Raw genomic sequence first — 144,179 nt, forward strand, 5'->3', positions numbered from 1 at the left:
TTAAAGTCTAAATAATAGAGGCAAGCCACGTATGGTTATGTATTGCATTCTTTCTTAACTGCAGCCATTTCAGCCCACACTGAGAAATGCTACATTGATGGCCAATAAAATTCCCAAAATACAATATTTTACAAAGTCCTAGCTTCATCAAACATTAAAATGGGTTCTGGATATAAATGCTATTCAGAAAAATAATGGCTCACCGATAAAAAAAATTAAATCGTGAAGGTTAAAAATAAAAAAATATTAAATGTATGAATGTAAAAAACTAAAAGCTTTAATAAAGCTTTTAATAACGCTTTTACCAAAAGATAAAAGTCTAAATTGACCTGTGAAGCAACAATAGTTCAGCGGGACACAGTGAACACATTTGTGGTTTAGGGAACTGAGTTGTTTAAATTGCTATTAGAGGATCAGGAACTGTTCTTTTATAATACCCCTCAGTAACATTCCAAGGTAGGGTGTGCCAAGCTGCACGGGTTTCCACAACATTCTCCAAGCAGTAATGTTCAGAAGTGTGAAAACGTTGTGGTCGCGAAAGGATTACAAGCGCCATCCATCTACCTCTAGTTACTCACCAGCACCGGAGCCCTTGCTTGAAGTTTGTCTTACATCACGGAGCGCCTCCATGAGAAGCTCTCTTGTTAACGCCAGCATCCCAGTGTTCTGATTTTCTAGGAGTCCAGTTACTGAGATAGGCACCCATATTTTAATTTATTTTTTATTTTACTTCATTACGAACTTGCCTTGTCGAGCATACAACAGCTGAAGAACAAACACAAGTAGAATTAGTTATGAGAGAACATTTAGACAGTAAATTGTCAATCTTGGACTGGTACTTCGTGTACTGCACTATTACCCTGTCAACGTGAGTTCAATTCCTGGTCATACCCCCCACCCAACCCCCCCCCCCCCCCCCGTTTTCCATTTTCACCAACTTGCACTGACTAGCGTGGTAAAGTATGGTCAAACAACTCTCTCATCAAAAGGCGACATGGCACTTAGAGTCCTTCATCCAGCAATAGTTTGATGAATGGTTGTACATATTGCCTCAGCAGTGGATTGATAAAGGAGCTATAAGAAATACATAGTACATTACAAAAAAAAGGTAATTGATAACACAAGAGTAGCATGTATGAAGATATGTCTGACTTTCTGGCAGTATTATTACATTCATTGACACGGCAATATATCCGCAATTATGGATGGGCTTCCCGCGCGCAGCATTGACATTTACAGATCACGTTAAAAGTGACAATCATGCAGGTTATGCAACTTGAGTGCCATTCGAAGATGAGGCTGGCTGCCGACGATAAAAGCTGTCAAGAGATGCTCACCTATTTCAGCTGGTGTGCCCTTGTGCAAAAGAGCAGCTGTCACTGCCGGTGTGAACAATTGGGGAATTCACACGCTGCTAAGTCATTGATTTATTTTTGTAATGCATTTTTTTTTTTTACAAATCACCAAGTATGTGGCATGCAATTTGTTGTGGATTGACATTGGAAAACAGGCCCTCATTTCCATGCACTAATGGCACTTCACAAGGCCAGCGCGGCTGCTGTGCACCCACTGGCTAGAGTCACGTGGGACCTGCCCAGCAGATGGATGGAACTTCCAAAGCTCATTTCAAGCAGCTGAATTTTTGATTGAGCCTTCCCCACAACCCTCCTCCTCTGCGCCCACATACCCGAGGATGCTATTTCAGGACGGCTGGCATGTAATATTTAATAGTCTGGCCGTGTAAGTGGTAGAATTTTTGTTTTTATTTTCTTTTTCTTCCAATCTGCACGAACCTCGTGTAAATAAGTTGTTAAATAGAAGTTTAAAAAAATATTACTTCTCACTGATGCGGTTGATTGTTTTGGCTAGAGGAATAGTGGCGTTATGGTTTCAAAATCAATATGTTGTTTAGTTTTCATAGTAGCTGAGTTATACGTATACAATGCAATATTATGACATCACAATAATTTTTTTTAATTAATATTGATTTGGGCTTGTTTTCATGCCTGACCATAATAATAATGTTCTATATTCATACCAAACTTGAAGTGTGTCATGCTCTATCTAGATTAATAGTTTTTCTAAGAGATTGTATTGATTTAGCGATACAGTATATTGGTATACACTCAAGTGCATGAGTTATAGTCTTGATAACAATAGTAAGCACACCAAATAAATAACTGATAGATGTTTTCGTGGGCTACTGTGCTGAAAGATTTGCAAGCAGAAATGTGGATTGCTCTTTCTGGGTAGGGTTCCATGCACGTTGATGTCTGAACGCGAAGCTATAGTAAATTCTCCAATGAAATATGCGGCACAAACCCACTCTCAAAGGGTACAGTGTTGCCGGTTCTTTGAGTCGCACTCAAGACTCTTTTATCAATGGCACTTTGTTGCCAACAATGATAATTTTTCACTGTGGTGTCAAACATGAAATTTATCATATTTTTGGACGTATTTTTCTCCATACATTTTTCCATTCCCGCACACTTGACACACTGTATATCGAGCCACCTTGTAACAATCGATAGTTCCCAAAAGCTATGATAGACTCTGTGCTAAAAAGCATTTTTGTGGCACTCAATCAAACACAACAGGCGACACAAAGCGAGGTGCAATCGTAAATAAAAAAAAGAATTGTACAGATTGGAATTCAGGATGGGCTGAATTCATTTGTGGCACGTAAAGAGTTACAAAATTACAAATTATCACGGCATGAAATTAAGGTGGCTTTGATATAGGCCTTACTACGGTGTGGCATTCAGGATAATTGTTCACGTGACTTTATTAGTCTTGAACGGATTCGAATCAATGTAAGTATCTCCAGTATTGTTTTATTCAGGCACTCTTTCTTGCAAGTGCGACATGTGGTGTACATCCGTTCCGCTGCTTGGTTGAAGAATAATAATATTTGGTAAACTAGGTCTCCGAGACCAGATGGGCATGTCGCCGTGTACCGTGAAGCCTTCAGCCGTTCTCATTAACCATACCGTGATTAGGGCAAAGAGGTGGATGAAATTTCATCTCGAAATCTGAAGCAATAGTGCTTATACTTTATTTAACTCTCTCTACAGCAAACTTCGTTATTTTAAAAGTCAACATTTACTTTAATGGAAACGTAACAGTAATGTATTACAATATGTTGTGAGGTAGGTAAGGTGTTTTGTTGGGCTTTTTGCGAGCATTAGTCTAATTAACAATTTGATTTGTGACCTATCCCCCTTATCCTCACCAAGCAGTCAGTATCATGAACATGATGAGCTGTAATGAAGGGGTTGACCTTTCAAAATCTCCACTCCCGTACCCATAGTTACAAGACTTATGGGTTTTTTCTTCGTTTAGCACATTTTAGCGTGTGTAATAAGATTACAATCACTTATTATTTTGCTTAATTATTCGGAAAAAATGCCTCGCTCTGAGAGCTGTCGTAAAATATGGTGCACTTTTGGCTAAAATTAAAACAAGTACATTATTTTCTCAGAGTACAATTTAAAAAATAAAAACTCTCACCTCGTAACAACAATGCCATGGGAAATTGGGATTGTAAATAAAATGCAAGGTGGCTTTCAAGAAACCATCATAGATAAATGACAAATGGTGCATTTCAACACTGCAAAAGTGCACTCCACAGAGCAACATTCAGTCTGCATATGTTTTGATCGGCTGGATAGTGGCATCACTTCCTAGACAATGGCCTGGTAAACTGAATACCAATTGATTCCATTTCTATGCAAATATCAATTGATGTCAACCAAACTAATTCCCATTTGTAAAGACCGAACTAATTTTAACTCATTCCACTCAATGTTTTTTTTTGTCAAAAGCACACGACTCAACTATTTTGTCCTATTATTTCAAGATGATTGCATTTGTTAGCCTCGTGAAAGGGGACTGAATGTCATCACTATTTTGCAGAAAGGTGATATTTTGTGTGTATGTGTGTGTGTAATATATAAAAGCCATGGTAAACACAAGATTCGTGTTGGAGAGCGTGTTCCGTATTGATTCCATGTAACTGGTGTACACACGGTGAGTAGACTGTGCCCTCGTAATACCGTACAGTAATTCCAAAAATAGCAATAATGGCCCAGAGACCCCCCCCCTACCCCCCCACAATGGAAAGGTCTGATATGTTCATCTTCAGCTTGTGTGATAACGCCTACCGCTAATAGGGGCATGTTCAAGTCATGCACACACGAATATTATGATTAAGTGCTGTATTTTGCTGATCTAACGTTGTTAACCTAACACAAAAATAAAACATTTTTTTTCCTTAAGGAGTTTTCCAAGATAGCGTAGAGTTGAGTTTTCTCACCTTTAAAATTGGGAGGACAAATGCACGAAGAATGTGGCTGTGCATACATTTCAGGAAAATCATGATGTATTGTTGACGATCCACTCAGAGAATAATTAAAGACACGTATTGTGATTGCATTCTCAACGCTAATGAGTTCATTCGGTGCGCATTACAGTACCCTTATTTGCATCTCGAGAACGCGTCACAATCCGGCACACCGGCAGTTGCCGAATCCTTTGATAATTAATCGGGCCCAGTCCACGTTTCGAGCTCGTCGTACCAATTTGTCTTTAACACGTGGCGAGGCGCGGCGTGGCATGTGAGAACATGGCAAAACAAAGCGAGCCGCGCCGAAAACGAGGCCAACCGGTGTCTCGTGTTCAGACCTTAAGGGGCTTCTTTATGAGAAATCTAAGTGGAGGAGACAAGGTCGATGAAAATCCTGTTTGTGCGTCTCCCCTACAGAAGCTCTCGCATTCGTAAAACGGATGGGGGGGGGGGGGAAACGTACTCAGATTAGTTTTTATCCCAAAAATAAATGATATAAATACACACAACAAGAACAAAACTAAAATCATTAATTAACACAAATTATCACAGAAAAAATACACGCATGGTTTCGTGCGTGCGAAGCTTCAATGGCATAGGAAGGATTGTATTCGTCACTACATTGGAAGTTGTAAAATTGACAGCAGTTTTTTTTTTTAATCTGTGAGCTTTTGCCAGCACCAGTCAAAGAGGGCTATGGTGTTCTTGTACACACATGTTTTACACGTCCTCATTTACGAAGGTCGTGATTACATTTGACCTTGCTTTACAATCGCTGCATGCTTCGTGATTAGATGTAAATAACATAGGTGTCATATTTCAATGTCCCTTCGCTGCCTGTGTAAAGGTAATTAGCAGTTTAACAAATGCTTAACCAGTTGATCGTTTCCCAACACAAGTAACCAGGAGGGAACAGTTTGTTGCATTCAAACAATTTCTATTTGACCACATCATTATCACAACGTGGTGTGTTTTCACAATCGTGATGTTTCTTTTTGCTCCATAAGTACGTGAGCTCTTTAATTTGTTTTTAAGTTTTGCAAATGCGTTGGTTATAAAAATCACTGACGAACTGTGATTGGGAATTCTGGGCAAATCTGTGATGTCAACTTTCCCACCCTTCACCCTCCCCACCGTCACGTCATCAAATACTTGCCGGATTTGCATCGTTCACTTACAATTATGTGGGCTTATTCTGTTCTCAAAATTAAATAGCAAAGACCAGCTCGAGGAGAGCTATATTTAGGTCTGCACAAGCCTCACTTAGTGTAGTACTTCAGAAATAATGGCTTATTGTTTAGATTATGCCTCCTGGTTGCCAAGAGATGGGATCCCCATGGTCACATTAGTTCATAAACCGAAGGGGAAAATGAGCGTGGCAGGTCATTGTGTAAATGAAAATCCTGGGTAAGGTGGGTGTAGGAGAACAAGGTTTTTTTTTATTGCCCATTACGGTAAAGGGAAGAGCATCCTTCACCGTGAATTATTATTTGATGGTCGGTTTTGAAATCTATGTTTTTGTTGTTGTATTTATTCTAAATGATGCACTCTAAACAGTATCATGTTTTGATTTAAAGCTTTCGTGACTCCAGGGACTCATATTCTTGGTTCTTTCGGTAAAGTCACGAAGACGGGAAACAATAAAATAATAAAACGTCGTGAGAATTTTATTGTTTTAAATTTGTATTATTTTATTGTTTCCCTTCTACGTGACCAAGAATATAGTATCATGTTTATCATCAGCTATGGGCAATCCACTGCTGGTTAAAGGCACCTTTTCCCACGATACTGTAATTCTACACACTATATTTTCATTACTCTGGTTATTTCGGTAAAGTCACCTGATGATGATTGCTTGAGTTGCATTCGAAACGTCGTGATTTAATTTATTTTATTTTATACCGACGTGACTTTACCGAAAAAAACAAAGAGTATGGATCCCTGCAGTCACGAAAACTTCAAAACTAAATTTTCTGGTAATGTCCCATTGTTCTAACTTTAATTTAACATAAAGGGAGTAGTATTACAGTAAAGGTGCACCACTTATTAATATAATGTTGTAGTGCAATATAAAGGTTATTTTTCCAAAACTGCATATGTCTTTTGATGAATGTGTAATGACGAAAATGTGTCAGCTAATTGCCTCGAGTAAAAACGAAATGACTAAATAAAAGTGTGATATGGCGAAAGTAAACAGTAATGCATTGTTTTGTTTAATAATACATAAACCAATTATATGACAGTTTGTCTAATTAATTCACTAATGCTCGTTGAAGGCTTAACCTTTTTAGATATATCAATAAAATGCATAAAAATCACCAAAATGTAAATATGTTACTATCAGTTGCTCGTATTATTGACTACTATAATTTAATTTGAAACATAATTCTAGTAAAAAAAAACATGTCAGCATTTTTTTCACGCTGTCTTAGCAGCTATATTATCACTCTTTCCTGTTTTGTCTTTTTACTTCCAATGAACATCTAATTTTTATGTCAGCATGTTTTTTTGATACTATCAATGAATAATGTAAAATGGTGATATGCTGACATCATCATTTCATGCTCTGCCCCTTGCGACAAATAACATTAAAATAACCTGTTTTTTAAAGGCTCAACTGAATAGATTTTAATTGCACATACAAAAGTTTTAAACTCAAGTATATTATCAGTTGCTGTTTTCAGAATCATTCTTATTTAATTATTTATCCTGGAGAAATCCGTTGAGCTATGAAACTGTTTTTCAGTAGAAAGTAACAACAAACAATATAAAAATATGATTGGAGTGCAAATTTTGTATTTTTTTATATTGCTGAAAGTTTAAGCAAGTGTGAAACATGCCAATGGAAACTCTCTGGATATTCATGGTAAACCGAAGTACATTCCATTTAAGACATTTGTATTTTAGTTTAAAACAAGTCACTTCCCCAAATTATGCATGTGTGTATGTTGAACTTCTTTCACACCATACGTAGCCAATCGTGCAAATCAACAACAGCCGCCATTCACCATTAAGTTGCGGTGACATCACCATGACGCTCGTGTCAGGCTAGGTGACGTGTGAAAGGCTTCACAGACACAGACCAAATGAGATGACTGGCAAATGCACCACTGTGCCAACAAAGACAAAGATCCCCCGTATAGCCTGTAACAGACTATTGGGGAAAGTCCTGTTAGCGAGCACCTATGAAGGCCAGCACAGCACACGAGGGGGTGGGTGGCCAGCACCACGCCCGGCCGCCTTCGTCTCCCTAGTGGCGATGTTTAAACATCGCACCAGGTACTCATTTTAGGCTGAGTCGACCTCGGGGAGGCCCAGGACCGGTTCAGATAATCGCGTTCACCGGTGTTGGCCGTGAACGGGAATCGAACTCGGGTCGCCGGGTTCGTGACGCAGCGGGCTAACCGTTACACTACCGCTCCCCAAGCACAAACACATATTGACGCATGCATATTTACATATACGAATTGACATGCACGCGTGTACACATAGAACACATATATAGACACAATGACATACAAAGATCCCCTATGTAGCCTACATAGGCTGTTGACGTCAGTCACATGATAGGGACAGGGCTCGCGCAATGTGCTACTACAAACCCGATGACCTGAGCTCCATTCTCAAGCGGTCCTGATCACATCTTCATCAACTCACACTGACCAGCTTGGCGAAGTATGGCCAAACGAATCGTACAACTGACACGGCACTGGGAATCCTGTCTGAGAAGGTCTGACGATGCCTTCATCCAACAGGTCATTGACAAATAGCTGTAAATTATGTACATTATATTGTTACCAAAATGACAAACATGCAGCATTCTTTGTGTCTGCGCTCTGACAATATAGGCACTACTGCTATTATCCAGGCACGCTGTCTTAGCAGCTATATTATCACTGTCATTCCTGTTTTGTCTTTTTCCTTCCAATAAACATCGAATTGACAGTATTTTGTCCCTATCCACTGCCTCCGACCTGCGAGTGAATATGGGGGTTCGTGCATTACGCTACGAACCCAGCAACTAACATTTGAAACTGGGCCATCGGTATTGCCTGTTCTCATCTTCCCCTAGGATGACACAGTCTTAAGTGGGGGCCTGTTGTGGATGTGCCCTTTACAGGTAAGCATTGGGGCATCACCACGGGATGAGAGGCAGTTGTGCGTTTGTTATTCAACAGTAATTACAGCGGCAGCGTCATCACATCGGTCATCACCATTTTCACTTATCATTACAATCATCAAACAGTATTCATCTGTCGTCATCATCATGCTCTTCATTTATCACAATAATCACCATCATCGCTCTCATAATATTCTTAGTCATCGCCAACATGGTCTTCATCATCACCATCGTCAGTCAGCATTACGGTATTGTTTTTAGGTATCGCTAAGCCGCCTTTGGCTTCGCCGTGACATTATCGCACTTTGGCAGAGGGTAGAGCGGTTGTCAAGAGCAGCAAAATGTGCGTGCCCTGTGTTTGAGAGAGAGCAGGGCTCGATTGGTCGGCTCGGTCTATCAGTGTAGTCGAGCTTGATGATGTCAGTTCAACACGTAGGCTTTTGCGACCAATTTCATCCATAATAGAGGTTTTATGGCATAGATACCATCCATAATCTGTATTCAGATTGTAAATGTTGTGGCATAGCTCTCCAACACACCGGAGTGCTGTGCTAGTGACGAATTGGCCACGTTCTGTTTACGTGACAACCCTTACTACTTGGCTGTGTCGGGTGGTGGCGGGTGTTAACGACACATTTATATATTTAGGCGATCTAACCCCCAGAAAAACCTCTATTATGCTTGATGATGTCATCAAACACTTTCCTTGGATTCCAGTTCGCCGGTTGGCCGCGGGAATTGATGTGGCACGGGGTTCAACCCATTTAATTCATTCTGGCGAATCGGACCAAAACTGGCGCGCAACTTAGGTGGAATTGATTTTGTGGATTTCTGCAAAAGACTGCATCACTCAAGGCCCTTCATGTTTTAAGCATTTGTGATTTCTCTCTTCAATGGTGTTCGTTTGTCACGTGTCATATCCGTTCGCTTTCCTCTGTAATGTTCGTGAGATATAATTTAAATCATTTTGACCTGTTTACTGTTATTGTTAAGGGTGAACATGTTTTTCATTGGCTATATTTTTTCTGACACTGTGGTCTTCCCCACAAAATTAAAGCGTTCTTCAAAAGACCTGTGTATTTTTGTGTGTAATTTATTTTCAAAAATGTTTAAGAATAATATGCTTGTAAAGCACATGAAGACGTCAGGATGCAGCAGTTGTTAAATGCTTCTTGGTGTGTCGTCACAATGGGGTTGATTAAATAAAAGAGAGAAACGAGACATTACTTTTTGTTCTTAGAAATGCAAAGAACGGTTTGACGTTTCAGACAGCTGCCTATCGTTGAGAACGGTGACCCGAGAAAATAGTTCCATGTTAATGATTTTAGGCCACATTTACTAATGTGTATATATTGTAGTTTATTTAACTTTTTTGAAACGTCCGAAATACTCATTCCATCCAAATAAACAAGTTTTCCAATGAAGCGTATAGCATTACTGGTATTTACACATACAGTTGTTAGCCATGTGTTATCATCCAGCATTAAAGATAACATACACATATACATGAGTAAATACTTAAGAGACCTTTGATTCAAACATTGAGAGATTTACATATAATGACCATTTTCGTGACAGCAGAGTGAAGTTTGGTCTAATGTATTTTACTTTCCCATCAATAAGTCAGTAGTTACTGCTTCCGGTGAGTGCTTTGCCGAAACGATGCATATTTTTTTTCTTAAATTGTCATTTTGATAATCATGGGAGAAATTGCAATAAGTCGGTAGCTACTGCTTCAGTTGAACGTTTTGCTGAAACGATCCCAGACTCCCCCTGGAACTCTACCGGGCAGCACGTCCCACTGGGCAAAGATCCCGGGGCCAGCCCAGGATACGCTGGCGGGACGGTGTCGCTCGGCCGGCCTGGGAACAACGCCTGGGAATTCCCCAGGAAGAGCTAGGAGTCTTTCGCCAGGCGAAAGGGAGGTCTGGACCGCCACTACTCAACACGTTACCGCCGCAACCCTCACCTGGACAAGCGGGCTGAGAAAGGAGAGAGTTTGATCATCGCGGGAGTTTGCATTTTTTGGTATGAAACCTGTTATGGAACCATGATAAATCATTTCTAACCACGCGAAATGTAAGTGGCATCTGGTGGGTAATGTGAATGAGGGCAGAATGGGAACTTAATCGGTTATGGAATAAAAGATAACGCAATAAATGAACAGACATCGTGCCTCCTTCCCATGTATGTCCTTTCACACAGTGCATAAATAAAATACGCATCCCATCAGCCACTAAACCTTCTGGCAATGATTTTTTTTTTCAGCAGCATTGGACCAATTTCGATTATTAGTGGTTTCGTCAGCAGCCAGGCTCGCTTCAACCAATTCTGGTGAACTGGCAGATATTTATAGGTAGTGAGCCCCTATATTAGACATGGGTCTCAATTCGATGCATTATTCTGTATTGTGTTTAATAAGGATAAGAGTGAGTGTTGATGCAGCTTGGCGTAGAGACCTAAAAGAGTCGGTGAGCTTGGTGAGAGGGAGACAGAGATTCAGTGTGAGCATGTGGAGACGTGGGTGGTGAAGACATGCGGTCGGGTGGTGCGAGAACCACTGGAGCGATTAGGAATCCACTGGAGCTTTGCACTTTCAAATCTAGATTGAAAACTCGTTTCTTTAGAACTTCTTTTCGTGTTTAGTTTGTTGTCCTTCCCCTGCACCTTCGGTTAGCACGTGTGGCTAGTTATGGTGCGAAAGAAGTTCAACATAATACAGAACACTGACAAAGTGGGGTTGGATACATCCTTCGAGGCTGGTGGGAGTCGTGGCAAGGGTTTGGGAACATTCCAAAGTTGCACAACATTTGTGATGGCTAATAAACTATGGATGAAGTTGTCTCCCGATACTGTGGACATTGCATTGTGGGGACTTGCTGAGGCTTGAAATACTGCACAATCACATAACGTTCAAAAGACGAGACAGCAGTGGACATGCACTGTTAAATAAGAAGACGAAACACAATCAGCTTATCCAGTTGTACTCGAAAAGGTAGCAGCAAAAATGGTCAGATTATCTCCGAGCTTTTTTTTTAATTCTGAGAATGCTGCCGATGGCTGTGGGCAATGATGCTGCCGGCAACCCACGTGGTGGACATTGTGCGCCGCGCATTTCTGCCGGACCATGCAGGTGTACGAACGTTCGTCATGACGTGCGTCAGTCATCTGCACGGTGATGTTATTGTTGAGCTGCTGGAACAGGAAACAGAGCTGGCAGTGATGACCACTCAAGAGGGGGGGGAGTCTCAGCTGTGACTTTGTTCCGGAATCCAAAGCCATGGGTTAATGCGGCCTCGGGAAATGAGAGGCGTGGAGTATGTGTGAAAGGCGAGGCAGGTGGGCTTCAGGAAGCAAGAGTCGATGATGCAATTTTCCGTGCTGTTTCGAGTGCACTAGAGGTGAAGGACCTTCCTGATGAATAACAGGTGAGGATAAACCATGGAGAGAGCGAGAGACAGAGGAGGAGGATGATAGAGAGCCAGACGGTGAGTCAGCGGTTGTGAGTCTTGAGCGGAACAGGAAGGAACGAGTCTTCCATAAACGTGAGCCAAATAAACAAGATTGTTGTGTTGGGATGTGGGCGGGCACAATTCCGGTAATGATGAAGGGATATATTTCGCGCTGTGTGTATGCACGTTGAACTTCTTCTTTCGCACCGTACGTAGCCAACCGTGCTAATCAGAGGTGCGAAACACCGCGAGTCAGTGGTGTGCGCGATCCCCGGCCCAAATCAGCATTGCGTACGGTGAGAAGTGGTGCAGAGAACAGCTGTGGACAGCAGAGGAATGGGCTGGCAGACTCGGATTCACCGTCGAGGGTGAAAACGGGAGGTCAAGTACGACCTCATGGCAAGGCAGACATCATTTTAACTCGAAAGCAAAGTTGGGGAGGGCATGATGCTGGAAGGGATGATGACTGTGACCATCGAGAGAAATTATGGAGTGACCGCACGTCCACTGAGGAGACGTATGGATGAACTCAACTCGTGTGCCAGCTGCTAAGATGGATCGTTGCATTGCAGGATCGTGAGATGTGGTAATGAACTAGAAACTAAACTTTATTTTTTTTACGAGGTAAGGCCCGCTGAGCTATATAGCTCCTTTTCAGAAGTGACCTGGCCACATAATGACAGCTCAACCAGGTGGCGTATCGTGTGGAAATGTTTATAGCAGGCGAATACTTTAAACGCACGTTTCTAAATGCGGAGGGAAACGCTGCAGGACCCGGATAAAAATCCACATGACCACAGGGAGAGCGTACAAACTCCAAATATAGAGGCGTCAGGATCGAACCCACAACCTCCGGTACACCAGGCGAGATGTTTAGACCCTCAATGGCTTTGGATTGATCACGGCTGATGATGACGTTGGTAATCTGGTGGGGTGCAGTAGTTAACGGAAATTGTACGAGCCGTGGGGGGTTGCGCAGGAGGAAATTGCCCGTGTTTACAGGGTCACAAAAGGTAAAAAAGGTAAATAAGGGACGAGGCGTTACGTTGTGGGGCTGTAACTGCATTAAGCCCTTGCTGCTGAGCAGCTATGTGAGAAGAAATGGGTGGGTGGGAGGGGTGGATGCGATTATCTCCGTGGACAATACCCGCGTGTTTACAGGGTGAGACGCGCGTGATTGCGTTGGTCACGCGTGATGATCGCTGTTGACGGGGAGCGGCGAGGACCTGGGATGGACAACAGAAGAGGGGGCGGCGAGCGATGTGGTGTGTGTGTGTGTGCGGCATCAGCGATGGGTTGAAGGAGGTAATCTGTAAGATGAAAATAAAGAAAGAGGCGAGGTTATTGTCAATTATACTGCGGATAAATAAGTGTTCGCAAACCGTGGACGAGATGAGACATTTGACGCCGATATACTACAGGGATATTACGGGCGCTTCTCCTTAGGAATTGAACAACGGTGTGTATACAGTAGATAGGTCAGAGGATAGGACAGACTTAATGGGTAGAGAGCTAATTCGAAAAGACAACATTTATACACCTCCGATAAGCACGGTTGGCTACGTACGGTGCGAAAGAAGTTCAATATACAGTACATACATATCGGGTTAGGGGAATGCAAATAATTGGTATCTACCGTATCTAGGAGAACAATAAAGCTGCCAGTGAGATGACATGTTAAAGAATGAAGGATGCAAGGAGGAATGTGTGGCATGTGGATTTTGTAAAGATGGCCAAACTGTTGGACGTTCTATAGCGAGCAGCTTTTGTGCTCAGATTGCAGTGGAGGGCATGGAGGAGGGGTGGTAATGCATGGAATGATTAATGACAACGCACATGAAGGATGCAACCTGAGGGTTGAGTGACGAATGTTTATGAATAAACAGGATATGCTTTGAGTGTTGAGGTAGGGGGCGGAGGGAGAGACCTGGCTTTGGCGCGTGGAAGGGTGGCGTGAGGGCACTGGGAGAGATGAGACGATGGACACTTCTGCGATGGAAAAATGTCACGAAAATCATGGCGAGAATGCGTCTGGCGTCGCAAGGCTGTACGACATCATTATCGTTTTATAGAGACGCAATTAACGTTTCCGCATTGTTGTGGACATTGTTTCATGGAGTCTGCCAAGGCTTGAAATGCTGTACAATAACCCCAATGTTCAAACGTACAAGAGAGATGTGGAACTTACATTATTAAACATGATATAACATTACGTTGTATATATCAGCTATATCATAAAAACAGCAAAACTGTAAGATTACCTCCCACACTTTCGCCTAAGAGTGATATGGGTGCACATCATGCCACACTTGCAATGCATCCACTTCTTGGTGAATCTTTTGTCCCTCTGATCCATGCGAATGTGGGAAAATCTGACCAGCATAAATTATTCATCATGCACCTTCCCACACCCCAAATTTATGGAAACACATTCAAAATGAACACATCACTAAGTTTCTACCTTCAATGAGTCCAGAGCCAAGAATCTCCGTTTCTTTTTACCAACCATAGAAACCAAAAAACACGTGGAAAAAAAATCACGTGTCATTGTTGTTGTTAAAGGCATTTTGGACTGTGAAACTGACACTGAATGTCCCACCCTTGTGACAAATTTCCACTTAACAGTCGTCAGTGTGCTTTGGTGATTGTCAGCGGGAAATCGCAGTGTGTCAGTGTCATGCAGCCATTCTTGTCAAACTTCCCCAGTAGCGAGCATGCTCACTGCCAAGGGTGTCCAGCCACCGAAAAGCTACGTAGAGAGTGGACCATGACAACATAAATAGGTTCAGATATAACCGATCCATCAACAATCTCACTTTATGGAAAACTGACTTCAGGAATTTATAGATTTGTAGAGGATTTTACGAACTGTATGTTGTTACTCCCGATTGTGTTCACGAGGAATGCAAGTTAACCGTTATTCCAGTCAAGCGGCATCTAATTAAATAACTTAACTATAATTCTGGTGAAATCCATAGGTAAACATTTTTTACGTGATACGTTAAACATATTGAAATGCCCATACATCAATATTTGACCCAAATATGGAGTCACAGTAAAATTGTGTAATTATAACATTAATATCTATATTAAAATACTTTGGTATATTCTTGTCTAACACTGGTAAAATAAATGTAATGTGCAAAAAGGTTTCCTCTTTCAGAGAACAGTTGTGGTAACCAAAGAGCTGCATTTTGAGAGCAATGTATTTTAAATGCAAGGTTTTCAAATCTGCCTGTGACAATATGCCTGAGATTGGTATGTGTTTAAACCAGCAATGATATTTTTTTTTAATTTAGACTTAAGCTTTACAATATATATCGTTTCTTCGCATTGTAATATTTTTGTCAGCAGAATTCATATTACTGTTTTTTTCCAACCCTACATTATACTGTAATATGGAATGAGGAAGAGTGAAACATCTTTAGGCCATACACAAGCCCTCTCCGTGTCTAACTCGTTGGACATGAGGCAGAGTTAGCAACTATCAGCACATAATTCATACTTGTGGTGAACAGGAGGGCTCTTAGATATTCAGCTTTATGGGTAGGTAATATTAAAGGCACAGATGTACATGCAAAGAAAACGGACACTAAACAATACATTTATCGCGTTACATGCAGTGTACTCAATGCATTGACGCTGCTGTCAAAGAAATGTTACAAACATTGGAAATGATTGAATAATTACCATTTGTTAGATTTTGTCTACACAGTAAGACTACGTCAACAACATTATAAACAACATTAAAACAATATATTGATAACTAGGACAGGTAAATCACTGATGCACTCGTACCTAATAAATGACACACACCCACATACATGCCATGCTTAAACACTGCAGGCACCACAGAAAATTGTCCACAAAGTGTGTAGAACATATTTTAGGAACATAAGAATCATATTACATTAAAATATACCACTTTAAACTACAAGTAGGACGACTATGGTGAGTTAACTTACAAATTCCTAACATTGAAGGCACTTAAGTGGCAGTTTAAATATACAGTATATGCATGTAAATGTATACATACACTGATACAGTATTTGCATACTGTATCTATGTGTACATGTATATTTCAACAAGTGAGGAATAATATGTGCCTTCTAAGTAGTTTGCCCATTCAGAATGCTACACCTGGGCAGTTGTATATAAAATAATTGTTTTGCACACAAAAAAATGCCCCACACATTTTCATCCATCAATTTTGGGATCGCTTCAACTCGTGATCGTTTGAATTTCAGCAGCCGAGTTGGTGGGGAAGTGATCAGTATTCCTGAGATTCCCCACCTCGCATGTCACTGGTGCACAGCTGTACATGCTGTGCACCACTGTGCCTCACTGCTCTTCAAGCCAGGGAGCTGGAACGCACGAACACTGGGAATATTAAAAAAAAAATGAACCACATGCCAAAAAAATACTGCTTGCGTGGTAGGCTTTTCTCGGCCTTGCCGCATCACTTGGCGTGGTACCCAATGCTTTGCTCTGTTCTGGGAACGTTCCCGGTTCAGTGCCTGAAGAAGGTACGCTCAGCGAAACGTCCAAATAATTTTAAAGAGGACGAACATTAATGGGTGTTTTATGTAAAGCTTTCATTACTGACTTTATAATTTAGGATAAAAAACAATACCCCACATTACCGGGACAATGATATTGTAATCAGTGGAATATTTATACCTCACCTGAGTATTTACATGTATATGTTTTGGCATTGAGAGAATATTCATTCAGCTCATACTCCAGCAGGGATTGCAAAAAGTAATTGTTTTTTTTTTATCCCGAATCAGGCATTTGCAGTTTCCCAAAATATGCATGAAAAGAACCAAAGAGTATGTATGAAAAAATTAAACTTTTAGTTTTCAATCATTGCATTTTAATATAAACCAGTCTGCTTTGAAATATCGTTCATTCTGAAGGCAAGACACGATATTCTTCTTATCTTAGTGTAAAGGATCATGACAATGATATAAAAATAGCCTTTGGAAGTTATACAATTCCTATCAATATCGTTGTCTTTGATCGATACATTAAGGTAGTTTTACGGGACACATGCAATTCACTTTAAATCAATGCTTAGTACAAAAGCATGATCTGTGGAAAAAAAAACTTTTACATATGTTTAAATTATTTAATGCTCTTAAAGTATCTACATATCAAATTCTCCAACAGTAACATACATGTAAGTTCCAGTAGTTTCTAAAGTACATTTATTTGCCTCAAATGCACTTTACACCTGACCAAACAGGTACCATGTACATCGTCGTGAGAATGTGACGTCTTAGTTGCAACAAAAAAAAAACACGTTAAAAACAAGCAAAATAAATTCCCAACACTACAGTTTTTTAAAAAAAACCCGCTCACAATCCGTTCACACACTTGTCCCTTCGTCGTCAATGAAATCTATGGCATCGATCATGTTCACGACAGTCGTAGTCTTAGAGTTGCCCATTGCTGCCATTTCTGTAGAATATACCAGAAGCTCCTCCGAGGCGTCTTCAAGATTATGAATCATGGCCATGTTTCCCAGGCCACCACTGCTACCGTATGACTCCTTGCCGGCATTCACAACCTGAGGTTCACTTCCCTGAAAAGTTAAACCGGTTATGGATTCGCTAAGTGAAGGCCGACGTGTGGGTCCCTTAGAAGCATTGGAAGTGAGAGAGTGCACAGAGACCGAGAGGTTTCCCTGACGCGCACTGTGTTTCAGCTCGTTTTCGTCACTCAACATCTGTCCAACCGCACAACCGACCTCGGACTTATTCAGTGGTACGGAATAGTTTCGCTCCTGCGGCTGATGGAGAAGCAGCTCCTGCTCCTTTGTTGGGGTCTGAGCGTCGCGATCAAACGGTGAGGTTTCGCGGGATTTCCGTTGCTGCTGCTGCTGCTGCTCAGAGAATGGCGGTGTTTGCGGAATGGGCTGGGAGCTAACGGAGCCGTGAGCGAGCACGCTGTCAAAGCTGCTGCTGCCCGCCGGGGTGGAGTTGGGCCAGGACGGTGGTCTGTCCGTGGAGGGCGTGACACTGGAGGTGTGCTGCGACTGTTGGGCCGGGTTGTGGTGGACCTGCATCAGCCCCTTGAGGAGCTCCATGATGTTCCTGAGGTCTCTGCTTAGCTGTGTGACCTCCTTGGTCAAGCTTGACATCTGGACACCATGGCAGACATGGATAGTGACAATTGAACGGTTATTGATGTGTAACTTTGGTTACTCCTGTATGAAAGGGCCATGCTTTGGAGCAAGGGAATACTTTATTATATATTGTGAACAAAATAAGTTCAGTTGGTGACCATCATTGATATTCACATTGAGATCAATCTACAGAGGAACTGACATGAGTGCAAATGCACGTAAAAAACAATGTTATTTATTTAAGGGCAATATCTCTCCACAAAAGCGGATTGCGCGATGAAGCTGGTGACCTGCGTTTGATTGGCAGTCACCGTGAACGTCAGCTATCATATGTGAACCGGTCCTGGGCCTCCCCTCCCCCAGTGACCAAGTTGCACTGACCAGCATGGTGCAGTATGACAGACACAGTGTGGGAAAGACCTTCATCCAGCATTGGGTTGACAAAGGGAAGAATAAGATGATGATGATGATGATCACCATCATTATCATTGTCATTTTATTTATACATGACGAGCGCTGTGCTGTGTTGCGTCGAAGGGGCAGTGTTTATTACCTCCTGGTTGAGCCGGACTATGCTCTTGTTGGGCTCTTCTGGTGGCAGCGATAACGCCCCAGGACTCATCTGCGTCGTGTCTGCTCCTGCGGCAGGCAGCATTATCAGCAAGTACACTCGCCAACGTGAAGAGCACACGTTGTACGACAGTGGAGCTCGCATAGATGAGCAACAGTTAAACTACTCTAAATTTGACAGCTGTCAAAATCGACGTTACAGCAAATGTATTATGATAATTACAGGGCGATATGAACTGGAAGGTAATCGCTTTGCTCTTTGCGAATATTAAACGGATATGCAGCAATGCAGCATTTTCATTGTCACTTATGTGCGTGCGTGTTTAGGGATGTAGAGTGCCTTGATGCAATGGGGACTGCGAATGACACACATTAAGGAAAATGTGAAAGTGGCTTGCTATGTTTAAAAAAATTACATTGGAAATAAAAAAGCTATTCATATGTAAAATATGGAAATATCAATTTCCAGTTACCTATGGTAGAGGTGGTACTGCCAGCATCTTGCCTTTGGTCCTTGTACAGGAACTCAAATCTTTGCTTCACTGGTGTGTTGCCATTATCTTCAATCCCATCAACAAATCTGGGAACACATCACGAAGTCCGAAGCATGCTGCTGTACTTAATTACAATGCAGTGAAATAAACTTGAGAAAATATATGTTGAATTATTGGACGAGTCATTTCATTTTTATAAGCAGTTTTTTTTTTCTGAACAGACAATTTGTGCTACGATATGTACATTTGATATTGTGATCATAATCCAGGTATACTACGTGCAATATTCCGCTCTATGATTAGGCTCCTCGGAATGTTTTCCTTTTCATGTTTAATTCTCTCAGAAATAACCTACATTTCATATACCCACGTACATGCTTTGGCGTCATGTTTATGGTCTGTAAGATTAATTACGATGCTGAATAATGAAAATGGAACCTTTGTCATGCTCAGAATAATCAAACCTATAAAATGATTTATTGAACAATTATAATATATATAGTAATGGAATGGCTGTAGATATTTAAGCAACAAGATGAACATTTAATGTTGGGACCTTTCATCATTTTGTTCTCACAGCGGGAATAAAAGACAACTCAGGCTCGCCGGTGAAAAATGTCACTGAAGGAGGTAAGAGAGGGCTTTACCATTCTGGGTAACGGTAGCAGCGCATGCAAAGTCAATTCACTTGGCCTGGTTTAGTCACTGGCACAAAAGCAACAACAGCAGATGGGCTGTGCGCAGGGCTGTGAGACCTGCTGGCGCTGAGCATGTACTCCGAAACATGTGGGAAATGGTAAGGTGAAACGTATCCCATTTCAAGTGAAAACAAAGCACCTTGTTTGCCTACGTTACGATGTAACCCGCTCGTTCCCCGGCTAAGTCGGGTTCAATGAGATGTTTACAATTTTCTGCGAACGCGTATTGCTTTAATAAATCTTGTCAGCGCTGGCGCTGCTCAGAGTAAGCACGAATATAATCAGCATTTAATTCCTCTGCCTGAAGGCATAATTGACAGAGTTAATATTCAGGCAGCAGCGGCACTAAATTAGCACATCAAGTGCAATTTCATACACTTAGGACCTTCGGCAGATAAAAACGCGGCAATTAATATCGTAATGGCCAATGGAAGTTGATTGTGCCATGAATGCACGAGGGATGCGGTTTGCTTTTGTAGCTGTTCACATCTTAGCAAATTAATCAGTAATGCCTACCGTGAGCACACAATGCGGAGTTACGACCTCAGCATTATCTCTCCGTCCGTGCGATGGGTATGGTAGCTTTTAGGTGGCAGCGTGGTCACGTTGTTCACAACCATCACAGTTCCGACGTATGAAATGTCACTGCAGCAGCCAAGTAGACATTGTTTTTAAGGCAGCTAATAATTCAGTTACTTCGAGCACCGAATGCGCAGAACGAACGTTGCCAATAGAGTTCATACCCATTTACGCAGGCTTGCATATTTAACAAAAGTCTGGTAAGACAAGTGGTGTGCACAGATCCGTACCTCTCAGATGTCACTTAGCCGTGTAATTAACCCATCTTGTTGTAACTTTAATGGCTCAACAGGTTGCGTGAAAATAATTTACAATTGCTAATCATGAAACTCAATAAACGGCGCATTACTAAAGTCGAACATATAGGAGGACACATTCACAGATAATAAGGCACGGCTATATTAAATGATCTGAAATACCCTCATTTGCGTTTTAATCCTCATCTAAATACGCAAATCCCATTCCATTTAAATTTATGAAGCTATGTGAAATCCTCAAATAGTTTTTTTTTTGCAATCAACACGTAACGGCATGATGCTGTGTATGCAAGGCACTCGATGTACTGGCATGAATGCTGAACATTCTGGTTACAAATATACAATGTCAACAAATTATCCAGCTCATCTTAGCTCTCCAGATTAAAATTGTGCATAACTGGCCCATTACTGGACGATTTAATACAATATATAACAGAGGTGGTAAAATGCACTTTTTTTTTATTTAAGAGCAAAATCCTCTCGTTAGAGATAAGCAGTTTGGGTGAACCATTACCTGAATGTTATAAAAAATAATATTTGTAATCAGTATCACTATTTTGACTTTTAATGGCAGAATTATGGAATTTTCAAAAAAATCACAATACAATATCTTGGTCATCTTTTCTTTCAGAAACATTGTGTATAAAAATAACAAGACATCGTATTTGCGAAGAGTTACACCATCGTTTTAGTGACAGCTGCCTATGCAGTTTTTGCATGAACTAGACATGTAAAAACATATAAGCAGGGTTAACTAAAAGTAATGGCAGTTGTTTTCTCTTTACTGTCACTGTGAAGGAAGATTGAGTTTCATGTTTTTTTTTTCCCAACTGACCCTCGGGAAATAATTCGACGTGAAATGTCATTTCTTTAAAAATGTACATTACGAAATATACCACCAGCACAACCATCGTATAAAAGCAGCCCACTCTCTTCGCAATGGTGCTTCAAGTTCCTAAATATCTTATGAGTACGACGTTAATGTTCATCTGGCCGTAAGTTAGCGTGTGATGTAGCAACCCCCGTTACCTTGGGCTGAGCTCTGGTACACCGCAGCACGGCACAGTCCCAGGGAGCCTCAGATTATCTGGCTTCAGGCCACTCCGGATTCCGTCTAACATCGCTAATCTTCCGGGAATTGCTGTAGCGGCGGATAAGGCTCCATTTTCCGCAACCTGGGGTCTTGTTCCTACTGCCAACGGATTAGCTTTGTGACTCGCACTCGCCGATCTGTGCCTTAACGTGAGGCGGCGCACAGTCAGCGGCGTCAACTCGTCTTCGTCGCCCCCTTCGGCATCTTCCTCGTCCTCCAAAATTGACGGAAGGTTCTGGAACACGCCCCCCTGAACCTCCGCCTGTGCCTGTAGACACACATCTACTTTTAAAACAACAACAACAACAAGTCTGTCCCTCTTCACTCTGCCTTGTTTATAAGTGGGGGCAGAAAAATATAATAACCATGGAATGTGTGTGCGTGTGTGTATGTGGGGAGCGGTAGTGTAGTAGCGGTTAGCGCGCTGTGCTATGAACCTGGCGACCCGGGTTCGATTCCAGCTCACGGCCAACACCAGTGACGATTATCTGAACCGGTCCCGGGCCTCCCCTAGGTCGACTCAGCCTCAAATGAGTACCTGGTGCGGTGTGTAAACATTGCCACTAGGGAGACTAAGGTGGTCGGGCGTGGTGCTGGCCACCCACCCCCTCGTGTGCCGTGCCGACCTTCATAACAGCACTTACCCTACCAGTATGATAAGGCTATATGGGGGCTCTGTGTATTTGTGTTTACATTAAAGAGATAAATGTGCAGCCATGAAATGTCTTGCGCACACCATTGTTGGCTGAAGGGCTCCCACTGACAGCCAAAGAGCATTGCTCTCATACGGCAGTATGGGTGACAAAGTGCGACCCTTTACTGTGTGGGAAAAGGTCACTTGGAGGGAACTCAGAGGGAACGGTTGCACGTATGTGTATATGCTGAACTTCTTTCGCACCCCGTATGCAGCTAACCATGCTAATGGGTTTCCGGGCCGTATTGAAAGGGCAGTCGCACTGACCTCTCGGCCCTCACGCAAGTTGTAGGTGAGCTCGCCCTGGATGTCCTCGTGGAACTGGTGCGAGTACTCGGGGTAGAGGTCAAGGACGTCGTAGAGGCCCCGCAGGTGGATGCACTGCAGGTCACAGTAGGTGAGGGCCTTCACATCTGCATTGGTTTTCAGCACCTGGTCCTTGCTGCTCAGGTCTGAGCCAATCAGGTCTCCCTTGCCTGCTCCAGATGACGGCAGCACGTCATCACACGAGGTGGTGAATACCGCCGAGAGACAGGAAAATAGCCACGTTTTCAAATTGTGGATTAATCTTTTCAATGCTGGAATGTCAAACACACACTCGTGTCATGAAATTACTGTCCATCCATATGTTTGGTTAGATGCCATGGATTATAACCGTACTGTGTGGTCTGAATAATTGCTCACAATAAGCTGTGGGAAATGAAATTATGAAAGCGTTGTGATGAAATCATCAGAGAGGTTAACAGTATCGCGTAAAGAGGTAGAGAAATGCGTTTATGTGCAACACTTTAAGTAAAACAAATATGTACATTGATGGTTGGTATAAGAGGAGACCATGGTGTGCTGAATGGCAAAATTAAATTCTAAATTGAGAAGTGACTGATCAGAAAACGTCACTTTGATAATTTATTCTGTACAATTTGACATTCGTTGATCTTCCTTGCAGACGTGGCAATGGATCTCAATATACACTTACTTAGTGATAAAGGTTTTATTCACTGGACCTCACTAGAGAAAAGTGATTTTCATGTTTTTTTTTATAGCACCAGCGGTCCAGTGGGACAAGGGACACCACATTCTCGGACTCAGAAGGCTCTGGGTTTGTAACTGGCTCTTCAAGGCCCCCAATAGGATAGTCGCGGTTGGCTTTCAACGAGCGATGGGGTGGAATTTTCTAATAGTTTTTTTTTCCGAAAGTGGTGTCTCCTGGGATCAGTGAGATTTTTGGCAGGGGATTCCCGGTCTCCCCAGGGTGCACACCGTGGCAAGCGACTCCCGCCCTGGTCTGCCCTCGAGGCTGAAGGCCCTCGGGGAGGCTTTTATTTTGCTCCATTGTCTCTTTAAGAGATTTTTTATGTTTTTTTTTCTCTCTGGTTTAATATGGCGTTTTATCTGGCAAGAATATTTTAAGTTTCGGATTTGGTCGTCTGTCTTGACGATGCATGCCGCGTCGTTTTAATCCGCCACGTCAATGTGGTTGCGGTACGTGGGTGCATGTGGGTGGTTCTGGCACATGCGACACGTTAATTGTTCCTTGCTGGGTAGCTTCGTGTTATCTGGGCGTGTCATTATAATCAGATATAATTAGCGTTACTAAAATGTGGCATGCTTGCTTTTTCACTATAATTCTTTGCATATACAACTTGGCATTATGTTTAGTGTTCATTTGAGTTTAGGTATTTTTTTTTTTTGCTCTCTGGCTATACAAATAATATTTTCTTAATCCGACATTTTACACTTCTGCTGTATGATACGTTGGTGTGATATTGTTTATTTTTTTGTTCCATGCACCAGGTCTTGACATTGTTAAGCAATTATGGATCTTATAACGATTTAGCTCTTTTGCTATTCAATAGATGGTTTGTCAGTAACTTAATCCGGCTTATTGACAAAGTTATTTGGTGCTTCGACTTTTGACATTTGCCATGACCTCATATGTATGTTAATTTTGGGTTCGCCACTTGTGTAAAAGAGATTTATTGCCAAACAGCTTAATTGCTTCCAGCTTACATCGTCTATGTCACCTACATGTCCTATAGTATGCACGTTTGTGTAGATATATATTTTATTTCCTTGTTTCACCTTCGTCATGACACGTTATTCAGCAGTGTAGTTAGCTATGTGCTATCACGAACCGTATTCTTTGTTATATATAATTTTTAATTTCTGTTTCCTTACTGAATGTCAATTAATGGAAATTCGGGCAAATAAAGTGGAATCGTTTTTTTAATGCAACAAATACGGTGTGCTTCAGAGAGCCTCTAACTTCATCGTGCCGAATATTACAACGTGCCTTGCCAGATGTCAACCACAGGGTATCCTAATCGTGCTGAGTGTAATCACACGTGAAGCAGCATGGTGCGGAGACTGCCTCAGTGTACCGAGGATCAGATAACAAATTGAAAAGAGAAATGTTGACGGTGGAATCCCTTGTAACTGGCTTGAACGCGAAGAAGGAAAAAAACCCCCCGAGCTACGTTTGCTAACACTGACAGATAAACTCAATGATGTTAAATAAAATGAAGCCTCACTGAAAATAAATCTATACTACTTTCTTGGCTGACATCAAACCTCGTTCACTTTTCATCCACTCGTGTTTTTTTGGTACAATGTGTGGTTCGGAGGGGGTTTTAAAACATTATTTTTGACTTTGGCAAATGGTAATGCAGATGCGCACTAAAGTAATACAAGATGACCCACGTTGCTTTGATCAAAAGTGGCAAATGGATGTGTTTTGCTTCCACTCATCCCTTACCGGTGCCCAAAGCACAGTGCTGACGACCTGTGCCCTCAGTGGGGCTGCCACCTCCGATGTACAAAATGGGACTTATCGCGGCAAGAAGGGTATCTCACAATGCCCGAAAATGGGAGAAATGCATATAAATGCATTCACCTCGAGTGATGTATCTAATGTTACGCAACTGACAATAAACATTTTTGTTGTTGTTGTTGTTGTTTTTATGTCCTGGCAAGACTTATATGTTTGCCATGACAGTGACCTCAAAAAGAGGACTATCCTGGGAAAAGCAGGACGGACGGGTGGCAACCCCCGAGCGCTCAGCCCTGCCGAGTGCAATGCAGCGCCAGGGGCTAAGGGAGCAACGCCACATGGCCATGGCCCAAGGGGCCAGGCTCTGGTCCAGCAACCCAATGATCCCTTTAACTTGGTCCAGAGATGCTCCCTTTCTGTACGTATTTACTTCCCAGTATCTGTGATCATTGTTACGGTTACCACCGTAACGAATATTACATTGGCTTAACATTACGGTATTATCACCGATATATTTAAGTTTTTTTTTTTTCTCCAATGCGAATTTATTTCAGAGTATTAGCCACTGGGCTGTTAATTACGTGTTTCGTACAGGTGTTACATTTTCATTTCAAGAAACTCCTGGGGGGGGGGGGGTCAATTAACATTACGGGGACAACTCGGCACTGGCACAACGAGTCTGGACACGATGAAGGAGATGCATGCAACCAGCTCAGCTCAGCTCGAGGAGCTGAGAGTATCGGTGTGACTATAAAAAAACGCGCACCCAACTTTTTCCCTTTAAACCACAGAGGGGAAAAAAACACCATTGCTTCTCACAATTACGGTATTACATTCAAGAATTTTCACCAAGTTTGCTTCTCAGCCAACGTGGCACCTTGTCATTGATTGCTACGTGAAGTATAGATTTCATTTTATTTTTGTGCTTGTGATTTACGGAAAAAAGACAGCGTAGCGCTACGATATCGAGATAAGGCCTATGCTATGTCTTCTTCCTATTTAGGACAGTGCGAAATGTACCACTGATACAAATTAAACCTCGAAGGGTTTACAAAGCTGACCACGAAAATTCACCTCTACTCACAATCAATGAGTGACGTGATGCGTCGCGCAGACGTATTATTAACGTATTATTAAGTAATGAGTATGTAGCACCAACTACTGTGTATGAAATAAGCAGAAAACTGTCAAAGCTTTTTTGCTTGCCTGTTTTATTCACATTGTTTTCAAATGCGGCCGTGTCTGCAATGTAAATCATTGCACCAGGTAGGTCAACCTCTCTGCAATCTGCAGCCTTAGTCCAAAAGACGATAGAAAAGCAATTTGCTTCAGTAATTTTCAGATTTGATGGAATCACCGCGTGTTTACTGAGCGGTAAAGGTGCAGCCCCTGCAAATGCGAACGCAGCGGTTAGCCGAAGGGCCTCTGCTGGGAGGGAGCTCTGGAGAGGCCCTCTCGAGGGTATTTGGTCTTTTCTTCCATGCTGGCCGGACACATTTTGAAGTGGGATACCCACAATTTACCCCACAATTTATACTGCTGGGCGGACAGAGGATGAGAGTTCTTCACGAAAACTTTCCCCATTACCTCAAACGCCATGCCATGCCATTTGTTATTTATATATATAATTAGTAGCTTGCAAGTATTTTGTTCACAAACTGGCTGTTGAAAAGTTATGAATTATTACAGTAGATTATTAGAATGTTTTTTTTCTTTCAGTGGATAGCCTTCAGGGTTCTATTTGTAAGTAGCAGTGAGCTCTGGTGAAAAGGAAAGCACTTATTGTTGTATTCATATTTTCTGTTTCCGTAAAATAGTTAAAATGAAATAAAAATTAAAAGGTGTATTATGACATTGCAAGATCGTGAAATATTGTGATAGATTCGGTAGGCCTTTATCATGACTTCGAACTAAATAAGAATGCAATTAACTTCATACTAAATAGGAAATATCCAGGTAAAACTACTGCATGACCTATTTTGTTTTTAAAATGAGATTTATGTAGAATATATACGTGTGTGTGCACATGTGGATAGCAGTTTGCGCACCACACTACAATATCGGCGATCCGGATTCGATTCCCGCTCACGGCCAACATCAGTGACGATTATCTGAACCAGTCCTGGGCCTCACCTAGGTCGACTCAGCCTCAATTGAGTACCTGGTGCGGTGTGTAAACAACGCCACTGGGGGAGACAAAGGCGGTCGGGCGTGGTGCTGGCCACCCACCCCTTCATGTACCGTGTCGGCCTTCATAGGTACTCGGTCTGGTCAGGCTATACGGGGGATCTTTATCGTTGTATTTTATACATGTGTGTATATTTATAGTCTGTGGCGAATTATTTATGTGACCCAAGGTGGAGTTGTATTAATGATAGTCTTATTGAGAATTCAGGGAATGGGTACATCGAGGTCTATTCTCCAATGATTCATGTAACCGCTAACTGGGCTCCACCATTATTTTACCAGCTTGCCATGAGTATGCCCTGGGCCATTTAATGAATGCTCCAAAATGCACCAATGTGTTGCTTTATGAGACAGGAGAAAGCAGCAAGTATGAACTTTATTGAACACTTAAGCGACCAACATTTATATCAGCTAAAGAGCCATTCTTCATACGTTTTTGCCAGTGGTGTAACTGTCATGTGTGCCGGCAGAGCAGCTGAACTGGGACCAATAGGCTAGAGGGTCAGAATCAGAATATTTATTTAGACTGGGTCCTAGGCGCTAGGCTACGAAGACGGACGGGGTGGGAGATGGGGGAGGGGGGCATTTTATTTATTTTCCCAAGACCCATGCCAACGACCACACGCCGCTGTGTTTTGCATCATTTGAGTTATTGCTTTTGAGGAGCGTCTCACCAAGATTATGACGTAACAATTCCACCGAACAAAACCGGCAATAATGTCCACGTGTGTTGAATACATGCCGCAGGAAATGGGCTCACCCAGAATGGCAAGCACCATGTCATCCTTGAGCACCTCCATGGAGCCGGAGCAGACAAAGTAGAAAGCTTGGAGTGCATCCCCCTGGCGAATGAGGAACTCCCCCGGTGCACAGAACGAGGGTTTAATGCTGAGCGAGAGGGAGCGCAGGCAGCCGCGGCTTGCCGACTCGAAGATGGCAAGCTGCAATATCTCCTTGTTCATGTGCATGGCGATGTCTGCACGCAGCTCGTCTGGGAAGTCCTTGAGCAGCTGGAGGAGGAGGAGGAAGGCGTGACACTGTGACACACGTCTGGGGTGTTATGATTCCCCCTCCCCCCCCATTGCAATTGATGCCGACGCTCTCGTGTATGTGCGCGTCGGATCGTACGTGCGACAGCCGACTGTTTAAAATACGTGAAAAATAATCGCGATTGTGAACCTCTAGGCAAAAGGAGAAAAAAAAAACGAGAGAGAACATGCGAGAGACCAACCACACAAATGAGACGGGCGAACAAGAACATTTGAACCTCCTTATTGTGATATTTCGCTGAATCATTGGGTAAGAGGTGAATCGTTATTTGCCAAGTTCTTACACTAATCTACTGATGAGCAAAAGGGACGACCTTTATTTATATATAAAAAGGAGAACATCACACGATTAATTCCTTTGGCAAAATAATGCATAGTCCAGAGGGATCACGATAAACAGTACGTTTTGAATAAACTTTGTGGAGACCTTTGGTGCTAAATAAAACCATAACATATTCTTGGCATTATAAGAATACCATTTCAATGTTTGTCATGGGAATGTTTGTGTTGAAAACTGCATTTAAAAAAATCGGTCTATAGTTAGGATGGTGAAGTTAAATATGACAATATTTACAAGTGAGAATATGTTTAAAACAGAGTTGTGTCTGGGAGAAACGGGCTATATAAGGATATAAATGGTCTACAAAAATGCAAAAACTAAAACCTGCCACTTGCCCGGAATCTGCCTCTGCGTATGCTGTTTAATGATACACTTAAGTGATCGCCATTCCGTTAAATATTACATCTCATTTGTACTGATTTGCAACATGTATTCCAACACACCAAAAAAAAAGTGAGTTCATTAGTGCCCAGCATTTTGAAACATGTATCATGTCTTACAGTGCGCTGATTGGCCGCTCCTGAAGAACAGAGTAGGCCAATGATGTTAGGGACCAATGTCAATGAAACGCCACTTTGCTCACGTGATTTCCTATCATAGGGGGCTGACTTGGCAGGATGTGCTTCATGTTCTATTGATCCTGCGGCCAATTCATCAACCTGTTCAGGTTACCTTAACTAGGGCACACCAATGCGGGGATGTAACTAATTATCACTTTCCCTAGACGTATAATGATTTACCCCCTCGAGTGACTTAGTGAAAATTTAATAATTTTTGGGGGTTGTGATCCGATTCAAGAGCCGCTCATTTTTTGCTTTAACACTATATTATCCATGATAGAGGTTGTTGGGTTAGATCGCGTAAATATAAACGTGTCCATATTATTTGGGTCTTTCGGTGAAGTCACATAGATAGGTTCAAAGAAATAAGAAAAATAACAAAAAACTACGACGTTTCGATAGCAGCACATCAGGTGATGACGAAAGACCCAAAGAATATGAATTCCTGCAGTCACGAAAGCTTTAAGTCAAGATAAAAACGTGTCGTTAAACCTGCCACCACTCTGCACAGGCAATTAGTAAGGTTTGTCACGTAAACAAAACGTGCTAATTCGTTACTCGTTCAGCACCCACGAATTGTAAACGTTGTGGGTTTACTCTCCAGCACTCACCTCTATCGATTGTTTTTTTGTCTCAGATTTACCATCGCATTTGTATTTTAAATTGTTCTGTCTTATTTGTATAGTTTTATATATTCCATTAACACAAATGTAACATCATTGCGTACAATTTTGCATAAAGTATTGCGTACAATTTTCATAAATTATACACATGCATAATAATACTAGGTTTGATGCATGTCTCGTTGCAAAAAAAAAATAGAATAGATTTTCATAAATTAATCGATGCATTGCTATTATAACACTCACTCCCGACAGCTACTGAAACTTACTGGACATAGGGATCTTGTCGTTTTTAAAAAAAAAATATCACAGTTGCTGTGAACAGGCCAAAAATCGTCAAGCGGTCAACAACAAACAGTTCCACAGAAGGCATTTTCGATAAAAGTCAGCAAAGTTTTCCTGACCAGAGCAAAGTCACACGAATTCAGGAAATGAAACAGCAGGACGGAACTCCAAAAGTGGAGCCTGGAGTGTGGTTGTTGTCGGTCTCCCCCCCCCCCCCCCGCTGGAGTGTCCGCGAGGCTGTGTGAAGTGCACGGACCTCGTGCGTGTCGATGCCGTTGTTGACGGACCAGGTGGTCTGGAAGTACTCGAGCATGCGCTGCTTGAGCTGCTTGGGCAGGCGGTGCACGCGGATGAAGTCCTTGAGGTCCTTGGTGCGGGTGTGGTACTGCGAGCGGCGCGAGTACATGCGCTGGATGATCGCCGTCACGTTCCCGAACACCACCGCGTGCATCAGCGCTGCCCCGGGGTTCGCAAACGGAGAGCGTGGTTGAGAATAATGGCAAGTGACCCACGCGCTCGCTCCGTGCGGTGTTCATCTCAAGGGGCGGCGACGTGACCCAGCGGCCGCGCGTTGGCCGCTTGTTGTTGCAGAGGATCGCGGTTCGAAAACAGCGGCCACCCTGATTAATACTGCGGGTGTATTAACCGCTGAATAGGCGTTGGCTGCTCATACATGTGTACGTTAAAGATCACGGCCATGCCTGCCGACATCAGGGTGTGAATTAGACAAAAAATGTAATAACCTGCAAAATTACTTCATTGATTAAAACCACGTGGCAACGTCTCCCCTACTGGTAGGCTATACTCGTCTGTGAAACAGAGCGCCTGCATCATAGCGTTGTTAATGATTTAATTTGAGATCCTTTGGTTCTGAATGAATGCTGGAAATGTCATGTTTTTGCAATGAGGACCAGTCTCCCCCATAACACAATCTTTATGGAATTTCCCACAAAATGGTACTTATTTTAACAACCTCAAAGGGGATTACAATGAAGTCTATTGATCCCTTACTCGAACTTGAACTCAAATCCTTTAACCATGAGCTAGGATATCTGAGGATGTGCCACTGATTCTTATAATTGAATGCTATTTGCTGAATACATCATCATGAATGTGTAAAAATGTTACAAGTTATGACACATTGCATAAAGACAGTCGGCTCTCTGAGCCATGAGAACGAATGTGTCGATGTGTTTATGACCTATATCCCACAAATTGTGATTGATACTATAACAAAAATGTACATGCCAAAGTGACCTTATGAAATTAATCAAAAGCCCAGGGGTGTTATGTGTGGGTTTATCATTGTAATTGCAATTGTAATTGACAATTATTTTCAATGTCGCTTAATTGCTGAAGAACATTAACCACCCACATTACACTCAGAGTACAGTGATTTTTTTGGGACTTGTATTTAAATTTTAAGCGAAGAGAAACTTTCCAATCTGTTAAAACCCAAACTGTGCAGCGTTAACTAGTTTTCTGCATCGACACACAAAGTATAAAATAAAGCTGAACAATTGAAACAAATTCATTTTTGCTAAATGCTGCCTTTGTGGAGAGATGATACATATTTAATGCATTTTAAAGTAGTTTACGGCTAATGAGAAAGCTTCCAGTTTATTTATTTATTTATTAGTTTTCACAATATTTATTTGGTATAGCCCTGTGAGCCATTCGCCTCTTGAATCGGGTGCAACCACAAAAAAAAACAAAAAAACTAAAACACGAACAATAAAACATCTTAAAGTGACTATGTGACTGTGACTGTTCAAACAGAAAATCCATTAAAAAAACAGCAAAATATTCCTGAAAAAGCACCGTACACCAACGCTGTGTGCAAAAATCCCAGTGGGATGCAAGTCAAACAACAACAACCACAAGAAAACTTAGATTAAGGCCATCAGTCTAACTCCGTACTACAACAAAACAAACATGGCCAAACCATAAAACTTTTCGAAATCACCAAAAAAAATAAAGCCATAATTGCAACGTAACAGTGATCATAGGAACTGTGACCGAATTTTTACAATAAACTATATAAATAATATGTAACACCAAACCCTAGAGCCATAGCTGGCTGCATGAGTTACTCCACAACAACAGAAGCATCAGTCGGAGTATCAATTTTTTCAATGCACCTTTAAGATCAACACGCTAAATCAAAATACAGATAATACTTTGCAGCGTCATCCGGAGTGAAACATTTTATTTTATTTTACGCCAATGAATAGCAGTGGCAGCTAGGGGTGTACAACTCCTCTAGAGCAGTTTTGAGAGAATATCTCATTGGTAGCGATTCAAGTTGCAGTTTATTGGCAATAGCGTTCCAGACCATGGGGGCATCAATAGCAAAGGACGTTCCTCCAGTTTTTGTACGGCAATAGGGAATGTGAAGCTGGTTATTGAGCGAAGACCTGAGGTCAAATTTGTTCTTTGAAACAGAGAGGAGATCCAGCAGGTAGTCTGCAGACTGCATGTAGTAGAGAGGCAGAGATAAGGCGAGAGGATGGATGGTTGCTGACTTCCCATCGTGCGATTGGTGCTAAGATAGTAGATTAGAAACAACCACTCTACACGGAGGGTCCTCATCAGTCCTGGCATGGCTCCCACGAGTAAAGGGGGTGAATCCGCAACTCCATGTTGTAAATGTCTTCACAAGACATCGTCCGTTATGGTCACCGACTGTGACGCATATTCTGTTTGCATGAACAGTAGAAAACATATTTTTTAAAATATATTAAATTAACAGTGGAACGCAGCACAGGCGCAATTAAACCAGACTAAACCCAACACATAAGCGCCTGTTGCCACCAAAAAATACCCCTCCTTTCTGTGTTAGGAGCCTGCTTGCCTCTTCTATCACTAGATCGAATCAGGTGTGAAATAAAATCACAATCGCTGCTTTGAAGCGGGCCTTCTGTGTTGGAACGTATGGGTTGCAGGACAGATTGATGGATCCCATGGCCTCACAGCCTTACCTCCGATGAGCATAGCGCAAACGGAGAATATCTTCTCGGCGTCGGTGTTGGCCGACACGTTGCCAAAGCCCACGCTGGTGAGGCTGCTGAGAGCGAAGTAGAGCGAGGCGATGTAGGCGCTGCGTGTGGACGGACCCCCGCCCGTGTTGTTGGTGTGGAACGGTGTCTCCAGCTTCTTGCCCAGTTCGTGCAGCCAGCCTGCAACAAACGGGTCCACGTGGAAAGCCTTTGGAAATGGGTTTAATTGAAAAATAATTGATACTAACCACTGAGACGTCTCACGTTGGATTTGCCCATATTAACGGGAACAAAACATTAACGCATTGGTCCACGGTACCGCCTGCTAAAGAGGACGCAACATATATTTAAGTCACATTTTAAGAAAATGGCCCGCCTTCAGCGCAGAGAGGGCAGAGAGATTGAGGGATTCGTCGCTGAAAACTGCACGATGAGCACTCTCAACTCTCTGGTCGCTTTCTCTATGCCATCAAGAAGCGTCATTGCCCACAATGCTGCCTGTTAGATGTGTTTCACACTTCATGGTAGTGTTATTGACGAATGTGGTTTTGTTGTTGATTATTTTCACGCGTGCACCGCTGCCAACACTGTATCGCACATTCGTGTCATATTTACAATGTTATGTTTGATTCGGTATATGCTATTAAATACCTGTTTAAGCCAGCTGTAGGATATATATTTTATTTTTTCATTAATTAAATAAAAAAATTGGCCTTGTGTCATTCTAACCTCTGAGTTTTTTGTGTGTTATTTTTTAATAGTCGCTGTACAAATTTAATACGGTTTTTTTCTTTTATATATATAAAAAATCACACATGTACGGGAAAAATAGCACTCCAATTTTAGGTAATCTTAAGCTTGGCGATAACCCACTGGTTTTCCTTTTGGCACACAAAAGCCACCGTGTATTCCTGATACGTGTTTGTGTAATAACGCGATGGAATACACACTGACACCAATAAAGCCGCCCCTCCCCCCACTGTCCAAATAAGCCTAAACCTCCAAAAAACACAATTCGTTTCTCTCAACACATTAATGCGTCTGCAGCTGAAACACAAACATAAGAAGAAACAAATGGCATCCACTCTAATGCTTTTCAAATGTGTTGGATAATCTGCGCGCTAGTTTTTTATTACTAGTTTATATGCTGTTTGCAATCCAATTGAACATAGAGGAATTTGATTTGAAGGAAGCGGAAGAGATTATGGAAGTCTCATCTGCATGCCTTCTTTATCCGGCTTCAAATACAATGGACACAGCACTGTATACGGTGTGTGTGTGTGAAGAGCGGTAGTGTAGCGGTTAGCGCCACGCTGCGCTATGAACCCGGCGGCCCGAGTTCAATTCCCGCTCACGGCCCACACCAGTGACGATTATCTGAACCGGTTCCTGGGTCTCCCCTAGGTCGACTCAGCCTCAAATGAGTACCGGGTGTGGTGTGTAAACATCGCCACTGGGGAGACAAAGGCGGCCGGGCGTGTTGTTGGCCACCCACCCCCTCGTATGCCGTGCCGGCCTTCATAGGCGCTCACTAACAGCACTTGCCACAACAGTGTGTTCCGGCTATATGGGGGCTATTTGTCTTTATATGATGTAAACACGTGGTGCACGTGTGTAAATGCAGCCCATGCAGAAACAAACAAATCGAGGAAACTATCAGAATGCACGAGTCATGAAGTACACTAAGTCTATAATACAAGTCAAGTGTTAAATTCAAGGTCTGGGTAAACTCAGTCTATTTTCCCTTTGAAGATTTAAAAAGTTGAATGAATACTTACGTGAAGCATCAACAAATAACACAGCCCCCCCCCCTCCCCCCTATCAATAGAAATGTGAAATTATCACCGCTGGCTAAAGTGGTGGCAACTGAGATGATTGTGTCTACTGCGGAGCGTCTTCGGGTTGTTACCGCATGCTGTTGTTCAGCATGTATGGACGAGAGGATGGTTTTGAATTGAGCAACCATTGGAAAGATGTCATCAACCAAGTCAAACTTTAGTTGCCTTATAATTGTACAGCCATTTCCATTTCTACCAGTGGGTTGTACTCGCTTACATGCAGCACGCCATCTCTTCCCCCGAACCCCCTGCAGCATAACAAAAGGCGGCTTAACTTAGCCCCCCCCACCCACATCCCTTCCTGGCTCCCCCCCCCCCCCTTAACCTGTATATCATCTCGGGTGTCTCAGAGCTGTTCACTTGATACAGCTATTTTGCTGTGACTGTTCCACCTGAAGACGGAAGCTTGTGTTGCCTCCAAAACGTCGTGATTTAATTTAGTTGTTTTCATTTATTTTATTTTACCTACGTGACTTTACCGAAAAAACCAAAGCGTATGTATCGACGTTTCACTCCAACTGCGGGGGACTTCTTCAGGAATTTAATTCTCCCGTTACGTGGAAGAAGATCTAGAAATGATGTTGGCATTTACTTTGAACGAATTCGTTTCCTAGATTTGCTATGAATAAATTAATAGATTAAGTTTAAAAACAAGAATTCACATTGTTAGATCAATTTATGTATTATTATTATTACACTTCTTTACCCAGGAAAGCCTCATAGAGTCTCGTAACTCTCTTTCAAGTCCTGCCAAAGTTTATTTTGTTCGCAGTCGGGGCGAGGTTGCTATGCGTAATCCCAAGCGAGTATTCTTCAGGTCATTTCTATTTTCAGACTTAGGATGCTTTTGTTTTAGCTATGGGAGGAAGCCAGAGAACCGTTGAGGCAACCAATTCAGAACTGGGGAACAACTTTCAAACTCCCCACAGCAAGACGCCCGGGTCGGGAATTGAACTCAAGCGATGCTTGCTGTGAGGCAAAATCGTTACCCACTCTGTAATCCTGCCGCTCCGTGGAGCAAAATGGAGAGAAACTTTGGACATCACGTCCAATAACAAGAGGTAAAACCCGAATGTACGCTGGAAAGCTTATTGCTCAAGGACACAGAGATTCGACTTGCCTGAGAGTGCACCGTGCCGTGACACTGCCCGCTTGCACTGGCATTGTCTATCACATTCCAAGCAGGCAGTTAGCGTGACGGTGGTGTACTACTCACACAATGCAAATTATACGGTGTCATTACGCTCGAGTGACGCTTACTTTTGCAATGCGATGAAATACGTACGTACAATGAATAAGCATCGCAGATTATACAACGTTATGCAATAATATCTAAAGGGTTAATAACACCATGAACGGATGTACAGTAATTAGTCCAAATTTTTTCACCAAACTATCTTCAAATTGTGAGATTGTATGATCAGACAATGCTCTAATTAGTAGGTGTTATATTTTAAAATGCACATGCTCCTCTAAAAGGTGCACTTGTGAGCCCCGTTAGGCACACCGTGTTCAGGTCAAAAGAGTTTCAGGATTGGAAAAAAAAACTGGGAATGTGGACAAACGAAATCCAAAAAATAATTGATAAAAATCGACACGTGCAGTCTCGCACTGCCAACATTGTTAATTCTGTACGTGCAGCTTCGCATACGGGAGCTTAGGCAATGCACTACCAAACCCTGAGTTCGATTCCTGGCCACAGCTCACATTGAGTGTGATTTCAGAATCGATCCTGAGCCTGCCTTTGGCACACTCAGGATCAAATGAGGACCTGGAGTCACTCAAGGCCCTCGTTTGGAGTGGTGGTTAAACATCGGCACTGCGGAGACATGGATGGCTGGCCACTGTGCTGGCCACATGATCCACCCGTGCGCCGTGCCGACCTCAAAAGGTGCTCCCTAACAGCAATTGCCCCAGCAGTCTTTGAATGGCTAAATATCGTGTATCTTTTTTGTGCTTTTTAAAACACCGTTTTTCAAACTGGCTTCTGGGGTTTATACCTATTCCTGAAGTCGGACAACACGCAGATTGTGTGCAGGTACACACGTGAGCTCATCTCCACGTTTAGCCTGAAAATGTGTATCAGCTGATTTGAAGGCGATTAAACACTGACTGTTAGTGACATGTTGTGCTTTAAGAAGTCACTGGTTATTGAACACATAGGCTTTCGTTGCCAATATTATGAATCATAATATATTTTTGGGTCAGATCGCATAAATAAAATGTCTGTCGTAAACCCTCATCCACCCGGTCGACGCAGGTGACACGCATTTTTTTGGTTTAAAATGGAATCATACATGTTTGGAAAAAAACAAAAACAAATAGATTTCTCAAAACCTTTGCCGGTTTAATATCGGCGCTTTAGAGGTCTGGAGCCCTTAATGCATTTATCTGTAAAACGGCATTGCTTTACGTTCCCCTCACCGATGTCCCAGCTGTGACGGTCATTGATTTCGATCTCCGCTCTGCCGATCTTGTACCAGATGCACGCCATCCAGTGAGCGAGCAGACCGAACATGAACATGAGCAGGGTGAGCACCACGGTGCTGTACTGCGAGTAGCGGTCGAGGTTCTGCAGCAGTCGCAGCAGCCTAAGCAGCCGCACCGTCTTCAGCAGGTGCACCAACGTTGTCTGGACACGCACGGGGAGCTCAGGTGGGATGAGGCATTCTTTTTTGCGGAAACAGAACACAATTTCGCGCACACGCTGGGGCTGCGAGGTCACAATGAGGGGTTTTTTTTTTTAAAGAAAACAAATCCAAGGTGAAGGAATGAAAACCGTTATTTATAACCAAAGGGGCGGCCCACCGGGACAACGCACACTTTCGAAAGTTGACTTCATAAAACCTTCACTCACCAGCAGTGGTGAAGTACGGTCAAACAACCCCAGCAGTGGATTGACAAAGAGACGCACATTAACGTACCCGAGCGTGGGAAAAGATATTTGCATAGATCCCAGTGATATGAGATCCAAATAACAAAGACAAAGATCTGCCGTATAGCCTGTAACAGACTGTTGTGGCAAGTGCTTTTAGTGAGTGCCTATGAAGGTTGGCACAGCACACGAGGGGGTGGGTGGCCAACACCATTCTCGGCCGCCTTTGTTTACACATCGCACCAGGTCCACATTTGAGGCTGAGTCGACCTAGGGCAGGCCCAGGACCGGGTCAGATCATCGTCACCGGCGTTGGCCGTGAGCGGGAATAGAACCCGGGTCACTATGTTCATAGCGCAGCGCGCTAACCGCTACACTACCACTCCCCCCAAATACAACCTTGATCTCAAACACAGGTGGTTGAGGTAGGGACCATTGGGACTTAACACCTTAGAAGACCCTGTAAATACATGGTCCACATTCCTCATTGTGTCTGGTAATTCCCAACACAACCTCCCAAAGCATCTGGTCTGACACCGCCAATATTAGCGGCCACTTTCAGGACACGCCACAAAGTCTGATGCGCGGGCAGCTTAACCGCTTTGTTACTTTGCATACTTGGTTGCTTACGTGTCATTTTAATGTAGCATGTTTAACTAGTGGCTCGAAACGCTTTACAATTTTGCACGGACATTTTGTTTTGATACATGCCTATAATAAATAAATGTCATTATTATACAGTATTTTGAGCAATACATATACATGTACATCACTACATTTTAAAATAACTTCCACTGGGAATATTGCTTCCGTCTGAGGATCAGGCAAGCAAATGCCTACACAGATATTGTTTGCTTATGGAAAATACACTGATGTTAATTAAATGATTGAATTCTCTGCACATGAAATTTTAATGTATATGTAAATTCTAGGATTATAAAGCTGTTCACAGCATCAACAGGCAACTGGAAATATTAACTTAATTCAAACCACAAATATTTTGTTTGTGTTATGGTCGAAACGTCGTGAGAATTTTTATTGTTTTATATATATTTTATTATTTTATTGTTTCCCTTCAACGTGACTTTACCGAAATAGCTAAGAATATGAATTACTGCAGTCACGAAAGCTTTAAATGAAAACGAGCATTTAAATTCGCATAGTCATGATATATTCACTGCGGGATAAAAGCCTTCCTAAGATGTCACCAACTCTCAGAGTCACATGACACAACAACTCAAAAAGATAGCTCCTGCAAGTGAGCACCTCCGATTAGCACGGTTGGCTATGTACGGTGCGAAAGAAGTTCAACGTACATACACATCTCATTGCTTCACCTCCATGGAGGTCATCCTCTTGGATGTGTTCCCTGAGCACAACAGTGTACACTCCGTCACACTTTTTCTTGCGTGCACTTTTCAGCTTTTGTTCAAATGTTCTTTGTCAGTTGCCATATTTCTGATGATTTGTCATAGCACGCACTATTTACTGATTAAAAGCTTTCTTCATGTGGCACACGAATATGTTGCTTTTCATGAATAAGTTTATATTTTCAAAACAATTCCAACCTGCTCTTGTTCACCTGTTCGTTTCATTGTTTTTTTTTTTATCCTGGTCTGCCTTCAATAACTGCCCTTGGCAAACTTGAAAAGCAATTTTCTGTTGCTCATTTATATCAAGGCACACTTTGATACTTACTTTGTTTATTAAATTCCTCCTACTGTAGTTCGTTCCCACTGGCTGTTGTAATAACAATTTAATTAGAAAATCTGAAATAGGTCAAAAAACATTTTCACGTTCATGCCACGATTTTCCCAATCCAATTCTTACGAATAATATTTTAATATCGCTGCCAGCAGATTTCAGGAATGCATGTCTCCTCATCTGACTACCTTCCTTTCATATATTTATTGACAATTTCTTCATAATCTTAGTGTGAAACGTCCAAGCTTGGAACTGGTTCTTATTATGGTTAAAACAAAAATTTTATACATATATTTAGGTCTTGGTTTGTAATAGCTTGGTGGACTGCATCTGGTTCTTCTAAGTTAAATACATTTTCACAGTCTACAAATGTTGCGCACAAAGTTTCTGATGTGTTTTAGGCCTTCGATTAGAGGCCAATGGTTCTCTAAATCATCGTGTCAGTTTCAATAGATTAATGATACGGGCATTGTTCTATGACTGAGGAGTTTATTTCCGTGAAAACATTACATAAGTCTTCTAATTTTATTCGAATGACTGGTCCTGTTCCTCTGATGTCCATGGTTATACCATTTATTTGGTCCAGGAGCTTTTGCGCGTTTTTCTTCGTACCGTGAAAGACAGTGTCTGTACGACATCTGGCACTTCCCCTTCATCTGAAACATGGCTCACATCCTGAAATATATGCAATGTTAGCCTTAAAAACCTGCATAAATCCCTCCACTCTGTCAAGTGTTATGATTCCATATCCCCCCCCCCCCCCAGTGGATAATACTATTTGTGAATTGTCAATCATCAACCTCCTTTTAGCAGCTTTCATACTCCCATTGCTTGCGCGAACATCTTCAATGATATGTTTTCTTCTCTAATTTAACTTCTCATTATTTTTCTAACTGTTTAAAGAGTTCCGTGCATGCGATATTTCGTTTCGCATTCTCCATCTCCTGTTTAATTTCGCCTTTTCCTCAACCTGTCTTTTGTGGTTTTACATAATTGGTTGTCTGCTTTTTAACCTTTCGCATCCCTCTTTTAATGAGCTGTCTTTATTATTATTATTAGTATTCGAGTACCTTTCGTATATTTATTATTGCAAAAGTAAAAGGTGTGGAGATGGGATGATTGGAAATCTTGACATTGGAGTGAGGTATCAGAATGCTGATATTTTATTGGAGTTTGAAGGAAGCAGGGGCATGCAATGAATTAAAAACGCTTTCAAAAAGAAGTATCCTTTTAAATTCACTTGGCAGAGCTGAAATAGTGAAATTAGAAATGAGATTGACTTCAATATAATGGACAATGCCCAGATTGCTAAAGATATCTCTGTTCTCAATAAAAAACAACACATGTGGTGATCGATGCCTGGTGCAAAGTAGCCAAAAAGAGGGGGATAATAATTAGAGACTAAAAACAAGATAGTAAACTTAAAACAATCTCAGATTTTAGACTAACTATAAACAACATATTAAAATGCCTAGAGCAGAAAACTGATGAAATAGTTGTGATCACGTAAAATTGTATTAATCATAGTCTACACTTATTTATTATTGATGGGTCAACATTTCATCTTGAAATTATTTGTTTTGCGAAATGTCCTAGCAAAGGAAGCATTAATCGTTCAACAAGGGTTAGAAACAGAGTGTCATGCTTTATGGGCTAACACATAAATTGGTACTCTTAAAATAGAGAAAACACCGCAACACATTTTGCAGACATAGCTCTGGATATTTGATGTTTGACCAAATATCAAAACTTAACGTGTGTCATAGAAAATGACGTACAATATGTAAATCCAATCTTCCGTTTTGTATGGTTCATCAGTCCGAATCTACAAGCATGGCAGAAATGTTAATTTCCCCTCGCTGCTAGAAAAACAAACCTCATTTTAAATTTTCCTTGTTACTCAGTCTGCTATATTAATCGCTTGCGTAAACACGACACATTTAATGTTGTTTCATGACATCTTCATCTGATGAGGAAGATATTTCATCATTAGACCTCCTTTGCCAGTACCAAAAAATAATAATAGGGTTTTTCCCCTTTTTTTCAGGCAACAAAACTGAAACCTTTTTCCAAGGATTCATGTCTGCATTAACCACAATACCTGCAGTCAAAATGCAAACAAAAAAACATACTATGATAATATATTGGCATTGTACTTGAAACTGATTGGTCCACACCAATGAACGGCTTTCTTTTGTGCCTCGACCCAATTGGTGCTCGACCAGACGACCCAATTGGTGCTCGACCAGACGACACAACATTTACAATCTGAGTACGTCGTCTGGTCGAGCACCAATTGGGTCGAGGCTCAAAAGAAAGCCGTTCCTTGGTGTGGACCAATCAGTTTCAAGGACAATGCATATATTATGTTTTTTGTTTGCATTTTGGCTGCAGGTATTGTGGTCAATGCAGACATGAATCCTCGTAAAAAGGTTTCAGTTTTGTTGCTAGAGAAAAAGGGGAAAAGGATGTCTCATGATGAAGGAAGATATTGTTTATATTGTGGTAGTTAATCTATGTCGGGATATGATGTTGTAATATAATTTGAACTTACATTGTGCTGCAAAGCAATGCATACGTTATCCAAAATGTTTTTTTTGGGTTAGATTGTGTAAATATAAATATGTCGTTAATCCCGCCACCACCTGACACAGCCAATTAATAAGGCTTGTCATGAGAAAAAAATATGGCAATTAGTTAATAGTTCAGCACACCAGTGTGTTTGGAGAGTATTTCACATTTTCCACATTGTTAAATTGATATAATTCATTATCATATCTTTTTTACCCAAGAAAGCCTCACAGAATCTGACGACTCCTTTTTAAGAGGGCACTGTCAAGTCTTCAGTGGGCGAGTGATGATTGCAATGCGTAATCCCAATTGAGTGATTTGATACAAATGCACAATTGAGTTGTTCCATTCCTCTCGCCAAATTGTTTCACACCATCTCCATCGCTACGAGCAGATGCTCAGAGTCTCCTGCTGGGTGCTCTGGAATGATGAATCACAGTGACGGGGCATAATGAGTCCTCAATTATTGCAATAACTCTTCTGATCCACTGAAATTGGTTGCTTATCGAAAATTAGTTGACCTCCAGAGTGAACCCTTCTAAATTAGTTACTACCAAACATAGCAGCACTGGATTCAAAATTCCCCATGTTGTTGTTGTTGTGACTAGCACACTGCCAATCACTCTCTTTTGTTCATGCTAAGCATTGAATCGTTTCAGAGCGCAGCCTTTTTTAATGTGAAAAGAAAATGCACTTGCAACTAAACGAGATTATATTACGACAGGGCTGATGAGTAAATCACCCTTTATTATGCTCAATCTCATCAGATCTAAGCAAGTTTGGGCCTGGATAGTCCTTGGATGGGTTTTTTTAGTTAGATCGCGTAAATATATAAATGTGTCATTAAAACCCGCCACCACCCGACACAGCCAACTAGTAAGGGTTGTCACGTAAACAGAACGTGGCCAATTCGTCACTAGCACAGCACTAACCGGTGTGTTGGAGAGCCAAGCCACAACATTTTCAATCTGAGTACGACGTTTCGCCAGTAATTACAACTAGCTTCATCAGGCGACAACCAGATTTGTGGAGAAGACTTACTGTTTCGTTCCTTATATAGAGGAGGCATAGATGTGGTGACCACGCTTCTGTGCTCTTGCACAAAGTGGAGGGGTGGGATGGATTATATTGGATGATATTGGTCGCGAAAGCCTACGTGTTAAACTGAGCTTGGATGGATGTTCACCATGTGTGAAGCAGTTAGGTTGCTCTAGGTTGCTTCTGGGCAGTGCAGCAACATCCGTTGTTGTATTGTTCTTTGCCCTCCCAAAGTCTTTGCTCCCCACCTTCACCAACCTCCGTGACCCAAACAGTGTTGGGAGGCCACCATCCAGCAGTAGATTGGCAAAAGGTCAACGTGTGTACATATTCGCATATTTATTTCATGATTGTGAGAGTTGCAACTATGGGCTGCTGTATTTGCGTGCAATTTTGTGAACGCCGCATTAGTTTCTGGTATTTTGATGCATCCGTGCTGTTCAGGATGATTCAAATAATAAAATAAGACGTTCCCCCTCAGTGCATGTGGATACTATGGATGAGATAAGCTTTACAAATGTAAATTCGTATTATTATTGTTTGTGAGTGCTGATCAAATTTAAGGAGCTGCCAAGGATGTTTAAAATGTTTCCCATGTTTGTCCTCCAATTGCACAAAACGTTAACGCCGCTTAAAAAAAAAAACATTGAAACACAGTGGTCATGTCAAATTCTTTAAGCATGAACTCAATAAACTATTTCACCTTCCTTAGTGATTACATTGTTTTTATTATCACATTGCAATTTTTCCACCATTCTCCGTATTACTGCATTGAAGTGTATGACTACATCTGTCGAAGCAGATTTGTACCAAAATTGTAATCATCACGTCGTGTATGAATTCAAACTAAACAAATTATATGTGAATAAAAAATGAAGTAACATTTATAAAAAAAGAATTGTAATTAAAAACATTTGTTGCAAGATCACCTGTTCTTTCACCCCAAGTAATATTTCTTGGTGTTAAACGATGCATTTTATACGCCATCAATAAATTATATCGCAGCCACTGTAGTTTTAGCAGGGCCATCGGCTTCGAGCATCATCCAGAATTTGAAACGAAACAAGGATCGTAAAAAAATGAAAAACCTATTTGATATAAATTATGTAAAAGTTGTATTTTTTGCGAGTGTATTTTGTCTCGTCCATATTGTGCTCAACCACCACACCGCAGGTCATAACACTTCTCTTCCTTCCTTCGCACTGCTTCACGTTGATGTGTTGTTATTTTTATCCTATAGGACCAGCTCTTTTCAGGAGATATCAAAACACCAGTGACTCACTGGATTTAAACAAGTCCTCGTACGTAACACAAGGATGGATGTCGAGTCGCTGGCAAGATACATTTGATTTATTGTAAAACCTGTCAGGAGATGACACACCACCCAAGTGCCAGGACTGCTGGACAGTGACTTGCTGGTGGGAGCAATGGATGACAAAATCAGCACCAAGCCAGTTCCTTTCGCGACCCATATTATGAATAATAATTGATTTCAGAATCAGAAGATTAATTGATACTGGAGAAATCCCGTGAGCTATAAGGCTCTGTTTCACACATGTCCAGTTAGGGCAGGTTAAAACGTGACAACAACAACAACAACCGATGACAACAACACGACAGGAATGCAAAGAACAGGAAAGGTAAACAAATCACTTCAAATAATATACGAATACAACTAAACACTCTTTATGCTTTGGTTCTTTCAGTAAAGTCATGTAGGTGAAAAAAAAAATTAAATCACGACGTGTGTTGTCACACCTGATGATGATTGGTGGTGTTGCAATCGAAAAGTCGTGATTTATTTTATTGTATTTTTTCACCTACGTGACTTTACCGAAAGAACCAAAGGATATGGATCCTTGCAGTCACGAAAACTTCAAATCGAGAATAAACACTTTTTTTATCTTAACAGGTAAAGCCCACTGAGCTATTATTTTTCAGAATGCGACCTGGCCACAAATAATAGCCAAACAAAGAGGCTTATCATATTTTTTGGGGTCAGATCTCGTAAAAAAAAATCAATTGTAAACCAGTTCCTTATCACAGATCCTACAGTGAGTCTGTTCACCTGGATTCACCCTGCCAGACCGTCAGTGGGCCTTGCTGAACAGGTTCCCAACAGGGCAAAGTCTCTGTTCTGTTCATATGTATGTATGTTGAACTTATTTTGCTCAAAGTACTATGGGTGTCCGGAAATGGTAAAGAGACACCTACTCCTACTACATTGTTTGACAAGCATCCTGGTATTTTTCAATCTGCAGTTTTCGCCCTTAAACAAGATTACGTATATTCTGATTGAGCTGATGGCAGAACCTTGAAGTAAACAGTAACCACACATTCAGTAGGCTCAGTCGGCAGGTAGTAGTTGTAGATGCAATATAATTCTATGATGGTAGAATGCCTGAGCATACCCGCTATCTAAGCAATAACCCACAGGAACCCATTCCTAGGACATCCACAACATCCATTCACAAAAATGAATGGTCCTTTGAACGGAAAACACTCTGACTTGACATTTTTAAGTAGGTAATAATATTTAAAGCAAAACCATATATATTGATTTTGCTGTCATTGTGGCCTGCTAGCAACAACGTTTTGTATCCTTCCCCCCTGCACCTCCGATTAGCACGATTGTGTGAAAGAAGTTCAACATACATACGTAGCATCAATACGGAGGACGGTTTAGCCAAAATTAACAATAAATGGGCAATAAAATCCGTACGTACCACAGAGACATTAAATGCATAGAGGAGGTCAAAGGGCAGAGCAGCAATGAGGTCGATGAAGAACCAGGTGGTTACGTAGTGCACGCAGATGGAGCGCCCATCGTAAACTACTTGCCCCGACTTGCTCACATATGTTGTGCGAAAGTTGAGCAAAATGTCTGTAGAGAGACAACATGGGAAAAAAAAGGAACAGGCATAAATAAGTATCGCAATCCTGGTGGGCCTTGATCTGAGTGAAAAAGGCAATGAATGAGGGCAAAAGGGGAGATTTTGTCATTCTCATCGTCAGCCGCTATCTACCCACCGCCGAATGAAGGCATCCATTGCTATCTCTCACGATTCCCCCAATGCGACAATCCGTCTAGCTGATGTAGATTGAAAGCTCATTTCTTTAGAACTGCTTTTTTGCGTTTAGCTTGTTGCTCTTCCCCAACACTTCCGATTAGCACGGTTGGCCGCGTATGGTGTGAAAGAAGTTCAACATGCATTGCTCCCTCTCTGCTGTGGGTGTCCTCTTAGATGCGTTCACTCCTTTGGCTGCCACTCGCTCATTATTCTCAACCACTGGTCATCATCCCTCCTGGCAACGCGTCCTGCCAAAGCTCATTTGACTTTTCTTAACAATGAATATGATTTTGATTTAAAGCTTTCGTGACTGCAGGGATTCATATTCTTGGTTCTTTCGGTAAAGTCACGTAGAAGGGAAACATTAAAATAATAAAAATATAAAACAATACAATTCTCACGACATTTCGACTGCAACACAAGCAATCATCATCAGGTGTGAAAACCCACAGCAAGAAAATTTGAAATAAGTGTTGCAGTCGAAGCGTCGTGAGAATTTTATTGTTTATATTTTTATTATTTTATTGTTTCTCTTCTACGTGACTTTACCGAAAGAACCGAAAATGAATATGATGAGTAAATTTACGTCTCTTGCAATATTTAGCTTTTCAATATTAAGTTCAGTTTTCCAAAAGCACTCCAAACTACTCTCGTCTGCCTATTTATAAAAATATATATATTATTCTGGTCTTCCTTCCAGTTGCGTTTCTCCAAGAGGGATATTACATTGTTTGGGGAACTTGATGTACCTACGTTTTCTTGTAATACATTTAACTTCAGACTAACTTCGCGGCTTTTTTGTTGTTAATACATTCTTACGTCATTTCCTGTAGAGCATTACCATTGGTTGTTATCATGGATGTCATGCGCAACTCTGAGATTGTCAAATATTTTCACCATTTACGCTCCACGCCGTTGCTTCTCCAATCCAATGATCATTACGCATTCTCCATTGTCACTTTGAATGACTTCGGTTTCAGTGTGTTCCCATGTCAGACTCCCCTTCACATTGTATGATGATACTTTCTTCTTCTTCATACAACCTTGGTGTAATTATATGCGTTTCATTATTTTTTGGAAATGAAAGCTAACTTATTAAGATTCTGAAACTATATTTTTTATAGACCTGTTTATTATTATTATTGTTGTATTGTGTTTACAACATCGTTGTAGTCGTGGAAACTGTAGCTATTGTTAAGTTTCAAAATATGTTTCATGTTATATAACAAAGTAATAAGTAATGCATCCGATGTTTTAGTAATGATCACAGCTATATATCACTGTGATACATATATACATTTTCCGAAGGCAAAAGTAACAGTGCAATTGTTTTTGTTTTAATGAGATGTAGAACAATGTAAAAAAATGATGACTAATTTCACATGCCAGATATGAACTGCGGTAAGAATTGTGTGATCTTCGGTATGCAGTATATATTATGCAACATTCTGATATGTGAAGGCTAGGCATGACAGCCACAACGAATAATTGATGAAATGTAACTCCGGCAGAGTTAACCTGCCAGCTCATTAAGAAGCACAAAACATGCAATGCATTTGGTACATTCAGCATAATTAAAATGCATTATACTCTTGGTTCTGTCGGTAAAGTCACGTAGAAGGGAAACAATAAAATAATAAAAATATAAAACAATAAAATTCTCACGACGTTTCGACTGCAACACAAGCAATCATCATAAGGTGTGAAAACCACAACAAGAAAATTTGATTTGTTGTGGTTTTCACACCTGATGATGATTGCTTGTGTTGCAGTCGAAACGTCGTGAGAATTTTATTGTTTTATACTTTTATTATTTTATTGTTTCCCTTCTACGTGACTTTGCCGAAACAACCAAGAATATGAATCCCTGCAGTCACGAAAGCTTTAAATCAAAATTTAAAATGCATTTACTCTTGTTAATGCTTGAACATTTTTGCGAATATTAAATTTTCGTCCGTAAAATAATGACTCATGTACACATTGCTGTAAAAGGTGTATGAGTGTAAACGCATAACAAAGTTTGGCTTGGAATTAATAGGAATGTGTATTAAACAAATGCTCATTTATAGTTGTTATACAAGTTATATAAATAAAACTAAATTAAAGAAAACAAATCCTCAAAACACAAAAATGCGTGAAAATATATTAAATACAGTTTCAGCTTACAAACACAAATATACATCACAGCTGTTCAATTAACCAATATGTGACGTCTAAATTAAATGTGTTCGTGGATACATTATGTTTTTTTTTTCTCAAATTTAGTTTAGCATCAAATCACGTGAAGCTAGGTAGGTGGGTGGAACAAAGAGTAAATGCCTTATCAGATAAATCATCTGATTCTGCAAAGATACTGAGTTCTCATTCAAATGGCCATTGCTGATTAACCTTGCTTCTCAATCGTAGAAAGTTGATGGTCTCAGCTTGGCCAGCAATGACTGTACAAAATAGAAAAACCACCGTGCTTATTGTTATACATATATATAAATGTCCGTGCCTTATGTTTACACATTTTTCGGTGTGATTGTCATGCAACAAACAATTCTAGCATGGATAGGTGCCACGCTTGGGATTACACTTGGATAACAGAAAATGTACGCGCATCAGGTAACAAACACAAATCAGAGAGATCATATGTTACTGTTAATTAAAGTAAGTGAAAAGTAAGCAACCATGGGAGAAGGATGATGATGATCTCGAGAAGGGATGGTGACCGATCAACAAGACTGCCGACAAAATCACAGCCAAGTATGAAAACCTGCCTGAGATAATGACTGCAGTGGAGGTGGGTTGATGCGATCAGCTAACTGGCGGGAGTGAGATGGATTTTGGCATTGGCGAACAGTGCAGTATGGTGATAATGTGGGGAGGCCTTCATACAGCAGTGGATTGATCCTGGCTGATGATGATGAATGAATCTCAGGTGTTGATTATCACCTTCCAGATACTATTCTCTTATATGGGACGATACATTGACTTCTGCGAGAGGTTTTCACCTCAGTGGCAGGATGCCGATGAGCAGAATTTAAATTTTCACGCGTCAAACAGCACCATTGAAGATGTGATGGATGCGAGTTGAGCAAGGTTGTTAACAACTTGGGATAAGAGACAATGATAAGAGACAATGATAAGAGACAATGATGAGAGACAATGATAAGAGATAATGATAAGAAACAATTATACGAGACAATGATAAGAGACAATGATAAGAGACAATGATAAGAGACAATGATTAGAGACAATGATAAGTACAATAAGAGACAATGATAAGAGACAATGATAAGAGACAATGATAAGAGACAATGATGAGAGACAATGATAAGAGACAATGATAAGAGACAATGATTAGAGACAATGAATTTCGATTTAAAGCTTTCGTGACTGCAAGGATTCATCTTCTTTGGTTCTTTCGGTAAAGTCACGTAGAATGAGAATAAAATAATAAATTGCTAAAATAAAATAACACAATAATATTCTCACGACGTTGTGGCCGAAACGTCGTGAGAATAATATTGTGTTATTTTATTTTATCAATTTATTATTTTATTCTTATTCTACGTGACTTTACCGAAAGAACCAAAGAAGAAGAGACAATGATAAGAGACAATGATAAGAGACAATGATAAGAGACAATGATTAGAGACAATGATAAGTACAATAAGAGACGATGAAAGAGACAATGATAAGAGACAATGATTAGAGACAATTATAAAAAGACAATGATATGAGATAATGATTAGAGACAATGATAAAAGACAATGATATGAGATAATGATTAGAGACAATGATAAGCGACAATGATAAGAGACAATGATAAGAGATAATGATAAGAGACAATGATAAGAGACGATGATAAGAGATAATGATTAGAGACAATGATAAGCGACAATGATACGAGACAATGATAAGAGACAACGATAAGAGACAATGATTAGAGACAATGATAAGAGACAATGATGAGAGACAATGATTAGTGACAATGATTAGAGACAATGATAAGAGACAATGATGAGAGACAATGATAAGAGACAATGATGAGAGACAATGATTAGAGACAATGATTAGAGACAATGATAAGAGACAATGATTAGAGACAATGATAAGAGACAATGATTAGAGACAATGATAAGAGACAATGATAAGTACAATAAGAGACAATGATAAGAGACAATGATAAGAGATAATGATTAGAGACAATGGTAAGAGACAATGATAAGAGACAATTATTAGAGCCAATGATAAGAGACAATGATAAGAGACAATGATAAGGGACAATTATAAGAGACAATGATTAGAGACAATGATTAGAGACAATGATAAGAGACAATGATTAGAGACAATAAGAGACAATGATAAGTACAATAAGAGACAATGATAAGAGACAATGATAAGAGACAATGATAAGAGACAATGATAAGAGACAATGATAAAAGATAATAATAAGAGACAATGGGAGGGAATTCCAAAGTAGAGCAGTAGGAAAAAGCATAAACATACGCTTGTGTGACCAGCTGTACGGTGGTTGAACAAAGTGTGGATGAGACAAAATATCACTTGAAAAAGGAAAACAAAGCACTAAAACTGTTACTCTTTGGTTCTTTCGGTAAAGTCACGTGGAAAGAAAATAAATTACCACCTCTCCCTCTCTGTCCCCCCCCCCTCTCTCTCTATTTAAGGCCTCGACAAAGAGGCATTGGGTCTTTGAGTGTTTATGTTGTGTGTCTCTCTGCTTGTGTGTCTGTCTGTATGTCTCCGTGTCTGTGTTTTGTCTCTCTTTCAAATGTAGTTATACCTGATGACGGTTGCTTGTGTTGCAATTGAAACGTCGTACTCTATTATTTAATTATTTTTGTTTCTACGTGACTTTACCGAAAGAACCAAAGAGTTAATTCCCGCAGTCAAGAAAGCTTCAAATCAACTTAAACTGTTGTTTATTCAATATTAACCAATGTTAACATGTAAGATGGTGTGATAATGTGACAGATACGTTTGGTTATTATTCACGATTAAAAACGCATGTTGAATTTGAAGTACAACCTAGGAATCGTTTCATCATTCTGTAATTGCCATGTTTCCCTCATTCGTAAATAATATGTTGTGAGTGATGAGCAAATGATGCAGAGTGTGTGATGCATTAATTCCACTTTCAAATTAATTATATTTAGCAGTTTACATATGTCACTGCCTGTTTTGGTGATGTGTGTTTAAGTGGGCTATCAACGAAATACCGCTTGTGTGCAGAACAGTACTCCTATACAACTTGTTAAACAAAAATCATCAGACAGGTGGTAACAGTTGACTTTTTGGCAACCTCATTCTAAAGATTGAATATTTTTCCATTCACAAATGGCATATGTATACAGGTCAGATACACTCAGCCAAACATGATTGAGGCTTTGGCAAATTGCCTTGCAAATTACTTGATTTGTTTTTTAAACAGCAAGGGGTGTCCAATGTTTAAAATTATAATGGTCGCTCATTGTATTTATATAGGCAGATAATCACAATGCTATTCTTATTTGATATCAACACTGCGCAGTTGTTCTAATTTGTTATGTTAACAACAATTATAATGTGCCATGTAGATATGTAATGGATGCTAAGCGTGCTGTATTGGTCGTGCATTTCTTTTTATTTGTTACGTAACTTTCTCTATGCAATCCCATTGCATCTGTTCCAGCCTTATACACATTGTTTTATAGAGGTCTTTTTTGAGATGACTGTGTGAATATTTTATAAAGCTGTTTTACGAAAAATCACAATCAACGATTGTATAAGTTAAACTAATGCTGGATGGCACTCTTATGGTAGTGTTCAAGCTTACACTCACAATTAACAGCAAAAATGCCATTTGTATAACCTGCCAATATTCAGCATTGAAGTTGCATTATATTATTTCTTCAAAATTCTAACTGAACCCAATTTACGTAAGCCCAAAAAAACACGTTTTGGTTACTAATTAAAATGAGTTATAAGCATCATGCTGACATTATTAAATATGATCGATCACACGTGCTTCACCTTTGTTGAAATTAAGAGCCATTATAAATAATCATGCCTCTGATACAATGTTACAATGCCAATATGGCGGTCCTAAATGTGCGCCAAAAATGATGAAGTTCACCATTGGACCGCATGCCACGGGCTCCGAATTTGCGATGGTTGCACAGCTTCCCCCCACCAGGAAGCGAACGAAAAACAAATGTGGGTTTCACAACTGCTACTTTGATGCCTTAAACAACTGCGGAGACTCTGTGGGATGACTACAGAGTTCACCGCGTGACAAGAATGTGACATTTCCTTGGGGTGCTTCGCAAGTTGCGGATTTAATTGCCAAGCTTATTACGTCCTGTTGCTGTGTTGTAGGCCAAACAATCGATTAACAGGAAGTGAGATGAGCCTTGAGCATGAGTAATAGAGTGTGCCTGGTGGGACATGCCTCCCTAGTGCTGGTCTTAATTAACACAGCTTTGCTCCTTGTGTCTCCAGATCAAGATCCCCCATATCGCTGTGTTCCAAACGACACATCAGAATCCTGCACTTAAAATAGAAATTTCCATCGCAAACCCTGTAAAATAACAACACTAAATATAACCGAATGGTTTACCATTGAAAACAGTATACACCAAATGGAATCAATGATCATATACTGTACTAAGAAATCAGTTAAGGGTGATCGATATACAATAAGCAATCAGGAACATCGTTTGCATTTATATATTTCTATAGTGTTTTATACAAGATACGTGAAAAGATATATATGATTAGATATTTAAAACATGTAAAAAATGTTTGGTCAAGTATGGGTTTTCATGCTAATTTTAAAAAAAATAATGGAAGATGGCCCAGTATATATGGGCATTCAAGCACTGCGACAAATTCAAATCACCCAAGATTAACCATTCGACTTAGAGTTCCTCTGAAGGACCTTTAAAACATTACAATAATCAATACGCTTCCAAAATTGGTTCCGTTAATGAGAACATTTCCACTGCCACTCTTTTTGTTGTTGTGCAGAAGGTGGCCAAGACTTAGAGCATATATGGGTTACCCTACCTCGATTATCTACAGTACCGTGTAACAGAGCGTCCAAGCAATGCAGTTTGTTGTTTTATTTGTGTGCAGTCGCTATGCCACCAATTATACCCGCTCAGCCACAGTGACGCTTTAGAGGCCATTAAACATTCGCTTGAAATGCAACTCCTGGACTCTGCTGCAGATTAATCATAACAGTGGGTGATCGGGGCTTTTTGTTAACACGGCTTCCAAACGATGGAACGCCTTCCCACTTCAAATCAGGCAATCAGATTGGGTAGATATACAATATTTATGTCTGCTTTGAAAACCCACCTCTTTAACATGGCCTTCACTCTTTAGTTTGGTCGGTTGCCCCCCCCTTCCCCCCGGTTCTGTTTTTGTTTCCTGCTTTTCATGCATTATTATTATCATAAGGGTGGAGGTATACTCTAACAGAACACATTGTCACATGCCTGGCAGTGCTCACGATTCATCATTTAAGAATGCAAAGGTTACCAGACCTGGGTTAATTGGCACCAATTAAGACACTGCATATCAATCAAAGTTAAATTAATCTATGAAGGCAGTAACTAATAGTATTCACTTGAAGATTTTCAGGAAAAATGTTGTCAATATACACCCTTGATATATATTTTAAAAAAACCGCTGACTTAATTGCCCTGTTAATGCAAGGCCCTGCTAACATTGCTGCTGTGCCAACAAAGTAGGGCAAAAAAAAATAACCTGAACAAACAAAAAAAAACCTCGTAAACACAACCAGAACATAGGGCGTTGTGACAATGTACTACAAATATAAACCAGGAGACCCCCCCCAACCCCCCATTAAAAGCTGAGCAACGAGCGAGGTGAAAGTTCACGATGCATTGGATGAGCGCCAGTTGTATGTATGTCCAGTCTCAAATGAATAGTGCTCATCTCTACGGCGATCCTCAAATCAGTGGTGGACAATAAAACGTCTCACAGCGAGGACCATTCCCTCAGTGAGACGAGTGCTGCTCACCTCCCCACAGATTGGTGCTCATTTACAATATGGTCCGTTGAGTCGACCCCCTGCCTGACCCGAGATTTGAACCATCAACCTCTCTCGCCATGAGTCAAGAGCTCTGCTGAACGACCATCTGGTCAAATTGATGAACTCGAACAAGCGACTGTTGGACGAAGGCCTCACTTCAATGGGGATGTGTTAGTCATACTTCACCGTACTGGTCAGTATGAGTTGGTGGAGGGGTGTGCAGCCATGGCCGGATAATTTGTTAGATATGGCAGGGAAGAGAATACAGGGATCCACGTTCGTAGCAGAGTGCACTAACCACTGTGCCACGGTTTCCCCCACCAAGGACAGAAACAATAACTATGAAACATGCCTCCTGTTATGATGCAGTGACATGTATTATATAAGGCCTTCATACAGCTGTGGATAGTTTAACACGTAAACTTTCGCGATCTACATCATCCATAATACAGGGTTTTTTTGGGGTTAGATCGTTTAAATATATAAATGTGTCGTTAAATTGGCTGTCGGGTGGTGGCGGGTTTAACGACACATTTGTATATTTACGCGATCTAACCCAAAAACCCCTCTGTATTATAGCTGTGCATAGATCATGACTCATGATTATAATGAGAATGTTTTTGCTTGTTTGCTTCTGCCTCTATGGATAAAGTGAAGTGTCCTGGCTGACTATCACACACACATTACATTTGGGTAGCTACATACACGTAGCAAAAGAGCAAATATTGGCCCACTTCCTGCTCAAATCAGTGACTGAGCATTCGCTCACACTTTATGAACAAGAACGTAATTCGCATTAGCTTAAAAGATAAATTGATGTGCAGTGGGTTGACACCAAAGTAAATCTTCTGTCGTTGTCTCACACCTGGTCATGAATAAACGACAAATGAATTTTAAAACGTGTTTTCAAAAGCCCACGCCACGAGAATTATTGATGTTGGCGCAACCAGTTTAATATTCATAAAGCTTAGCAATGAATGAACAGTAAGGCTATGAGTGACAGCTAATTGTTTGACTCTGATGCGGCCGTGCCAGTCAGCAGCAATCATTATCATCATCATTTGGTGATGTAAGTACCACTTTGTGGGAAGTCAACAGTGAGCGTGTTATTCCTATTCTTGGTTCAAGGATAGGAATGGAATGGGCCCAGCATGACTCTCACTTAAGAATGTAGATGCTCTTGCCTTAACCTTGATTAGAAACAATTCCTCATTACTGACTACAGTTAATTCGCAATATCTCCCTTAAGTAAACCTTTGCATGGAGATGCTCTTTTGCTGCAGTTGCAATTGGCTGCCCCTGCATGATGTACGCTGCAGTGACTTAGGGTCTCGCAGGATATTGTGAATGCACATACATGTGCCTGTGCAGCAAGGGAATGATTAGGCAACATCAAAACAGTCATAATTTACTCACATCCTTCAATATCAATTGAATAAATATTAATGCCATTATTTTGAAGGCGAACGAGGCATTTCGGGTTCCGTGTGTGGGAGTGCGAAGGACAGAATGCGAAGAGCCCAGTGGCATCGCTTTGACCCAACATGACTCACCAATAATGAAGAGAATCTCCACGGAGATATCAACGACGGCCGTGCTGCGTGGGTCCGATATGTTCTCGACGGTTTCGGAGAAGCAGACGTTGTAGGGCACGGTCACAGCCACGTAGAATGTGGCGAGAAGGATAAGCAGGTCCCAGCCTGCTTTGAACGTGCCGTAGTGCAACAGGATGAAGCGAGACTTCTGGATGGCCGCTACCTTGTACTCGGGCAGTGAAGGCTTTTCGCCGAAAACGTTCTGCGTGGAGAGAGAGAAAAAAGGAGAGTGAGTGCGGGGAGCCTCTGCACTGCTCACCACATGAAGGGATATCAAACAGAAGAGAAGCATTTGTACCCAATGCATGTTGAACTTATTTCGCACTGCACGTAGCCAACCTCTCTAATTGGAGGTGCGGGGGGAAGGACAACAAACTAAACACAATAAGCAGTTCTAAATAAATGAGTATTCAATCTAGATTTAAAAGTGAATAGCTCCAGTGGCTTCCTAATATCATAAGGCAGAGCGTTCCAGATTAGCTGCAAAGTGCATCTGAAAGGGCACGATGCAGTGACCGTCTTTGCTCGATGGCTAGCCAAAAGCCGCTCCGAGAATGACCAGAGTTCACGTGATGATTTATGCTCCTTGATGAGATCAGCAGGATGCTGTGGTTCATTTGCGGCAAGCACTTTGTGTATAATGAGTGCGACCTCATAAATGTATTCGTTCGGTAACCGAAGGCATCTGCCGAATGTGGCAGCGCTTAAAATTCCCCTTGAATCACCAGAAAATAAATTCAACAAGTGACATTCGGAAGTGCTTTGGAAAAGGATAATTTGTAGCCAATATTGAAATGTGTTGTGCATATATATGGTATGTCAAAGATATGCAGTGTTATAGGCTTCACTATACATTTTTGTGAAACAAGTCCTGAGCACACCAGGAGGTGTCCCAAATAAACTGGTGGCTGATGATACCAACAGGACGGTATGTACAGGTATGTTTGGAAACATTCTAATATAAAACTATTAACTATTTAAAATAATAATAATATGAAGTTCATTGGAACATTGACATGATTTAACTTAATGGGAATTCATATTCTTGGTTCTTTCGGTAAAGTCACGTAGAAGGGAAACAATACAATAATACAAATATAAAACAATAAAATTATCACGACGTTTCGACTGCAACACAAGCAATCATCATCAGGTGTGAAAACCAACCACAGCAAGAAAAAATTTGAAAAAGTGGCGGTTTTTTAAACGTTAGCACCACGGAGAGAGATTTGGCAGTTATTCAGATGGACGAGTCCATCTATGTTCGGAAAAGAGGAGGGGGAGAGATTCGTTCATGAGGTTATCCACATATACAAACACAGAGACAATTTCAACCGAGAAGATGGATTCTGGCTTAGCAATCATTGGAAGGATTTGATAAACCATTTCGAGTCTTAATTGATTGTTCTCGCTTACGGTGGCTTTCAGACCGCATCCATTATTTTCGTCTCCACCCTCCTCTTTTCCGAACATAGATGGACTCATCCATCTGAATAACTGCCAAATCGCTCTCCGTGGTGCTAACGTAAAAAAAAACCGCCACTTTTTTCAAATTTTCTTGCTGTGGGTTTCACACCTGATGATGATTGTGTTGCAGTCGAAATGTCGTGAGAATGTTATTGTTTTATATTTTAAAGATTTTATTGTTTCCCTTCTACGTGACTTTACCGAAAGAACCAAGAATATGAATCCCTGCAGTCACGAAAGCTTTAAATCAAAATTTAATGGGAATTGTTCTCTCCATTTTCACTCGTGACACATTTGCCATGGTCGGGACATTGAAAAAAAATATTGTAAACGTGTTCTTCTGTGTGCCTGAGCACCATGTGTCAGGAACTTGAATACTGGAATTGAATTGGCACATTGCATTGCCAAGTCCACACGGTGTGTCTCTCCTGTTTCATATCCATTTCCTCTACAGCACAACCTGCTGTGCCTTTAATGTCCTTACTTTTCTTGGTAAATTGGATAAAGCCCCTTTAGGTTCAGTTTTTAATTGTCAATCAGAAAAGGCAATGGATTCTCCGCAGTACAAGGATATTCAAAATCAGTGCATTTAAACAAAATACAAGCACAAACATGGAAAACTATGAATCCACATGACAAATAAAATATTGCATTGGAGTGAAACCATACACTGTGACACTGCCTGAATCAGAACATCTCCAGATGTGGCATGCAGTTCGTTTGATCTGCTCGCACAACGCTTCAGGTCCGGCTCTCCGCGCTTACATTATTGATCTTCAGCTTGTTTTTGTCCTGCTTCTGCAGGTGTCCAGAGAGGTGGTAGAGCACTGCTCGGCTGCGACGGCGATTCGGGTTGAAATTCGCCCCGAGGGCCCCACCGTCCCTCCTCCTGTGCGCCACGGGCTGGCCTGTAGGGCACGTACGGCCCCCGCAAAGCACACCGTGAGCACCCACGACAGAGCCGTGCAGCACGTGGCGAGATGGTTATCCGCCTCGCCTGGTATAAAGGAAGTCGTGGGGTTGGATAGCAACCCCGACGATGCCTGTGTATTTGTAGTTTGCATGTTCAGCCCGTGGTTGTGTGGATTTTTATCCGGGTCCTCCGGTTTTCCCCTCTCACATTTAGAATCAACATCACGGCGTTAAGAGTGTTTTGGCTGCTAGAAATTTCCACGCGATAAGCCACTTCGTTGGGCTATCATTTGTGGCGAGGTCGCTTCTGCAGAAGAGCCACACAGCTCAGTGGGCCTTACCTGGTAGAATAAAAAATAGTTTAGTGTAGAGCACTGCCTGTGACCAAATCACCTGCAATGACCCCGATCTTGTCAGACCTTAGAATCTAAGAAGGCCTGAGCCTGGTGGGTACCGCTTAAATGGGCGACTCACGCCGTGCATTAAAAAAAAAACAACCAAAGAGGCGTCGCAGCCGTCAGTGGCAGTTGACAGCGAGAGCAGCGAAATCCAACATTGACTTTCATTGCCTTTGACTTTAGCGAGTGAGGTTAAGGCCAGTCGAGCTGAAGAGCTCCCTTTGAACGGCGACCTGTGCTGTTCCGTACCCAGATCTACCTTCACCAACCTGCACTCACCGGTCCCGTGAAATGTGGTCAAATGACACTCACGACCCGCCTGCGTGGGTGGCCCTCATCCAGCAGTGGATTGACAAACGGGGCTGCACGCGTACGTGTTGAGCTCCACATCTGGCACTGTATTCCTTCAGTGCTAAGCCTGTATTTGCAGCCGAAAGTCGCTGTGAACAACTGGTTACCCAGATTAAACCGTGGAACAAATAATGACTCAACGCCCGATTTACATATACAAAGGAGGCGTCTTAGCAATACGCTCCGCTAATCCTGATGCAATTATCTGGTGCAACCGCTTCCCTGTAAAATTAGAGTTATTGCTCTAAATCAACATCAGCCATACCAAGAAGAAGATTGGGAACTTAAGATATCCTATAATAATATTTCGTGGTAACAACACAAGCCATTCCAGCTTTCGTGTTAACAAGTCAATTTATTTCAAAACATAAACTGTGTAGAATTACAAGCTAATGTGCCTCTATAGTTGTTAATTTCCACCATCACTTTGTAAATGTGAATTTTCCAGAGTTAATTTAAAAGACAAGGCTGTCTTCATGATTCCGAGCACATTCAATGCGAAAGCCCCACCAATGTACCACACACCGTCTTCAGCAGAATCACAAACTCGGCTCTGACCAAGCGTAAAACAACACTCACAGGTGCAGAGGATCACCTCGGTATTAAATGTAGTTAGCCATGTGGTGCACTGTCACATATAACACATTCGTTCGAGCTCAATGAGCTGCGCAACAGATTTGTTCAACACGGTGCAGATTGTAGGATTGTATTCTAAAGACGTAATCATCACCATTAATGGGTTGATTCAATAACATGCTGACGCAGTCGTCCACTTTGACCTCACGGAAAGACCACGTGTGCGAGTGCTCGTGTCTCTGCCGCCCATCGGTAATGTATGTGGATCGGGCATTGCGTGTTTACATGTTGCATGGTCTGCAACAACCCAGAACAGGCCATAACAACGTATAACGATGCAATGCCCCGATCCACAAATACGAAGTAGACATCGCAGCGATACACTCATCTGCTCCTGATGCAGTTTATCTGGCTTGACCACCTGAATGTGAAATTGCAGTTGCTGCTCTGCATCTACAATCAGCCGTACGAAAGAAGAAGGCGAAGTAGTAATGTATGGGGCAAAGTGTGTGGCGAGAATGATGATGTGGAACGCAAGGCTCCTGTCCTCGCGGGACAACTACAAGCACGCTATAGGACCGCAGCGGTCAGCAGGCGCTCAGTAACGCTCAGCTTCACTCTCAGCGTACGTGTCAAGAAAATAAAAGGTGCAACATTCTATTGAGCAACATATCGGTAAAATGCAAAGGCGTCGTCCTGCAATTGCTCACCCACAACCAGTGCTGGCAGATGGGCGTCCAAGACAGGAAGCAATCAAGGACCCCCAACCCCACCGTCTTATTTCAAATTGAGATATCCCATAGACTAAATCTATACTCATTTGCTCAATTACACGGTAAGCTGCACAAGAACATTATCTTAATTTAGATACTGGATGACATTTTTAAACAGTGTCATGTGACAATGTATGATGTGTAAAATGTGTAATCACGAAGACGGTTGAGACCCTTCATGAAGATGTAGGCATGATAAATTTGAATTCAAATTTTTTGCTTGCATGATTTTTTTTTTTAACTGTATTGATTACTGTACAGTGATGCAAATGTTTGTGATTGTTGCCGGGAAGTGACAAATGTTAGAATGTTCGTGTTACATATTAAATAAAGTGTACAAGTTAAATGCCCTTCTGTCAAAGCCAATGAAACATCACACAGATGCAATATTAAAAATTAAAATCATCCGTCAGCAGTAACCTATTATCGCCTGGTGCTTAGCTTTTCCGGAATTTGTAATCTATAGTGTTTATGACATTTATTAAAGTAATTGGCAAGGCTTGCTCTTCGCTGTAATTCTACACATTCTTGTCATATATTGTATTGGCAACGTGTTGAGTGGCCAAATTTCTCAATATATTTATGATATTTTATAAAGCGCTGTTGATTGAAGCTCAGTACATAATTTTTTTTTAATGCACAATGATAAAAAAGTTACAAAAACAGCAATATAAAAATTGATGACTGTATAATTATTACATATGGATGTGTATATACTAGGCGTGTTAATCGATAACCGTTAAGCTGTCGATGACAGGTTACAAAAGTCAGGAACTGGTAATCGTTTCCTGTGGAATGTTGGTAATGAATGCTCTGATTGGCACGCGCGAACGTACAAACCGCACTGCGGCCTAATTCACCACGTGGTTCATATGGTTAATTTGCTCTCGTTTCTCAGTTAACAGATGAAGTTGCAACCCTTCGATTTATTACTTGCTTGCTCATACCACTGATGGTGGAAGGACCTCCACTTGAGGGAGCTCTAGATGGCATCTGTTCTACTCTTGTATGTATATGTACTGTATGTATCTTGCACTTCTTTCGCACCGTGCGTGGCCAACTACAAAAAGGTAGTTCTGAAGAAATGAGTTTGCAATCTAAATTTGAAAGTCTGTAGCTCCAGTGGCTTCCTAATATCGGAAGAGCGTTCCAGACGGCCGCAGAAGCGCATCCGAAAGCGAGCGATGCAGTGACCGTCTTTGTCCGATGGTCTGCCAAAAGCTGCTGCGAGGAAGACCGGAGTTTGTGAACCAGGCAACTTGGAAGAGGTAAGCGTACCCACACTTTACCCCACCACACGTGACCTGCCAATTGACTGACTGTGGTAAACCCATTTATACTGCTGAGTGTATAGCGGTGGATGGGGGGGGGGCAGATTTAAAAAGAAACGTGTTCCGTTATTTCAGCTGTCGTGCTAGGAGATGGGATTGGACCAGCAAACTCTGAATGGCAAGTCCAGTTAGCTAACCGTTACACCTCAGCAGCACCTTTTTGTTTTTAAATTAAAAAGGTAAGCATATTTTTGTTCATCACTCGAGACATTTCTATATATGTGTGAAACCAGTAACCATGATTCGTGTTTATTTTTATTTTAATGTGGTTACCAAAAGTGCCAAAAAACCCGCTTTTAACAACCCTAAAATATATATACACACACAAACATTCTCTGTGTTTCTCCATTGTACAAATTAGCAACTGGTGGTCCTGCAGCCGTCATGAAGATCCCACATGTCTATGACGTACCAAGGTCACATTTATATGTTTGCGCGAGCTAACCCAAAAAAAACCTGTATTATGGATAATAATTACAGCCCTTTGTCAACCCACTGTTGGATGAAGGCCTCCACGCTACATCATGTCAATTATTGGGGTTGTTTATCCATTCTTTACCGAGCAGGTCTATGTGGGTTAGTGAAGGAGGGAATCCATGACCGGATAATGTCCCTCACTAATGATGTTAGCTGTTGCAGAAGAATTAAACTCAGGTCAGTTGGTTCATAGCCCGCCGTTCCACCTCATATAAACAAAACTATACGCACACACACTCAGCCCAATCCCAGCTTTGCGGTGAAATGGCAAGGTCAGAACATACATGTCTTACCATCCTCATCACTGTCACCATCGCTGTCCACAGCAAACTTGACCTTCTTATCTGAGATTTCTTTATAGGATGCTAAGAAGAGGACCACCTGCCCCTTCTCATTTTTTATTGGGACAATATCCACAAGGCACATGAACGGGGTTCCTGTAAATGAGATACACATTCGCAGTACCACGTTACAAGAAATTCACAGAAATTATTTCGTAAATTGTCTCGAAAACCATTGCATTTGTTTTGGTGGTTGTGCTGTATAATCTCTCCTTTGTGCTTTACTGAATGTCCAGATGCTAAAGAAACTCCAAGCTATATGTGGAGCAAAATGCATTTGATATGTACGTGCGATTTTATTGCATATCGTTCATGTTGGGTCAAAGATATATTGTCTGTAATGCGGTGGTGCAAAAATGCAAAAAACTGCAGCAAACAAAGCATGGCTCGAAACATGTCGATTCAATTAATTTCCATGTCATGAGAAAACTATTACGGGATAAAAAAAAATAGCTTAAAGTAGAAATTTACTTAGAAAAACAATAACTCTGGTGTAAAACAGTGTAAAAATACTCGTCGGACAATAATGTTATGTCGAGTAGATATTATTTTTTTTGTCTAGGTGTTGTATGTATGTTGAACTTATTTTGCACCGTATGTAGCCAACCATGCTAATCAAAATTACTGCGCAGCCAACCCATGCATGGCATACAGAGACATTTAAGCAGTCTTAAGTTTAAATAACATTCTGTCGCAACGTCTGATTGGCCCTGCTATGAACTCTGTTCACCAAAATAGAACACATAGTTTGATCTTGCTGAAGGTGAAAGTCAATTGGCGTGACCTGATTCATGGCATGGTGTCGATACTGTAAAGCAGTATTGTATATAATGCATTCATTAACACGGTGATTGCAAAGGACATGATGTGATTGGTCATATTCTGCCTGGCTGTGACATGACAAAGTCTCTACTGCCCATTGCTCAACAAAACACTCTTCGCAGACGACTGCTTGATCACCTTCTTCGCCAGGTAATTCTTCGAAATAAATCCGCCTCGTCCTAACAAACGATCCTAAAAATTACATTGACACATTATGCACCGCCATTAGCGAAATTCTATTCCATTGTTGCAACTCTTAAAGGTCGCATGGGCAAGCTGCTTACAATTGTCTGGATACTTGGACCGATCTGTAGATGAGCACTTACGCGGTTGAAAGGTTAATTGAAGACATTTCAACCTCAAATAGAAGTATGATTGGCCAATAGATTGAGCATAATTGTTGCCATTAATGAAAAGATACCCATTAAAACGTAATTTAAAAAAAAGATCACACCAAATTTCGTCAGGGCTTTTTAGAACGAAATGAATTTTTTTCAACATTTCTTCTTGATGCACAATATATATCATTTTTTTCGCAATTGTTTTACTTAAAATTAAGTGCAGAAAACAAACAATACAATCTTGATTTTATATAATACAAGTATAGCATTGAAGGCCATGATTGAAACACTGACAATTATGAAAGCCCATCGTAGAACAGAATGTTTCCCATAAACTACAGGGACTGTTATACTTACAATCATTCGACTTACGAACTTTCAGAGGTACGAATAAACCTGTCCGTATGTCCAGTTGCCTGTTACGGACCGAGAGGCGTAAGTTAAACCGCCGTGCAATAGATGGCGGTGGTGGCATCTACATCTGCAGAACATGAAGAACCAGTGCCATCTATACATCTACAGAAGATTATACAACTTTTAAAGCCATTCTCCCTATTTAGTGTGCATGCCGTACAACATGTTTGAAATCGACAGGAGTAAAGTTGGACTCAAATCGACTTACGAACAGTCCTCTGGAACCTAACTCGTTCGGAAGTAGAGAAGTATTTGTACACAACAGTGTAACAGCACGTACCCGTTTCCCACACGTTCAAGTGGTTTAGGAGCCACTCATGCCATTATAATGTGGCTGTGAAGGCGTGAGGTGACAGAAAACACTGTTTTTTTATGGAACGAACATGTCACCCAACTGAAGCAGAGTGTAATAACATTCATTAAAACAAAAATTGTGCTCATTTGAACAAAATCTCAGAGAGCACGATGGAGTTACATTACAGATCTGAAGTATTCACCTTACTGTGTAAATCAAAGGATGCCACATTTGCCTCGGTGTTCATAATTGATAAGGGAATATGTACAACTGGACATTACATCACGTGTGGGTGGGGATAATTGTTTTTTTTGCCATTGGTATAATCTGCTTATAGAAATGTGTGCTTTTTTTCATACAGTCGAGCCTGACAACGATTAATCATGTTTAGCAAAACAATCTGGAGCGCACACCACAGAGTTTTGCGGGCAAATGGAATAACTTGTACTGCGACAGTGCATTGCTTCCTATTAATGTCCTCAATGTCGCCATACCCTCTTCAAAGCCTGACATGTGTTGACTCATTGCGGGAGCTGCCTTGGTCGCTCCTTTTTTAATGAGCAGAATCATTTGATGTTTGCTCCATTATCATTTTTTTTACTGACGCTGAGTCGGCATCCTCTCTTCTCTTAGATAAGCAAATTAATTCTAGCAAACGTGCCATGGCTCTTTGTGACCGTAGAACTACCATAAATAGCCCGTTATTCTCAGTTCATACCAGTTGTTACAGTATTACAAATGTGATTTTAAATGTCCTTAATTAACAGTGAATAAGACTATGATGAAGTGACACGTTTTATTGAAAATGTAAAAAAAAACTATTGTAGTAATTGAAAAAGGGCTGCCATTGCTTCCTGTAGGTAACGGCGATGGTATATAACAACGATGGAATATAACAACGATGGTATATAACAACGATGGTATATAACAACGATGGTATATAACAACGATCCATCTTGTGATGTTTGGCATTGCAGAAAAGCACAATGAAATTGCATAATCTCCATTGTTCTTTTTCGATGTCCCATTTAACTCTGAATTGCAGCAATCACAGGGTTTTTTTTTTAAAGTAACGTGAGCTTGTCAAAACAACACAGTCCCTCCGGCATAACCTTATCCTCAGCTGCACCTCTCTAAACTCAATAGAACGACTGGAGAATGGTCTTCATCCTTGTCTCTGCGATACAAGCTCGCCGTATTAAGCTGGGTTGAAAATTAGACAGCCCACCGCCGTTAATAATTAAATGCAATATTTGTTCAAAAAGCACAGTGTCAATTTTGTAAAAAAAATCATAAAACCACACGGTGAACAAACGTGGCGTGGTTCGTTAATCTCGTACATGCTACTGTATTCTCTTTTCCAAGCTCTATTTTCTGTCCAGGTGTGTGGGGTGGGTGGGTTGGGGGTGGGTAGTGAACAACAACTCATGGCTGCGATTTATTTAGAGCATCCACTGGAAGTGATTGGACTATGCATAGATATATGAATCGAGTGTATGTTATGCTTAAGCCACACATGTTGCTTTCATCACTGACATGGTCACACCCGTGTCCCCGTACCCCATGAACCCTCACCGTCCACCTAACTGGATAAGCCATCCAGGTAAACACACCCGACCCTTAATTGAACCACATTCACTGCAGACTGTCGTTTGCCGTGTGATACTCATGCAAATATGGTGCCATTAAAAGGCATACTAATGATGCAATAAAAACCCTATCTGGATTTATAGACGAAAAAGCAAACAATCATAGGGTGCAGAGATTATTTAATTCAATAGCGATAAGTCGTAGTTATACTGGATAAAAGGGAAGTAGAAGTGAGAAGTAAATTAGTTATTTATTAAAGTTTACATTTAAAATATCAATATTAAACTAATGGGTGGTTTATCAAACTTGAGAATGATCCACTATTTAGGAATTAAAATGTTTAATTGAGTTATTCATTGTTGATCATTTGATCGTGTTCCCCAATGTCTGATTGATTGCAAGTCTTGTCATCTAGGGAGGCAGAATTTGATCTAGCACAGACTAAAGACAAGACAAACTTAAACAAAGGCATTTGTTAAAAGATTGATTTTGACCCAAAGCCATTCAAAAAAATCAACAATCGTTCATCTCTCTGTCAACCATGCTGGCCATCTCTGCTTCCTTCTTCATCTTCTGAAAACAGAGTATAATTTTGACAAAGGCAAACACAGTACCACAATTTTATGCAAGGGAGTTGTTTTGTTTTTTTAAAGCACACAGCCTAAAATGGATACAATTACAGATTATTGGAAGTCCTTGCATCCCCATACGACAGCATTAATCACTTGAGTGCACTCCAGTAACCAAAGGGCCAAAGGCACGAAGACAAGTAAGCATGAAGTGTTCCATAATAGTGCCTCTAATGCTCAGCTAGCTTCCGTATCAAACACCGTTTTATAGGAAAAGTGCACATTTCCAGTGACCAAGCCAGGACTTGTGGTCCCACGGGTCTCCTATATCTGATGAAGACTGCCCAATCAGTAGTGGCACCTAGAAGCCAAGGACAGGACACCATTGTCGTGTGACAATGATTAAAACAGAAATCCAATTTCTCCTGGAAATGCGCAATGACCGAAGCACCACAGTACGAACAAGGGGATCTCGGTTCATGTCCCATGTTTAAAACAAAGTAGTTTCATATTTTCTATATATATAAAATATATATTTAAAGCAGTCAGGTATGAATTTAATTTAATACGAACTGGGGGAAAACACAAGAAGTCCGATGCAAACTATTTACTTATATTCTTGGTTCTTTCGGTAAAGTCACGTGTAAGGGAAGAAATAATAAAACCAAGAATATAAATCCCTTCAGTCATGAAAGCTTTAAATCAAAATTTAGTTACTTATACTTTTACAGACGACATTGCAAGCTTAAGAGTGTGAACAAATATCTGTTTAATCTTGAATTAAAGCTTTCGTCACTGCAGGGATTCATACTCTTTGGGTCTTTCGGTAAGGACTCAAAGAGTATCTGATTAATATTTTTGGTATAATCCACCCCTAAACCCCTTGAGTAAAATCAACAGGCATAGAGAGCTGTCTAAATGGGTTAAACATAATCTATAAGGTCTTCACAGGGAGAACGACCTCGTGGTCACATCATGTTTGCAGCCACGAAGCTGTAAAACTGAAAAAAAGGAAACGTTCTTGATCTATTTCTGATTAGCAAAGCGATTGTGGAAGAAAATCCATATTGACCTTAAATATATTCTCAACTCATTATCAATTTCAATGCCATGAAGAGGAAATACCGTGCGATGAAGATAATATTCAGGCAATGTGTTTAGCTTTTGTTATTTGTGCTTGTGTACCACTGCTAATGCAGTATCACAAATGTTTCATCGTAAGAAAGTCTCGCCGTGGGGAAAAAAACAAACAAACGGGGCAGTGTTTCACACATTCTGACTGCGAATACAAAGATACTACGCTTCCTCCGAAAATGAAATCAAGAAAACACAATGCATAATGACATCGATATCACACAAAATATCGTGTTGCTGGCAGTGGTATCCCTCATTGTCATTCACTATGAAGCAATATTTTATTTGTTTCATATTTCCCATTTCCTGTACAGTATATCGTCATAATTTTAACCACGTTTTTGTTTTACATATGTCCGTAAACCTTGGATATTTTCTTGCACACACGCATACATTTTAATCAAATGCCTTTGCTATGATTTTGTCTTACACGATGAAGTTATTTATTTCTTACATTTCTTTGTATTTGTCAACGTGGCTCCTTAACCTACACAAGACGCTTCTGCGCAGATTCTAATAACGTTTTGTTATTCAACGCATTAGAGATTACTATGCATGCCCCTTGAACCGATTTTTCTGGATCCTTTCCACTTCATCTAGGGGTGTACCTTACAAAAGCCGTGTTAGCACATCTGTATGCTACGTCGATAGCCTTATGAAATCTTAAGCTACTGCTATCACAGTAAGCTCTTAATCTGCGAAACATTGTTTTGTGTTACTGCAAAAATAAAAGATAACTTCAACACGTGCTTTATGCACTTCATGTCACTGCTAATACTAGCCTTATCTTACAAGATTCGTCCACCTGCTTTCAGCAGTTACCAGAAGATGCCTTTAAAGGCAATGGATCAATGTGCGGTTGCACACCATAACATCGCACCATTGCTTATTTCAGTGACATCTTAACATGGGCCAAAGCCTATCAGGCTCTACTGACACCAGATTAATTGTGCCACACTCATACATGTGTATACTACAGGGTGCATGTTAGCATTTCCAACCAAATGTGCTCTTTCTGCTTGGTTCATAATTTTTTTTATAATTCATTGACGAAAACTTGTAATGTACATGTTATTTTCGCGGTTGTATACTCGGGCTCATTTAATACTCGCAGCCAAACCCCCACCCTGCCTCTCGAAGGCAGGAAACCCCCGAGCAAGCCACGCCCAACGTGACGCAGCTGATGACATTGACGATGCCGCCCCGAGCCACACCCATTACCTCCCGTCCAGCGGCACACATTGGCAACAGAGGTAAAACCTATTTTCCAACTGGTTTCGTGTTATACCATTATTCGAGTGATTGGAAAGATCATCGGATATCCCGGCTCTGAGTGTTATTTTACAAAAAAATAAAAAATATATATATGGTATCCCCCTCATATGGGTTGGCGTTTTTTTTTGTTCTCCCCCCCCAGGTACTTTCATTTCGATTCCACATAGGGGAACACTCGTTTGAAACAAACAAACAAACAAAAAAGAGGGCAACGATTTCAACGCGGGACCCCCCTAACTCGGCGAGCCTTTCTCGGCCAAGCAAGTAACACCGCCGTCGACGGCTCACCGTCCTTCTTGTAGAGCTTCACCTCGGTCTTGAACTCCCGCTTCTCCTCCAGGGCCTCCCACACGCGCAGCGTGGCGATCTCGCCCGTCTCGTCGCCGTGCAGGAAGCGACAGGCGCAGTTCTTCTGCATGACCTCGCCGCGCGAGTAGCCCGTCAGTTCGCAGAAGCCATCCGAGCAGTAGACGATGGGGTAGCCGTTGGACACCTGCGCGTTGCCCAGCACGAAGTTGCTGTCTGCGGTCGGTGGCGGGGAGGAGGAAATATGCAGACATCCGTGCTCTCGTCCGGTTCGGAATGGAAGAAAGCGGTGCGAGACGACATTGTGGAAATGTAACACGCTGAACGCTTGTCATATTCATTCGTCCCCGATATTTAGGAGGGGATATTCACAGGACGTGACATTCATATCCTGTGGCAAGACAGTTTGGTTTAGGCTCGGCAGATACGTGCTCAAATTGTGCTGGCAGCTTTCGGCTTACTCTGAGCTACGGTTGTTGCTGCTGCTGCTGCTGCCTAGTAATATGGCATTCTTTCACTTGGTTTTTAATTATTAACTGTTGCCACATTTGGCAGCTTCAGATGGCTTAAATGGAAGGGAATATATATAAATAACTTTCTAATTGATGATCAGGTAAAATAAATCATTACTACGGTTACATGAATCGTGGCTTATGATATGTCCTGACACACAGACACACAACTGTCCATTGTTCCAGCATGTGGCCCATTATTAAATACTCCATTTTGTCGTGTCGTTATTTTAAATGATGCGGTTGAGCACTCTTGCCTGCGTTTAGCATTATTGCTTTGTGTGCAGTCACAGGAGACGTTCAAATTGCGTTGACATAAGGGCAAGATGCCCAATGGATGCTTTTTGGTGCTCTTTCATCAAATATTGAAAGTACTGTTTTTGCATTGAGCAAATCTCCATGAAAAAAAATATATGTTAAAATTATAATGCGTTTGTCCGTGTGATCCGTTTGTTCATCTGCCTGTACGCGGCTACTCACGTAAGTGATGTGTGTGTGTGTGTGGGGAGGACCAAAGGTGGCAACAATGGTTAGCGCACTCCACTACAAACCCGGACGAGGCCGAGTTCGATTCCTGCTTACGACCAATACATTTGGTGAATATCTGAACCTGTCCTGGGTATCCTCTAGGTCGACTCTACCTTAAATGAATACCTGGTACAGTGTGTAAAGATCAGCACTGGCTACCCACCCCCGGCGTGCCGTGCCGGCCTTCATCGGTGCTCACAAATAGCACTTTCCCAGTCTGTTAATGCTGTACGGCGGATCTTTGTCCTTGTTTTGCCTCCACAGTGGGGGACGCAGGTAGTGCATCTGCCAGCCAATCTCAATTAGTCAGCCTTCGACACATCACGTGGCCTCAAAGTGCACTTAGCTTGGCACGAGCACTGTGGTCATGTCACCTCCATTTAGTGTCGAATGGCAGCTGGTTTTGTTGTTGTTGTGTCTGCATGTGTATATTGTATATGTCTCGTTGGTGTGTGTGTACGTGAAAAGGTCCTCAGAAGAAAAAAAACTGTGGAAGGAATTAAACCAAGATACGTCAAGCGCATTTTTGCAGTGTTACAGAAAATGTTCGTGGTTCAGGTTGATCCCAGTGTCGAGGGCAATATGCCCGTCTTAATTGTCGAGGCTGTGAACTACAGCAGATTCAAACAAGTCGAATGAACAATTGTGTATTTTCAGAGACCTTGAATGTTGAATGCATATGCGATCCTATGCATTATGGTTATGTCTGGCTTTTGTAGACATGGAAAATACATTTTAGTCAGTGGAAATTGATGTAGTCATTCAGGTTCACACGAACCGAGTTCATTTCTTTAGAACTGATTTTTGTATTTGGTTTGTCCTTCACCCGCACCTCCGATTAGCATTGTGGCCTATGTACGGTGCGAAATAAATTCAACATAAACAAAGATATTTCGAAAGGTGCAACGCTTACATTGAGATTGCATCAATAAAGTAACAATACTAACCATAATATGAGTCATGTAATGAGATATGCTCTCACCAAGGCAATTCACAGTGGCGTTAAATTATAATTTCTGAAAATTGTATTTGAGAAATTCAGATTTGCTGACAACATGGTAATTGTTCAAAGGATTGAAAATGAACTGCAGGAAATTACTGAAAAATATTACATAAAAGACTGCAACGCGATGCTCATGAGACGTATGAGCAAAGTCAAAGTTTACGTGCATCAAGTTTACTAAACATAAAAATAATTCAGTCATTTTCATTAGACCTCCTTTGCCAGTACCAAAATGTAATAATAGGGGTTTTCCCCTTTTTTCTGGCAACAAAACTTAAACCTTTTTTTTACAAGGATTCATGTCTGCATTAACCACAATACCTGCAGTCAAAATGCAAACAAAAAATATGCTATGATAATATATGTGGCATTGTCCTTGAAACTGAATGGTCCACACCAAGGGACGGCTTTCTTTTGAGCCTCGACCCAATTGGCGCTCGACCAGATGACGCCAAAAGGTGTATTATTAATAATTCACAGTGTTACATAGCTTGAAACACAACAGTGTATAACAAGGGCAGATCAGGATGGTGAAACAGAGACTAAAGTATTTTTGGAAATATAAATCTTATAATGAAATCGGACAATGAAATACGCATATCAATGTCCCAAACATATAACCGTTTTCAGTCATAAGCATACTACCCGCTATGATATACGAATAGTAAACATTGACACTGGCAAAGAAAATGGAACACTAGCTCTACAGTACACAATATCATGGACAAGATGCATGCTGGGAATGTACACTGAGATGAAGAACGTTAATACATGTACGACGGAACAAACGGATATTGAGAGACATCCTATCGACTGTTAAGCAAGGTGGTAAGTGGGTAGGACACTACACCAGAAGCGGTGATGGCCGACACATGAGATAACCAGAGGTGAGCACAAGCCTTAGAGAACAACCGCCGTTGGCATGGAGTGATGAAATTTGCTTGTGTGCAGGGGTGAGACGGATCTTGTATGTGTGTTTAACTTCTTTCGCACCGTACGTAACCAACCGTGCAAATCGGAGGATGATGTAATCGCAAAGCCATACGGGATGGAAATGATGTGGGGAGGCCTTCATCCAGCATTGGTTCATGGCTGTTGATGATGATGAGGAACACTGTAGTGAATGACATGCTTGCTGTATTTCTACACACATAAACTTCTGAGATTATTGCAGAAGGCATTTATAACTGCATCCTCAGAATGTTTACTTTTATGCAGTCGCGAGTTAGCTTATTGAATGCATAGATTCATTGTAACGTGTTTGTTATCTTAGTTCGGCACACGTGCAGAAAAACATGTGCACAGGATCTCACTGCAAGTTAATAATGGGCACTTTGCACGCCCTTTTATGCATGAAAAACCAACCAAGAGCACTTCACGGCCTGACACGCTACTTATATTCACGAAGATACGTTTTATTATTTATTTTAAGTACTGCGAGAGTTATCTGCATTTTTTTTTGTTCCCAAAATAATGGCCTCATAAATAATGCTATTAAAAAACCCTGTATATTGGTAAAATAATATTGGGCGGGGCATTTAATGTTACACACTAAACCAAAGGGCAGGACAATAAAATTGCGTCATTATCCCTCACCCAGCTCTGCTGCCAAGGGAAGATCATAGCCGTGTGTGAGCCATGTTCCTCTACTTATATGTGTGTATGCATATATATGCAAACAAATCCTGCGAATTCTGTCCTGTTCGTGACTAAAAAAAATAGAGACAATTGGTGCAGAAAAGTCGACAGAGCGTTCACCCTATTATTATGTTATTTGAGTAACCATTCGTGCATTTCATTTATTTCCTAGATACTATATAGCATCGTTGCTATACAGCCATCAGGTAACAATAATAACCCGATTAAAACAAAGTGAGAGACATGCATAAAAAAAATTCTAATTGCAAGGACGGTATATTTAGCAAAAAAATTGCGATAACTTCTAAAAAGACAATGTATCACGTAGCGTTGCAGGGGCATAAATGTGTAATTACATAAGAATACAACAAGGACTTTGCTTGTACCACTTTACAACATTAATTCATTCAGTGCATGTCAAGTGCTACACAATGAGCACCCTCCCATCCACAGCAAAGCAATTACCGCCGCACAAAGGCCTCGGCTCAATATGCGTTGTCCTCTTCACACCACAATGCTTCAGTATGATTTTATTGATGATACGGAAGCTGATTTTGCACGTGATTGTGTTGCAGTTGTAACGTATCTCAAAGAGTATTTCACACTGCCTCTCAATGTTATTCCATGTTGACTTCAAAACAAAGTCACCGTGTAGGAAACGTAAGAACCAGAAGAGAAGAACTGTCCTCGAGCTCACATAAAGTAGGCGGAAACGAAGATTCTCTACAAAACGGATTTTTTGTTTCAATTTATGCTTCCACTTTCATCCGAGTGAACTATAATAGCCCCCTTACAACAATTTAATCATTGCCAATACCATTCCATTCCAACGGTAAGGAGGTGGTTTTGGCCACGCTCGCTCATGGCGTTAAGGTTACTGGCTTTTGAATTACGCCATCAAATTATGCCCATGCAATTCCCCACTCGGCCTAAGGAACTCCTTACGGAGCCGGTTCCACCTTGCCTGCAACAACAAAAAAACATGCCACGGTGCCGGGGGAATGCATTCTTTGCTTGCTCGGTAATGTATCACCCAACGTGTCGATTTCGGCTTCCGTGACACGCGAGCGGTGACCACTGCGTGCAACAACACTTGTGATGTGCTTAACAGAACATGCAAAACCACTAAGCCAGCAAATTGAGCGAAGTCTTCCGGGCGTGTGCAGTGCACGCATTTGGCATGTAATGCTGGAACAAAAAAAAAACATTTACGTGAACTCACAAGCAACAAATATAGAATGATGTCCCATGCTGAAAAACTAAACAAAACCATTTTTTTTCTACCAAGTAAGACCCACTGAGCTATGTAGCTCTTTTTCAGCAACGACCTGGTCACAAATGATAGCTCATGTGGAAACTTATAGCAGTACACTTCTCTAAATGCATTTTTCTAAAGTGCCCAATGACCCGTAAGTGTACAGACATAAGCGTAAAACGCCGTACCTAATCGGCACATGAAGCAACGCACTTTATTCCTGTTCAAACAGTGAACTTTCGCGGATCGATTGTTGATGATGAAAATAGCGTGGACCTTTTGAGAAAACGCTTGTTCATAATTACTGCTGCCACGTTGACATTGCTAATGGCTTTCAGGATGACAGCTTTTCCCGAGCAGTGATTCCTGGAGAAACCGCATCAGCCAGATGCTGAATAAATGATTGTAATTCCCTGTATGTGAGAATAGAGTTTGATGATACAGGAAGCGAAGTAGGTTTACATACAGCTACTAAAATTAACATTACCTGGCCAATTGATTACCTGCCTATAGCCATAACCTTGAGAAATACTGTATTCATATAGATATAAATGCTTATTCAAATGTTCTTCCAAAAAAAAACAGTGTTGGAAATTCCATGAATTGTATAATTATCTTAACACCGGAATCCACGTTTTAAAATGTGACGTTCCTCCTAAATGAGCCAGTGTAGTTGTAGCACTACTGCCGTGTGATATTTGAGATTTGTGAGCCAGTGGTTGGCTTCATGTGCCTGGTGAATATTGTAAACATCTATCAGCGAATAATCGATGGCCGGATGCCAGTGTACAATGTGGCCCATGGTTTGAAATTGGTGAGCACATTCGCACCACAGTGTGCTCGTTTTAATTGTCCACCAACCTCCACATGAACATATTCATGTTAACTACATGCCATACAAAAAACATATACGAAGCGAGATATTCATATTCTTCTACCACACAGACGGTCCCATTTAGCCTTGAATCAAAATCTTGATTTAGATTGGAAAAATCCAATGAGCTGTGATGCTCTTTTCTGCAGATGTTACAGCTCGTCCGAAGCAGCTCGTCTTGACAACAGTCTCTCTGCTCATCACCATTCTTCACACACAACTGGTACGTTACTCCGCTATAACATGCCCATAAATAACCATCCGTGCATCCATAAAATTGTTTGGCACATAAAGTGGCTTCGGTGTCACGGGGTAGGGGGCTTGTGCCGCTATAAACAAGCCGCGTGCTCCCGGCACAAACCGAAAACTACCCGTGCACATGTCATGGCACAGCACCTCTAAAAACCAAAAACCTGTGAATGGCTGGTGGATTAAACACGTACAGAAACCCGTTGTTGTCCCAGGACTTAACCCTCACACGCGTCATTTGCTTTTGTACTTCGAGCACGCCTCGTTTAACGTACATTTGCTTAAGGCGACAAGTAAAGGCGCAGACCTACGATTGCTTGCTCGCGCACGCACGCACACTAGAGAGGGAGCTCTCGAGCAGAGGGGATTTGGCCTACTCTTCAATGCGCGCCAGATGTCGAGGAAGAAGGGGGGGGGGGGGACCCACACCATATGCGATCGATGGTTGGGTGGACAGAGTTGGGGGAATTTAATCGTGTCAATTGCCAGTGTGCTAAGCATTATAGCATAGCAGCATCCGATATATATATTTTAGGTGTGTCTGAATTCACCGATGCCATACTACTGCACCTCCGATTAGCACGGTTGGCTACGCGCGGTGTGACAGAAGTTCAACATACAGCCCATACATACATACTGTTTTAATTAAATGGGACAGTGATATCATATGCTGTGTTTAAAATGCATACAAAAGCTGCATCGTTCTGTTGCCAGTTTTGTGTTCCATACTGGTCCACGCTCACGCTGCACCTGCTCCAATCCACACGGGCTACATCACGTACAAGCTGTCTTCTGCCCTGCTGTTGTGTTCTATGCTTGTGCCAGAAAGTGGCAGGAACACGAGGTAAAAAAAAACTGCTTCGCAGAGTGGGGCAGAACGTGAGTGGAGTTGTGGTTAGATGTATCAAGACCGCAGTGAAGGTGACAAGGGAAAAGAGAACACGTGGTGAGGCAGGTTAGGAAATGGGTGAAGTGAGTTCATTGGAAGAGGCAACGCAGAATTAGTTGCTCGGTGTCTGTCTGGCTGATGTATACAATTTCACTAGTACGACTGCGTATAGCTTTTCACGGCTCCGCCGATGTGCTTTCGTGTCGCTCAGTGTGTTGTCCAGCACGATGTTTAGTTTGGTGTTTGTTGTCCTTCCCCCGCAACTCCGACGAACGTGGTTGGCTACGTACGGTGCGAAATAATTTTAACATGCATCCATACATGATGTCCAACGTTTCGCTCCATGTGCCGGGGAGCTTGGATGAAACGTATATAATGTCAACCAATGCAGCCGAACGATATGAAAACTCATTGGCGAGCTAACGCAACTTGTGTTTTAAACGACACATCCTTAATTTACAAGCTTGTCAAACCCCACTTAGGAGTCCGTTCTGCAATGGTAACCTGAATCGTAAAATAAGTAAAAAAATTCAGGATATTTAAATGCACTGTTATCATTGTGCTAGCGTGTTACAACAAGTGCATTGCAATGTCACAGGAACAGCAGTTACTGTTCCCAATTAGTTTGGTATTCAACGTCAGGCTTCTGTGTGAGGTTTAGTAAAACGAAAAGCACGGTTTAAATTTATTCTAATCTTTAAAAATGCATTTGCCTCTTTCTGCAGTGTAGCATTAGCCTTGAATTCGATTATGAATTCTGGGATATTGACTGTACTGTATATAATGCACGGATTCCTTTCCACATAAAGTGGCATTTAGTAATGATCTATGAGTAATATTTCCAATACAACAAAGCTACGCGGTATATATATACAGTATATGTATTGTGCAATCAAGCATATGTGTGTTTGTGTGATATAGTGCAAGGAGCAGCATGCACGTGTCAATACGGAACTGCATACCTCTGTGTGATGTCCACGTTTGTTGGCAGGTGTCTGTGTTCATATGTGCTGGTGGGGAGGTATATGTGGGCGTGGTATTGGCCACCCACCCCCTCGTGTGCCATGCCGGCCTTCATAGTTTCTCGCTAACAGCACTTGCCCCAACGGTGTGTTGAGGCTACACGGGGATCTTTGTATTTGCCTTTGTATGAGGCAAGGTGGGGTTGACGTTGACGGGGCTGCCATGCCTAAAAGTTTGACGGAAGTCGGTGCCCCCTGTGAGTGTTTGCCTGTTGTGTCATCTGTTGATGAAGCGCGAAGGGTGATCTGGAGTCTGAGACCAGGTAAAACGCCGGGCAGAAATGACCTTTCTAGCAAACTACTGAAGGGAGGTTGGCGTCTCTGTACATTTTGCCTTATGCGATATCTTTACAGCTGTCTGGTTCACAGGACAGGTTATGTAAGATTGGAAAGATTCCCTTGTGGTCCCCATTTTTAGGAAGCGAGATCACACTGATTGCAACGACTAACATGACGTCTCCCTCCTCAGTGTGCCGGGAAAGGTCCTGGCAAGGATGATTCAACATCGCCTAGCCAGGCACGCTAAGGAGAGGCTTGCACAGCCCCAATGTGGTTTCAGACTGGGGCAGTCCTGCACAGACACCATATTCTCGTTCATAGGCGCTCACTAACAGCACTTGCCATAGCAGTCGGTTAAAGGCTATGTGCGTTGTTGTTTCCTTCTCACACAACGCACTACCGGACTCATCCCAGCTGACTTTGGGCTGAGCCAGCAAGCACAGAGTTCACTTAAGGGAATAAACTCGTGGTATTCCCACATACTCACTCAATTTAATCCTATATCACCGTAGAACGTGTAAGGGCGCAGATGCGCTGCTTTCTGCAAGGTGAGCATGACCTTAAACAGGTCAATTGTGTTTCCTGCATCACATTTTTTCACGTCTTTTTTTTTTCTCGTGTGAAAGGCGGTCGAATTTTGCTGAAAATGACTGACAAAAGAACGCCAATGTAAAGGCATACTGAGGCACAATATGAATTATATTTGTAAAAAAAATATATGTACAATCCATTTAAAATGTACAATATCATTCAGTATGAATAGATTCATAACACTGCCATTCTGCAGGCAGCCCCACGTTTCGACCCATCTCTCCCTCCTCTTCTCTCTCCTCTTTCCTCCTCTTCTCTCCACTCACCCCCAACCCCCCTCAAATCAATACAACGTGCGGAAGACACTTCCAGCAAAAAAACCTTCATCTGGAATAATGCTCCCTGTTTGACCCTTTGCTCTCTTCGTCTTCGCGAAGAGTTTCTTTTTTTTTTTTAAGGCTGTTTGTGAAGGGCAAATCTGCAATAAGACGTGTGGAAGAGACTTTAATACAAAACGTAAACTTCCATTCGCTAAACATTCAGCTTTTGAAATATTTTTTTTCGGGGCGTCTACCTCTTAGAAAAACACAAGTATGCCCGTTACATGTGATTAAAAATATGTGTTGTTTATTTTGTTTCATTCGTGTACTTGCCAAGTTGCTATGATTCGCAGGACCTGCAGGTAATGAGCTGTCGGTTGGCATCTGACCAAATCGTCTTCCACCTGATCTTCATATCTACTGTAATAGACGGTGGGCCATTGCAGTACATGTACCATTCGTGTTGAATACTTATTGGCGATACAAAGTCCGTGTATATTGAACAAGCATAGGGTGGTGCTCATCTTTGTTGGTGTACTTGAGCAATTTGTGGAAATTACACATTATCATGGTAGGGGCAAGGCCATCCATAGGATCACCAGTGTTAACTTCCCACACAGTAGTAGTTATTACATAAACTCTGGATGGATTTTTTTAAGTTCAGCCACAATTGGAATTTAAAATTGGATTATTCCAATGGTGATTCCATCACCTTACTAATAGTTCCACGCACGCAGATCTGTCTATATTAAACTCAGAGATACAGTGAGGGAAAAAAAGTATTTGATCCCCTGCTGATTTTGTATGTTTGCACACTGACAAAGAAAGGAGTAGTCTATAATTTTAATGGTAGGTTTATTTGAACAGTGAGAGACAGAATAACAACAAAAAAATCCAGAAAAACGCATGTCAAAAATATTATAAATTGATTTGCATTTTTATGAGGGAAATAAGTATTTGACCCCCTCTCAATCAGAAAGATTTCTGGCTCCCAGGTGTCTTTTATACAGGTAATGCGCTGAGATTAGGAGCACACTCTTAAAGGGAGTGCTCCTAATTTCAGCTTGGTACCTGTATAAAAGACACCTATCCACAGAAGCAATCAATCAATCAGATTTCAAACTCTCCACCATGGCCAAGACCAAAGAGGTCTCCAAGGATGTCAGGGACAAGATTGTAGACCTACACAAGGCTGTAATGGGTTACAAGACCATTGCCAAGCAGCTTGGTGAGAAGGTGACAACAGTTGGTGCGATTATTCGCAAATGGAAGAAACACAAAATAACTGTCAATCTCCCTCGGCCTGGGGCTCCATGCAAGATCTCACCTCGTGGAGTTACAATGATCATGAGAACGGTGAGGAATCAGCCCAGAACTACACGGGAGGATCTTGTCAATGATCTCAAGGCAGCTGGGACCATAGTCACCAAGAAAACAATTGGTAACACACTACGCCGTGAAGGACTGAAATCCTGCAGCGCCCGCAAGGTTCCCCTGCTTAAGAAAGCACATATACATGCCCGTCTGAAGTTTGCCAATGAACATCGGAATGATTCAGAGGACAACTGGGTGAAAGTGTTGTGGTCTGATGAGACCAAAATGGAGCTCTTTGGCATCAACTCAACTCGCCGTGTTTGGAGGAGGAGAAATGCTGCCTATGACCCCAAGAACACCATCCCCACCGTCAAACATGGAGGTTGAAACATTATGCTTTGGGGGTGTTTTTCTGCTAAGGGGACAGGACAACTTCACCGCATTAAAGTGACGATGGACGGGGCCATGTACCGTCAAATCTTGGGTGAGAACCTCCTTCCCTCAGCCAGGGCATTGAAAATGGGTCGTGGATGGGTGTTCCAGCATGACAATGACCCAAAACACACGGCCAAGGCAACAAAGGAGTGGCTCAAGAAGAAGCACATTAAGGTCCTGGAGTGGCCTAGCCAGTCTCCAGACCTTAATCCCATAGAAAATCTGTGGAGGGAGCTGAAGGTTCGAGTTGCCAAACGTCAGCCTCGAAACCTTAATGATTTGGAGAAGATTTGCAAAGAGGAGTGGGACAAAATCCCTCCTGAGATGTGTGCAAATCTGGTGGCCAACTACAAGAAACGTCTGACCTCTGTGATTGCCAACAAGGGTTTTGCCACCAAGTACTAAGTCATGTTTTGCAAATCAATTAATAACATTTTTGACATGCGTTTTTTCTGGATTTTGTTGTTGTTATTCTGTCTCTCACTGTTCAAATAAACCTACCATTAAAATTATAGACTGATCATTTCTTTGTCAGTGGGCAAACGTACAAAATCAGCAGGGGGTCAAATACTTTTTTCCCTCACTGTAGGTCCTGTTGTTTTCCCCCATCAGCTGCTGGTTACATTTCAACTGTAAAAATACATACTGCGCTGTTTTTGTAGATGTCATGCTTTGCACATGCTATATTGGCTGAGATAGTAAGGTTGTTTCCCCCCCCAATAACTAGTAAATACATTCACTCTGCAAATTCACTAGAAAACTAAAAATATTTATATATGAAGTGTGTAATGTTAATTTTAAAAGCAGCAGCAGCATCATGCATCTGAATGTGATCCCTCCATTGTGTTGGGAATCCACAAACAGCTGGAACAAATTTCAATTGAATTTATGCAGACAAGAGAAGTCATTCTGGCACCGTGTCAAATGTACCATCTGTTCCAAAGAAGGAAAGGCATTACATGTATGTGCATGTACATGTGAGGCGGTAGCGATGGCATTATGGTTAGTGATTGCGCATAGGACCTGGCGTCCTGAGTTTGTATTCACAGCCACAACTAACGCAGTGATGATTATCTGAAGCTGTCCTGAGCCTCCTCTGAGTTGACTCCGCTCTAAATAAGTACTTGGAGCGGTGTGTCAACATCAGCACTGGGGGGGGGGGGGGGGAGATGGCTGGGCATGTTTTTTTTGCCTACACCAAAGCCCTAACAGCCTGTTGGGGTAACATCTGCTAGCGAGCACCTATGAAGGCCGGCACGGTACACGAGGGGGTGGGTGGCTAGTACCACCCCCGACCGCCTTTGTTTCCCCAGCGGTGATGTTTAAACATCCACACCAGGTACTCGTTTGAGGCTGAGTTGACCTCGGAGAAACCCAGGGCTGGTTCAGCTCTTCGCCACCCGTGTTGGCCGTGAGCGGGAATCGAACTCGGGTCGCCAGGTTCTTAGCGCTGACCGCTACACTACCGCTCCCCATGAGTGGCTCCACCACTGCTCATGCACCACGCCAGGCTTAATAATAGTGCTCGCTGACACCACTTGTCTCAGCAGCCTGTGCAGGCTACACGGTGGATGTGTGTCTCTGTACTTGTGAGTAAGCACGCATGCAGCATTCGTACCAAACGTGTGGCTTGGTATCCAGGTACAGTCATTTAGGATAAGAAAATACATTTTTGAGATCACGAATTACAGTACGTGATGTATGTCTTCATAACGAATGTTTTTTTGGTCAACGTGAGATCATTTATCTCTTATGCATACATGCTACAGTCTTTGTTTTGGCACTGATATTCTAGCTTTCATAAATACAGGTAGTCCCCGACTTACGACGATTCGACTTACGATATTTTCGACTTACGATGGGGCCGTCGTAACGCATCTCCATCGTAAGTCGGGGACTACTTGTACTCATTGACCTACAGTGACCAAATTTAAATGTACACATATACATTCAAGGATAGTGATCTTGGATGCATTGCATACATATGTATTCGTAATATTAAGCAATTCATAAAGTGCACTCGTAAGTTGCAACAGGTCACAGACTTTCCCACTGAAACCTATGAACCTTATTCGGCCTGACACGTGTGCTTGGACGACCTGTAACAGTGCTATTAACAAAACAAGGTCATCTATTCGGATGTACAGAACCTCTTAATTTTTCTTGATAGCTCTTTGCTTATTCTTGGTTCTTTCGGTAAAGTCACGTAGAAGGGAAACAATAAAATATATATAAACAATAAAATTCTCACGACGTTTCGACTGCAACACATGCAATCATCATCAGGTGTGAAAACCACTTTTTTCAAATTTTCTTGCTGTGGGTTTTCACACCTGATGATGATTGCTTGTGTTGCAGTCGAAACGTCGTGATAATTTTATTTTTTATATTTTTATTCTTTTATTGTTTTCGTTCTACGTGACTTTACCGAAAGAACCAAGAATATGAATCCCTGCAGTCACGAAAGCTTTAAATCAGCTCTTTGCTTCTTGCTAGTGTTGGCTGTTACCTTGCCCGGGTGTCGTTTGTTCCTCTACGTCCTCATCCTTTCATTCTCTCAGAGGTGCCACGTGTCATCTATGATACCATACCCCTGCCATATTGTGCACATGGTTCAACACCATGGGACAGTGATGAAGACAATGGAGTTGACGCTCAGAAGTGCGAAAAGAAGAAGCATGGGGAGATGCATGCTTGGAACTACACTCACGAGACAGAGAGACGAACACGTGGATCAGAAGAACATATGCAGGTTGTGATGTGTGTTTGAACTTCTTTCGCACTCAGCCAACCACGCTAATCGGAGGCGTGTGGGTTAAAGACGACATCATATGGCCTATTAAGAAAGGTAATTGGGCTTGGGAAAGACATGTCGCCGAGTCCGTGGTTGAGACTAACAAAGGAGTGGCAGCTGAGGGAGAGAATGCATCCGAGAATGCCCACCGCGGGTATGGAGTGATTAAGGGGCCATCCATAAATGACGTCACGCAACTAGGAGGGAGCGGGGGGTGAAACATTTGTGACGATGTGTGACGAGGGGGGGGGGGGGTGAGAAATGTGACGTCACATCAAAATGCGCAACTTTATATAAATATAGACAACACGTTCTACTTAATGAAATCGACTTTTTAATAAATGTTTTCTCCTACAACATCAGAGTGCAGCGCCACATTAAATACGGACTACAATGACAATAATTTCAAGCGATTTGAAGCATGTTATATATTTTTTTTGGGGGGGGGGGCAGAGCTTTGTGACTTCATATTTGAGGGGTGGGGTCTAACTTTTTATGACGCCGTGTGACGAGGGGGGGGGGTCAAAATCGTCCAAAATCGCGTGACGTCATTTATGGACGGCCCCTAAATCAGATCGTGTGCACGGGATTGGGTGATTGTAACATTGCAAGACATTGCAGGGGATTGTAACATTGCAGGGGATTGTAAGATTGCAGGACTTTCAGAGATGGCGATGGCTTAAGGAGGACTTCGTCCAGCAGTGGATTGTTGGTAGCTGACTGTGATGATACACTTGTTGTATATTTGTTTTATAATAACTTTGGACTGCTTACGAGTACTACTACAACCCAACACGCTGTCTCTAAAGGCCCGTTTATTTCAGCCAGTATTATGTAAATCAATATGGCACCTGACGCCAGCTTTAACAACAATAATTTAACAAGCCGCCCTTGAGTAAATTTTTTGTTACTGTTTTGTGCACTGTTGTAACGACTTACAATTACACACAATACGGTTGTGTACCACAATATAATCACGTGCGTCATTGCGGAGAATGTAAGTAACACATAGCATACAATACGCCTCCACATATATTTCCCTCAACATACAAAAAATAAGTGCCTTTGTACACACACTATTTTAAGGAGTATTATCTTTTTATTTATGATTTGGTTTTGAAGCAGTGGGCAATCAATCGCCAGGTATATTTTCAATATAATCAGTGGCACTAACGTTTGAATGAATTCATGTCATATATTGTTGTCATGATTACAGTGATCAAGCAATTACCATCAACAGATGTACACAAGCTCTGTGAAAATAAAAAAACGAACTTGTGACGCCACGTTTACAGTCGCATTGAAGCTGCTTCCCCTTTGAAGGTAGCTTCGTTCTCTTCGGCCGAATCTTATCAGCGGCACATTGCCACGACACAGGAAAAAGAAAGGCAGTGCAAAGAATTGTAAATTCCTATTTGTCCATTACTGACCCTGGCCTCTCAAAGCATAACCTTTAATCCCAAACTCTATAGAGCATAGCAGCGCACTGGTGTGGAGCCACAGCTGTGACATGCCGAATCAAAAATGCCTCATCTATGAGAAGCACACCATTAAAGGTTAGAAATTACATATCGGACGTGTCCTTCACTGGCTTTGGGGAAAGAAAGGCCAAGGAAGCTTTATCTCATGCGTACTGTGCTGGAAAATTACTCACACATTTCCCCCCTATACGGTGTTCCGTTTTCTGCAAATGTTAATGCTTCACATCAAAATGTGAAGAAAAAGAAACTCCAGAAGGATTGATAGTAATGTAACATTACTTTGAGTAATGCATTTTTCTTGTACAATTTTTTTTAAAATATATATATAAATAAGAGCTGTATACAATTAGGAGTGGCCAGTGCATTACTGCATGACTACATTGCATGCCAATTTATTACTTCACCTGAAACCATGCCCTGCCACTTCTCGAGCTACCCACTCAATCTCTGTCTTCTCAGTCTCTCAACCCGTTCTCTTTCTCTCAGTGCCTCACTACTGCCCGCTAAATTGTTGCTCCCCAATCACACAACTGGGCCGCTTGAACCTATATTCAGTGCAAAATGCAATCCAGAAACGAGTTGTAATGTTTAGCCATGGGCGCTGTTGCTGCAGAATCATATTTTAACGTGACATTAATTTACTGTATGCAATTTAGTTTCGACACGTTGTGTACGACTGCATTAGGCCGATGTGCAATATTAATACATTGGATACCATTTGATCGACATTCTATTTGTTTGATCTCAAGGCATAAACATGTACAAAACAACAGGCTTTTGCACCTTTTTGAAGCAAACTCATCTGTTTCTTTTCACTGTTGCATAAGTTAACATAATAACGTATTGCTACTCCAGCAATTTCATAATGATGCACTCCTACAGCTACAAACACCAGTTTTCGCCTCACTTTGTGCTTCATAATAACACCAGATTATACCCTCAGAACCCAGGAATGGTTCCTAAAATCCACCTTCCTCTCTTATTTGTTAATATATGGATGTTTATCTAACCACATCTACCTTCCACCTTGATTAATTACGGGTCCAAGCCACCCACTCATTGTTCCCACTCTGGTTTAAAATTTCGTTCTGCAGTGTATATAATCACTGTATGTAATCAAGGAAGTTTCCAATGTACTTTCACCATATTACTTATGTTGTCATCCAGAGAGCAAATTACTGCAATTTGAGACAGGAACCAATCTCTTCTATCATCCCCTCCACCCATGCAATAAACGTTGGCAGAAAATGTATAATATACAATGCGTCAGTCTCATGGAACAACAAAGCGATTCATGCCATGTCCCCATCACCACTGGGAAGCGAGTCGACCTGGTCTGTGTAAACGACAAGTGGCCTCAGCCTATATTCCCATGGCAACCCGACTGGACCAAGCTGACATGGGCCATATAGTCCACTTCTAGTGCGTTGTGTAGATCCGTTTAATAAGGGACCTAAGTGTAATAAACAAACCATCACCTCTGCCCTCATCCCTATGTGTAATTCCAACATGTTATGTACCCCTCACTTCACGAAATAGGTCTTTCCCAGCCGACCGCTTAACCCTATCTCTCACCCCGTTGCTGACAACATTATTTTGCCAATATTGACCATCATTTATACTCAATTGATAGATTGTTTTGAAAGAATATATCATACTACAGTATAAACTAGCCTAGCTTCGTAATGTCACGTTATTTTAAGTTGTTGTCCTTCCCCCGCACCTCCGATTAGCGCGGTTGGCTACGTACGAAAGAAGTTCAACATACATACGTACATATATTTCTAGATACTAAAAATGCTGCTAAAGTAGTATTTTACCCTTTGTTTTGGCCTTATGGTTTTCAATATCTTATTGTGTGATGTTGACGTCTTATTCTTGTAAGAATCATTGTAAGTGACGCTTCCATTATTAATTCAATATTAATGGTATTACTATTGTATTAATGGTATGATTGTAGTTTTCATTCAATTCATTGATTCAGTCAATCCTTTCGATTTACAACAATTGTATCAATATGCCAATATTGATACAATTGTTGGCAACTCATCCCGTGTGAAAGTTGTAGTTGGATGAAAAGCATAATAATAATTTTCATTTTGTGTTTACGCCAGTAAACATTGTGCAGTAGTACACCATGGTCCCCGTGCAAAACATTTAATTCAATGGAAATTACGACTTCTCATTCAACAGCACAATCGGTGGAATATTGTTAACACGTGATGGGAAGTGTTTTATAGCTTTTCTACAATTACGTCCTAACCATTCATTCTCTGATTGGACTATTTGTCGATCATTAAATATACCTTGGCCTTTGCAACACGTCCACGAGATTGCCCTGCGACTACAATAACTAGCACAACCGCTCGACTAGTATAGGGGATTTAGGTAAAAATGAAAAATACTCCTTCATATTTAGAAAACATACTACAGCATTAAGCTCTCCTCGTGGGGCCAAAGGGTTTGGAGTAGGCTAAGACGCCACGTGACCTTGAGGTCAGCTTCTAAGAGGTTATTGGAATCCTCTTGGGGGAAAAGCCCAAACCGTGGTCCACGTCTATTTCATTATGATTCAAATCAATACCCACCTCATGACCTCCTCGACGCACAGACCAACTTGTCATTGTCATCATGAAGACTACCTTTGTGATAATGTATTATTAACAGAGCACACTCTTGAACCGAACGAACGAATCCACGTGTTTTCTGTGACCCAAACATATATGATCTATTTTAATATCAATCGCCTCCCTCTCTTGTAATAAATGTAAGCCATCATTAGGTAGGAGCTTCTGTACTTTACGTGAATTATATGCGAAAAAGCAACACCATATTAGCCATATAATCGAGTGCATTGGCCGAATGAAAAAAAAGGCTCGCCAGGATGGGCTTTATTTAAAAGGTATAGACTCCGTTGACAGTAGGATGGTACTCGGTAGTATACTATTACAGATCTGTTGAGCGGCACATGTACGACGGTGACGGTTACAGGGCACACACGCACGCCCTCACGGGCTCGCGATGAACACGAAACACGTAGTGACGGACGAATGACGCCTTCTACAGAAACCCAAATGCTCGCTAGACCGTGACCGTTTCTTTAATTGCCATCTTAAAATGTTTTTTTTTGCCCTGAATTTCGAGGCAGACGGCCCAGCTGTCATTGTCGACTCCGCGAGCGCTTAAGTCTGTGCGCGGGGTTAGCGCATGCGCTTGCTTGTACGTGGCGACAGTGGCGGGCACTGTCCGTGGTGCTGAAACACGCGCTCCAGGCTCACAAGCGCAAATCGTCGTTTGCAACAACAACAACAACAAATAAAAACAGTCCATAAACTGTCCTACAAATGCTCAATTACTCCGTTTATTATTGTTGTTGTTGTTTAACACTGACGTGCATTCTATGCTCGGACACGGATGCCAACGAAATGGCAACTGTTGAGTTGAACTGCGCAACGCATATTTTATTAGGTACGGTAACAATAACAATTATACGTACGGGACCTGGAAGGTTTTTCGAGCGGATATTAAAGTTAATAAACAACGGTGGCGTGTCAAGAGCGGAGCTAAAACGGATCGTGTATGTATACACACGCGCGCGCGCGCACACACACACACACGTAGTCTTTCGTCGCATGTGGTAATGCTATACTCGCTCGTAATGCGCCGCACTGATTAACGCCCGTTTGAGGTAAACAGCTCTAATTACCAAGGGCTCTTTTGAGCCGTCCGCCGTCGCATAAAGGTGAACATCACTTACGAGTGCCATCGAAGCGCGTCGCGATGGTGTCCAGGAAAGTGTTCTGGGGAGCCAGCAACCCTTTCATAACCGGCATCTTCGTCGTCAAACTCAAAACTACACAATAAACATATACGTTTACAGTATACATATAAAATAATACTACTATTAGCGCAACAAATCGACTCGAGGAGGGATGGAAAAAAACCCCTCCCACAAAATCCCCGCAACTGTTGCTATCGTGAGATGCAAAAGAAAACGCGACGTTCGCAGCGAGTTTCTGGCACGGTGTTCATCGGAGGCTTCGCTGAACCCGAGTGCGAGAGGGAGCGCGGCTCGGAGTCGAGTCCAAGAGGCGGGAGGGGAGGACGCGGCGGAGAAGCCCCCTCCCCGGGCACAGGAGCCCCGCGCTCTGAGCGAGCTCTGGGCCCCGCTACCCTCGCCCCTCCAACGCACCGTTGGAGCGCCTCGCCTCGCCTCACGTGACGGGAGCAATTAGCCCACCGCGCTGGTTGTTGTTTGCAGTGTTGCCCATTGTCTTGTCTCTGTGGGTGAATACAACACAATAGACAAAGCCGGTGTAGTAGGGGGTGGGGGGGGTGTGATGAGCGCACTGCCCTTACAACCCGAGTTCGATCACGGCCAACAATCAGCGATGAAAATCTGAAACGGTCCTGGGCCTCCCCTAAGTCGATTCAGCCTAACATGAGCATCTGGCATCACCACTGGGGAGACGAAGGCGTCCGAGCGTGGTGCAAGCCACACCACCCCCTCATGTACCATATTGGCTTTCATACGTGCTCGCTAACATTACTTGCCCCTACAGTCTGTTAAGGCTATACTGATAATTATTACGAATATACTGATGATTGATTGTCTTCATTGTTATTGCTGTGGTTGTGTGCGCGTCTTATAATCTCTCTTTATGTATACGTTACATCCTCTTATCTGGATGTGTTGTATCATCTCTCAGTTATATTTTCCGTATCATCTGCCTGTCTGTGTTGTTATATGGTTTGTTTGCTTTGTAAGATCTGTGGCGAGGGGCTGCGTGTGTATTAATCATCTGTGTGTATGCGTCCATGAACGTCGTTGATCATCTTTGTCTATTGATCATGCAATATCAAAAGATTCCGGTTCAATTCCCGGCCATGCGCACCAATGGCAACATGTATTTAAGCCTGTCATGTGCCCTCCTAGGTCGACTCAGCCTTGACTGAGTAGCTGGTGTCGTGTGTGAACGTCAAAACTGGGAAGACGATGAGCGGCTGCGCTTATTCTCGGCCACACCACTCTCATCTCTCATCCCGCGTTTTGCCGTTCCTACCTTGGGTGCTCGAGAAAAAAAAAATACTTGTCTTCGTAGATTAGAAGGCGAAAGTAAGAGATTTATTGTATTGTCTCTGCCTGTTGTAGCATATGCTTGTGTGCGTACTGTGCATTGGTGGTATGATTCGCTGCGATCCCGACAACCACACGTCAGTTTCTGATGCACATCGGTTTCAGGTCGGCTCGGCTTTAAACGAGTACCTCGTGCGCCATACCAACGATAATAGGTGCCCGCTAACAACACTTGCACCCACACAGCATTTATGAGGTTGAATATGTTACCTGGAAAATCTCACTGATTCTCAGGAAGCCATTATTTTGTACCGACGGATCAGAAGCCACTTCAGAAACCAACTTTCCACTTCGTAGCTCAACATGTTGGAAGTACCAAATACATGCTGTCGGCATAATCTCTCACACCGCCACATTATTTTACTTTTGTATGGTAGGAAGCTGATCAGCAAAGTTAATATGTTCATGTCGAGGTTTATGAGTGAGCAAGTGGACAGCTTTCATAGAATAACCTGGTGAATATCTGAAATGCTGCCAGTAAAATAATCGAAGTGGACAGTAAGTGGCGTTACGGTGTCGCCCGTGGTTTGAGATTGATGACCACAGTCACACTGTGGGCCATTGCCCATAGGTGTAGGCGATATACGCATCTGACGTGAGATGTTCTGATGCGGTTCAACACAAACCGCTGCTTGCGGGAATCTTCCAGCAAAGTGCAGGCCAACCATTGCCTGGCTCTCAATTAGCATTGTGCTTTTTCAGCGCTACACATTTAATGAGCATTTACACGTACATTATTTTCTTATAGACTCCGGCAATATTATTTTGGATTCAAAATAATATTGTCGTATACACATTTTCATGATTTTCGTCGTATTTTCATTATCCATTATTTTCAGTCAGCTTCATTTTTCCACCGCAAAGCATATTACTAGGGCAATGTCACAGTCTGAAGAATACATTTGGTTTATTTCTTGAGAAAAAGAGAGCATTTTCAGTTAAGTTTTAAAATACCTTTTATGTTATAAATTTGAGTTGTATTTTTGTGTGGATGTAATATCTATTCCATAGTTGTCCTAGACATGTCTTTTGATTCTTTACATGTTACCCCCCCCTAAAATTATTCTTTTAGATATGCATTTCAGTGACACATCAAAGCGGTGTGCATGTCCATTTTTTGTTAATTGCATGCAGTTTGTCTGTGTCACGATGTGCATTGGTCCCAGGTCTGCCATGAATGAGATATCTTAATGGGCTCTCTCCTGGTTGACAACTGCCTATCAACAATACCTACGATGACGTTGCAGTGACCCCCCACAGCAGATGTCCATACCTGGACAATATTGCACCACTCTTCATCCGCATGACAACATCACCAGCTCACTGTGGCAGATAGATGGAATGGGAGAGAGCCTCTGCTATCATCGAGAATTCCCACATCATCATGAGTACTGATGACCAGCTTCCTCTGGGGCTCTGAGCTCCCACACCGCATTAAGAGCCAGCTTAATAAGTTGAGGTGGGATATGGTCTTCTGTGCCGGGCAGCGGTGGCTGTGCACGCCTGTAAACCAGTGCTGTGGAAGCAAGGGTTGGTGGATCGGACAAATGTTGCGAAACTCCCTTTCTGTGGGTTTCGACGTTCCGTGACGCCCTAGCATGCCAGAAGGCAGTACAACAAGTGGACTGGTGGCGATGTTTCCATCTGTATTGGGATCGAGTGTTGCCCCCTCGCAGACGTGGGTTTTCTCCGCGTGCTCCGGTTTCCTCCCACACGTGCAGAAAAAAAACTCGATTGGCTGGAATTGTCTTAAAATTAAACCTCCAGTGCAGTGTGGCTTTCCTAGATAGATGAATAAGTAATTATTGAGGCTTTGCTCGATAAATAAGTAATTGTTATAAAACCGAAAATTCCAGGGGCACTTGGGACAACTCAATGAGCAACTGTGGTAATGTGGAGGATGATACTGGTCTTTCCATGCTGGATATACGTTTGTGAGTCTATCAGTCTCTGTGAGTCCATGGGTTTTTATCTGAATCGATACGTTGTTATATGAGTCTTCGGGTATCCGTGTGGGTCTATACATCTCTGTGAGTCTGCGGGTCTTTGTGTGAGTCTACGGGTCTTGGTGACGTGGAGGATACTTCACCCATGCTGGATGACTGATTTCTCTAGACTCCTGGAGCTCTTCTCAAGCTGAACACTGCTCTATGCGCTGCTGGACGATATATTTTTTAAGCTGGATATTATATTGTGGGCTTAGAGGTTACTCAATAGCTTTAAACTATTTGTACATCAGAATCAGAATCTTCAGTTCGATTATAGGAATCCGATGAGCTGTCAGGCTCATTTTCACAGATATCATAATGTTGGACTCATGTTTATTAGCTTAACGTAAAACATTACAGTACCAGCAAAAATACAATATACAGGCTTGAGTCTGTTGTTTGACTGCTTCAAATGTAATAATTGCAGGCCTCACGATAAACGAATTATTCTATTTGGTACTAACAAACACACATTCTGGATTTCACCATCGCTACGTAACAACACGCGACTCTGTCGAGTGAATCAAACCTCGTGGAATTTGGGAGATAAACTGGGCAGAACTGTATTGGGACAGTTCATGTGCAGGTGCTGGATGTATGTATGCTGAACTTATTTCGCACCGTACATAACCAGGCGTGCTATTCGGAGGTTGGTGTTATTGTTCCGTCACAGTAATCGTGATAGGTGGCAGCGGCTTGGGAAGGCCTTCATCCAGCAGTGTGTTGACCATCTTCTTCTTGTCGTACGGCTCATGTAGATGCAGAGCATCGACTACAATATCACATCCACGTGGTTAAGCCCAGACAACCGCGTCGGGACCAGCGCAGTGTACCGCTGCGATGTCTCCTTCGTGTTTGCGGATAGGGCATTGCGTCTTTATGGCGTCTGGTTGACCACAGTCGCAACACTGGAGAGTTTTTGTTACATTTGCCATTCGTGCATCGGGTATCCGCATCTCCCATGGTTCGTGCGGATGCGGTTTAGGGTGAACCGTGTGCTCGGTGGAAGATCGAAACGAGGGATCTTGTTGCGTTGGGTCTTTCACAAGGGTTGACCGTGGTCGGTGGTAATTAAGATCAGAGCAACACAACAAGTCTCCTTGGGGTGCAAGTATGTTCACAGACGACGAGGTTACACGTGTGTTTACACTGTTGTACGGTATTCGTGTTTATGACTCACATGTTGACTCTGCCTGTAAGAAAATTGTTTCTATTCAAGTTTAGAAAAGCCCCCCCCCTCTGGCGGTAGCACGTGAGAATAGCTTGACCGTGGAGCCGCAGCGTACGGCAGAGAAACTCAACAGCGCACCCTGCAGGGGAAACTGTGGACAATGGCAGTGGGTTTTTTTAAACATTTTAGTTATCAAACGTGACACTCAACAGAGTCATACACAGTTAAGGAAGGTCAACATAGTGATTACCACATGCCGTTATGACGACAGATAGATGAACACGCAATGGGCATGGTAATCAAAGATAGAACAAGTAACACAGCATACAAATCAAATGCGGCACAGATAGCAGCATACAGCGATGTTACAACCATCACGTAGCAATAACTTGCGACCTCACACTTGGAAATGACACGCTCGAGCAGAGACATACCCTAGGGAACAGTCTCGATACCAGAGAGAGAAGGGATTAAAAAAAAGACTTTCTATGAATCTAGGGAGAAGTCATTGGCTTCTAGAAAGAGTTCCAGGTGTAGTTGTTCCTCGCCCCCTGGATAGAGGCGCCCAGATGTTCTAAAGCTACCAATTTGTGGATTCATTTCAGCCAAACATTGTTCTAAGAAGTTTATCTCTGCAACAAGATCTTCAAACACTTACAAAAGATATACAATACTGGCTAATGGAGCTTATACTTCTAATAGTAATATGATGTTGAGATAAAAACCCGATTTCGACGAGAAATGTGTGTTCTTGGAGATTTATTGAAGGGCTTTGGGCAAGGATATGATGGCTCTTTTGCAAAATGCCAAAGCAATATGCGAATATTTAACTGAAATTTTACAAAAAGTACCGTACAGCATTTAAATAAAATATGTATATTTTAATTCCCACACACCATTTCTTTATGAACATCAATCAAAACAGAATTGGTAAATAGAAAGGGTTCCATAAACTTAGCAGAGGCATGAATTAAAAAAAATCTCAAAATCGGAATCTTTATTTATCCTGGAGAAATCCGATGAGCTATGAAGCTCCTTTTCATAGATGTACATTTTTGCGAGACAAGGCACTGTAGGAATCTGTGACATTGGAGACAACTGTTCAACGCTTACAGTCTGAAAAATGTGAAAAACTGTTGACAATGATTCAGCAGGGAAGATGCTAAAATGCAGAAGAGGTTATAAAGGGTGGATATGATGGTTCATCAGAAAAAAGCACGTTGCACGTATAATGCACATTAACTTAACAAAGATTATGCACAGTTACAGTGTGAAGATGTAAATTGTATACAAGTTTTGACCAGAATTCAAGAATCACCAACTTAAATTGAGCATGGCCTAAAAAAATGAGCAAAAATTATATTATAATAAAAAACCCCACTGTCACCATTGTTATAATGCCAATTATGAGCACAATACATACTTTAATTATGCGTTCATTAAAAAGCAGGCTTTCATCAGGATCCCTACTTTTTTCATTGTATGAACCTATGTAAAGCCTCGCATTTGATCATGCCCAATTATATGCAAGATTAAAAGGTGCATTCATAAACGCTGGCCAATTAAATAACACTCATCAGAGTAGAAATATTCCACCATTTGAATACTAGGCTAACAGACTACTGGGGAAGGTCGCTGCATGCTGCATTCGACTGATAATAGCGAAGAGACATAGACAGAAAATCGAGACTGCTAAGTCAGGTCAAGTTCACAAAACTGCAATATTTTAGACACATGACCAGGATGAATGAATGAATGGTGACCAGCTGCAGGGGATTACGTCCCATATCAAATATTGAACTGCGTGGAAACTATTTCAGTTGAAAGATGCAGTGACGGACAGCGAGAAGTGAGGGCACTGCAAGGCCATATAAGTGAAGTAAACAGTCATGCCCCAACAGCCCACAAGTCCAAGGGACTAGAAAACGAATACCAGAGTGATGCGGATATGTAGACTCTGAAAAAGGCTCACGGTGGCTGTTTCACCAGCCTCTCTACAAACAGCAGGCACTCTATTTAAACTATTGAAACACTACGTAGAATGAGAATAAAATAGTAAATTGATAAAATAAAATAACACAATAAAATTCTCACGACGATTCGGTCACAACACAAGCGGCCTTCATCAGGTGAAGGGACGAGACTGTCTGGAGGACAGCGCTCATTCTACGTGACTTTACCGAAAGAATCAAAGAAGATTAATCCTTGCAGTCACGAAAGCTTTAAATCGATATTTAAACACTATTTTAAAATTTACCTGGTAAGGCCCACTGAGCTCTTACGCTCTTTTCCAGAAGCAACAAGGCCACAAATGATAGCCCAATGAATGGTCTTATCATGTGACCACGGGCAGAACATGCAAAACTCCATATTCAGACGTGAGGGTCGGGATCGAACCCACAACCTCCTGTATACCAGGCGAGGTAGTTGACATCTCACTACCGTAGGTTCCAAAGAATGGATAAAAAAACCCGATTGGAAAATGTAAACCTTCATTATTAAAACTTCGACATCGTTTAGGCTGAGTAAACAAATATTTGCCAAAAGACTGTGGTGTGATATAAATCACATCTCATGATCAGCCACCACGGGCTATTAGACATCTTCAGCTACTGTGAGTTGACCCGGAGCTCTGTACAGTTGACCTCTGTAAGCAGGGCCACAGTGATTGCGAGCTGGTGTCAGGGTTAAATTTGGCAGTTGATCCGCCCCAGTAGGGAAAGGATTCTGGCCCTGCATTGCTCTGATTGTCTGCTGCTTGGGGTTGTTAATGGCAGAGAATATACTGAGGTTACAGCATTAAAACATAAATTGGCTACACCATCACCTGTAACACAAACAACTGTCTCTGAGCCGAGTTACACGCTCTGTCCAATTTATGACAACAGCCTCTTCATACAGTAATACTTAAGTGTGTAAACCCACGGTATTATGTAAATGTACATTACATGTTAACAATACGCATGGATATTCTTAGCTCTTTCGGTAAAGTCACGTTGAAGGGAAACAATAAAATAATAAAATATATAAAACAATAAAAATTCTCACGACGTTTCGACCATAACACAAACGGTCGTCATCAGGTGTGTCGGTTTGCATTATTTTATTCATTTTTAAACGGTGTATTTATTTATTTATAAAAAAAACGTCAGCGCCACGCGCAGCGATTTGGCAGTTTATTTAGAAGGACTAGTCCATCTATGTTCTGAAAAGAGGAGGGGGGAGACGAAAAATTAATGTATGCTGTCTGAAAGCCACTGTAAGCATGAACAATCAATTAAGACCTGAAATGGTTTATCAAATCTTTCCAATGATTGCTAAGCCAGAATCCATCTTCTCGGTTGAAATTGTCTCTGTGCTTGTATATGTGGATAGCCTCATGAACGAATCTCTCATGGTAGCCAGATTGCTTACAAAGAACCTCTGTCTTGGAAAAGTCAATGTCATGTGAGCCTAATGAATTATAACAATGATCTGCCACGGCCGAGGTGTTGGTCCTACCGTGTTTAAGGTCTGCTTTGTGTTCACGAATGCGGTCCGAGACATGGCGTTTCGTTTCTCCAATGTAACTACTACCACAGAGGCAACTTAGTTTGTAGACAAAAGGGTACTGTATGTCCGGAATCACATCTTTTACAGACGGAACCAGATCACGGATTTTATGTAATGTGTTGAAACGGACCTGGATCTTGTGTTTATTCAAGATTTTGGAGATCTTTTATGTGATCCCCGCAATGTAGGGTAAAGTGATGGTTTTGAAAGGCTCCTCAAGAGGGTCCTTCTTCATGGTTTGAGTGATAGCTTTGCGGATTGTATAGTCGGAGTAACCATTAGCATTAAGAGTTTGGTGTAAGTGCTTGAGTTCACTGCCTATGTGTTCCTGGTCGGATATGCATTGGGCTCTATGATACAGAGTCTTGATGAGAGAGTTCTTCTGTGATGGATGGTGGTGGGAATCCGGTTTCAGATAAGCATCCGTATGGATAGCTTTCCTGTAGACAGAGTGGCTCATTGAACCATCAGGTCTCTTTTAATTAGGACATCCAAAAAAGGTAGCTTGCCATATTTTTCGACTTCCATGGTAAATCTGATGGCTGGGTGTATGGAATTGATGTGGTCGAAAAATTGGTCTAGAGCAGGCCGGCCATGTAGCCAGATGACAAAAGTGTCATCCACGTACCTCTTCCATAAGGTTTGGCGCAGAGTGCCAGTCTAGATGGCATCAGTCTCAAATTTCTCCATGAAAATGTTAGCTATAACCGGATATAGGGGGGAGCCCATTGGGGTGCCCTCAGTTTGTTTGTAGAAAGTTCCATTCCAAGTGAAGTATGTATTGGTTAAACAGTGTTTCACCAGGGGGAGTACCTCAGTGTTTAGTCCTTGATGAACCAATTCTTCAATGATTGCGATGGTGTCAGGTACAGGAACCTTGGCGAATAAGGAAACTACATCAAAACTGACAAGCAGGTCGTCTGGGGACAGGAAAATACCCTTGATTGTCGATACCAGGTGAGTAGAATTTTGTACCGCAGAGGTGTTTTTTCCAGTGAAAGGACGCAGGATTTCACATAACTTTAAGATCCTTCAACAAACTCCGGGATAAGAAGGCTCAGCTGATGGAGTCTCTCACCTTTCTGAAGAGATGCCGTGACTCTGGGGTAATACCAATCGCATTTACACTGACCTCTGCTGCTGTAACTTCTTCTAATGCGAAACGAATTCTTTTCAAAACTAGCTTAGCTCTTATCTCAGAAAAAATCAGACTTATACGCACCGAACTAGATCAGTTACACAAGACACTCTACAAATCACACTTATCATTGACGGCAACAATGTCCACATCGGATTGGGAACATGTAGACAATATGACTGCCTCTTCAGCTGCTACTATGTCGACCAAATGTAAGGACAACCTGATTTCCAAATTTAACCTCCTCTTCAACAATAGACCGGACCCACACACCAAAAAGTTAGATGTTAACAAAGTCGTAATTAATCGCAGTAACAGTTCTATTTCCGATGGTCTGAAATCCGTTTTAGCTAAAGGTCTAAACTTTGCAGTCACACCTAAACACATACCAGTTAATGATATAATTGCCCAAGTAGACGTTGCTTTCATGGGCCTGGGTCACATCGCTGCAGACGTAGCAAGATCTGAAATCGCTGCAACCCTCAAAAAAGCTAAGATGCCAGCAAGCAACCTCAGCAAAGATGAGCGTTTTTAATTATATAAATTAAAAAAGAGGGATGATATTGTAGTCCTCTCAGCTGACAAGGGCAATGCTACTGTCATCATGGATAAAATAGAATACAACAACAAAATTAAAGAATTACTCGACGATGGTAGTTTTACAAAAATAAAAAGAGATCCCACCAACAGCCTCGTCACACAAACCAACAAAATAATTTTTGATTCAACCACATTAATTGATCAATCTAAACAGTTTTCGTTGAAACCTTCTGCTGCCAGGCCACCAAGATTATACGGCTTACCAAAAATACATAAAGTAGATACATCCCTTCGTCCCATCGTCTCTACTATCAACTCCCCCACCTACAAACTGGCTCGTTTTTTGTCTGAAATCCTGCGTCCTTTCACTGGAAAAACCACCTCTGCGGTACAAAATTCTACTCACCTGGTATCGACAATCAAGGGTATTTCCCTGTCCCCAGACGACCTGCTTGTCAGTTTTGATGTAGTTTCCTTATTCACCAAGGTTCCTGTACCTGAGACCATCGCAATCATTGAAGACTTGGTTCATCAAGGACTAAACACTGAGGTACCTCCCCTGGTGAGACACTCTTTAACCAATACATTCTTCACTTGGAATGGAACTTTCTACAAACAAACTGAGGGCACCCCAATGGGCTCCCCCCTATATCCGGTTATAGCTAACATTTTCATGGATAAATTTGAGACTGACGCCATCCAGACTGCCACTCTGCGCCCAACCTTATGGAAGAGGTACGTGGATGACACTTTTGTCAACTGGCCACATGGCCGGCCTGCTCTAGACCAATTCTTCGACCACATCAATTCCATACACCCAGCCATCAGATTTACCAGGGAAGTCGAAAAAGATGGCAAGCTACCTTTTTCTACAGGAAAGCTACCCATACAGATGCTTATCTGAAACCGGATTCCCACCACCATCCATCACAGAAGAACTCTCTCATCAAGACTCTGTATCATAGAGCCCAATGCATATCCGACCAGGAACACTTAGGCAGTGAACTCAAGCACGTACACCAAGCTCTTAAGGCTAATGATTACTCCGACTATACAATCCGCAAAGCTATCACTCAGACCATGAAGAAGGACCCTCTTGAGGAGCCTTTCAAAACCATCACTTTACCCTACATTGAGGGGATCACAAAAAAGATCTCCAAAATTTTGAATAAACACAAGATCCAGGTCCGTTTCAACACATTACATAAAATCCGTGATCTGGTTCCATCTGTAAAAGATGTGATTCCGGACATACAGTACCCTGGTGTCTACAAACTAAGTTGCCTCTGTGGTAGTAGTTACATTGGAGAAACGAAACGCCATGTCTCGGACCGCATTCGTGAACACAAAGCAGACCTTAAACACGGTAGGACCAACACCTCGGCCGTGGCAGATCATTGTTATAATTCAGTAGGCTCACATGACATTGACTTTTCCAAGACAGAGGTTCTTTGTAAGCCATCTGGCTACCATGAAAGATTCGTTCATGAGGCTATCCACATATACAAGCACAGTGACAATTTCAACCGAGAAGATGGATTCTGGCTTAGCAATCATTGGAAAGATTTGATAAACCATTTCAGGTCTTAATTGATTGTTCACGCTTACAGTGGCTTTCAGACAGCATACATTAATTTTTCGTCTCCCCCCTCCTCTTTTCAGAACATAGATGGACTAGTCCTTCTAAATAAACTGCCAAATCGCTGCGCGTGGCGCTGACGTTTTTTTAAATAAATAAATAAATAAATACACCGTTTAAAAATAAATCAATTTATGCAAACCGACACACCTGATGACGACCGTTTGTGTTATGGTTGAAACGTTGTGAGAATTTATATTGTTTTATATATTTTATTATTTTATTGTTTCCCTTCAACGTGACTTTGCCGAAAAAGCTAAGAATATGAATTACTGCAGTCACGAAAGCTTTAAATCATAATACGCATGGACGTTTCTACTCACCTTGCTTGTACACCAATAAGGCAAAAGGGTTTAATATATCAGTCATAATTTAAAAATAGGTGAACACAATGTTTCGTATATATTTCTGATCAGGTATTCATAATCTCTTTCATAATTATTTGCAGCATATCTTACATTGCCCACTTCAAACATTTATAATATCTGTATGTGACTTCTCTATTTATGATTACACTCGTTTGTATAATTATTTGGCAAAACCCCAGGTATGGCAGGTGGTGAAATCGAACATGAAACTGACATTCCACACAGATTGGTGCTGTCAATAATTTATGTTCGCTTTATGTACGTTTTTCATATAATTTTGTTGTTTTACAGCAGAATTCAATATTGCCAAATGCTCTAAATGCAGCTACAGAAGGCAGGCACTAAAGTGGTTCAACTATTTATACTTACTCGGTCCAGACGTCTATCAAGAGACCCATTCTCATATCAATGAACCTTTTCACCAATATTAAATTTTCCACCATCAAATGGAGATTTTTCCATCTTAGAGCAAGTCCAACATATATTCTATCTTGTCAGAAGAATACAAATCGTAGAAAAAAACCACAACACTTCATTAACGAGCATCCTAACCCCAACATTGTGCAATTTAATCTGCAACCATATGGCACGCTTTCCCATATAGCTCGGATTACGCACACGCCATACTACTCTTTGTTTTTTTCGGTAAAGTTATTTTACCTACGTGACTTTACCGAAAAAACCAGAGTATGAATCCATGCAGTCACGAAAACTTCAAATCTAGAAACACGCCATACTGTTCAACCACCACACTGCAGGTCAAAACACTGAGACCTCTTTCTGCTTCTTCCCTTGGACTGCTCGACTTTGGAATTCCCTCCCATCCTTCGTCTCTTTCCCCAAGCTCTCATAAGCTTGCTCAAATCAACACACGCGTTTCAGTCTTGTCTATTCCAACTTTGAAAGTGATGTTTGTTGCTGGGCGTTCGACGTGTTGGGCATTTGATCCTGTGCTTGGCAATTGTTCAAGAATATATATCCATTATGTGGATACTGTACATATTATTACGTGTTCATATTGTTTGTGACAGATAATGACAGATGCATTTATCCAGCAGTGGATTGATCAAGACTTATTGTTCTCATGCATTTCCAATGTGAATCTCAAAGTCGCATTCATTTACAAGAGCAAAAGAAAGTGCTTAGTTATATATAAGATTTTTCACTTGCTTTTCGTTAAAACGGTCGCAGCAAGGCTTATCACATCGGGTCATCGCCACACACCCACTCTGGAGGTAGTGTGACGTACACCTCCACCTTGCGGACACATCCCTCACGGCCATCCAACAGCGGGATGTGTCAGCCGCCTGTTTAAAGTGAGCACACCTACATCTAACACCGCTAGCGTCCACCCCCCCAGTCATCCAAGAGACCTGCTTCATCCATCAGCTCAGGTTCCCCCAGAAAGAGGCAATGTCCCAAGCGTCTACATTGGGGTTAATTCGTCTCCTGGTTAAATACAGGACACAAACCAAACAAACAGGAAATCAATGTAAACATTCAATTGTTCCAACCTATGTAGGTTCTGTGGCATATTTGTGTTAAATGGCAAGCATGGTCACACTCTTAAAATCATTTATGGAGTTGTACAGCACTCTTAAACGATTTGCTACATTGTTTTAGAGTCCAATTGGTGTCTGTGTGTTGAATAATCCGTGTACAATAAAATATATATTTAGCAAATAACACTGCATATAATAAAACATTCAGTTGCTCGGAGAAGTATTTTAAAACTAAAGTAATGAAGTGCAAATACGTGTGTGACATGAATTTCTACTTTAATAATATTCCGCAATTTTGTAAAACGCAACACTTAATCTGCGATTCATTACGCTGTCCTCAACAGTATGAGATATTTAGGAATTGCATGGACAGTCCTGCACTCAACATCATCATCAGCCATCGTGAATCGACTGTTGGGGGAAAGCTCCCAATGGTGCCACTATCTATCATTCTCCTGCAATGCAATTACAAACATGTTATACAATTACTGTTTACGAAAACAATACATAAACAGGATATGGGAATCGGTTTTACCCTTTTAACTGGCACAAAAACTGACACCTTTATTCAAGGCATCATGTTTGCAATAACCACAACACAAGCAGTCAAAATGCAAACAAAAAAGACAACTCTGATAATAATATGACATATAGTTTTTTACAGTGTCACAGGATTGGGAGAAAAAAACAGATTGGTGGGGGGGGGGGGGGTGATCAATAAACACCGGACACTAATCAATATACAATGTCAGTATACGCTAACTGCAATGCATTTTGCACATACTTTACTTGTTAAAACGTCCGAATATCGTAACGAGGAGATGCCTGTGGAAAGTTCATTCCTGGTCTGCAGGGCACTCGCAGAGCCACCTTGTGGCCTCACGTCAATCTACAATGAACGGCAACGAGAGCGAGCGAGTGGGGGGAAGTCAGCCTTTGGAGTTTCGAGTTTCATTTGTTTTAACAAGGTGCGAACTCATCAAGAGGACAACCAGGATGAGTCTCGTTTGCAAGACTGACCTGGGCCTTTATTAGTGTAGCGGTAGTGGGGGCGGGGGGCGATTTTTGCTGTGCATAATCCAAAGTGAGCAATACGTGGGGAGCTTTCAAACGTTGCTAATGTGTACTCTGCCGCCGACAACATAATGGCATATACCATCAATTCTTAACCTTCACTGCAGCCGGCACCCCTTTGGTTATCTGAAAGGGCATCTCGCACCCCAGGTTAAGAACCACTGGCCTACACCCTTGTGATTGACGTCGGGGGTCTCTCATGTCCACCGCGAAGCAGACGGCGCCAGCTGTTATTGAGAATTATCAAACCCGCTAGTGATAACCAGGGCGGCCGCTAAAATACCGACCATACATCTCTGCAACAAGAACGCTCGGCCTTGTTACCGCACCAGAAAGAAGCTCTGCACCTGGTCCCTATTGGCAGACAGGAATATATTATAATAATTATACAGAGTACTCGGTGCTTATTTCAGACGGGAATCCTTTGACATTCGTCTCGTGTTATTGCGTGCTCGTGACTCGGCGGGCGTGGTTTTGTGTGTGGGGAGCGGCGGTGCTCCACGGACCCCGCGACCCGAGGTTCGATTCCCGCTCACGGCCAACGCCAGTGACGATTGTCTGAACCGGTTCTGGGCCTCCCCTAGATCGACTCAGCCTCAAGTGCGATGTGTAAACATTGTCACTAGGGAGGCTGCTAACAGCACATGCCCCAACAGCCTGTTGAAGTTTAGATGGGGGACCTTCGTCTTTGTGTATGTAACCTGCGTGAATAGTGCTAAGGGTTTACCCGATGTATCGGGTACAATAATAATGATTATTATGGATAGGGATATCTTGTACTCTAGTGGTAGTACTTACCGAGATAATTCCTACTCAACGTCAATCTAAGAGCGTTACAGAATATATTGAACGATACATTGTAAGTCCAATATACATACACAGAAAACGTGGTGTATGGTATTAAAATGTGCAGTTCACTTCATGAACAATTTCCCATCATAAACGTTGTGTTGTTTGTAGTTATTTCATGAGATGCAGTGTTTGACTGCTTTATCTGAAACAACAAAAATACGTATTTGCTGCTTTGCTCTGACTTTCTTAAAACTTCATTAAACGGGGTATATATATGGCAAGGGAAAGATTGGCATTGCTACCTTGCCCAGCAGAGGACACTCTAAAATCAACAATACCATACTTTAAAAAGCAATCTTAGCAATGCATGGACAACTGTCAGGGTTCACTATATTGTTTGCTATACATTACAAAGAGAGAGAGATTTGGTGAATATCACATCAAATAAAATAACACAGATGTGACATCACCGCTCACTTGCCGTGCAAAATATATACATTATCCCCCCCCCCCCCCCCCCAAATATATATATACAAAAGTTTATTTTTTTAATTATAATTTTTGCATTGTGTACAGTCTGGAAACTACCCACATGCCAATTTTCAAGTTTTTTGCATGTTTGGAAGTATGCTAAACATTTCGAACATTCCCTTTTATATATATGTAGATGATTTATAATTTACGACGCTTGTTTACACAGGAAAGCCTCACTACTGTCTCAGCAGGGTCCTGCCAATCTTTCACAGTAGGGGGCGATGTTGCTGCTTCTGTGAGTGATCCCAATTGAGTAATTTGCAGGGGACTTTCAGGGCATTGGGATCTTTGGCCAATGCCAACGACGTGGCGTGTTTTTAGCTGTGGGAGGGACGAACCAGAGAACCCAGCAGGAACCCATGCGGAACAGGAGTAGAACAAAAAGACTCTAGACAGAAAATTACCCGAAGTCGGTAATCGAACCACAGGCCCTTCTGGCCCGTGAGACGCCAGTGTTGCCAATACGCCACCCGTTGCTTTCTCCCATTTTCGATCCACTGTACTTTATAAATGTACAGATATAAAATACACATGGCATGAATGCTATAAACCTCCGACCCAAAAGGAAATGTTTGGCGGCCGTGCACACATGGGATTTGCATTATTAGTCACGTGACTTCGACACTATCAAGGGGCCCCTCAAAACCTTGGTGATCACGGAGGGCTCAGATATTGTTCTGTGCGGTTCTGCTCTGGACCCCTTAATGATCTTCGAGCCTGCGATCCCTTTTTTATTGTTTAAATGACAACGTATGTTTTTGTTAAAGTATTACGCCATGAACAAACGTAAAAAGAAAACCAGTTGAGCTTAAAATCTTCCCAAGGTTTCGGGACGCTGGTGGGAGCAACTGCAGTGATGACATCATCATGTAGTGATTCCGCTCTTTGGCAGCAATTAGAGTATGGCAATGGTTAGTTTATTTAATAAAGGCTGATGTGCAACGCAAACATCTGCCAATGTAGAATAAAATGGCGACTGAAAGAAAGCACTGTTAAAACAAGCCTGTATACAACATTACCTTAAATCAGTTTAACTTTAATATAAACTGGCGCTCTCCTGCCATCCCCGCTCCCCCCAAAAAACAACTTTCAAACGCTCTAAAAATCCAAAATTTATTTACCAAAATCGCCTCTTTAAATTTGTCAAAGCAAAGTACAGATATTGTTAAACTGGGCAATAGGAACAAGGTTAAATAAGCGTAAAACTTTAATTATATCAACGGCAGTGTAAAATGCTCTAGAAAATGCCTATATTGTACACCATTATTTTCTAGCACCATTATTCTAATGGGACGTTTCCTTCAGCCATGGTCATTCATGTCTGAATTGTTGTTTGGCATTTTCTCTGACATTCAAATCGCTTGCAGCATGTGGAGCAAACAAACTCAATATGCAGTTCCCGCAGCTCCCGGTACGTGGAGCGAAACGTCAGGCATCATACTGAACAACGCGTGGTGTAACCCGAAAACACTTCAGGGAGCTATGTAGCACATCTGCAACAACAACAACAAAAAACACCTCTGCAGTGACATAATTTAATCTTCTTCAAAGAGTGCTTCGAAAGTCCAATCCCTCTCAAATTAACTTGGGCTCTGCAGAGCTGAGATTAGTGTTAACCTGAGTTAAGGGGGGTTAATGAGTCATCTCGTTGCGTCTGCCTTTTGTTTTGCCTCCAACAGAAAACAAACACAGGTGCTCACAACGTTCTTTCACCCCACACGAACTGTTTCTCCCGAAAATGTATGCTTCTATTTTCTATCGATGCTTTTCAATCTAGTCTTCAGATGAATCAATCGCCCACAAGCATGGCACTAGGACAAATACCGGTGGATAGTAATGGTAAATTTATGTTTATTCAGCAAGTCAAATTGGGCGGTAAGCTGGACAAGTGGAATGTCTTTCCACAGAGCTTGCAAGCCATTCCATTCACTGTGGACACTGGTGAAAGAATTCAAAAACACCACACTGCTTTCAAACAGTTACGTCCATTCACTATCCTATTGCCTTCGTGTCTGTTTAAAGGGTGACATAATCCGAGTGTGAATCATAACGGATGAACCCTGAAAAACGCTATCCAGTGGTTTCATCAAGTGACTTGCTGGTCGACAAGCGCAGAGGGAGATAGTGCCTCGGGTAGATGTCATCATCAATAATTTCCAGTGGATTCATTAGGCTAGCTTAGAGATAGAAGGTGTTTTACTAGATAGCCCTGTGTAATTATTACCTTCAGGTTCCATGTCTCTGGTGGTTAGCGGTGGCCCAGTGGTTCTCACACCGCGCTACGAACCCAGTGACTTGCGTTTGTTTCTCAGCGATCGCTAACCTCATTGGCGAGTAATATCTGAACCGATTCTGGGTTCTCACCTTCACCAGTCCGCGCTGAACAGCATGGTGAAGCATGGTCAAGCGCACAACTCCCATTACCGACATGGCATCGAGATGCCTTCTTGCAGGAGTGGATTGACACAGGGCTGTCACGACTAAATCCCTTTTCTTTGGCAGTGAGATCCACACCACAGCCACGTGTGGGATCTATGAAACCCACACGTATTTAAATACAGCCCTGATGTGGCAACTGAAACCAATTTTTAGACTGCAGCACTGTACCCGTATTGTTTTTGCTTAAATATTTTTTCAGGATGAATACTTAAGATTCTGCACTCATACGGTGTTCTGAGGGAATGTGCAACTTTAGTTTTCCACACTGGATGTGCATTGCCTGTGCACAAATACATTCATACATTTGTAATGAGACGACTTCAGAGACACGACTGTAAAAGGCTTCCTTATTTATTTCTCAATACTTGACAACAGGGTCACAGAATAACACGAGCGCTGACTGACTATTGGCTTTAGCCAACCATATAGCGATGGCGGCGACGTACAACTATACAGCTGGCTGACTATATAGTGACGACGGCGATGAAGACTACATAGGTGGCTGGCTATGCAGTGACGAAGAGATGACAGTGATGACAGCAACGACAGCCAGGACCGAACGCTACGACAGCCCCGAACCCCTGTTCGCCCCCCTCCTTATATTCACCCAGCGTGGCCAAGCCCCGCCCTTGACCACGCCCCTCTTCTCGAACTCTCCCGCGGGTTCCAGGATCTTCCAGTTCGATCCCCTCTTTGACCCTTGGCCCAGTTATTTCCCCCCTTGTGCTCACTCGCGTGTGTATCGATCTATGCTGAACCCACATCCGTATTTAGCACTTATGGCCGCCAGATGGCACGCTGTCATTACACACTTATACGTGTCAATTTTAACATTTTGCTGACACTACCATGCCCGATACTGCAAGTGGCTGCCTCAAGCCTTTATTGTATGAGATGTGTGTGCAACTTTTTGAATTGGGGGGGGGGGGGGGGGAGGCATCCATCTGTGATTTTGAGTGTCCAAAAAACTGATCGGATAGATCTGCTGAGCAGATGCAAAACACCCATCCACCGATATTTGCCAGCAGCCTGCAGGGCTGAGGAAAAACTTTGTCGAGTCCGGTCAGGGAGCGCTCGTCAACAATGTGCGACAGAGTCTGTGACTGGCCGCATCCACACAGTGGGCTGTTGGTACGTTAGCTACAGGTGTGGAGAGATAGGCTACACACAGTCCCTGGCCGGAACAGAGCCGGCGAAGCAGGGCAAATACCCACCGTGGCAGGTCGAAGCCAGGAAAGCGAACGGTGGGGGTCGGTGATGAGGAAGTGGTTCTTGAACTGATATACCATACTGTGAAAGGTAAACGTGCAGTCATGTAATTGCTTGCTTACACCACTGCGGGGAAAGGGACCCACCATTAGAAGGAGCTCAAGAGAACCCTGTAAGAGAGGTTTTTGTTGGGCTACACTCTTCAATGTTGCATCCTGCCGATCAACTTATTGTGGTGAACTGATTCATGCTGCTGGGTGCACAGAGGAGGGGGTTTAAAAAAAGTGCCCATTGTTTGAACTGCCGGTGCACTCGAATAAAATTTGTAACCTCTGGATAGCAAGTCCAATTTGCTAACCATTACACCATGGCCGCATCCGGCTACACTGTATTTATATGTAAATGCCCCGCCTGGATGCTACAGTGAATTTAACGGAAACAATTTGTGCCTGCTATGCAAGGGGAATTGTGACTTGACTTCATTATTTGTTTCATGGTATCCATTATATTATATTTACTTAATGGTTATTTGTGTAAATTATACCATGGAATGTGCTTGGGGAAAAAAGAATACCGTTCTTGGAAAATATAATATGGACGCAATGAAGAGTGCCCATATTACATGTACGTAGACTGATACGATTTACAAAGATCACTGGAGTACTGTAATACTAGTTGGGTTCAATTGCATTTTTTTTTGCCATTAGGCCTTTTAATGTTATGGAATTACCAACGTTAATTGCAGACAATGTTCTTTATTGAGCAGCTGAATAGGCCAGACCTTAATGTGCCCTTTGCTTCTATCAGAATATGCGGAGTCTACACTTCAATCCCTGCAGCCACCTGGTCAGCTTTTCGCAGGTTATTCCCTCCAAAGTTGATTGTGTGGCATATTGTTAGGGCATATCTTGGAGGTTACGAATCGACTGTCAGAAGCTGCGGGCTCTGGAAGAAGGTGTGGCGAGGTGTGGCGGGATCACCGTCTTTGCCCATGATGCCACCGTGATCTTAATGATAGAAATCACATGCGAAAACAATCCCAATATAATGACGTCCAATGTAACAACCGGTGGCAGGCCGTGTATTTTACACTGAGGCCTTCAGTGCTATCCTCTGGCAATTAAACCGTCTTCGAATAACCTCACCCTGACACGAGGGCTACAGGCTATTGTCATTCGACGTAACCACCCCATATTCACAGTGACAGTAACCTTTATCGAGTGGAATAAAGTGATTTAACACGAGGCTCAACACCAATAAGAGTTACAATACACGAACTGCAGAGACATGAATACATGGTGACTGAAACCATCAATGATGTGCCACTATTACGCAGAATGACAGGATGTTTAATCGTTTTTCATAGTTTCATTTATTTGGTATAGCCCTGTGGTATAGCCCTGTGAGCCATTCGGCTCTTGAATCGGGTGCAACCGCAACAAACAAAAAAACAAAAACATGAACAAGAACACATCTTAAAGTGACTGTGCATGTGAAAACAGAAAATCCAGGAAAAAAACATCAAAATATTCCTGAAATAGCACCGTACACCAACGCTGTGTGCAAAAATCCCAGTGGGATGCAAGTCAAACAACAACAACAACAATAAAACTTAGATTAAGGCCATCAGTCTAACTCCGTACTACAATAAACAAAAACATGGCCAAACCAAAAAACTTTTCGAAATCACCAAAATAAAGCCATACATGCAATGTAACAGTGATCATAGGAACTGTGACCGAATTTTTAACAATAAACTACATAAATAACATGTAACACCAAACCCTAGAGCCACAGCTGGCTGCATGAGTCACTCCACAAACAACAGGAGCATCAGTCGGAGTATCACATTTTTCAATGCACCTTTAAGATCAGCACACTAAATCAAAATACAGATAATTCTTTGCAGCGGTAATCCGGAGCGAAACATTTTATTTTATTTTAGGCCACTGAATAGCAGTGGCAGCTAGGGGTGTACAACTCCTCTAGAGCAGTTTTGAGAGAATATCTCATAGGTAGTGATTCAAGTTGCAGTTTATTGGCAATAGCATTCCAGAACCTGGGGGCATCAATAGCAAAGGCCCTTCCCTCCAGTTTTTGTAGGGCAATAGGGAATGTGAAGCTGGTAGATGAGCGAAGACCTGAGGTCAAATTTGTTCTTTGAAACAAAGAGGAGATCCAGCAGGTAGCCTGCGGATTTTTGTGTAAGTACATCGTGAATAAATAAGATCTGGTGTACAAGCCGTCGAACATGAAGATATGTTAAGTTTGACCCAATGTAGAGATCACAGTGGTGAGTCCTATATGGGCAGTTCAATGCAAATCTTAAGGCCGAGTGATAGATGGAAGCAAGCTTCTTCAGTACAGTACTTGGGGCTGATTTATAGACGATATCACAGTAATCAAGTAGCGGCAGTATGGTAGCTTTTATCAATTCCAAACGGAACATAGGGGGGAAGCAGTGCTTGTGTCGATACAGAAAACCAATTTTTATTTTTGTATTTTTACCAATATAATCAATGTGATCTTCAAAATTCAGTTTTGAATCCAGGATGGCCCCAAGATACTTATAGAACTTGACTTGCTCTATCTATGCTACATCACAAATAGACATCGCATAGCCCAAATCAATGTCATTACCAAAGAAACAAGAACAAACAACAACCAGTCACATTTACTCATACGACCACCAAGCAAGTGAAAATGCCCTAAAACACAAATAACACAATCAGGATTCAACAGGCTTCGCCACAAAAAAATCTAAAACACTACATCTAAAAATTTAAACGTCACGAAAGAAAGTTTAAATGAATCTTAGATGATTCTACATTACGTGCTAGCTAGTTTTACTTCAGCTAGCTAAGTGGCCCTCCGATTACGCCACATGAAAAATGCTGTCGTCGGCGGCTAGGCCAGCTAGAAGGCTCCGGCGTGTCAAAGAACACGCCCACCATGGCAAACTCAAAATCTGATTGGTTAAAGAATATGACAATCTACAACATCGTCCCCATTTGATTCAACAGCAGAGGGGATTCACTCGACATTCTGAAGGCCTCAGGGTAGATTTTTCACCCGGAGAGGTGAAGACAGCACAGGTGGAATCTCTGATTGGATAAAAGCTCTAATTTATGAGCTGCACTGGAAGCTGCGCGAATGAGGGAGAGAGTAGCAATTAAATGACGTTAATAGACTAAATGGAACGAACTTTGTAAAATACATATAGCATTAATGAAAATATATATTAAATTATAAAAGTAGTATTTTATGATTCTGACAATCTCCACGCCAGCAGAGGCCTTGCTGGCCCTGACGGCCGCCTCTGGTAACAACTACCCCAACGTAAACCATTGTTAATCATTTGTATATTTCATCGTGCTAAAGGGAAATCAATATTTACGGTACATTTAAATTATCAATAGACAGTTTATAGCCCTTTGTCAATCCAAACGCTGGATGAAGGCCTCCCAATGTAGTGTCCGTCGTGGGAGCTGTTTAATGTTGACCAGTGCAGGTTGGTGCATGCGGGAGACTCAGGACCGGTTCAGATCATTCGCCTCTGATGTTAGTTCTGGTCGTGAATCGAACTCAGATCACCGGGTTCATGGCTCAGTGTGCTGAACATCGTCACACCACTCCTCCCACAGGGTGTGTTTACGCAATGCTGTAATTAAAAACATTGAATTTATCAATTACTGCAATGCTTATACGTACAGGAGAATATTACATAGAACAGAATATTATTTTTTTAAATAACGAAAAGGAAAATGTCTTGCTTATGTTGTACAGCTGCAGGTAAAAAAAAAAATGACTTTGATCACTTGCATAAAATATTTTCTGCCTTCCTTTGTTAGTGTTAGGGGTACTGGGCTGTGTCCTCTGCTCACATTAATACGTGAAGCCTAGGGTTTTTTTTATGAGCACAGTGGTAGACAGAAAACTAATAAACAGTCCCCTAGCTAAAATATACGAATTCAGGCCCAGGAAGCTGTGCGAGAGACATGTTTGGGTTTGCTGGAATGACAAACTTTGTTTTTGAGCTGAGAGGCGACCGTCTCGCCTCACCGTGTCCAAAGCCTCGTGGGTTTTTTGGCGTAACGTCTGCGATATGGGCAGTTAGCAACGAAATAAACACGCCCAGATTTATAGCGCTGCAACGTACGTGGATTGCCCGAGCATCACTCTTGTGGAATTTTGCGTGTTTGTCATTCATCTGCCAAAGGAAATATCGTGGTATTTTCAGGTGAGCTCGTTGTTGGAACAGTGGTCACTGTCAGATCTCACTCAAGTGCTATGTGTGGCTGCTGATACAGCTTCAGCATGGAGCACTGCTGCAGCTAGAGTAAAATAAAGCTACAGTAACCATTCCTTGCACACAACCGTGGGGAAATGCAATGTAATAATACACTTGGTATTCGCGTCAATCTAATAACATGAGGCTTTTACAAAGGTGCTGTTTCACAGCTCAGTATTGCCTGTCACGAGATGGCGATGTTGTAATGAGGTTTTACCCAATGAAGTAATTTGCGAATAATTTTTCAAATTTTTGACAAATTTGGACTGTCATGCCGGCCCATAGAGCCAGCCCTTTTTCGAATAACGTCATTGGATCTTGAACTTCCACTGTGAAGCAAACAGGGCACCTGGAGTATTAACCAGGGCGCCTGCAGGCTCGAGCTGCGAACCTCTGCAACAAGTTGCATTCGCTACACTGCTTGGCCAGGATCAAGTTTACTTAAGATGACATACAGTAGGAAACCCAGTGTTAACTTCCCACATTTAATTACCCCATATGGACGGGCTATTGGTCTCCAATCTGGATTTGAACTCACAAGTTGATGATTGTGAGCCATATATTGTCAAAGTTTGACTACAAAATGGCGAAACCCTTATTATCCATGACCACATTACATGCTCTTCCACATCATCTGTGAAACTGGGCTGATCCGCAAATCTTTATTATCACAGCTAATGGAAAATTCCTCCCATTCACAAATATCCATGGTAAGAGGTGTACCCAGAAATGGTCGCTGCATACGCTAAATTCATCCTATTATCCATGTTTTTACATGAACAAGTCACCCGTACGTGTTCTTTTGGGAGCACTACGTTAATCCTATTCTTCACATTTCTTTCCTGGATAAGAGGAGTTGCATGACAAAGTCAAAGGTAATAGCATCCACCAATAATGCCTCCCATATTAATATGGATAAAATCAGTTTTGTGGTGTATGCTCATATCATAAGAGTTAAGGCTTTATTATGAGGTATGTATTTTTGCCTTGTCAAGTTCGACAGTCATGCTCTTGACATAGGCACAATACTGGATTTTAGTTATGTATCTTGGAATAAAGTTGCATAGGACTCAGAAATTATTTGCGGTTAGAGTCCATATTGAAATTATTTTATTTTTGTCAACCTTCATGCTGAATAAATCTGACAATGATTCACGAATTTTGTCCAAATTGTAACGCATTATTTTGGTTTATTGTCATTGTGATACTGAAAACCATGTGGAAATAAGTTATTTCACGTAATGTAATGAAAAGTTAAGCGTACACCATTCTAGTGCCCCTCCCCTGGACGTTTTCTGGCTTGGTTGGGAAGTTGGGATTGTGGTCTGGGATGTGACCTCTGGACTAATTTCTTTGTTGTGATAACTTTTTGTGCTTTTTTTGGTGCCATTTCTTGATATTTTTAAAAAATAAATTTTAGATTTTGCTTGGTAGGAGTGGCTGTATATGGGATTTGGTCCTTCCATATACTTAATGTACAGCGTTATGGGATGCTAGTAGCATGAATGATGCTTAGAGAATGAAAGTGTTATTATTATTAGGACAGTCAGTGTTTAATAAGGGTGCACTTTTGGTTCGGATCAGATGATAAGACTGGCAGTGTGTGGACTAAAATGTTACCTGACCAGGATCAGGGCTTTTCGTGATCAGCTGATGGATTGGTGTCTGATCAGCATCGTACAGGAAGCATTGTAAGGACCATCGTAGAGGAAATGTATTTATTTTATCAATCCACTACTGGATGAGGGTCTTCCCACAATGTCGGAGTTATTTGAGCATATTTCACCACACTAGCCATTGCGGGTTGGTGAAAGCCAGGCGCATAGGCACGCATGGAGCCATGGATGTGTAGTGACATAGAATGAGTCACTAGAGTGCGTGGCATGAGATGCTCGAAGAGAGGACTATGGGTATAGTAGACCAGTCTGCCAGTGAGACACACGGGCAGAGCTTGGAACCTCCTGGTGGGACCCAGAGGGGGGCGTGGTCGAGGGCAGAGCCAGGCCACGCCGGGGAGGATAAAAGGGTGGCTCCGGCACTCAGTCGGGGCTGCTGTTGTCTGGGAAAGGAACTCGTCATGCTGCCATCGTCCTCGTCGTCACATCCTCGGCGTCGCTGGTCGGGTAGTGTACGGACCGTGGGTAGATATCCCCTGTGACTATATGGAACGGAATAAAGGATTTGCCTTCAACTCTTAGTGTGTCCAGATTGATACACTACAGATGTACAATCATGGATTTTGCTGCACTGCTGCCTGTTGACCATAATACTGTATAGTGTCGCAGCTGCCTATGACAACCTGGCATGCATGTTGATTACTTATCAGAGATGGAATATGCTGAATTATGTGACAAATGTAATGTGTTTTTGTGTGTGTGTAGTCATTCTACCAATGCGAAACAATCAATGCATTCCACTAAAGAATGCAGATTAATCCTGAGTAGCCGCGTGGATTTAAACCCAGTACCTCAGTAGTGCCCTACTCAGCGCTCTGACACGTGAATAAAAATTAAACAAATTATTTATTGATATTGCATTGGCAGTGGTGCACAACGAACATACACGTCCTATATTTGAGGGAGTGTGTAAAAATATAACATTGAAAATATTTAATAATATGAAAACATAATTTACGTGATTTATTTAACGTATAAGTTGATTTAAATAAAATGCATTAAACATGCTGTTTAGACAAACCTTGAAATGTGTAACTGGATAGAATGTATTAAACACAAGCTCTTCGTACAAGATCACATCCACCCACCTTTAACATCTGCATCTACTACTCAACTCTGCTTTGAAGAATAAAATGTCTTGTACAGTATTGCTCTGACTTGAGCTAAATACTGGATCTCTTTAATACACGGCACAGTCGTTATACTTTTAAAAGGTATGACAACTGCTTATTTAGAAATGTACACCAAAGGGCATGCAGACCCAGGTTGTAATGTTGTACATATAAAATAAATTTACACATATATGGTGTAATGCATTATGTGTAAATAAAATGAGTTGTGTGAAAATGGTTTGTCCTGTAAGGTAAGCAAACATATTGGTTTCCAAGCACTATCACGCCAGAATGTTTTGTTATAACTATTATGACTGTAACATGTTGAGTTTGAATATCAGCATTTTATTAAAACGCTTTATGAAATGCCTTTCTCTGATTGTGCTGACTGCAGATAATGATGAACATGCTGTACTCAGCAATGGGCAATGAAGCGAGGTGGGGCCAGATTGTGCAGAGCGCATAAGCTGAAAGTTTCAAAGTTCCAATCCCCATTCAGAGGTTCCTTCCTTCAGCCCTCAGTGGTTAAGAAAATAAGTACTACTGTATGTAAAGCCATCAGTGGCTGCCCTATGCATAGACTGGCCCTCGTAATGGGAATGTGGAGCTTAAACGACTGTTTGGGGGATGTATACAGGGATTTGAGTGCCACGCTACACTCCATGGAGGGGAAAAAAACCATCTTCAAAATGTTAACCCAATAAAACCATGTGACTCTCACAACTAATTGCTTCGCGTCTGTAAAAGCACCAGCTATTAATTAGCCAGCACACATCTGGATAACAGCAAATGTATGAGAGTACATGGGGAATTAGAACAATTTGTGATCCAAATATGGCCCTTCTGATGACACCGTATATTATCTTGGATTGCCTATATTCTTCTCTCAATGTTAAGACTTTCACGGAAACTTGATGCAAACCCATCAAAATAAACATTATTTAGAGGGGGAGCGTTTGGCCCCATTAAGGCGCTTGCAGGGCACAAAGTGTGCTTTGTGGGGAAGGAACAGACAGGTGTCTTTAATATCTTTCCACTGCCCTCCTGTCTCGTTTGAAATGCGCGTTTTCCGTGTCAGTGAGCTTGCAGCAAAGGGGGGGGGGTTGTGTATTCTGCGGATTCAATCCTTCAGATCCGATGTCAGAAAGCAGTAAACACTGAATTAACAGCACTTGCTTATTACGTATGTTGGCTCATCAGTCACAAGGCTGGTTTAATTTTAAATGTGTAATTCTATAACAAGGATACATTTTACTTACCCTTAAGAACCTTTGTAGCATAGCCATATTTTTTTTTAGTAATGCGAAGGAAATGTTTAATCCTGTACGTTGTCTTACTATATGTACGTCTTACCATCCGGTAGGTGTGTGTTTGTGTGTGGCCGGATTTATATCCCTTTATTGCCTCTGGGCACAATTTTGGAAATAAGCACCCACGGAGGCCTACATTATTATTTTTTTTACAAAATACAGAGGTGGCTCATGTACAACTGATTCGCGACCCCACAGGTCTAGTCAACAACATATGCAGTCGTAATAATAATAATCAGGCATCCTCTATCCACTGCTGGGTGGAGGCCTTTGCTCGCGGTGGCCATCCCTCTAGGTCCCTGTGGGTGCCTCGGCAAGGTAAAAAGTAAAAACAACGAGCCTATCAATACCCTACCTTTTACCTTACCACAATACAATCACTTTACATTTAGCAAGGTAAGGTCAAAGGTTAAAAGCAACGAGCCTACCTTGACCCTACCTTTTACCCTTACCCCATACAAATTACCCGATTACAGGGTAATTACTGAAAAATGTTTATGACAGGTAAATGCTAGGTAGAGCGCCTTATTCATACAGAATACTCTCGATGATTCCAATGTTAAATGGAGGCCACGGACTGCGCCACGGAGCTTTTAGCGAGCGGTAAACAAGGAATTTACCGGGTAATTCTTCCGCGCTACCTTTACCCTACCCTTTACCTTGCCCCTTGGCATGTCGACACCTTAACCCTTTACCTTTACCCTTTGACCCGGTAAAAAGGGTTAATTACCTGACCTTGCCGAGGCCTAGTGCCAGCGTCTATCTCACTCCATCTTCACGGCGGTTGACCTCCCCGGCATGGGGATTAGGTGTGCAGCATCGTGTTCAGTGAAGGTTTGTTAGCTCCCTCGTGCAATGCTTGTTGATCTGTGGGCGTTTTGCGTGACCTTCAGGGGGTCGCCAACCTGCGGGCTCCATGGCCGCATTGCGGTACGTCTCTTTTAAGGCCTGCTGCCTCGTGACCTCATGCGTTCAGGAACCACCGTCTCGTTATTCGCATTGCATTGCGGCTCTTGCAATATTGAGGGGGGGTTTTTTTAACCCAAATTATTGTGGTTGTCGATCCCTCGGGTGTAACACAATCACTTTGTGGTTTAATCACGAACTCAACCTGGAAAGTGGAAGAGCGATTTTTTGCCTGGCTCTAATTTAAGTCGTTTTTTTTTCTTCCCAGCACTGTAAACAAAATAACGCTGTAATTAAAACTAATAACGCACGTTAATATACGTACACGTATAGGTAAGCATTACTTAATTATACATTTATACATACACGGTACACTGTACAGTACTGTCGCTAATACTTAACACCTGAATGGTTTTATTTGAAACTGGTCATAGCTAACAAGTGATATATCTGAACCGGTTCTATAGGTCCCTCCACCAACACACCCCGGCCAGCTTGGTGAAGTATGGTCAAACAACCTTCATGAACTGACACAATAGTAAGGGAGGCCTTCGACAAGCAGTCAATTGACAGCACGCTTGGCTATGTGCGGTGCGAAAGAAGTTCAACACGCCATAGCAACACACAAAGGGCAGCATGTGTGGTATATTCAACTTTTACACCACCTTAGAAGACACTGTCTCTGGCCATGCAAAGACCTGCAGAGAGGAGCAGTATGCAGGAACTAAACAACGCACGTAGTAGACCATACGACTACAGTCCTGAACACAAATTAAAACAGCAACTGAAACACAATGACCACAAGCATACTACAGTATTAAACAACACATACAGTCACGTAAACATGGAAGACTCATACATACGTATCTCCCTAAAGATGTGTACGCATGAGTTCGGGCAAGTGCTGTTGAAGCGGCACATTCTGGCACATCACACACTGCACCCAGGTACTCATTTGAGACTAATGACCCAGGCGAGGCTCAGGACTGGTTCACATCTGACACTCATACACACTAATGTAAATAACTCCAAACATACAAAGATAATATTATTACACGCACATATGGGAATTGTTTTATGTGGCTTTCGTTCTTTGGGCTGGCCTAGCCATCCACCACGGAACTGTGACCTAGTCCGACATTATCACATCAAGATGACTAGTCTGACATCATCATCACATCTAGGTGACTAGTCTGGCATTATCATCACAACAAAGTGACTAGTCTGACATCATCACATCTAGGTGACTAGTCTGGCATTATCATCACATCTAGATGACTAATCTGACATTATCATCACATTTAGGTGACTAGTCTGGCATTATCATCACATCTAGGTGACGAGTCTGGCATTTTCATCACATCTAGATGACTAGTCTGACATCATTACATTTAGGTGACTAGTCTGGCATTATCATCACATGTAGGTGACTAGTCTGGCATTATCATTACATCTAGGTGACTAATCTGACATTATCATCACATCAAGGTGACTAGTCTGGCATTATCATCACATGTAGGTGACTAGTCTGGCATTGTCATCACATCAAGGTGACTAGTCTGACATTATCATCACATCTAGGTGACTAGTCTGGCATTGTCATCACATCTAGGTGACTAGTCTGACATTATCATCACATCTAGGTGACTAGTCTGGCATTACCATCACATCAAGGTGACTAGTCTGGCATTATCATTACATCTAGGTGACTAGTCTGGCATTGTCATCACATCTAGGTGACTAGTCTCACATTGTCATCACATCTAGGTGACTAGTCTGGCATTATCATCACATGTAGGTGACTAGTCTCACATTATCATTACATCTAGGTGACTAGTCTGACATTATCATCACATCTAGGTGACTAGTCTGGCATTGTCATCACATCTAGGTGACTAGTCTGACATTATCATCACATCTAGGTGACTAGTCTGGCATTATCATCACATCAAGGTGACTAGTCTGGCATTATCATCACAACTAGGTGACTAGTCTGACATCATCACATCTAGGTGACTAGTCTGGCATTATCATCACATCTAGATGACTAATCTGACATTATCATAACATTTAGGTGACTAGTCTGGCATTATCATCACATCTAGGTGACGAGTCTGGCATTTTCATCACATCTAGGTGACTAGTCGGGCATTGTCATCACATCTAGGTGACTAGTCTGACATTATCATCACATCTAGGTGACTAGTCTGGCATTATCATCACATCAAGGTGACTAGTCTGGCATTATCATCACATCTAGGTGACTAGTCTGGCATTGTCATCACATCTAGGTGACTAGTCTCACATTGTCATCACATCTAGGTGACTAGTCTGGCATTATGATCACATCAAGGTGACTAGTCTGACATTATCATCACATCTAGGTGACTAGTCTGGCATTGTCAACACATCTAGGTGACTAGTCTCACATTGTCATCACATTTAGGTGACTAGTCTGGTATTATCATCACATCTAGATGACTAATCTGACATTATCATCACACCTAGGTGACTAGTCTTGCATTATCATCACATGTAGGTGACTAGTCTGACATTATCATCACATCTAGGTGACTAGTCTGACATTATCATCACATCTAGGTGACCAGTCTGGCATTATCATCACATCTAGGTGACTAGTCTGGCATTGTCATCACATCAAGGTGACTTTTCTGGCATTATCATCACATCAAGGTGACTAGTCTGGCATTATCATCACATCAAGGTGACTAGTCTAACATTATCATCACATCTAGGTGACTAGTCTGGCATTATGATCACATCAAGGTGACTAGTCTGACATTATCATCACATCTAGATTACTAGTCTGGCATTATCACATCTAGGTGACTAGTCTGACATTATCATCAAATCTAGGTGACTAGTCTAGCATTATCATCAAATCTAGGTGACTAGTCTGGCATTGTCATCACATCAAGGTGGCTAGTCTGGATTTATCATCACATCTAGGTGACTAGTCTGGCATTGTCATCACATGTAGGTGACTAGTCTGGCATTATCATCACATCTAGGTGACTAGTCTGGCATTATCATCACATCTAGGTGACTAGTCTGGCATTGTCATCCCATCAAGGTGACTAGTCTGCCATTATCATCACATGTAGGTGACTAGTCTGGCATTATCATCACATTTAGGTGACTAGTCTGGCATTATCATCACATGTAGGTGACTAGTCTGGCATTATCATCACATCAAGGTGACTAGTCTGACATTATCATCACATCTAGGTGACTAGTCTGTCATTATGATCACATCAAGGAGACTAGTCTGACATTTTCATCACATGTAGGTGACTAGTCTGGCATTATCATCACATCAAGGTGACTAGTCTGACATTATCATCACATCTAGGTGACTAGTCTGTTATTATCATCACATCTAGGTGACTAGTCTGGCATTAACATTATGAGACCTCCTTTGCCAGAAACAAGATATAGGAATAGGTTTTACCCTTTTAACTGGCACAAAAACTGACACCTTTATTCAAGGCATCATGTTTGCAATAACCACAACACAAGCAGTCAAAATGCAAAAAAAAGACAACTCTGATAATAATATGCACTGTCCTTGAATTTGATTGGTCCATACCCGAGGTAAAACCTATTCCTATAGTCTGGCATTATCATCACATTTAGGTGACTAGTCTGGCATTATCATCACAAGTAGGTGACTAGTCTGGCATTATCATCACATCTAGGTGACTAGTCTGGCATTATCATCACATCTAGGTGACTAATAATAGGGCTTTCCCCCTTTTTTCTGGCAACAAAACTGAAACCTTTTTACGAGGATTCATGTCGGCATTAACCACAATACCTGCAGTCAAAATGCAAACAAAAAACATCCTATGATAATATATGCATTGTCCTTGAAACTGATTGGTCCACACCAAGGGACGGCTTTCTTTTGAGCCTCGACCCAATTGGTGCTCGACCAAAAGAAAGCCGCCTCTTGGTGTGGACCAATCAGTTTCAAGGACAATGCATATATTATTAAAGTATGTTTTTTGTTTGCATTTTGACTGCAGGAATTGTGGTTAATGCAGACATGAATCCTTGTAAAAAGGTTTCAGTTTTGTTGCCAGAAAAAAGGGGAAAAACCCTCTTATTACATTTTGGTACTGGCAAAGGAGGTCTAATGATCTAGGTGACTAGTCTGGCATTATCATCACATCTAGGTGACTAGTCTGGCATTATCATCAAATCTAGGTGACTAGTCTGGCATTGTCATCACATCAAGGTGACTAGTCTGGCATTATCATCACATCTAGCTGACTATTCTGGCATTGTCATCACATCTAGGTGACTAGTCTGGCATTATCATCACATTTAGGTGACTAGTCTGGCATTATCATCACAACTAGGTGACTAGTCTGACATCATCACATCTAGGTGACTAGTCTGGCATTATCATCACATCTAGATGACTAATCTGACATTATCATCACATTTAGGTGACTAGTCTGGCATTATCATCACATCTAGGTGACGAGTCTGGCATTTTCATCACATCTAGATGACTAGTCTGACATCATTACATTTAGGTGACTAGTCTGGCATTATCATTACATCTAGGTGACTAATCTGACATTATCATCACATCTAGGTGACTAGTCTGGCATTATCATCACATCTAGGTGACTAGTCTGGCATTATCATCACATCTAGATGACTAGTCTGGCATTGTCATCACATCTAGGTGACTAGTTTGACATTATCATCACATCTAGGTGACTAGTCTGGCATTATCATCACATCAAGGTGACTAGTCTGGCATTGTCATCACATCTAGGTGACTAGTCTGGCATTATCATCACATTTAGGCGACTAGTCTGGCATTATCATCACATGTAGGTGACTAGTCTGGCATTATCATCACAACTAGGTGACTAGTCTGACATTATCATCACATCTAGGTGACTAGTCTGACATTATCATCACATCAAGGTGACGAGTCTGGCATTTTCATCACATCTAGATGACTAGTCTGACATCATTACATTTAGGTGACTAGTCTGGCATTATCATTACATCTAGGTGACTAATCTGACATTATCATCACATCTAGGTGACTAGTCTGGCATTATCACCACATCTAGGTGACTAGTCTGGCATTATCATCACATCTAGATGACTAGTCTGGCATTGTCATCACATCTAGGTGACTAGTTTGACATTATCATCACATCTAGGTGACTAGTCTGGCATTATCATCACATCAAGGTGACTAGTCTGGCATTGTCATCACATCTAGGTGACTAGTCTGGCATTGTCATCACATCTAGGTGACTAGTCTGGCATTATCATCACATCTAGGTGACTAGTCTCACATTGTCATCACATCTAGGTGACTAGTCTGGCATTATCATCACATCAAGGTGACTAGTCTGGCATTGTCATCACATCTAGGTGACTAGTCTGGCATTATCATCACAACTAGGTGACTAGACTGGCATTTTGATTTAAAGCTTTCGTGACTGCAGTAATTCATATTCTTAGTTCTTTCAGTAAAGTCACGTTGAAGGGAAACAATAAACTAATAAAATATATATAAAACAATAAAAATTCTCACGACGTTTCGACCATAACACAAACGGTCGAAACGTCGTGAGAATTTGTATTGTTTTATATATATTTTATTATTTTATTGTTTCCCTTCAACGTGACTTTACCGAAAGAACTAAGTATATAGACTGGCATTATCATCACATCTAGTTGACTAGTCTGGCATTATCATCACATCTAGGTGACTAGTCTGGCATTCTCAAATGTTAGGCGACTCGGGGGGGTCTATTAGGGGCGGCTGTATTAAGCCGACATCAGCAGACAGACTGCTCAACGCTGCTTCACGTTCATGGTTGGGCCGCTAACTCCTTTCTGCGTGTGTTAGTTTGTTGTTCTTCCCCCGCACCTCCGATCAGCACGGTAGGCTACGTACGGTGCGAAAGAAGTTCAACAGACACGTCGATATAACCCCGTGTTGTGTGCGATAGGCCTTGACCTGCTGGCACGCGGAGGCACCCCTCACCCCTGGCTATCCCCAAACCAACCTCGAGACCCACAGTTGTATCATCATCGCACACTCTGAGAGGCAATTCCGACACTAACTCAACGTCCATCTTAAAGGCTTTTCGGATGGATCGCGGAAATATAAATTTTGTGTAGTAACCGTCCACCACTCGACACAGCCAGTAAGGTTTGTCACGTAAAAATAAAAAAATGCTTCAGCCCACCGGTGTGTTAGAGAGCAAATCGACAACATTTTCAATGTACGACGTTTTGCTGGTAATTACATCCAGCATCGGGCGTGTGGGGTGGTGGAGGGTTACGACACATACTTAGGCGATCTAACCCAACAAGCATTATCGTCGCGAAAGCCTGCGACGTGTCATCACTCCTCGCGCTTTGCCTTTCTCTGCTCCACAATCAGCACCAGCCATTGTCAATCCACCGCCGAAGGCCTTTCATTTCCTCCCTCGCCTTCCCTTCCTTCCCTCCCTCCCCTCCTTCCTTCCCTCCCTCCCCTCCTTCCTTCCCTCCCTCCCCTCCTTCCCTCCCTCCCTTGCCTTCCTTTCCTCTTGTTTTACGATCAGAGGAGACAAGAAGATGCTCGGTGTAGTCGGCACTTTGCTTCGTTTCACTTTCAATGCTTTGCTTTATGTGCCCCCCAACCCTGTTTAAATGAAATATTTCCCCGCTCTGCTCTCCTCCCTTCCCTCCCTCCCGTCCCTCCCCTCCTGTGAACGATCTCACGGCGCCGCAATCTCAGCTTGCGCGCGACTCACGTCTCGCAGTCGGCACAGAGGTAAATCGCTTTGCGCCGATCAAATCCCGCCCATTGCCAATGGAGTTGCTGTTCGGTAGAGGCGACCACATTTAACTCGGAACCCTCGCGGGTTGTTTGAGAGTTTGATTACGTTCCCTTGCCGTGTTGCAACCTGTCCCCCGGGCACCCCTCCACTTTAGAAAAGCCAAAGACCCCACACCGTCATAATGTCCCATAGCTGTCAAGCCCATAGGGTTTACCCCGTATTCTTGTAGAGGGAAATTGAGTTTTCAGGTACAGCCGTGGCAACACGGGCAAAAATGAGTTGTCTATTTGTCTTGTGTTTCTCGCTTGTGATGAGACTCTGTAGGATGAATGTTGAGATGTATAAGGGTCACGGGGTGACCAATTGGGTCTGAATTGGTCTTTACTAAGGTAGGGCACCGGTAAGGGGTTGACAGGTTATGCGAGGGGGGGGGGGGGTGGCCAGCACCACGCCCGGCCGCCTTTGTCTCCCAGTGGCGGTGTTTACACAATAGCACCAGGTACTCGTTTTGAGGATGAGTCGACCTAGGGGAGGACCAGGTAAGCACACACACACACGTACCTCATTGGCAGCAATGGGAGGTTCGGCAAGCCAACAACTCCTCTAGCGTCAATACGTGGTACACGTGGATGAGGACAAAAGCAAACTGCAATATACTGTAGGCCTAAAAACGCATGCAATAGTGTTTTTTTTAAAGAATGCCTTGACTTCTTAAAGATGAACGTAAACAGTCATAGACATATGTGGTCGGGCAGTGTGCTTCTGAACTGTTCGATGTGAGTTCAGCACTTCATTGGTGAGTGAAAAAGAGCACCAATGTGCACGAATATAGTAGTCTCGGGACACCGTGGCCACGCGACCCCGTTGCATTTAACCGGACACTGCAGTGACATCAATCGGGCGCATTTGGATGGCATGGTTGGTGGATAGCGCAGAGAGATTTGCGGCACTTCATAACTCGCTCGCTGTGCTACGAGATGGCCCAAATGATGGCGATATGACAACGGGATTAGTGTGTATGCCACGTTGTGGGCGGTGTTTTTTTTTTCCTGCAGACTTTTGCTTTTCACCACCACACATAAATAAACGAATTCTACACTTTGACATTTCACTTTAAAAGCTACATTTCTAGGAACATCTCCAACCGCAGTCCGTGATATTGTACTTTTGTCTGTCAAACGATGCATCACACATTTTTAAATTACATCATAATAACGCTTGCATAACTCTTAACTTTTTATTTTACCTGGTAAAGCCCGCTTAGCTTATATATCTCTTTTTAAGAAGCGACCTGGCCACAAAAGATAGCCCAACGAAGCGGCTTATCACGTGGACATGTTTATAGCAGCCAAATACTCTGGACCAGTGGTTCTTAACCTTGTTGGAGGTACCGAACCCCACCAGTTTCATATGCGCATTCACCGAACCCCTCTTTAGTGAAAAATAAAATGTGATTTTTTTCAAATTCAAGACATAGATATGTTTTTTACTGGTACACAAAATGAGCCGTGCATGAACATTACCTTGTTCAAAGAATAAAACCAACACAATGCATAAACTCACAACAAATTACATACCTGGAAATCAATGTGACTTCTGCTGTTGCCTTTGAGAGATCAGTTCAGATATGCGTGGCTTCACCTTGGCAAGTGCCACTCTCATGTCATTTTCACAGCAAAGTCTGTTCCTTTTCTTCGTTTTTATGTCCAGGATCCTCGAAAAGGATTGCTCACAAAGATATGTTGTAACAAATGGTATAAAAAAATCCAGGGCTTTCTTAGCAATAACTGGATACTTGTTCATTTGTCGACACCAAAACGTTGAGAGCGTTGTTGTTCTGAAGAGTTGCTGTTGAACCTGGCTCTGCTGAATTTCAATGATTTCGTCGAGGAATTCATCATTGACATCTGCTGTTTCAACAGCAAACGTGAACGGCTGTCTCACCCATGCTGGATATGACTCTCTTGTAGGGAAATATCCGTCGAGAGACTTTGCAAGCTCATCTAAGTGCGTGGCAATTGTTTGCTTCAGTTCCGTGGATACAGAAATATCTCCGATTCCAGACACATCTTCGATCTTACTTGCACAGTCGTCCAGAAGCGGGAAGTTTGCGAAGTTATTGTTCTCTGTTCGTCGTTTCCATAACGGTAGCTTTTTTTGAAAAGCCTTCAGGTGTTCTTCCGCTTCCATGATATTGACTCCACCACCCTGCATCTGCTGATTGAGATGATTGAGAGCTGCGAATATATCAGCCATGTACGCTAAAATGAGAATGAACTCAGGATTTTTGAAGCAATCTGCATGGCAGTGTTGGTGCTCTTGCAAAAACAGGGCTAATTCCACACGCATGGCAAAAACACGATTCAGCACCTGTCCCCGGGATAACCACCGAATATTAGAATGGAGCAGAAGTACCTCAAATTCAGAGCCCATTTCTTTACACAGCTCACTGAAGATGCGGTGCCTCAGAGCACTTTTTCGCACATAGTTCACACATTCCACCACAGTTTTTAATACTTCTGCCATTTTTGGAGGTAAGGTTTTTGTTGCCAACGCATGCCTGTGCAGAATACAATGCGTCACAATGATGTGTGGTGCATCGGCCTTTACTAGCGCACCAAAACCAGACTTTCTTCCCAGCATGACTGGAGCTCCGTCCGTACAAACTGCAGAAACCATATCCCATGAAAGATTGTTGTCTCTGAAGAAGTCATCCACAAGCTTCTTCACATCGGCTGCCTTCGTTGTTGTTGTAAGAGGCTTACAAAATAAAAACTCTTCTTTTATCATGTCGTCTTTCACATAGCGTACAAAAACAGCAAGCTGGCTTAGATCAGAAACGTCTGTGGTTTCGTCGAGTTGAAGGCTGAATTTTGCCGGGCTTGAAATCAGATCCGCGACTACTTGAGCCAAGATGTCTTTACTCATGTCTTCTATTCTGTCACTGACGGTGTCATTTGAAAGGGGAATTTGGGATAATTTACCTTCGGCCGCTGTTCCGAGTATCAGATTCGCCATCTTTAATGCAGCTGGTTTCACAAGTGTTTCACCAATGGTGTGTGGCTTGCCCTGCTTTGCGATCAGGTAAGCAACTTTGTACGATGCTGTCAGGATCGGTTTGTTAACAGGTACAAATCCAAGAGCAGGCAGAGTGGCCCTTTCATCGAATCTGGCTCTCTTCACCCTGAATTCAGCAAGTGTTGTGTTCTTGTATTCCCCGTCTCCATGCAGCTTCAAGAAGTGTTCCTTTAGTTTTGCCGGTGCAAGACTAGAGTTGCTCAACTTGGCGTTGCAAATCATGCAGATAGGATGCTCACTCCCATCACGTTCCGTGATACATGAGAATCCATGTTGTACATATTCGTCCGACCACTTTCTTCTTTTGCCCGACATAGTTAGTATGGATAAAATATTAAAGAAATCACACGACGTACGACAACAACAGTCACACGTTGACTACTGAGTACGCACTAAATTCCCCGCAGCGCTGATTGGCCAAGCAGTGTAGCATGATCATCTGCAGCCAGTGATGGCCAAGCGGGCCGTGTGTGTCATCACAAATTTACACAATAATTCAAGTGTGTCCGGACCTCCGTGGCGGGGGCTCTGCCGAACCCCTGAGATCGACTCACCGAACCCCTGGGGTTCGATCGAACCCAGGTTAAGAACCACTGCTCTGGACGTATGTTTATTATAAATTTGGAGGGAAAAACCGGAGGACCAGGAGAAAAATCCACGCGACCACGGGGAAATAAGTAATATTAAAAAAAAAATTTAAACACGCTTTAATGAAATGTACCGTACTCGTAATGGCAAAACTCCACGACTCCAGGAAGTGGCCCCGAAGCTTACCATAACGTAAGGGGACCGTGGTGATTTACAGCCAACGTCAGTTGAGCGTGGACAATTATACCAGAGCCGAAACATAACATATAAAAAATAATGTTTAAAAATATTATTTTATTTTTAATGATAGAATATAGTATTGTCATCAGTATGACACAAGTATACCAAGTTTGCAGTCGATAGCACATTGGGAAGTGGGTTAAAATTGTGTTACAAGATTTGAGGATACGACAACAACAACAGAGTGAGTTAAATAAAAGCGTGTAGTAATAATAATAAAAAAGGAGGCAACCCATCGCCACATATATAACCGTGTTGTAACAGCACTCTCGCTGGTTCATTAGTTCCACTGCTGGATTATTTTTTCCACCTGAGGACGACCGCTTGTGTTGCGATCGAAACGTCGTGATTTATTAGTATTATTATTTCTACCTACGTGACTTTACCGAAAGAACCAAAGAGTATGGATTCCGGCAGTCACGAAAGCTTCAAATCAAGAATGATCTGAAACGTTGCTTAAAAAAGCCACGCGTATTCCCCATTTGCGCTAAAACATTGACGTGTCCATCAGCGCTTATACGCCTGAAACTGAGTGCTGGAATCGAAAGGGCGAGTGAAAGGTGTGTGGGGGGGGGAGGGTAGGGGGGTGGGGGCGAGTCCCGAGGGAAGACATCGCAGGTCCCTTGGCATTGGGCAGAAGTAAAAACAAACGCTCACACACGCTGGGCCCACACGTAGGCACACCGCTACGCTACGTACTCTTCCCTACAGGCCCGCTGGGCCCCCTTTTTCCCCTTTACCGAGACAGCACAGAGGCTCCCCCGCTGCTATTGGACACGAGGTGGTAACTGTCTTTGTTGTGATTGGCCGTCGTGAGCACAGCTGTGCAAACACGGACTCTCCGCTTTGTCAAACTAATGGGTTGATTTAAGAGACTCACACTACCAACAGATGCTGTGACAGGTATTTTTTGTTTAATGTCATTTATTTCAGAAAGCTTGATCTGCAATGTCTTATTTTTGGCTAACTAGATTAGTAATTGTATTTTTACGTTTCATACTTTAGAACACATTTTTGTTCATACATCTATTATAACTGTTTTATTGTTATTGCAATGCATTTAATAAATAGGGGTATTATTTAGAAAGGAACATTTATAATGTAATCAAATACTGATTTATTTTTATTTTGCTTATAGCCAAATATGTCTATTTCTATTCAGAGTTTGTAATTATTATTACGCTCCAGAATTGTAATTTATTCATGCATAATAACAATTTATAGATCTTTGTCAATCTTGTGCTGGTGGAAAGCCGCGTATATCTTTCAGTTATGGGGATTGTTTGACCATACTTCACCACGCTGGTCAGTGCAGATTTGTGGATGTGGAGGCCCAGAACTGGTTCAGATATTGTTCGCCACCAATGTCCAACTAAGGTCGCTGGCCTCAGTGCCTGTGCTAACGCTAGTGCCACCATTCTAGCCCAATTTGTTCATAATGTATCTGGTAATATACAAGCTAACTCAATTAAGTGTACGAGAGTATACTGTATTCTATTTGAGTTTTGATCATTATTGTGATATGCGGCATGCGTTCACTATTAAAATTAACATCGTAAATGCAATATACATACTGCAATATGAATTTAGATTTTTGTTCTTTCTGAAACACAAAGTAACTGGCTCAAGCCCTAGGCACTCTTTAATATGGAAAAATGCACAAACAACACAATCATATTAAACATTGGGGACTTAATTCAACCATGAAATAGTAAACATCACAATGAGGTGCATGTTATGTTTTAAAATTTTGCTTGATATTTGAGAAATGCAAGGGTTTTTGCAATTTGAATACAAACTTTTGTTGCATGTTAGAGTGGCTACCTTGGATGAATATTTTTTTGCGCTTGAATGGTTTTTGATTGAGTGTAACATGTATGGAAACTATTTAACCAATAAGGTTCAATGATGTCTGCCACAAACATCTGACATCCCAGCCCGCATGAGCAGTTTTATTCAAATATGCGCCCTCACCACACATCGGCTGTCACTTTCACCTGACGGAGAATAACCCAACAAAAACACATCACGTGTTGTGCTACCAGAGTTCACGTGGGGATTAAATAAGTGAGTCTCATCTCGGCTCACAGTTTGCAGATGTCTCATCCATCAGGACAAAATGTAGAACACCAAATGGGTATCTGTAACTTTGGAGATCTCCGCATCACATATGACCATCATACCACTTAACAAAAATATTTTTAAACATGGGCATGGTGACTGACTAAATAACAATTAGTCTACAGTGCATACAGGAAAGCACAAATTAGTGTTTAAGATGCAATGACTGTTAATTATTGGCAGAAGGGTAGTTTCCACTGGCTTTTTAAAAGAAAAAAACGGGGAAATTGGCAAAAAAATAGCAATGTGTTGCACAAGTTTCTGCCAAATACTGGTGGAACCAACCGTTCTGCCAACATTTGATTCAGACCTTTATGAAAATGTGTGAGATATTATTCTTAAAATGTTCATGCCACCATATACAGAGCATAAGAGCTCTCTGTGAATATTTAAATATTGTTTAAAGCCTCATTGGATTTATTTAGTTTGGGAGCAAAAAAAAAAATGCTTCTCCTGGCTACAATATAAATAAAGTTGTGTTAGAGGGACAAGTTTGACCGTAAATATTATTGGGACAATTGTTTGAACATAATGAGCCACGGTGAATCCACTGCTGGCTAAAGGTCATCGCAAGCTACTGATATCTCTCATGATCCTGAAATGTAATCATCTCCGTGACCTAGCACCTGCACATGAGCTCATTTCAACCACTCTATCTCCTCGGTGGACGTATTCCTGGATGTGTTCCATTAAATATTACTAATATATCATAGCGTGCATATAAAGTTTCATTTAGCTCACAGCAATTTTTTAATGTAATTTCCGTGATGAAGTTTGTAGTATATAGTAACAAAGTTTATATATGCTCAATGGGAGCAGGTTTTTTATTAACGAGCAGCGTTGAAACGAATAAGCATGTATTGTTACAAAATATATGGTCTATGTTCATTTTTCTATTTTACTTGCACACCATTTAGTGGCTTCTGTTGTGTAAATGATGCGTGAGAATTCAAAACAAAATCACATGCTATTAGCCATATATTATACCATAGATGCATACAAATAATGGATATCACGTTGTAAACATATGATATTGAGTATTAACAGGCTCATACTTTGTTCACACGTTGGCAACTTTGACTTAGCCTGCATTTTCCCCGTCCAACATATGTTTTCGTGTGTATGCCTGTCACGGAAGTATGAACTCACCGTTAAATGTTCATGCTAATTATTAATTCGCTTTTTTTTCATTGCAACGGCTTCAGCCGTGTTACCTTGACTCTCGCCCACATAACCTACCTGCGGTCATGTTTTGGTTGAGAAAATAAACGAAACAAAAACCACACTCGTGAGATACGTGCTCTAATCTTCTGATAATTAAATTTCGGGAGTAGAAAGAAAAAAACAGATGAGCCCCTTCAACTAAAGTCGGAACAGATGGCTGACACCTGTTGAATTCACTTTGTATATTTAGGGTTGAGCTTTAAAGCCATCTCTACATTAGTCATATGCCCAACATGCCAGAGGCAACTGTGATGCAATAAAATGTTCAGAACCTTGTAAACAATATCAAATTGCACGTGAGATCCCCAATAAAAGTAATAACGTATCTTTACTCCCGTCACATATTTTAACTAGATTTTTTGAATATTATATAAAATGCGCCACCGAAATTTAAGAAGGAAATTATTACTGTGCTTTGTTTGGCAGGTATTAAAAGAAGAGCAGATGAGAATATTGTGACCAAGCACGGACATGATAATTCAAAAATGTTACACCCGATTGGGAATTAAAACATAAATCCTTGTAAGGTTATATTTCACTAGTTTAAATCACAGGCATTTGACTCCACAGTATACTCTGTATCTATACGACATGTATGTGTGAATGTGAATGAGGCAAACTAACCTTGATTAGTTTACGAGGACAAATGGCTCAATATAGACAGCATTTTTAAATACAGTGAGTGATACGATATCTGCACATTCATAAAAAATACAGTTTATAAAATAATTATGAAACATCCGTTTGTCAAACCACGACGGGATGAAAGGCCTCCTCATGCCAAGTCTTTCTTGGGGATTGTTTGACCATACTTCACCAAGATGGTCAGTGCAAGTGTGTGCAGAAGGTGCCAGGACCAGTTCACATATCACTCGCCACTGATGCGAGGAATTGAACTTCAATAACTGGGTTCATAATGCAGTGCGCTAACTTCTGTGCCACCACTCCCCCCTAATGAAATATATACACACTACTTTGGTTCTTTCGGTAAAGACAGTCTCGCCCCTTCACCTGATGAAGGCCGCTTGTGTTGTGGCCGAAACGTCGTGAGAATATTATTGTGTTATTTTATTTTATCAATTTATTATTTTATTCTCATTCTACGTGACTTTACCGAAAGAACCAAAGAAGATGAATCATTGCAGTCACGAAAGCTTTAAATCGAAATTTATATACACACTACCTTAATGTGAGAGATTGTAATTAAGGCTTGTTGTGTAATGGTATGTACTTTTGAACTATACGCTTAGACTGTAGCATGATTTCATTATACGTATCATTTCTGATGTGTTTCATGGGAAAATGTGTCCGTGTTTGATATGAGAAAGTATTCAAAACTTACGAAGCATTTGTTCAAGTGTGCAAACTGAGGATCAGCGAGACAACACCATTTTAAAACACTCCCAATAATACACTGAACACAACTCAAGATATAACACTGAACTTTATTAAGTGCAAACCAGTTTGTTTTTAAGTGTTCAATACTTATGACAGCATTTTTCAAATACATGAAATGCTTCGCACCTCGCAGTGCACTGACATCACGATGAGTGATATAGTGGCACACTTTACCTTGACTTTAAAGTCTTCTTTCTCATTGGAACACGTACAACTTGTCAGACGGCCTCGGTATGTTTCCGGAAGAGTTCGTTACCATTTCATTTAAAGTGCTATGGTTTTACAAAAGTCCATTTAACCTTTAGGAATTTTATTTTTCGATTTAAAGCTTTCGTGACTGCAGGGATTCATATTCTTGGTTCTTTCGGTAAAGTCACGTAGAAGGGAAACAATAAAATAATAAAAATATAAAACAATACAATTATCACGACGTTTCGACTGCAACACAAGCAATCATCATCAGGTGTGATGATTGCTTGTTTTCACTTGCCTATTTTCCTAAATGCAGGTACTGTGTTGTTATTTAATATATTGTGTGTAAGTTGTGTGTGTACATGTGTTAATTTTATGTCATGTTGATGCATTGTATAGGATGTGATCATCAGCTGTGATGATGATTGCTTGTGTTGCAGTCGAAACGTCGTGATAATTTTATTATTTTATATTTTTATTATTTTTTTGTTTCCCTTCTACGTGACTTTACCGAAAGAACCAAGAATATGAATCCCTGCAGTCACGAAAGCTTTAAATCAAAATTTACAAAATACTAATTATATGCGTCTAACTACCTAAAGCCACACATTGTGGTCACATTCAATACACATACTCACTGGTAAGCTAGCAAGGTCTTCATTTGAAGAACAAGTGATACAAAGGCACAGATCACATCCTATGCAATGCATCAACATGACATAAAATTGACACATGTACACACACAACTTACACACAATATATTAAATAGCAACACAGTACTTGCATTTAGGAAAAGAGGCAAGTGAAAACCCATATTTAATACTTAAATATCCTGCGTGTATTCTATTCAAAATGGAACAATAGAACCTTATGTTATCATAACGATAACATGTTAAGATAAGAATTGATCATGTTGATACTCCGCTATCAGATAATGGTACCTTGTGGCAGGCTAACAACTACAAGATATGACAACACATACATCACTTGTATAATAGCTAAGCAGCGTTATTCATATTTGTTTTATTTTGAGTTTGAGCGTGAAGATATCATTTTCATTTTGAGTTATCATCCTCCGCCACCCGACAACGCCAAACAAATCCAGTTGTTACGTGGGCTAATGTGCCACTTGATTTAGTTTTTCAGCAAGCAGACATGTTGAAAAGCAAAGAGAATGTTGACAAGAGCGTTTCCTGATCTGGGTCCTTGCGACAACTTAATTTGTTTGGTCTTGTCGGGTAGTGGAGGTTTATAACTCCGATTGACATTGCATCTGATTAGCACGGTTGGCTACGTACGGTGCGAAAGAAAGTCAGCATACGCACATACTGACATACATAACCCAAAAGAAACCGATTAGGAATCGGAATATTGGCTGTGAAAGTCTACGTATGGGATTAGTCAAACGCATGTTTACACAGATACAAGTTGAGCAACAGGAGGAATGTTCTTGGTGTACACGGTGAATCTGTGCTCGCAGGCACCATCCCGTGTAAAGCCGTGAAGCATTGACGTTGTTCGCCACACCACCCCGGGGCTGTGCCAGCACTTTGCCCGTGGATGTGTGGCGTGTGGAGTGAGTGAGCAGGAGCAGGGTGGGCCGTGGGAACGCACAGCTGGGAAACGCGGGGTGGAGGTCAAATCAACCACGGACGCGGTTCCCCTAATTCCACTTTATCCAGGACAGCCGTGCCGTCAGATCTGAGAAAACAAGTGCATCGTCGGTGTGTCACTGCAGTGAGCATTCCAGGCAATGCGTACGGGAACTAATATTTTGAACGTGCATTTATGAGAAATAGGTTTAAGTGGTACTGAGAATAGTGCAGTAGAATGTGAACACTTCTGGAAGCACAGGAATTGTTGGTTAATGGCCTTTTTTCAGTGACCATCTCCACATTTATTTTATTTGAAATATATAATTGAGCCAATAGAATGACTCGTATCCACATACACCTTGAAAGAGCCTTCTTACCATATTCATGTGTTTATATCATATACGTCCAGCAGTAACAAGAGAAGCTTTAGAAGATTAATGCTCTTACAATAACACTACAGCATTAAATATGAATGCCACATAGCCATTGGGTGAATGAGACGAGGCACACACAGATCTTCCAATCTAATCCTTCAATCATTGAGATTATGCAGGGAGTAAACTATAACATAACTTACACATACTACTGAAACAAAACAAAAAACATTCTGACAATTGTCATATGTTATACACAGTGGACTCATCTTCAGAGTACGTGTACTTTCCACAGATAAAAAAAAAATGTGTGAACTGTTCAAAGAAAAATGCATGCATACCGCTGGTATTCCAAAGTGCATTGCTGCTGTTGGGATGGCCTTTTCTGATGCACCGGTCGACGTAGGCTTTGGGGTCGGTGTCCGAAAGGAGGATATCTCGGAGGAGGGCGATGTAGGCGATGGCAAGGCGGAGCGTGTCGATCTTGGACAGCCTCTTCTCGTACGGGAAGGTCGGCACGTGGCAGCGCAGCTCCTCGAACGCCGAGTTGATGCTCAGCATCCGCCTGCGCTCGCGGACATTGGCAGCCGTGCGCTGCACCTCGTAGGGCTGGTGCGTGAGCGCGGGCGGGTAGAGGACGCTCGCGGGGCACCGGGCACCGCCGTCGCCTACGCCGCCGCCTGCGGACAAAGCAGCGCCCTCGCGGTTGGTGTCCTCCCCGGGCAACGAGGCAAGGTCCTCATGGAAGGCCCGCGAGGCCACGCCAGAGACGGAGCCACCGTCGCGGCTGAAGGAATGCCACGGCCGCAAGGAGCAGCAGGGTTCGGTGTCAGAGCCGTCGAGCTCGTGCTGGGCACGATGGCCCTCGTTCTGGAGAAAGGAGAAATGTCCGATTGAGTCGGGATCAAATTCGAATGTCATTTGTTCCATTAAAGAGAAATTTGCTCGGCATGCAGAGAGGCAGGGACGGATGAAACAATCGAGCGTGTGGCCGGCGCCGCGTGTACGCCGTCATTAAATGTTGGTGACGAACGTGCATGACAGTTTAAATACTTTCTAAAGACTTGTGGAGCACACGGCGGGGTGCCTGACCCCTTCTCACTGTCTATACAGAGGGGTTAATTAAGATGCGCGGCTGTTGGCTTCAATTGCTTGAAACCTGTCTTAAAAAGGTGCTCTTTGATACTGCTCTACCCCATTCTCAAGTTACCTTATTAATTTGATTTATTTATCAAACAAAGCTTAGAACTATGCGTTGGCAAGACATCGCTTTTGAGCAATGTTTACTAGCGTTATTGCTCTATTTAATTGAAATCCATTCTTTTTTTTACAGGAAGCTATCATTGGAGGAGAATGTGTGTGTGTAAAATGCCATACAAAATAAAACTCCACGTGATGATGATTTGCATCGTATTTATGCAGTTGAATACATGTGCAGATTAAAATTCACGTGCGTAGTTGAAACTCCTGATGAAAGCAATGTCATATCACTCCAAACTTTAACCTAGTTTCAAATCAATCAGTTTGTACCTTTTATCGACAAAATCTGGAACAAAAACACCAATTGTGAAATTTGTAGTGGCAATACACGGTTGGAAATATTATATTTAATTGTGCTTTTAAAAAGCATGTATAAAGTAGTTCAAGATACAGCCTCCCCAATTAAGTGGACCTTTTTTAGGTGCAAAGGCTCCACTGAGAACGTCTGAAGTGTGAGATATGGCAAGCTGTTTCTATGAAAGCATTCCAAACAGAGTGCACACCTGATTGTCTGGCTATTACAAGGTTAGCACAAGTATCCTTGTAAAGAGCCTTTCATTCTTTCTTCCCCAGCAACCGGGTCATAAGCGCACATGTTCTGTCAATGCCTCGATGGCATAAAGTTGTCACGCTGCTTGCATTTTGTATATTGATCATTTCGGCTTGGCATGGGAAATGTAAAAGTTCATCTCATAATGTGTGAGGATAAACAATTAACTTTTAGGGTAAAACAAACTCTTTCTATTCAGTTTTTTAACATGAATTTAAAATGTTAATTATTTTCATAGGTAATTGTTGGTCTTCAAAGTACAGTCACAGGCCTGGATATGAGAACATGAATTTATTGATATGGCAGTACCTGATGCCAGACCTATATGCAAACTAACATAGTGACACAAGCATGGTTTGCAGTCACAGCATAGTCACTCGTACACCGAACGGGGTTATTTATACAAATCTTACGTGCACCTCATGAGCGTGCTGCATTTCATAGGTATCAGAAACGGGAGCTAGGCTCGTATCAGATTTGCTGAGGACATCACCTCTGTTTTCACACCTTATGTAGGCAAGATACCTCCACTATAAACCAGTGGCATAGATGAGTCATGTATTTAGGCACCTGCCATGATAGCAACTTTTTCAGGTATAGATAAAACGTTGTTCCTCATCCAATTTAGACAGATTTTTTTCCTATATTATGCCAGGGTCATTCCATGGCTGGATGCAGGCTGCTGCCATCGCTTATGATCCTGCGATGCTGCAAACCACCTATAGCACTTGCACACGAGCTGATTTCATTCCCGTTAAACATTATTTGGTGATCTTGACTTAAAGCTTTCGTGACTGCAGGAATTCATATTCTTTGGGTCTTTTGGTAAAGCCACGTAGATAGAACAAATAATTCAAATAATACAAAATACAAATAACAATATCATGACGTTTCGATCGCAACACAAGCAATCGTCATCAGGTGAAAAAATATAGTGAGAATATATGGTGGGAGCGCTGCTAAGGCCGGGAGTTATAAAGGTTTGAGATCGGTGTAGCCCAAGGGTCAGTGGGCGGGGCTAGAGATGAAATTTGCATATAAATGTAAGATAGGAGAAATCTTGACAAACGAAGCTGTGGGGGTGGTCATTGTATTGTGAGAGATTAGCATGTCGATGTACGACATTTGCTTGTAAATGTAAACTCGGAGAGAGCTCTGAAAGAGCCATCGCCACATGGTGGTGGACAAGGATGGCAGTCCGCTATTTACTAACACAGCCAACGGTGGCTGTGTTTGTGAATGTAACTCAGAGAGTCGAAAATAACTGCTAACATAGGTAGGTAGGGAGGGAACATCACAGCCAGTTATGACCTAAAACCGGTCAATAACGTCCTTCCAATGATTGCTCAGTTTGTACCCATCTTCTCGGTTGAAATTGTCTCTGTGCTTATATAGCTGTATGGCTTCATGAACGAATCTTTGCTGATAGCCAGTGGGCCTGGAGAGTACCCTCCTCTTCGCAAAATCAACTTCGTGTGTGCCCACAGCGTTAAAACAATGATCAGCCATGGCTGAGGTATTGATCATACTGTGTTTCAGATCTGCCTCATGTCAGGGATCACATCCTTCACAAATGGTAATTTGATCCCATCTGTGAAGGATGTGATCCCTGACATGCAATACCCCGGTGTTTACAAACTAAGCTGTGTCTGTGGCAGCAGTTACATTTGGGAAACTAAGCGACATGTCTCGGACCGGGTTCGTGAACATGAGGCAGATCTGAAACACGGTAGGACCAATACCTCAGCCGTGGCTGATCATTGTTTTAACGCTGTGGGCATACACGAAATTTATTTTGCCAAAACGAGGGTAATCTGCAAGCCCACTGGCTATCAGCAAAGATTCGTTCATGAAGCCATACAGATTAATAAGCACAAGCACTAATAAGAGTAAAAAAATAACTCGACATGAAGGGCAATGAATGGGCTTTCAAGAATGAAGGGCCATTGCCAAAAAAATCAGTTTCCCTACAATATTTGTGCAAAACCATTTTCCAAATAAAATGTTATTGCTCGAGTCGGTAAAACTGAATAACACATCCACAAGTCGGCTATGACATCTCAAATAAACTCTAATTATTATTACAAAGGTAAGACTGTACCTCATGATGATCTGTGTTTTGGCTTTTGCAAACCAAGGAAAACTAAATTTTCGAAATAGCATACAGTGTATGTTATTTTCATCTAAATATAATAAGCTGCTCACTTAATGATTATGCTGCAATTAGTGCTTTGGAAATGAAACATTAAGCGTAATTACTTTTATATGCAAACAATTACATAAGTGTCAGCATAAATGCTGAAAACGCGTAAACTGCAACCACATGTTTCTATATTAACTGGCTTCAATTAAAGTTGTATCTTGAGAACTAGCGGACACAAATATGTCCATATAGTGTGAATTAAAGGATTGCAAAATGTACATAAAACATTGACGTTGAACTGTTGTACACCAACATTTTTTAATATATCCAGACTTAACCGAGTGAGGAACTGATGTAAATTATAATTTAGGTTCTAGAAGGGCGATGTAGCTGATCTGTTTGGTGCACCCAAAATTTTGTGAATTCTTTTTTTCTCGCATTAGCTCACAGACGTTAGCATCTGGAAGTTTTATAGGGCTTTAAGTTTAAATATTTTAAAATCCTAAGACCAAAACTGTGGAGTTTGGTTCCTCTCAAAATTGCTGGATGAAAATATTTTAAACGCTTTCATTTGTGGACCTTTGAGTTTCACGTTTAGATTTTGAATGGTGCGAAAGACAAACGTAACATTTTCAATAACTCTAAGAGTGTGATGCTAAAGTTGATCATAAACAAAACGTAATCAAAGCCCACCAATAGTCGTTAGTTAACAACACAAATTAGGTTGGTGTGCTACTATTCTTCAGCATTTAGAAATGTTTACTGTATGCAATAAAACACATTTTAAGCAACATCTTTTTTATATTACCGTCAATACTTTGCTTCTTCTTTTCTTGAATATGGCAATATGTTCCGAAGTTAAACGCCAATATGGAAGCCTGATAGTCATGAGAGAGCTTCAGGAGAGAAGTCTTGTAGTTTTACCGTTTCTCCATTGAAGAAGCGCAGACCACAGCGATTTACTGTATAGTCCATAGTTTGCAATGCATGGCAACAATCAGACTGTGGCTTGTATTTACTTTAGAATTCATGAAGATGTGTACATCGGCCAGTTGATGTTCTGACGCGGTTGATGGTAAACCAGTGTCTTTGTGGAATGTCAAAGCCAGGAGGTGTGATGATGTTTTGGTGCTCATCATCAGGCAGCATATAAGTGCCGTATGCATTCTGGTTATAATGAGGCATAACCGAACACCATAACTGTTTTTAGATTCAATGCAATTATTAAACGTTTGTGCAAATTGTATGTGGCATGTCATTTTCCGAGTAATTGCATTTGACCTCACACTCAATATTAGAATTAAACTACATATCAGTCAATTAATTAATAGAAGCGTATCTGATGTCCGTTAAGACCCAGGTGATATGCAGATTTTTAGCAAAGTTGTTGCAGATTCCAATTGAACTGGTCTTATGTACAAATATGGTTTGTGTCATGCAAATATATGCTGATTTTAAAAGGCAGCAAAATCTCGCAGTTGCATCCAAATTGCAATTTTTATTCTGATTAAGAAAATTTTAATACAAAATTAATATAACTGCAGTGTCATTTTGAATATAGTGTTTTTTTGTAATGATACATTTTCATGATTAAATGATCTTCATTAAAAAAATTACACTGCCAGTGGTTTCAAACTATCGAGATAACTATAGTGTAAAAGGAAACAACAATGCATGGTGATGATTTGTCGGCACATTTATATACCATTACAAGACAGCGTATGTCGGGACATGGAGCAAATTAATGCTAATTTAATGTTAAAGATCACGTAAAGAAAGATTGTCATACAATGTCTTTATTGACGTAAAGTGTAAGCACATTAAGTGTTGTGCGTGAATGCCACGCGAAGCCCACAGGCGGATGCTTTGTGGGTCGTTCTCACACTCTCTAATGCCGACATTTAAACGCTCATTAACGATTTGTGGATTTCCTTTTGAAATGGGCGCACTTTGCCGCCGACAGCTAAACAATGCACCGAATTAATTAGATACCAAGGATCTCTATGTAAATGAGTTTGTATCATTTATTCAGCAAGTCTTCTGGAAATCGATTTGAAGGGTTACGTTGGCTGCCTTTCACCACGGTTAATGTCCGTGTTATTTTATTTTTAGCGTTTATAAAATGCGTATTTTTTTGGATGTTTTGCATCGGTACCACTGGGTAGATGAATCACAGAACACGTGTCTCAGGTATACAACATTTACTAATTTCTGGTGTAATATACACAACAGTCACACATCAGCCTCAAACATTAAAACAGTATTACATTGTACATGCCAAGAATTGTACAATATCTTGTGAACTACACACGTGAAAACTTTGTAAATTGTCAGTGCACAGAATTCATTTTACAAACCAGCACCGCATTAGCATGCGTTTGCCACTTACGTTCAAGTTCGCGTTCTGCCTGCACCTGATGGAGCGCTTGCTTAAGATCACGAACGATTTGCACGTGGCGCTGCAGAAAGAGGACCAGGACGTTGTCAATGCGATGCGGCTTGTCGATTGCACCATTGAGTCGCTGAAGAAGCTGCGCGAGAACGGCTACGACGATCTGCTCAAGGACGTCAACGCCTTCTGCGACGTCAACGAGGTACCCGTCGTCGACATGAACGCCAACTACACCCGCCCTGGACGTCCTCGGCGCTGCACCTACGTCATCACCAACGACCACGTGTTTCACATCGACCTCTTTAACGCCTCGATCGACAAGATGCTTGTCGAGCTCGATCTGCGTTTCAGCGCGGAGTCGATGAAGATGTTGCGGCTGGCGGTCCATTTATCGCCCCGCAATCGATTTGAGTCGTTCAACGTCAGCAAGATCCTGGAGCTGGCCTGTGATTTTTACAAGCGCGATTTCCCGATCTCGACATGCTTCTCCTCGAGCAGCAGCTGCTCCACTTCGAACAGGAAATCTGGCGAGATGAAGAGCTGAAGAATGTGAACACGCTGCCAATGCTGTCCATCAACCTGGCGACAAGCGGCCGCGGAGATTCCGGTTTTCACCTGGTCTATCGCCACAGCCGAGCGCATCTTTGGCGCGATGAAGCACATCAAGACCCGATTGCGTACCACCATGGGCGCCGAATACTTTACTGACGCGATGCTCCTGTTCGTCGAAAACGACGTCGCAAAAGGTGTCACAAACGACGAAATCATGGAGCAGTTCCAGTCGATGCATCCACGCCGCAATCGTATCGTCTGAACTCTAGTTCAACAGCCTGACTCTCTCTAATCATTCTTGAAATTAAAATTTGTTGAATGTCACCCCGGGCTGAAAATCCTGGCTCCGCCCCTGATTAGATTCATTATAGTAATTAAATTCTAAAATTGCATTCTAGATTTGAAGTTTTCGTGACTGCAAGGATCCATATTCTTTGGTTCTTTCGGTAAAGTCACGTAGGTGAAAAAATACAATAAATTTCATCACGATGTTTCGATTGCAACACAAGCAATCATGATGAGGTGTAACAGCCACAGCAATATTTTTTTTATTTTGCTAAAAAATATTTTTACTAAAAAAATTCTTGCTGTGGTTGTCACACCTGATGATGATTGCTTGTGTTGCAATCGAAACGTTGTGATTTAATTTATTTTATTTTTTCACCTCCGTGACTGTCTAAAATTGCATTTGAAAATATGATGGTTCACCTAAACCTTAGAGTGTTATGAGTGTGAGCGGACACATTCTTGAGTAAGCAATACACTCTTGTGTATTGTACGCTGGATTGCGGGTCATATTTTAACAAGCTGTTATCATCGTCGTATTTTGTAATGTGTATCTAAGTACATCTACATGACAATTTATAAATAATTAAGATAACGACTAGAAACCTCAGCTTGCTATATGTTTATCAGCTCAAAGTCAGTGTTTGTTCAAGAGCATGCCACTATTTTGAGTTATAAGTTACAGTGCCCAATGCACAATGCGCACAATGTTTGATTGCACCCTCGCATTCGTTGAATGCTTTGTAATGATCAAACCACATTTTTACATGGACACGAGGCATTCTTCGCTTTGTCATTCTCAAACGACTCTTGTTATTTCCGCAAACATCTGCGACCGCCGATGCACCTGCTGAGCACTTTCTATTGAGCCAGAAACAGCATGTGAGGAGGGTCGTGTGGGCAGCGCCATGGCTGGCTGCCTTGGTCTCAGCAGTAGATGCTCATTGACCCCATCAAATACTTATTGAAGGGAGGTCCAAATTTAGGTCCAAATTCCCATTGGTGCGAAATGTGACCGGGAACCGGGTTAACGGTCCAGTATGTCAACTACCTCGCTACCGCTCCCCTACGTCACACGTCTATTAGAATTTACACAAGTTACAACCATCCGTATGAGAGCAACCAACGTGTGCATTCACAGTATAATGTAAGCGGATGTCTGATAATCTCTTGTATGTGGTTGTGCTTTCGTAAAGTGATGAATCACACTATAAAAGGGCAAGAAATGTGGACATATTTCAGTCTAGGCATATAAAGACACCTATTTTGGACCGTTGCAAATTGTGCGTGAGTATGTTGAACATATTTCGCACCGTACATACCCAACCGTGCTCAAATTGAAGGGCAATGAAATGGGCTTTCATGAATGAAGGGTCATGGCCCAAAATGTTGCCTTTTATACGTTTTTTTCTTTTTAAGGTAGTGCTTTTGAAGAATTGTCGAGTTTGTATTTAATTCTCCATCTCCTCAGACGATATAATCTCGTACGTGTTTCATTCCTTGGCTGCCATGACTCTTGACCATCTATGAAATTGTCCTGTCCAAGCTCACTTTACTTAACGGGTTGAATTAATGTATTTAACCTGCACATTTTCTTGGTTCTTTCGGTAAAGTCACGTAGAAGGGAATATATTTTTTTATTATTTTATTGTTTCCCTTCTACGTGACTTTACCGAAAAAACCAAGAATATGAATCCCTGCAGTCACGAAAGCTTTAAATCAAAATGTAACCTGCACATGTTCTCTAAACCACGTGTTCCTCTTTCTATCTCGATGTAATTGCAAAGCACGCATGTCTCATCGTGCCCTTTTCGGTTTTAATTTTTTAACGACCATGTTTCTGAACAAAACGTCACAGCAGGCAGTACACGCACTGATATAAAACGCTATTCTTCAGGCACATTGGTGTTCGTATCTGCACCGCATGCGCACAGATATATTCTCGAGGAAACATTGTGTACTTGGTTAAAGTGTTGCAAACAGAGAGAATGTAATCTCCCCACATAAGTACCGCCACCAACCCCCTTGCCTATCTCATTCCATCCCTCCCGTGTACCCGACCTCCTAGTGTTTATGCCATTTGAACAGGTAAACGATTCAGCCTTAGCCATGCGGCGGAAGCGATGCACGTGTGTGTGTGTGCGTGCGCGCGCGCCTGTACATAATTTAGTCTGCGTGTACGTTTGTGCATAATTCAGTGGAAATGCGATAGGCTTTTGCGAGCAGCCCTGATCCTCTGCTCTGTGCTCAGACATATAATTACAGCCTGCACGTGCATGTGCGGTCGTGTGTTGATTATCAAATTATCGTAGCACTGGTTATTTCAACGCTTGAAAGGATTTCAGTTATGGCATCCGTGCTGCGTTTTAAAACGTTCATATTTAACGCAAGCCTCACAGGATGTTTTTTTTGCTTGCATTTATTTCATTAAACGGACATGGAGATGCCCTGTGCTGAGTCGCACTGATGGTGAAATTAAAGCGAACGTTTTGT

General features: G+C 41.8%; 2 protein-coding genes across 3 annotated transcripts; both read right to left on the bottom strand.

Annotated features, from left to right (window-relative positions):
• Nucleotides 1-9,807: 9,807 nt before the first annotated feature.
• LOC116938420 (voltage-gated delayed rectifier potassium channel KCNH8) lies at nt 9,808-90,153 on the bottom strand. Of its 2 annotated transcripts, none has more exons than XM_076060011.1 (15): nt 88,241-90,153; nt 69,364-69,575; nt 62,566-62,709; nt 58,220-58,362; nt 55,946-56,189; nt 45,998-46,155; nt 37,508-37,715; nt 33,228-33,425; nt 30,503-30,702; nt 28,150-28,399; nt 22,700-22,908; nt 21,675-22,006; nt 19,091-19,197; nt 18,601-18,686; nt 9,808-18,062 (listed from the first exon to the last, which is right to left on the bottom strand). In XM_076060011.1, exons 3-15 carry the CDS (start codon nt 62,696-62,698, stop codon nt 17,289-17,291), a joined length of 3,042 nt encoding a protein of 1,013 aa, XP_075916126.1. In that variant the 5' UTR covers nt 62,699-62,709; nt 69,364-69,575; nt 88,241-90,153; the 3' UTR covers nt 9,808-17,288. The 2 variants fall into 2 exon arrangements, with proteins under 2 accessions (XP_075916126.1, XP_032801427.1); XM_032945536.2 differs by having other exon boundaries at nt 69,342-69,575; nt 88,241-90,147.
• A 42,223-nt stretch (nt 90,154-132,376) lies between these two features.
• LOC116938410 (transcription factor 21-like) lies at nt 132,377-135,694 on the bottom strand. The gene is made up of 2 exons (XM_032945531.2): nt 134,846-135,694; nt 132,377-134,236 (listed from the first exon to the last, which is right to left on the bottom strand). Exons 1-2 carry the CDS (start codon nt 135,432-135,434, stop codon nt 134,199-134,201), a joined length of 627 nt encoding a protein of 208 aa, XP_032801422.2. The 5' UTR covers nt 135,435-135,694; the 3' UTR covers nt 132,377-134,198.
• Nucleotides 135,695-144,179: the final 8,485 nt, after the last annotated feature.

This window comes from Petromyzon marinus, chromosome 4, assembly GCF_048934315.1.
Source record: "Petromyzon marinus isolate PM22_M1 ecotype Great Lakes invasive population chromosome 4, UKy_Petmar_22M1.pri1.0, whole genome shotgun sequence".
Classification (NCBI taxonomy): Eukaryota; Metazoa; Chordata; class Hyperoartia; order Petromyzontiformes; family Petromyzontidae; genus Petromyzon; species Petromyzon marinus.

Excerpts from the sequence above, each read along its gene's own strand:
- LOC116938420 (XM_032945536.2), bottom strand. The coding sequence starts at position 88,370 with ATGTATACTGTAAACGTATATGTTTATTGTGTAGTTTTGAGTTTGACG. Across the intron at positions 56,190-58,219 it reads ACAAGCTGAAGATCAATAAT|AACGTTTTCGGCGAAAAGCC; the intron begins GTAAGCGCGGAG and ends CTCTCCACGCAG. Across the intron at positions 18,063-18,600 it reads TAGTCCGGCTCAACCAGGAG|ATGTCAAGCTTGACCAAGGA; the intron begins GTAATAAACACT and ends CATGGTGTCCAG.
- LOC116938410 (XM_032945531.2), bottom strand. The coding sequence starts at position 135,434 with ATGGAACAAATGACATTCGAATTTGATCCCGACTCAATCGGACATTTC. Across the intron at positions 134,237-134,845 it reads TGCACTTTGGAATACCAGCG|ATCTGACGGCACGGCTGTCC; the intron begins GTATGCATGCAT and ends TTGTTTTCTCAG.